This window comes from Hordeum vulgare, chromosome 3H (genome assembly GCF_904849725.1).
Source record: "Hordeum vulgare subsp. vulgare chromosome 3H, MorexV3_pseudomolecules_assembly, whole genome shotgun sequence".
NCBI lineage: Eukaryota > Viridiplantae > Streptophyta > Magnoliopsida > Poales > Poaceae > Hordeum > Hordeum vulgare.
Window position 1 is genome coordinate 573,330,358 of NC_058520.1, and position 144,179 is coordinate 573,474,536.

Genomic DNA, 144,179 nt, shown 5'->3' on the forward strand with positions numbered 1-144,179 from the left:
CTTCAGGCAAGCTATTTAACCAGTGTCCTGTTGGCCCTTTCAACTAGAGCGGCAAGTATTTGATGGCATGGAGATCATCTCCTCTCGCCATGTGAATGTGGAGAAGGAAGTCTTCTATCCACACCGCATGATCTGTAGTTCCGTCATACGGTTCTATGTTAATGGGTTTGAATCCCTTCGGGAACTAATGTTGCATTACTTCGTCAGTGAAACATAGTGAGTAAGCGGCGCCTCTAATCCGAAGTATCTTGTGCCGAAGATAGGATTTGGGATGAGTTCGGTATGAATCCCGATCTCTGGCGTAGTACGGGATCTGAGGTGGCTCACCGTCCCATGTAGCGGGGGAGTACTTTCTTGACCCATAAATGGATCTATTGCGGCATGTCTTGTTATCCAGGTTGTATCGTGGGTCGATTCTACCACGAGGGTGTGATTTCTCCTTCACCTTTCCACGGGGGTGGCCCGGGGTAATGTTTGGCGTTTGATGCCACCCTGTCGCACCCTCGAGGCGCGCGATCAGGCTGGTCTTAGTCCGTTCTCTTGCGGGATGCGGGCCTTGCGGCCTCGTCATCAGATTGCGGCAACAGTCAGGGACGTGGGTAACTTTTCTTTTGATCTAGCCATCCAGGGTCGTGATCTTCCTCGATGGACAGTACCTTGGTCCATCTGTTGTTTATGGTGTCTTGTTTGGCCTGGAGTTAACGCTCCCTTGCCTTTAAGCTTCGAGCGGTAGCTAGAAGCAGCTGCCGAAACTCTTCCTCGCTTCCAAGGTCATTGGGTATCGTGAGGTCTTTGTCCTCGGGGTAGTTGTCTGGAGGAAGATAATAATCATCATCGTCCGACCTGTTGATGTCGTCGGGGCCGTCCTGCTCCTCGGGTTGGTCCGCATCCTCGAGCGGATGTTCTGGCATACCGAGGTTGTCATGGTCTTCTGGTGTTTTAATTTCCCCGGTGCCTTGTGCAGGGATTTTTCCTTTGTTCGACCTAGCACGCTTACGCTACTTTCAACGCTTTGAATTATCCTCCCTAGATTTGTCATCGTTCGACTGAGGGGGAAGGTCACTGTTGTTACCGGGCGTGTCCATCATCTAGACGTCATAAGTGGATGTTGTGGTCCATCGCCCTGTGTTTGTGGGAGTGGGTTCCTCGGCCTCCTCGTCCATGCCCTCAAGCTCCTCGAAGCCGTAGTCTAACGCGTCGGTTAAATCTTCGATGGTTGCAACTAAGTGGGTGGTGGGTGGGCCGTAAAAGTCCCCGTATTCCGAGCCGTACTAAGAGTGGTTCGGGCTGTTTGAGATGTGCAACGATTGGATCATGCCAACTGAAAGTGCAGTCATGCCCTTAATCATGTTTTGGTGTTGCTGACAACACACATATAGATAATTAATCACTAATCCCCCTTTAAGCTATTGTGAATGATCATGTGTTGATAAGGACAAGCTCATGTGCTAACAAGGACAAGATCAAGATAAGCATTCCTGAGCACTACATGCTTGATCCTTGTGGATGTTCACATGGTGGACAAATGAAAATGAATATATAAGCTAGGCTTTCCACATTGTGTATGGGAGAGCTACTTGAAGACTTCATCATGTCTTGCTTTCAACATTGAGCCAAGAAGAAACAACAACATCAAGCTCAAGTGAAAGGGCTAACTCAAAGGTATCAGTTCCTTTGAAGTTAGCGGTGCGGAGTGATGATGAGCGAATAAAAGTATACACTCAAGTATGGATCATCGGTACCCTTTTATAATTCTTGAGTCGTTAGGGATCCCGCACTATTAAAGGCTTGTTCGGTTAATCCCACCAAGGAGGGGATTGAAGAGGATTGGAGGGGATTGAGGTGGAATTTGACTTGTAGGGGATTTAATCCCTCCCAATCCCCTCCAAACCCCTTCAATTTTGGAGGAACCGAACAAGGCTTAAGAGGGGATCACAGGTTTTGTGATGAACTTGCTCAAACTAGATATTCACTCTTCTACTCATACCACATCTCCACTGCTCTGCTGTTATCAGAAAACAGGACCAGTGCCTCGGACATCCGGCTCCCTCCGGACGTCCGAGGGCCGGACGTCCGACCAGCTTCGGAAATCCGGAGCTTTGCACCAGAGAAACTTGAGCCATATAACTCGGACAACCGGCTCCCTCCGGACGTTCGAGGGCCGGGCGTCCGTCCACTTTCGGAAATCCGGAATCTTGCACCACAGAAGTTTGAGTCGAATAACTCGGACTTCCGACTTTCTCCGGACGTCCGGTCCCTGTTCAACTACCCAGTGGTTCCAGATATATTTACATCCCTCGGATGACCGACCCCTGTCGGACGTCCGACTCCTTGTGGACGCCCGGACATCCGTGAACTGCCGGATGTCTGACCCATGTGTGACTTAAAATGTCTCCAACGGCTGTTTTACTCTCCCCACTATATATACCCCCTCCCACTTCGTGAGAGGGTGCCCAAAACAGCCATATCCTCATAAGAACACATTTCTACCCCACATACATTTGCTCACACCAAATCTTAGATCCCAAGAGCATTTGTGAGCTCCTCTGAGAGTTGTTCCAATCAAAAGATAGACCGTCTCCCTCTCCTTCTCTCAACCCAAGCTATTTGAGATTTGAGCAAGTTTTGAGCATTCCCCGTGATCTTGTTACTCTTGGAGGTTGGAGACTCCTAGGCGGTAGGAGTTCTTCGGAGAGGAATCAATCCGTGTGATTACCCCCAGAAAAGTTTGTGAGGGTTTGGAAGCCACCTCAAAGGCTTACCACTAGTGGTTGAGAAACGCCTTCGTGGTGTTATCTCAAAGGGAGAATAGGGTGAGCCTTCGTGGCGTTGGTGTGCCTTCGTGGTAACATCCACCTCTCTAACAGTGACTAGCTTCCCTCCAAGGAAGTGAACATCGGGATACATCTGTTGGGGAACGTCGCATGGGAAACAAAAATTTTCCTACGCGCACGAAGACCTATCATGGTGATGTCCATCTACGAGAGGGGATGTGTGATCTATGTACCCTTGTAGACCTTACAGCAGAAGCGTTAGTGAACGCGGTTGATGTAGTGGAATGTCCTCACGTCCCTCGATCCGCCCCGCGAACCGTCCCGCGATCAGTCCCACGATCTAGTGCCGAACGGACGACACCTCCACGTTCAGCACACGTACAGCTCGACGATGATCTCGGCCTTCTTGATCCAACAAGAGAGGCAGAGAGGTAGAAGAGTTCTCGGGCAGCGTGACGGCGCTCCGGAGGTTGGTGATGATCTTGTCTCAGCAGGGCTCCGCCCGAGCTCCGCAGAAACGCGATCTAGAGGAAAAACCGTGGAGGTATGTGGTCGGGCTGCCGTGGAAAAGTCATCTCAAATCAGCCCTAAAACCTCCGTATATATAGGTGGGAGAGGGGGAGCCTTGCCTTGGGGCTCAAGGAGCCCCAAGGGGGTTGGCCGAGCCAAGGGGGGAAGGTCTCCCCCCCCCCAAACCGAGTCCTACTTGGTTTGGTGGGTGGAGTCCTTCTTTCCTTTCCCACCTCCTCCTTTTTTTCTTTTCTCTTTGATTTTCTTCCTATGGCGCATAGGGCCTTCTTGGGCTGTCCCACCAGCCCACTAAGGGCTGGTGTGCCACCCCCAAGGCCTATGGGCTTCCCCGGGGTGGGTTGCCCCCCCGGTGAACTCCCGGAACCCATTCGTCATTCCCGGTAACTCCGAAAACCTTCCGGTAATCAAATGAGGTCATCCTATATATCAATCTTCGTTTCTGGACCATTCCAGAAACCCTCGTGACATCCATGATCTCATCCGGGACTCCGAACAACATTCGGTAACCAACCATATAACTCAAATACGCATAAAACAACGTCGAACCTTAAGTGTGCAAACCCTGCGGGTTCGAAAACTATGTAGACATGACCCGAGAGACTCCTCGGTCAATATCCAATAGCGGGACCTAGATGCCCATATTGGATCCTACATATTCTACAAAGATCTTATCGTTTGAACCTCAGTGCCAAGGATTCATATAATCCCGTATGCCATTCCCTTTGTCCTTCGGTATGTTACTTGCCCGAGATTCGATCGTCAGTATCCGCATACCTATTTCAATCTCGTTTACCGGAAAGTCTCTTTACTCCTTCCGTAATACAAGATCCCGCAACTTACACTAAGTTACATTGCTTTCAAGGCTTGTGTGTGATGTTGTATTACCGAGTGGGCCCCGAGATACCTCTCCGTCACACGGAGTGACAAATCCCAGTCTTGATCCATACTAACTCAACGAATACCTTCGGAGATACCTGTAGAGCATCTTTATAGTCACCCAGTTACGTTGCGACGTTTGATACACACAAAGTATTCCTCCGGTGTTAGTGAGTTATATGATCTCATGGTCATAGGAACAAATACTTGACACGCAGAAAAACAGTAGCAACAAAATGACACGATCAACATGCTACGTCTATTAGTTTGGGTCGAGTCCATCACATGATTCTCCTAATGATGTGATCCCGTTATCAAGTAACAACACTTACCTATGGCCAGGAAACCTTGGCCATCTTTGATCAACGAGCTAGTCAACTAGAGGCTTACTAGGGACAGTGTTTTGTCTATGTATCCACACAAATATTGTGTTTCCAATCAATACAATTATAGCATGGATAATAAACGATTATCATGAACAAAGAAATATAATAATAACTAATTTATTATTGCCTCTAGGGCATATTTCCAACAGTCTCCCACTTTCACTAGAGTCAATAATCTAGTTCACATCACCATGTGATTCCAACGAATCCAACACCCATATAGTTATGGGGTCCAATCACGTCTTGCTCATGAGAGAGGTTTTAGTCTAAAGTTCTGAAATTTTCAGATCCGTGTGTTCTTTACAAATCTTTATGTCATCTTATAGATGCTGCTACTATGTGCTATTCGGAAATACTCCAAATATCTACTCTACTATACGAATCCGTTTCACTACTCATAGTTATTCGATTTAGTGTCAAAGCTTGCATCGACGTAACCCTTTACGACGAACTCTTCAACCACCTCCATAATCGAGAAAATTTCCTTAGTCCATTAGTTACTAAGGATAAATTTTGACCGCTGCTAGTGATTCAATCATGGATCACTTTCTGTACCTCTCAACAGATTTTGAGTCAAGGCACACATTAGGTGCGGTACCCAGCATGGCATACTTTAGAGTCTATGGCTAAGGCATAGAAGACGACCTTCGTCTATTCTCTTTATTCTGTCGTGGTCGAGTTTTGAGTATTACTCAAATTCACACCTTACAACGCAACCAAGAACTCCTTCTTTGCTGATCCATTTTGAACTCCTTCAAAAACTTGTCAAGGCATGCATCTTGTTGAAACTTCTATCAAGCGATTTCGATCTATCTCCATAGATCTTTGATGCTCAACGTTCAAGTAGCGCAATCCAGGTATTCCTTTGAAAACTACTTTCAAACAACCTTGTATGCTTTACAGAAATTCTACATTACTTCTGATCCACAATATGTCAACCACATATACTTATCAGAAATTCTATAGTGCTCCCACTCACTTCTTTGGAAATACAAGTTTCTCATAAACCTTGTACAAACCCAAAATCTTTGATCATATCATCAAAGTGTATATTCCAACTCCGAGATGCTTGCACCAGTCCATTGAAGGATCGCTGGAGCTTGCATACTTGCTCGTATCTTTAGGATCGACAAAACCTCCTGGTTGTATCACATACAATGTTTGCTCAAGGAAACCGTCGAGGAAACAATGTTTTGACATCCTATGTGCAATATTTCATAAATAATGCATCAACTACTAACATAATTCTAACAGACTTTTAGCATCGCTACGAGTGAGAAAGTCTCATCATAGTCAACAGTTTGATCTTGTGAGAAACATCTTTGCGACAAGTCGAGCTTTTCTTAACAGTGACTTATCACCATCATCGTCTGTCTTCCTTTTAAAGATCCATCTTTACTCAATAGTCCTACGACCAACAATTAGTTCTTCCAAAGTTTACACTTTGTTTTTATACATGGATCCTCCCTCGGATTTCATGGCCTTCAGCCATTTGTCGGAATCCGGGCCCACCATTGCTTTCTTCATAACTCGTAGGTTCACTGTTGCTCAACAACATGAATTCCAAGACAGGGTTACCGTACCACTCTCCAGTAGTACGTGACCTTGTCAACCTATGAGGCTTGCAGTAACTTGATCCGATGCTCAATGATCACCATCATCAGCTTCCACTTCAATTGGTGTAGGCGCCATAGGAACAACTTCCTGCGCCCTGCTACACACTGGTTTAAGTGATGGTTCAATAACCTCATCAAGTTCTACCACCCTCCCACTCAATTCTTTCGAGAGAAACCTTTCCTCGAGAAAGGATCCGTTTCTAGAAACAAACACTTTGCTTTCGGATCTGAGATAGGAGATGTACCCAACTGTTTTGGATATCCTAAGAAGATGCATTTATCCGCTTTGGGTTCGAGCTTATCAGACTGAAATTTTTTCACATAAGTGTCGAAACCCCAAACTTTCAAGAAACGACAGTTTAGATTTCTCTAAACCTCAGTCTATACTGTGTCATCTCAACGGAAATACGTGGTGCCCTATTTAAAGTGAATGCGGTTGTCTCTAATGCTTAACCCATAAACGATAGTGGTAATTCGATAAGAGACATCATAGCATGCACCATACCAAATAGTGTGTGGCTATGACGTCCAGACACATCATCACACTATGATGTTCTAGGTGGCATGAACTGCGAAACAATTTCCACATTGTCTTAACTGCGTACCAAAACTCGTAACTCAGATATTCATTTCTATGATCATATCGTAGACAGTTTAACCTCTTGTTACGACGAACTTCACTCCGAAACAGAATTGAACTTTTCAATATTTCAGACTTGTGATTCATTAAGCAAATACTCTAGTATCTACTCAAATCGTCATTGAAGTAAGAACATAATGATATCCACTGCGTGCCTCAGCACCCATTGGACTGCATACATCAAAATGTATCACTTCCAACAAGTTACTATCTTATTTCATCTCAGTGAAAACAAGGCCTTGCTCATGTGGTATGATTTGCGTGTCACTAGTGATTCAAAATCAAGTGAGTATAAAGATCCATCAACATGGAGCCTCTTCATGCAATTTATACCAACATGACTCAAGCGGCAGTGCCACAAGTAAGTGGTACTATCATCATTACCTCGTATCTTTTGGCACCAATATCATGAACATGTGTAACACTACGATCGAGATTCAATAAACCATTGAAGGTGATTATTCAAGAAAATAGAGCAACCATTATTCTCTTTAAATGAATAATAGTATTGCAATAAACACGATCCAATCATGTTCATGCTTAACGCAAGCACCAAATAACAATTATTTAGGTTTAACACCAATCCCGATGGTAGAGGGAGCATGCGACGTTTGATCATATCAACCTTGGAAACACTTCCAACACGTATCGTCACCTCGCCTTTAGCTAGTCTCCGTTTATGCCGTAGCTTTCATTTCGTGTTACTAATCACTTAGCAACCGAACCGGTATCCAATACCCTCATGCTACTAGGAGTACTAGTAAAGTACACATCAACATCATGTATATCAAATATACTTCTTTCGACTTTTGCTAGCCTTCTTATCTACCAAATATCTAGAGTTGCTCCCCCTGAATGACTGTTCCCCTCATTATAGAAGCACTTAGTCTCGGGTTTGGGTTTAATCTTGGGTCTCTTCATTAGTGCAGCAACTGTTTTGCCGTTTCACGAAGTATCCCTTCTATCCCTTGCCTTTCTTAAAACTTAGTGGTTTTACCAACCATCAACTATTGATGCTCCTTCTTGATTTCTACTTTCGCAGTGTCAAACATCGCGAATCGCTCAAGGATCATTGTATATATCCTTGATATGTTATAGTTCATCACAAAGCTCTCACAGCTTGGTGGCAGTGACTTTGGAGAACCATCACTATCTCATCTGGAAGATCAACTCCCACTTGATTCAAGCGATTGTCGTACTCAGACAATCTGAGCACATGCTCAACGATTGAGCTTTTCTCCTTCACTTTGTGGACAAAGAATCTTGTCGGAGGTCTTGTACCTCTTAACAAGGGCACAAGCATGAAATCACAATTTCATCTTTTTAGAACATCACTTATGTTCCGTGACGTTTCAAAACGTCTTCGGCGCCTTGCTTCTAAGCCATTAAGTATTTTGCACTGAACTATCGTGTAGTTATCAGAAACGTGTATGTCGGATGTTCACAGCATCCACAGACGACGCTCGAGGTGCAGCACACCGAGTGGTGCATTAAGGACATAAGCCTTCTGCGCAGCAACGAGGACAATCCTCTGCAAAGTTTGCTACTATCAACTTTCAACTAAATTTTCTCTAGGAACATATATAAACAGTAGAGCTATAGCGCAAGCTACATCGCAATTCGCAAAGACCATTATACTATGTTCATGACAATTAGTTCAATTAATCATATTACTTAAGAACTCCCACTCAAAAAGTACATCTCTCTAGTCATTTGAGTGGTACATGATCCAAATCCACTATCTCAAGCCCGATCATCACGTGAGTCGAGAATAGTTTTAGTGGTAAGCATCTCTATGCTAATCATATCAACTATACGATTCATGCTCGACCTTTCGGTCTCATGTGTTCCGAGGCCATGTCTGCACATGCTAGGCTCGTCAAGCTTAACCCGAGTGTTCTGCGTGGGCAACTGTTTTGCACCCGTTGTATGTGAACGTTGAGTCTATCACACCCGATCATCACGTGGTGTCTCGAAACGAAGAACTGTCGCAACGGTGCACAGTCGGGGAGAACACAATTTCGTCTTGAAATTTTAGTGAGAGATCACCTCATAATGCTACCGTCGTTCTAAGCAAGATAAGGTGCAAAAAGGATTAACATCACATGCAATTCATAAGTGACATGATATGACCATCATCATGCGCTTCTTGATCTCCATCACCAAAGCACCGGCACGATCTTCTTGTCACCGGCGTCACACCATAATCTCCATCATCATGATCTCCATCAACATGTCGCCATCGGGGTTGTCGTGCTACTCATGCTATTACTACTAAAGCTACGTCCTAGCAATATAGTAAACGCATCTGCAAGCACAAACGTTAGTTTAAAGACAACCCTATGGCTCCTGCCGGTTGCCGTACCATCGACGTGCAAGTCGATATTATCTATTACAACATGATCATCTCATACATCCAATATATCACATCACATCTTTGGCCATATCACATCACAAGCATACCCTGCAAAAACAAGTTAGACGTCCTCTAATTTTGTTGTTGCATGTTTTACGTGGTGACCATGGGTATCTAGTAGGATCGCATCTTACTTACGCAAACACCACAACGGAGATATATGAGTTGCTATTTAACCTCATCCAAGGACCTCCTCGGTCAAATCCGATTCAACTAAAGTTGGAGAAACTGACACTTGCCAGTCATCTTTGAGCAACGGGGTTACTCGTAGCGATGAAACCAGTCTCTCGTAAGCGTACGAGTAATGTCGGTCCAAGCCGCTTCAATCCAACAATACCGCGGAATCAAGAAAAGACTAAGGAGGGCAGCAAAATGCACATCACCGCCCACAAAAACTTTTGTGTTCTACTCGAGAAGACATCTACGCATGAACCTAGCTCATGATGCCACTGTTGGGGAACGTCGCATGGGAAACAAAAAATTTCCTACGCGCACGAAGACCTATCATGGTGATGTCCATCTACGAGAGGGGATGTGTGATCTACGTACCCTTGTAGATCGTACAGCAGAAGCGTTAGTGAACGCGGTTGATGTAGTGGAACGTCCTCACGTCCCTCGATCCGCCCCGCGAACCGTCCCGCTATCAGTCCCACGATCTAGTGCCGAACAGACGGCACCTCCGCGTTCAGCACACGTACAGCTCGACGATGATCTCGGCCTTCTTGATCCAGCAAGAGAGATGGAGAGGTAGAAGAGTTATCTGGCAGCGTGACGGCGCTCCAGAGGTTGGTGATGATCTTGTCTCAGCAGGGCTCCGCCTGAGCTCCTTAGAAACGCGATCTAGAGGAAAAACCGTGGAGGTATGTGGTCGGGCTGCCGTGGAAAAGTCATCTCAAATCAGCCCTAAAACGTCCGTATATATAGGTGGGAGAGGGGGAGCCTTGCCTTGGGGCTCAAGGAGCCCCAAGGGGGTCGGCCGAGCCAAGGGGGGAAGGTCTCCCCCCCCAAACCGAGTCCTACTTGGTTTGGTGGGTGGAGTCCTTCTTTCCTTTCCCACCTCCTCCTTTTTTTTCTCTTTGATTTTCTTCCTATGGCGCATAGGGCCTTCTTGGGCTGTCCCATCAGCCCACTAAGGGCTAGTGTGCCACCCGCAAGGCCTATGGGCTTCCCCGGGGTGGGTTGCCCCCCCGGTGAACTCCCGGAACCCATTCGTCATTCCCGGTAACTTCGAAAACCTTCCGGTAATCAAATGAGGTCATCCTATATATCAATCTTCGTTTCCGGACCATTCCGGAAAACCTCGTGACGTCCGTGATCTCATCCGGGACTCCGAACAACATTCGATAACCAACCATATAACTCAAATACGCATAAAACAACGTCGAACCTTAAGTGTGCAGACCCTGCGGGTTCGAGAACCATGTAGACATGACCCGAGAGACTCCTCGGTCAATATCCAATAGCGGGACCTGGATGCCCATATTGGATCCTACATATTCTACGAAGATCTTATCGTTTGAACCTCAATGCCAAGGATTCATATAATCCCGTATGTCATTCCCTTTGTCCTTCGGTATGTTACTTGCCCGAGATTCGATCGTCAGTATCCGCATACCTATTTCAATCTCGTTTACCGGCAAGTCTCTTTACTCGTTCCGTAATACAAGATCCCGCAACTTACACTAAGTTACATTGCTTGCAAGGCTTGTGTGTGATGTTATATTACTGAGTGGGCCCCGAGATACCTCTCCGTCACATGGAGTGACAAATCCCAGTCTTGATCCATACTAACTCAACGAACACCTTCGGAGATACCTGTAGAGCATCTTTATAGTCACCCAGTTATGTTGCGACGTTTGATACACACAAAGTATTCCTCCGGTGTTAGCGAGTTATATGATCTCATGGTCATAGGAACAAATACTTGACACGCAGAAAAACAGTAACAACAAAATGACACGATCAACATGTTACGTCTATTAGTTTGGGTCTAGTCCATCACATGATTCTCCTAATGATGTGATCCCGTTATCAAGTAACAACACTTGCCTATGGCCAGGAAACCATGGCCATCTTTGATCAACGAGCTAGTCAACTAGAGGCTTACTAGGGACAGTGTTTTGTCTATGTATCCACACAAGTATTGTGTTTCCAATAAATACAATTATAGCATGGATAATAAACGATTATCATGAACAAAGCAATATAATAATAACTAATTTATTATTGCCTCTAGGGCATATTTCCAACAACATCTTCGTCTCAGTGACCTTGGTTATCCTTAACCCTAACTCCTTACTTGTGGTTTACTTGTGTTACTTGAGCATACATACATTGCATATTGTTTGGGCTCATTATATTGTGTTGGCTATTTCTTGTACAAGATTAATCATTCAAGCATACCCTCTATATCCACACGTTCACACTTGCAGCTTTTGATATATCGTGTGCTATAGTGTGATCTAGTATCTTGTGTCGTTCACCTACTTGTCGTGTGATATAGCTCAAGTAAGTTTGTGTAACTTACTTGTGCTTGTTAGTAACTGTATTGTGTCCATCTTGGTAGATCGTGTTGTTGATACACGTTGCAGTGCCTAGTGCATTTAGGATTTGTGCTTGACAAGTATCCTCTTAGTTTATTTACGCATTATGTTTAAGCCAAATCTGAAGAAGTTTTTAAATAGCCTATTCAGCCCCCCTCTAGGCGTCATCGAGGTCTTTTCAATTGGTATCAGAGCAAGGTCTCTCTTTAATTAGGTTTCACGACCTAGAGAGTATCGATGTCGACTATTGAATTAGTGCACAATGACACCTTTGACTTTGATGGCACAAATTATACCCTATGGAGAATTCGTATGCTTCATCACTTTCGGGCCATGGGCCCAAATACTTTACGAATTGTTCTTGTAGGGATTGCCGACAAAAAGGATGATGCATCTTCATCTACTAATAAAATGTATCTTGATTGTGAGGCTTTTCTTGACATTCATCGAACCATAAGTCCTGAAGTGTTTAAGTCTATCTCGACTTGCAAGTCAGCTCATGAAGTTTGGACTAAACTTGAAGATATATATGGTGGGTCCAATCTTGATGAAGACGATATTATGATGAAGGAGTTGGTGCATGATCTCTTCACTCTTTTTGATCATAAAGAGTCCACCACTACTTCCATATCCGATTGCTTGCACACCTCAACATCTTCAATCTCACAAGGTAACGACATGGTGAGTGAAGAAATACATGTTGATGAAAATGTCATAGCCTCCATGGACACGAGCATATCTAGCACCACACATAGTGTAAATTATTGTGCTGATAGGTCATGCATTTCACCTAAAGATCCCTCGACAAATGTCTGTGGTGATATGCCTGCTTTCCCGTGTCCTCTTGATCAAAATATCTTGTTTCTCCCTAGTTCTTCTATGACTAATCATTTAGGGGAAACCAAGAAATATGAAGTACTTTTTACTAATGAAGAATCTGATTCACCAAAAGAATCATCATCAACTCCTCCAGTTCACATGTGCCTCATGGCAAGAGGTAATAATGAGGTATCATCTTCCCTGTGCAATAACGATGGTATTTGCGATGAGGATGATGATGATGACTTGACTGAAAATATCTATGTGATCAGTAAAATTCTTCATAAAGCTAAAAATAACGCTCTTCAAAGATTCCAAGATGTTCTTGCTTACTTTGAAAATTGTAATGATTCACTGAATCATGAACAAGCTAAAAGTGAACAACTTGAACATGAACTTGAGAAGAGTCATCAAGCATGTAGAGACTTAAGATCTTCAAAAGGAGAGATTGAAGTTGCTCATGATAAACTTAAAAAGGATTTTGAGGTCCTTCTCCTTGAATGCAAGAATGTCAAGGGAGAGCTCATCAAAACCTCTAAGATCTATGAGGAGCTTCAGTCTACTCATGAGAAGTCTCTAATCGCTACTTACTCCTCTCATATTGTTGATGATACTTGTACATATAACCCTACCTCTTTTGAAGTATCAACATTGAAGGAGAATGTTGAGCTACGTGCTCAACTTGATTTACTAACTAGCAATTATGGGAAGTTGGAAGAAAACCATGTAATGCTCACAAGCTCTCAGGCCGATCTTCTAACATCCCATAATGTGCAAAAGTTAGCTCATGAGGCTATCATCACGAAGGTAACATCAAGTGAGCCTCATGTGGACAATGGCACCACTTCTAATCAAAGTACTATATTTCCATGTGCTAGTCCTCGTAATTCGTCTACTCATAATGTTGCTACCTCGTGTGATGAATTACTTTCCTTGCCTTGTTGCTTTAACAATGAAGCTTACACTTCCTCTAGTACTAGCATTGACACTAACCGTGCAGAGGAAATCGAAGAGCTCAAGGCCCAAGTCACTTCTTTGAAGAAAGACTTGGAACAGTGTCATGAAGGGATGTACACACACAACAACGTCCTGTGTGAGAAAACATCTCCGAATGACAAAAATGATGTTGGAGTAAACTCAAACAAGAACAAGAGTGGCCTAGAACGAGTTAAGAATTCGGCCAAAATCATTTGCTTCAAGTGCAAAGTTAAAGGGCACCATGTTAGATCTTGCCCTCTGAAGATGAAGTCTCAAAGTCACAATCAACAAGGGAAGCGGCCACAAACTCAATCACACACTCAGCTACAAGTTGAAGGAAGGCCTCTTCCCAATAAGACCCAAGCTAACACTCCCCGAGGTGAGAAATCAACTGGGAAGAAAACAAAGGGTAGATGTTGCTACTTATGTCGTGAGAAGGGTCACGTCGCTTCGTCTTGCACGAGAGGTAACTTATCCAACCCAATCACTATTGATGATAGCTATTCCCTTGGGAATGATAAGGTTGGCAATGTGTTTGCCAAGTTTGTTGGAACTCAAAATGGTGTAAAGAAAAGAACCATTTGGGTTGCCAAGCCTATTGTGACTAACCTCTTAGGACCCAACGTAGTTGGGGACCAACAAGCTCAAACTTGATCAATAGGTGACTTTGGAGGACATTGGAGACTTGGATACACAATGAAGATTTGAGGACTCTTCATCATTCGTATCATCTCAATCCAAGTCACTTGGATTATCGAGCCCATATCCCATATCCAATGTGCCTCTTTGCGGTGACTTGTACTTAAATTGTTTACATTGAAAGTTGCCTGCCCCACTCCTTCTCATGTCTAGGTTTGGTACCTAGCATGTACTTTGACATGTTGCGCCTACTAGTATGGTTGTTATATGTTATCTATCATGTGTAGGTCGTTATGTATGTCATATAGTTGTGTGTAGTCCTGATCATTACTTGGATCCTTGTTGCACCGTTGTGTGGGTCTTTTGAGACGTTAATAGCCCATCACATTAAGGGGGAGTGTTTTTCTCTACGCACAGCACTAACCCAAAAGGTGTATATATGTATTGGACTCCATGTAGTATTCAGTGCAAGATTATCCAATCAATTAGTTTGATGTCAAAGCCATCCAAAGTTTAAATTGGCATCCACTTATGACCTTAGTTGGATGATTGATTGCCTTGTATGATAAATACATGAATTATCACATTATGGGAGTATGATATGCTTTGTGCATGTCACATCCCCTGGTAAGATAAAACATCCGACGTATGCCACTCAGAATCTACCTCATGGGGTTATCCTATAACTATGTGGCGTGTCATGCTCCACATATCTTAATTCGCATAATAAGCCGTGTTGGTATCTAAATCCCTTAGATGTGCGTAAGTATAACGTCCTACTACACCAATACTCATGGCTTAGCCGCTAGATCGTATCTAGAAGAAGGGCATAGTTGATGCATGCCTTTTGAATTATTTCTCCACACTATGATCTAACTAATTGGGATGTTAACGTATGACATCTAAACACTATGCTTATGGTTGAACTCCCATATCACACTTGTGTCAGTATAGAACGATCTTTGTGCTCGTTTGGCACCTACCACCACTGATAACTGTAAATGCCATTGTGTTCTCTCACACATGGTATCTCTGGCTTGGTAGTGTTTTTCATGGTCATTTTATTTCGGCTTTATCTTCAGTTGACCTTCATAACGTGCCGAGAAATTCATGTGTCTCCCGGTAATCTCCCATGCATGTCTTTGAGCTTGCACTATTTATTTCATAATGTTGTGGGAGTTATAATCATATTACCTACACTTATACATCTACTGGGGTGAGACATGCATGTAAGGTTGTGCAAAATGCATGCCTTACATGGTTTGATGCCTTGACCGGTTCATGTGTTGAACTTGGGGTGCTACCATATGTTGACCTGTCACCCTGAGCCATTTTGGACGACATGAATGTTCTGTAATAGAAAATTATGTGTTCATTTTTCCAAATTGTATATCCTTGGATTTTGATAGGATTGTGTAGGCATATCTACTATGTGTAGATGCACATGCCGTGTCTATCGTATCTTTGATCCAATATATGTATATGGTAAATCAGACGTATCCATTAAAAGGTTAGGGTATGCTTGAAAGTAAAACTTATATCTATATGCACATAATTGAGTGATCTTACCTTATATATATTGTAGTTGGACTAACTACTTCGGACCCAATAAGTTTGGGGACCATATTGTGCTTAATTGGTGGTTTAGGTACTTTGGAGAAGCATTGCTATCTTGACTTATTCTCAGAAGAAGATGGTGCTGGTCACGAAGAAATTAGAGTCAAGACAGGACTCGGCTACTTCTACGCCATACCAATGCTTTTCTGGTAACAAGTATTTACTTCATGCATGTACAACATTAGAGTCAACACTGTGTAGGTTGCATCATGGCATGAACATAATACTTTTTCCACTTTGTAATTTCCTGCATGTCCTTGTCAATCACATTGATGAAATGCTTAGTGTTGGTGTTCTCTTAGCTCTTCATGGTCATATGAATGAGACAAATTTGTGCCATGACCCTTGTGTCATGTGCCTTGCTCTTATAAGAGGATAACTTGTGCATGATTCTATGCACTCACGCGTTTGACGGTATTTTGGACCCACACTTATCATAGTAATCGTATTAAAAGACTTACATCATACCATGTCCAAAATATGTTAGTTGAGAGGTCCCTTTGGTTGCTACACATGCGAGAATACTCCTTATCACCTCATCATCCAAATCCCAGAAATTGCCTCTGCCTTCTCTCTCGGTCGTCCGACGGATCTCGGACGTCCGACGGCTAAACGCACTCCGGACGTCCGGCACATGTCGGTCGTCCGACGGCTAAACATTCTCCAGACGTCCGACGCCCCTCGGATGTCCGACACTTCGGGAGCTCTATAAATAGAAGGGCGCGGGCTGGGCCTTGCCCTAGCCCCCACCCGCCTCCTTTTCTCCCAGCCGCCACCACAGCCGCCGCCGCCAGCGCCAGAGGTGCTCGCCGGCGCCGCCACCAGGGGCCGTGCTCCGGGATCTGACTGATCTCCTCCACGGGATCCGATATCCTCCACGGGATCCGTCTTCCCTTCCTCTCCTCTCTCGATCTGCAGGTATCCCCTCGGTCTCACTCACGTTTGGTTCCCCTTTCTCCCAAGATTCATGTGTTCATTCATGTGGTTTGACCGTGACCGTCCCCCATTGGGTTTCCAACCGTGTAGGCCTTGTTTATCATGCCCAAGACTAAGCACACCGCCCGGAAGAACACTGCTGGCTCATCCGCTCGTGCCCCTACTGGCACGGGGTCGGATGACTCCGATGGGCAACGCCGTCCCTTCAAACGGCTCGCCCGACATCCTCCTCCTTAACAGCTCCCCTCGTCGTCTGATGGCTCTGACTTCGAGGATGAGCTTGCAGCTAAGGACCGTGCTGAACAGCCCGCCGTTCGGAAGTCTATGCCGAAGCCAGGGACTCGCAGGCCCTCCTATATGCCACCACCTCCTCCTGAACAGCCCGAAGGTGACGCTCGTCGCATCTCTCTTGAACCTCCTGCTACTTTAGGTCGTGAAGTCAAGAACTTCACCATGGTTGCTAAGTCTTCCTACCTCACTTTCCGCCGCGACGTTGACCAATTCTCTGTTGTACGTGACTCTATGGACTCACGTTTCCGCACAAACGTCCAGGCGGACATCTTTACTACGGTCATTGTTCCTAAGGGTCTCTCTATCCATCACTTTATTGATGTTGAGCATATTCGCACGCACCCGGCGAAATACCCGGGTGCCATTGAGCTCATTGAGTCATCGGGGCTTGCTGCCCCCTTTGCTTTTCGGTGCGATTTTAACGTTGCTGCTATTCACCAATTTTATGCCACATGTTTCTTTGGCCCAAACAATACTGTTAGCTGGATAACCTCTGACGTTTAGTTCACAACCTCTTATGATGAGTTTGTTGCCGCACTCGGTTTCCCCGACTCCGGCTTCAAAATCCATAAGAATGATCTTAACCATGCACATAAGCCAATTGAGGCGTGTGGGTATCTCCTCAAACCACTCCATGAACTTGATGCAGACAAACGGATGAAGGATCTTAACCAAGTATCCATTTGGCGCTCTCCCTACTTTATCATCTTTCAGTGTCTTATCCGCACCATCTATCCAAAGATGGGTGATAAGGGATCCTGCAGTGGCTACTGTATTGACATCATGTCACGTTTGCACGAGAACCCCAAGTGCAAAATTAATGTGCCTCACTTTCTATGGCATGAGATTCGGCTCGCTAGTTTTCAATACAAGCGAGCCTTCCCTCACGCCCCCTTTATCCAGGCTTTTATTAACCATGTGGCTGAATCCACTGTTGCTGTCACTCACATGCATCACAAGTGGGTCATTCCCGCTCACATGGCGGATAACTATGCTCCCAAGAAAACCCCACCATCCACCTCCACTCGCCGCACTGCTGCCCGGATAGCAAGCCCTTCATCCAGCTTAGCTCCTCTCGGTCGCTTTGCCAAATTCATTGGCAAGGCACATTCTGCTATGATGAAGGCCTTCTCTTTCCAGTGCGGTCAAACCCATGATGTGGTTTCTCGTCTCATCTCCTCCAAGAATGCCCTCAAGGCTCGTCTGAGAGACTCGGGCGCTCTTGATGTGAGTGACGATGAGGCCCTTCCTGATGCTCCTCCTTCTGACTTTGGCTTCCCATCTGGTCCTGAGTGGGCTGATTTTCTTGATGAGGCTGGTGGCAGTGGTTTGCCTGACGATGTGGATGATGATGATGAGGATGATGCCTGATTAATGATGATATTGATGAGGGTGATATTTGAGTATGTGGTAGCATTGCCGGTTTTCCCTTCTTTTTGGTTCTTGATGCCAAAGGGGGAGAACATTATCTTATCTTAGTTTCGATTTTAGTTTCTCTCATAATGTATGGTATGATGTATTATGTCGTGTCGAACTTAATGATGTGTCATCATGTAACGATACTTATGGATGGTGTGCTATGCCATCACCTATGGATGATGTATTGTTGAACTATCATGTGGTGATGAGATATCATGATATTATCGTTGTGTCATATGATGATGAGTTTTATGCTATCCTATTGATTCATATGATATGACTTGATTCATATGATATGCTATGTATTGTTGAACTATTATGGTGTTATATCATGCTATTATCTTCAATGCACACATTAAGGGGGAGCTCCCGCACTTACCTATTTTACTATGCATATAATAAGGGGGAGCTTCATAAGCATCGTAACAAGTCTCTCCTAAGCCACACATGTCTATTACTATTTTTGAGAGCTATATGTATGTTGTCATCAACTACCAAAAAGGGGGAGATTGAAAGTGCAGTCATGCCCTTAATCGTGTTTTGGTGTTGCTGACAACACACATATAGATAATTAATCACTAATGCCCCTTTAAGCTATTGTCAATGATCATGTGTTGATAAGGACAAGCTCATGTGCTAACAAGGACAAGATCAAGATAAGCATTCCTGAGCACTACATGCTTGATCCTTGTGGATGTTCACATGGTGGACAAATGAAGATGAATATATAAGCTAGGCTTTCCACATTTTGTATGGGAGAGCTACTTGAAGACTTCATCATGTCTTGCTTTCAACATTGAGCCAAGAAGGAACAACAACATCAAGCTCAAGTGAAAGGGCTAACTCAAAGGTATCAGTTCCTTTGAAGTTAGCGGTGCGGAGTGATGATCAACGAATAAAAGTATACACTCAAGTATGGATCATCGGTACCCTTTTATAATTCTTGAGTCGTTAGGGATCCCGCACTATTAAGAGGGAATCACAGGTTTTGTGATGAACTTGCTGAAACTAGATATTCACTGTTCGAATCATACCACATCTCCACTGGTCTGCTGTTATCAGAAAACAGGACCAGTGCCTCGGACATCCGGCTCCCTCCGGACGTTCGAGGGCCGGACGTCCGACCAGCTTCGGAAATCCGGAGCTTTGCACCAGAGAAATTTGAGCCATATAACTCGGACAACCGGCTCCCTCCGGACGTCCGAGGGCCGGACGTGCGTCCACTTTCGGAAATCCGGAATCTTGCACCAGAGAAGTTTGAGTCGAATAACTCGGACTTCCGGCTTTCTCCGGACGTTCGGTCCCTGTTCAACTACCCACTGGTTCCAGATATATTTACATCCCTCGGACGACCAACCCCTGTCGGACGTCCGACTCCTTGTGGACGCCCGAACATGTGTGAACTGCCGGATGTCCGACCCCTGTGTGACTTAAAGTGTCTCCAACGGCTGTTTTACTCTCCCCACTATATATACCCCCTCCCACTTCGTGAGAGGGTGCCCAACACAGCCATATCCTCATAAGAACACATTTCTACACCACATACATTTGCTCACACCAAATCTTAGATCCCAAGAGCATTTGTGAGCCCCTTTGAGAGTTGTTCCAATCAAAAGATAGGTCATCTCCCTCTCCTTCTCTCAACCCAAGCTATTTGAGATTTGAGCAAGTTTTGAGCATTCCCCGTGATCTTGTTACTCTTGGAGGTTGGAGACTCCTAGGCGGTAGGAGTTCTTCGGAGAGGAATCAATCTGTGTGATTACCCCCGGAAAAGTTTGTGAGGGTTTGGAAGCCACCTCAAAGTCTTACCACTAGTGGTTGAGAAACGCCTTCGTGGTGTTATCTCAAAGGGAGAATAGGGTGAGCCTTCGTGGCGTTGGTGTGCCTTCGTGGTAACATCCACCTCTCTAACGGTGACTAGCTTCCCTCCAAGGAAGTGAACATCGGGATACATCTTCGTCTCAGTGACCTTGGTTATCCTTAACCCTAACTCCTTACTTGTGGTTTACTTGTGTTACTTGAGCATACATACATTGCCTATTGTTTGTGCTCATTATATTGTGTTGGCTATTTCTTGTACAAGATTAATCATTCAAGCATACCCTCTATATCCACACGTTCACACTTGCAGCTTTTGATATATCGTATGCTATAGTGTGATCTAGTATCTTGTGTCGTTCACCTACTTGTTGTGTGATATAGCTCAAGTAAGTTTGTGTAACTTACTTGTGCTTGTTAGTAACTGTATTGTGTCCATCTTGGTAGATCGTGTTGTTAATACACGTTGCAGTGCCTAGTGCATTTAGGATTTGTGCTTGACAAGTATCCTCTTAGTTTATTTCTGCATTAGGTTTAAGCCAAATCCGAAGAAGTTTTTAAATAGCCTATTCACCCCCTCTAGGCGTCATCGAGGTCTTTTCACCAACCATCTCGCTTAACGTCGAGGATTCGTCCTGATGCATCATCGGATGGTTTCGGAGTAAAACTCTATGGCCACCATGAGGGAGGCGTGTTCGGTCAAAGTATTTTGTTGTGATCCCATTCTCTGGGTTAAATCCGATCTAGGGATCTGGGATGTTCCGATCTGGCCAAGATGGTCGGTTAAGTCTGCACGCAGCGTTATGCTGCCGAACGGGAGAACCTGTCCGGGGACAAAGACATCATCGTTGCTGATTCTGTCGCTGACGATTAAGCGGGCCATCGAAACTTTTGGCGATCCTACAATGGAACTCTCAATGAAAGCACCAATGTCGGTGTCAAAACCGGCAGATCTCGAGTAGGGTGTCCTGAACTGTGAACCTTGGATCGGTGGGTTGCAGGAAGAGAGGGGAGACAGTGTTATACTCAGGTTCGGGCCCTCCTATGGAGGTAATACCCTATGTCCTGCTTGATTGTATTGATGAAGATGATTACATAGTTGATCTACCTCGAGATTGTATATGCTAAACCCTAGATGATTCAACCTCCTCTATACGGATAGGGGACCCTGGTTTATATAGACACCAAGGTCCCTAGGGTTTACAAGATACTGACTATAATCAGAAATAGATGAGCTGACCCAGTCCTTCTAAGCTTGGAGTACACGCCAATCTTCGGGATATTCCTTCCAAAGTAGAGGTCGTCATCAAGCCCGGTCTTGTCCAGCGCGGCCCAATGGGCTCATCCAGTATTGATTAGCCGGCCACCCGAGGACCCTAGAATCCCGGACTCCCTCAATCATCAATGAAGAAGAGAAATTCAAAGCACAATACGCTGCCATCAAGGCACATGGGAGGATGCAGCCGTTGAAGAGCACGATGAGGGGGAGAAGCCACGACCACGGGGGAAGACCAACTCAAAGAAAAAGGACAAGCGTGAGGCAGCGTCCCTTTCCTTGCAAGCTACTTTACAAGGTATGATCACCAACAAGGATTCAAGAGAGGAGAAGCATCGGCAAGACAAGGAGGAGCAAATTAAGGGCTTCATGGACATACAAAATAAGAAGCTCGCATTGGAGGCGAAGAAGCTAGCGGAGATGCTAGAGACCGAGGCCACTAAAGCACCCATTAGAGCAAGAGAAGACCGGCTCGCCTGCATGACGAAGGGGGTCGAGATCATGAAGGTGGACTTGAATACGATCTCTCCGAGGAAGCGGTCTTGGTTCGAGAAGATGCAGGACGAGATGCTCAACCTCGATGACGAGTGATCCATGGCGTGGTGTCCGGCATAACCACGGTCGAGATGGCGTGGTCAGACTACACTCTCATTTTGTGTGTTGACATGTGTATCTGCCGTTGGTAAGTGTGCCCAACATGAAAACTGCGTACTTCTTTTTGTAGGCTGATATATCGCCGGCGTGAACTTTTGATGCTGACAAGGTAGCTAGCATGATATGTGGTCGTGGATCTTTTTTACATAAAAAATGTTGTGCGTGGACGAAAAATGGATCGTTAGACGCACGACCGATTTATTTATAAAAGAAGACGAACACATCCACTCAAACGAACAAAAAACGAATAAAACATGCGTTTGGTCCAGTTGGAATTGCTCGGAAAAATTCAGACGGAGGAAGTATCATGAAGAGAGGAGCTGACTCGGGGAGCTCCGAAATGGCGTTTGTTTTTGCTTGGCGTCTGCTTGCTGACCTGGCTGGGCTATCTGAACTCCTGATGGGTGATGGTCACAGCACAATTACTACTCCCACGGTCCCACCGAACTACCAAGCGTACGTGTCGGTTACTGGGCAGAATTGATGCTCGTAGATGGGAAGGCCGAGGTCGGAGACAGAGATGGATGCATGTGCGGGGAAGAAGGGCACGGAGCCGCGTACTCGTGCATCCTACTACCTGGGACGAGCGGAGAGAGACGGCCGTGTTTTATTTCTTTCTGGGAGTAGCCTCGTCTGGCCGCACAGATTTCTCAGGACGGGGACCGGCGGTGCGGCGGTCGGTCTCGGGCGGGGCCAAGATGAAACGCCGGTGGATGCTAGTAGATCAGGCGCCACGTACACGCGAATTAATGCGTAAACTCACCATGATCAGTTATACTCCACCCCGTAAAACATCTTATATACTTCCACAGTCACGATTTAGAAGACGTGCATGCAAATTCTCTAAAACCTAGATGATTATTGATTGACTGTAAAATGAGTTAAAAAATAACATTTACAGTGCGCATGCATATAGAAGTAGTACAACGGAGTACTAATTAGCTGCTATGAGTAAATGCAATGCGCCTTAAACCTTGTGTGTTGTGGAAATGCACGCAAACTTAACCGTGCCTTCTAAACCGTGACGGAGGTATTACTCTTATTTGTTTACAGAGGAGAGGAAGCGCCTTATTAATCAATCGCGAGATGGGATCTGCATCCATCCCATCGATCTAGCCAGCGAATGATGGGTCGCCTCTTCTTTGCCGCCATCGACCGACCGGCCGGATAAATTCGTACATCCCTCGTCGCAAACTCCAACGCACGATCTTAAACGAACATTCGTTTTGTTTAGTTTTTATCCATTTGGATATAATAATGGGATGACGTTCCACCGTTTTGATGGATTCATTGGTCATCCGTCCCACGCACGGACGCATCTGGTCTGTTAAAGCAACTTCAACGGGGCGATCCATTTCATCCGCCGTCGTCTGTTTGAATCTGCGCAGACATAAAAGACGACCCAACGCGCCGATCCAAACGGACGCATGTCCACTTTTCGTCCGTCCGGTGACCCATTTCTGACTCAATTTCGAGCCTGATATGGGTCGGCACGGAAACAAAGCGGACGTGGACGACGCGCTCTTCCACCATTACGTTGACCGCAAGTTGGTGGCACATTGGTCGTTCTCCACCCCATCTAGCCCTCGCCTCGCCTCGCCCCCACGCCCCAGTCCCCTTGCCGCCGCCGCCACCCAGTTTCGGTTGCGTACTCTCGTACCGCAGTTCCTACCCCATGCCGCCAGCTGCAGCGCCGCCAGGGCATTGCAGCTTCCCCGACCCCAAACCGCCGTTGCCGATCAGCTTCATCGTCCACGCCCGTAAGCTGTTCGACAGTTTGCCGCAAGGTACAAATTAAATGGACTGCACCGACGAGTTATTTTTCCATAATGTTATGTGCGACTCCGACAATTCCTCATCCGACGATGAGGAGATGCTGCTTCCCGTGTTGGTCCATGACCACATTAATAGGCAGCGATCGCTGTTCCGGGGCTCGATTCCGGGTGAAAGGACGTGGATGTCGCCTATAGGGGGGGGGGTGAATAGACGCTTTAAAATAATTAAGGTTTAGGCTTGAACAAATGCGGAATAAAACTAACGTTTAATATGTCAAGCACAAAACCTCAAACAACTAGGCTCACCTATGTGCACCAACAACTTATGCTAAGCAAGATAAACAACTAAGTGATAGCAAGATATATGACAAGAGACAATATGGCTATCACAAAGTAACATGCATAAGTGAAGGGTTCGGGTAAGAGATAACCGAGGTACGCGGAGACGATGATGTATCCCGAAGTTCACACCCTTGCGGATGCTAATCTCCGTTGGAGCGGTGTGGAGGCACAATGCTCCCCAAGATGCCACTAAGGCCACCGTAATCTCCTCACGCCCTTGCACAATGCAAGATGCCGTGATTCCACTAAGGGACCCTTGAGGGCGGTCACCGAACCCGTACAAATGGCAAACCTTGGGGGCGGTCACCGAACCCGTACACGTGGCAACCCTTGGGGCGGTTACTCGTACCCGTACAAATTGCTCGGGGCAATCTCCACAACCTAATTGGAGACCCCGACGCTTTCCCGGAGCTTCACACCACAATGATTGAGCTCCAAGACACCACCAAGCTTCTAGGACGCCAAAGCATCCACGAAGAACAATATCTAGGGTACTAAGTACCAAAGGTAATAAGCTTCTCAACCTTCACTTGCACGTATCACCGTGGAGAACTCAAACCGATGCAACCAATGCAATGGCAAGAACACACGAAGTGGTCAAGTCCCTCACACTCAAATCCCTCCACAACAACGAAAGCTATGGAGAAATATGAGAGGGAGAATAAGGAGCTCACAAAGAACTTCAAGATCAAGATCCAAGGGGTTCCCCTCACATAGAGGAGAAAGTGATTGGTGGAGATGTGGATCTAGATCTCCTCTCTCTTTTCCCTCAAGAACAAGCAAGAATCATTGGAGGGATTGAGAGTAAGCAAGCTCTAAGAATGTCAACAATGGAGGTAGAACAAGAGCTCAACGGATGGATAAGGCCAAGGGGGAAGAAGACCCCCTTTATATAGTGGGGGAAGGAATCAGACCGTTACCCCCACTTACAGCCCGAGCCCAGCGGTACTACCGCTGGCTGCAGCGGTACTACCGCTGACCAGGGGCGGTACTATCGCTGGCTGCAGCGGTACTACCGCTGGCACTCGAGCGGTACTATCGCTCGTCCCAGCGGTACTACCGCTGGGCCCCTGGTAGTGCAAAGGCACTACCACCGCCAAGAAAGTCTTCGCAAAAAGGTCCGACGCAGTACAACCGCAAAGATGACGGTACTAAAAACTTGGAGGGGTACTACCGCTGGACAGCGATACTACCGCCAGCTCTAGCGGTACTACCGCTAGGGCCAGCGGTACTACCGCCAACTCTAGCGGTACTACAGCTAGGTCCAGCGGTACTACCGCTCGTCACTGAAACAGCCATAACTTTTGCATACGAGCTCCGAATCGAGCAAACCCAAGCTTGTTGGATTCAGGACGACAAGAGCTATCCAAACAGAGACCATGGAAATCTTAAGACCATGCAGATATGAAAATGCCAATGATATAGAGATGTGAGTCATCTATGAATGAAGAACCGACAAAAACTCCAACATCGAAAACATCATAGTAGATGCATATGGACTCCGTTTTCGATGAACTCGAGCTTGTCACGAAGATGACAATAAGCTCTAAAACTCACAAAGAGAAACACCAAACAAGAACCAAGAAGTATGATGCAAGGATGCAAATGGTTTGAGCTCTCAACGAACGATACGATCAAGCTACTCACTTGAGAGCCCCCCTTGATAGTACAACAATCTATCCTAAACGCAAAACCTATCAAGGGCAAACCTATGCCTTGCACCTCGTCCTCTTGAGCTAGATGATGATGATCTTGGCTTCCTCAAGATGGACCACCTTTCTTGATTGCATTGGCTTGATGAAGACTAGTTGATTGCTCCCCCATACTCACTATGGGTGAGCTACTCTTTAGCATATCTTCACAAGTCCATTGCCACCACAATGGACGGCAAGCTTCAAGCATGATATCTTCATGCTGATCCACTTGAACTTGCACATCGCAATCTTGATGACGATCACAACTTGACGTCATACTTCATGGGTTGTATGAGATCTTCTCTTTGACGCAAGCCCATGGAAACACATCTAACCCCCACATAGAACTCTCACGAAGACCATGGGTTAGTACACAAACACGTAATGGACAATGCTTACCATACCATGGGATCACTTGATCCCTCTCGGTACATCTTGTATGCTTTGTGTGTTGATCATCTTGATTTACTATTTGTCTGAGATCTTGATCAACCTTGTGTCTCTATGACCATTCTTTGGATAATACCTTGAATACCACCTTGGTCATCATATAAACTCCTTGAACCCAACAGATGGACTTCAAGAAGTGCCTATGGACAAATCCTATAAATATAACTTAAGGCAACCATTAGTTCATAGGAATTGTCATCAATTACCAAAACCACATATGGAGATATATGCTCTAACACCGGGGCATGTTCCGGCGTTGTATCGCAACCGAGAGAGCGGCCATTTTCTTTTATGGAAGGACTACTTTGACACAAGCAATCTTCTCTTGAAACACCAAAAATTCTGGCATCGTTTCCGTATGACTAGGCATGTTTTTAGTCGGATTCGAGAGGGGGTGGTCGGATACGATAACTACTTCAAGTGCAAAGAGTATGCTATTGAAAAGATTGACTTCTCATCTTATCAGAAATGCACTGCTGCCATCTGGATGCTTGCTTATGGAGTACCTGGTGATCTTATCGATGAGTACATCCGTATGAGTGAGTCTACATGCCTAGAATCGTTATACAAATTTTGCAAGGCTATGATTCCAATGTTTGGTCCTGAGTATTTGAGAGAGCCGACTGTTGCACACACAACCAGCCTGTTGGCGACCAATGCCAACTGGGGCTTCCCAGGGATGCCTGCAGCATAGACTGCATGCACTGGGTATGGAAGAACTGCCCTTCTACTTGGCAAGGCTAGTACAAGGACCATGTCAAGGCTTGAACTTTCATACTTGAGGCCGTGGCCTACCAAGATCTCTGGATTTGGCATTCTTTCTTTGGCATGGCCGGATCACACAATGATATCAACGTGCTTCAACGATCACTGGTGTTTGGAAGACTTGCCAAAGGCAACAGCCCGCCGGTCAATGTTAACACCAACGGTCACAACTACAACAAATGATACTATCTAGCTGACGGAATCTATCGATAGTGGACCACTATTGTGAAGACAATCTCCAACCCTGTCGGAGAGAAGAGGAAAAGATTTGCCCAAGAGCAAGAGAGTACTAGGAAGGATGTCGAGCATACCTTTGGTGTTCTGCAATCTCGATGGGGCATAGTTCGGTATCTTGCTAGAACTTGGAGCACCAAGAAATTATGGGAAGTGATGACTGCTTGTGTGATCATGCACAATATGATTGTAGAGGATGAGCGCCCGGAACGTCTACACGATCAAGGTTTGAATTCTAGGGTGACAATGTGGTGCCTCAGCATGACAGAGAAGCAGCATCGTTTGCACAGTTCATCCAATTTCATCATGAAGTGTGTGATTTGGAAGCTCATATTCAGTTGCAAGATGATTTGGTTGAGCATATGTGGGATCATGTTGGCAGTCAATAGGTGTATTTTGTAGACAATTTAATTTTTATTGGGCTTGTAAAACTTTGGTATATTTTATTTTTGATTGTGAAACTATGATATATCATTTTCTCTTATAAAATATGCAAATTATCTGTATTTGTTCAAAAACCGGCGGCTAGCCGGCCACGCGGACAAATATGGGTCGGCGCGTTGGGCGCGCTGCCGACCAAATCATAACCCGGGCGGACACGGAGGCGGCGGACGAGCCAAACACATGGAAAGCGGACAAAATCGCCGTCCGTTTGGGTCGGCCGGTTGGAGTTGCTCTTACGGATGGTTGGTATTCGCATGTTTTTTTAACCACATTTCTTTGTTCATCATCAATATTTTAATACAGTGAAGTACATTCATTAATTCTTCACTAAAAACTAAGAGAAAAAACAAGAACTATAACTAGACATTTTAAAACATATCAAACTTCCATAACTCCTCCCAGTAGTTGGATTAATATCTTTTTTTCTTAATTGTTGATATGTGGATTCTCGAGCTTGCACACTTCTTTCTTCTTCGATTGTAAATAAGTAGACATTGAATTCCTTCTAGTCTCATGTCCAGCCTCAATCCTAGCAAGGAGTGCACGATTATCTATCAAATTTCGTGTTGTCTATAGATCAATATATTCTTCTTTTCAATACGGAAACTTGCATTTAGCCTACTGATGTCTACGCACGCTTCTATTCTTGTAGACAATGTTGGGCCTCCAAGCGCAGAGGTTTGTAGGACAACATCAATTTCCTTCAAGTGGATGACCTAAGGTTTATCGAACTCAGGGAAGTAGAGGTTGAAGATGGTCTCTCTCAAGTAACCCTACAATTTAGACACAAGAAGTCTCTTGTGTCCCCAACACACCTAATACAATGTTAAATTGTATAGGTGCACTAGTTCAGCGAAGAGATGGTAAAATATGGGTGATATGTGTGACAAAGCAAGGTAATATAAATCTGTAATAAAAATTACAGCAAGGTAGAAAGTGACAAAAGTGAGCATAAACAGTGTAACAATGGTGAGAAACAAGGCCTAGGCTTCATACTTTCACTAGTGGCAACTCCCAACAACATTAACATAGTCTAATCACATGATATTTCCACTAAAACATGCAATGGAGACGTATTCGGAGGTCATTCCTTTGCGATCAAGAGAGGACGAGAATTATGTAGGGCTACAAAAACACACCTCAGAGTACATAGTTCTCATCTATGGATTTCCCAATGTCACCGCGGCCATCCAAAAAGAGTACCACAATCACCACAACGTATCTCAAGGATAGTCAAAGAAAAGCACCAAGAGACTCTCAATCTTCAATCAGTTCACAAAAAAGGAAATCACTCAGAAAATATTCTTCTAATCCATGTCCAATAGACCGCTGTCACCATGGTATCAGGGATTATACTAGATAAGATCAAGTGAGTACATCAATCCAATACATAGAAGAAGGGGAAACATCATGGGATCACCCTATATTAACATAGCCTATGACCACAACCAAGATCACATCATGGAAGAGAGAATTAACCACATAGCTACTGTAGAAGACCTCATCCCCGAGGAGGAACTACTCCCACTTCATGGAGGGAGGAAGCAACATTGATGGAGATGAATCTGGGGGCACTTCCCCGTCCCGGCAGGGTGTCGGCACAGGAATTCTGGTCTCCCGAAACTTGTTGGCGGTGGCGGCGGAGATCGGAATTGCTTCTAGAGAAAAGGGTTCCGGAATCAGGTTTTCCTCCACGGGGGTAAAAATAGGGGCCAAGGTAGGGCACCAGAGGGGGTGGACCCCACCCAGGCAGCCTCCTCGCGCGGCCAGGGGGCAGGCTGCGCCACCAGGGTGCCTGGAGGCCTGGTGGCCCCCTCTGGCCCTCCTTCGGCCATTTGGAGCCTTCTGGAACGCTGATTTTTTTAATATATTTTTTGTGAAATTTTTCGGGCACTGTAAATATGGATATAAACGTGCAATACACATGCATCAGCACACAAAAACTGGCACTGGGTGCACTGAGTTAGTAGGTTAGTCCAAATATGTTGAAAAAGGTATGAAAGTGTACAAAACACATAGCAATATCACCCAAAACTTGCATGGAGCAAGCAGAAATTATAGATACGTTTGGGACGTATCACCTACACACAAATTGAGCAAACAATGAGCTATTGAAATTGTGTTGAATCCGGTGAACAACCAAATCAAAAGAAGCACTTACCCCATGTTTATTGCACTTGAAGAACACCCATTAGGGATGCTTCAATGTGGTAGAAACACGGCGCACGACCTGCAACCGACATTCGTCGCACTTTATGAGCGGACGGTGAGCCTACGACCCGTTGGGCCAGCGTCAATGGCCAAGCGTCTTGGGGACTATTAGGGGCCTAGGGCCCCCCTTTCGTAGAAGAAGTTCTCTAAAATAAGGCTATCCTTCAGCTAATCACTCTACTAGTCCTCCAGCCTCTCTAATCATCCTAGACTTTTCTATGTCATATTTAGTCATTTGGCCTCCCTAATATTTGGTTCATGCTTCGTCACTGCCCAGCGTCGATCCCGGGCGACGGACGGGCGTACTTAGAGGTAGTGTCAATACCTGCATGCAGCTCGGAGGCATTGTCGGTGTTGTGCAGTACGGTACCTGACCAATCCATGCAAGGCACAATCACTGGTGGTGGTCGGATGCGGCAAATCTGACGGATAGATGCGTTAAATCCCGTCAACGCATATCTACCGATTGGTTGTCGAAACCAGGACGAGAGAGGCACCGCACATCTACCGGTGGTTGCCGTGGGGACCGGCCTGAACAACGAGGCTACCGGGAAAATGGTGGTGGTGGCTATGACTGGAATAGGGGGTGATACGTCTCCAACGTATCTATAATTTTTGATGCTTTCATGCTATTTTCTTGTCAAACTTTGGATGTTTTGCATGCCTTTTATATATTTTTTGGGACTAACTTATTAACTCAGTGCCAAGTGCCAGTTCCTGTTTTTTTTCCATGTTTTTGACACCTTTCAGAGGAGATTTTGAAACGGAGTCCAAACGGAAGAAAATCCCCGAAAAGATTTTTTCAGGAACGGAAGAAGATCGGGGAGCTTGGGAGCCAAGGCAGGGGAGCCCCAGGGGCCCACAAGCCCCCACCCCGCGGCCAGGGGGAGGCCGTGCCATCCAGGCTTGTGGGCCATCTGAGCGTCCCCTGACCTAGCGGTTGCGCCTATAAATTCCCTAAAAATCCCAAAAAAATCAGGAGATCATCGAAAGTACTTTTCCGCCGTCGCTCTGGGGCACGTTCCCATCTGGGGCACATTCTGGTGCCCTGTCGGAGGGGGGGGGATTCGGACACGGAGGGCTTCTCCATCAATACCATGACCTCTCCGATGATGCGTGAGTAGTTCACCATAGACCTACGGGTCCATAGTTAGTAACTAGATGGCTTCTTCTATCTCTTGGATCTTCAATACAAAGTTCTCCATGATCTTCATGGAGATCTATCCGACGTAATCTTCTTTTGTGGTGTGTTTGTCGAGACCCGATGAATTGTGGATTTATGATCAGATTATCTATTAATCTTATTTGAGTTTCTTCTGATCTCTCTTATGCATGATTTCATATCCTTGTAATTCTCCTCGAGTTGTGGGTTTTGTTTGGCCAACTAGATCTATGATTCTTGCAATGGGAGAAGTGCTTGGTTTTGGATTCATACCGTGCGGTGACCTCACCCAGTGACAGAAGGGGTAGCAAGGCACGCACCGTGTTGTTGCCATCAAGGGTAAAAATATGGGGTTTTCATCATTGGTTTGAGATTATCCCTCTATATCATGTCATCTTGCTTAAAGCGTTACTCTGTTCGTCATGAACTCAATACACTAGATGCATGCTGGATAGCGGTCGATGTGTGGAGTAATAGTAGTAGATGCAGAAAGTATCGGTCTACTTGTCTCGGACGTGATGCCTATATGTATGATCATTGCCTTAGATATCGTCATGACTTTGCGCGGTTCTATCAATTGCTCGACAGTAATTTGTTCACCCACCGTGATACTTGCTATTCTGAGAGAAGCCTCTAGTGAACACTATGGCCCCCAGGGTCTACTCCACACCATATTTTCAGCCTTACACTTTTTACTTCGTTGCACTTTCCTCCTTGAGAGCTCACTTTGCAAACAATCCCTTCAAGATTGACAACCCCTTTGAAGCGTTGGGTGCAAGCTTGTTTGTGTTTGCGCAGGTACTCTAGACTTGACGAGTCCCTCCTTCTGGATCGATACCTTGGTTCTCAAACTGAGGGAAATACTTACTCCTCCTGTGCTGCATCACCCTTTCCTCTTCAAGGGAAAAACCAACGCAAGCCCAACCTCTGTCAACGTGTCAATTTCTGGCGTTGTTGTCTGTGGGATAGCAGGGGGCGAGGGGCAATGGGAGGGGGAGGAGAAGATAAAAATAGCGACTGTGTCCCCGACAGGCGAGTCACGGGAGGACAAGGGCACGTGTCAACATTGTCGCCTTTCTGTTTCGCCTCAACCGCGGTCCAAATTTTAGCCAGGATATATCAGTTTACTTTTGCATGTTAGACAATGTTTTGTTTCCCTTTATTCCCAAACCGATCATTTAAGTCGTGCATTTGGAGCTGGCCTTAGCGGCCATACGTACATCTTCACGTGTGATAAAGCAAACAAACGGCTGCCACAACCGAGTCGCCAACTTATGACTTCACTATTCTCGCCAGTCAGTCAAGCCTACGAGTAAGACCGCTGCTCTGAGCAGGCTCTTGGTTGTGCCTACTATGGAGAAGCCACCTCCTACGCCCCACCCCCCGCGGACAGAGCTTGATGTTGACTTAGTGGACAACGAACATGCAAAGATCTACGGTTGTTTCTCCCCTCGTGCTACGATTGCTTCGTCTATATTGCCTACTTTTCTCATTGTGGATGAGGTCTCTGTCATGACTCCAACGCCGGTGTTACAGGTCATGCATGAACTTCATAAGTTGAGTGGGGAACTGATTTTGCTGTTGTCAGGGATGCATATGAAGATGGGTTCTCCTTTGGATTCGACAGTGGCATTAACGCTCACTCCAACACCCTTGGAGCCTACCGAGGTGGTTCGTGTAGGCGATGACGTTGTTGTGGCCAGAGCGTCCGTTCCAGACCTAGGTGACATATTTTCCATCAAGCTTAATGATTTTCTCACAAACTTGGATCCTAGCATGAGCAAGGCGGTCAGACGTCTCTTAAGGGGAAAGCTCCCCCTCGAAGGGAGAAATCGAAGTTTGTGAGAAAGAAGTGGCGCGGGTGGTTCCATGATGCACTTCTTTGAGATGCAAATTGGGGCTTGGTTGTGTTGGTGGTCTTCTTCGAGGTGTTCTTCTCATGTTAGAGCAGTCCGTTGGAGTTTCATGTGTGATGTTGAGACCCAATTTTTTGGTGATTGTAGAAGTGTTGTCTTAGGTGTTTCGGTTGGTTAGTCGCTGCCATCCCATGGCTCCATTATTTGGGAGTAGTCCACATGTGGGGTCTTACTTGTGAAGGTTTCTACCCAGTTTCCCGTTAATTAACCGGGAACTCACTTCTTCTTAATTAATCGATGAGGCAAATATGTTGCCTCCGTTTCAAAAATAAGAGGCCAACGCCGCCATAAGGGAACATCGATGATAATGATTGATAACCGAGTGCTTTGTCAAAAAGAAAAAAAACGATAGCCAGATGAGTGCCCATGCTGTGCAAGCAACCATGAGAAGAATTATGAAACGGACGGAGTACACTAATATATAGTTCAACACATAACTAAGTGTCCAAGGGCGGGTCAGGAATTTAAGACTGTGTACTTAAATTTTACAACTTTTTTTGGAGCATATGAACTTCATTCTAGCGTGTATAAACGATTATAGCAGCATATTGTACTAGTTGTAGACTATATAAAATATGTTGCATAATATATTTATTCATAAAAGTTGATCATAACTTGGAATTGTAGGAAAATCAAAACTTATAAACATTTCCACATTGCAAATTCCTATGAAAAACATGAAAATTCTCATGTCTAACAATTCAGAATTGACTGCAAACAAGTCTCTAGTTTCAATTTTGTACCTGTGCAGTGTGTACCACAACTTGCTAAATGGCAAGAATAAAACCGTGGCCCTCCGTGAACCCCTACAGTGATAAATGAATTCAGCTCAACTAAGAATCTTCTTGAAAGGTGAGATCCCAATTTCAGAACTCGAAAGATTAATACATCTAATTAACAATTATACCTTGAGTAATTGAATTGGTGGGTTGTGTTTTTTAAATTGAATTCATGCAGAACCAAAGGGAGGCAAGGAGAGAAGGATGGATTCACCGTGCCGTGAGAGCCGCCGTATGGCCTGGAGCCGTACTCACACGTGATCGTAGTGAGGCAACGACACCAACCCTAGCCACCTGGAGGCTCGCCGCTCGCGTGCGGACAAGGGATCATTAGAACAAGTGATTAGGGGAAGGGAGGTGTCACCGTGCCGGTTCGTCTGTGTGTTCGATGGATCAATAGGGGCGTGTTTGGTAGCCGACATATACCCAACCAGGCCAAGTTGGGCCAAGAAAAACGTGCTTGGTTGCATACGGGGTGGGCTGCCTTGCATCGGCATGAAATTTAAAGAAACCTAGAGCCTCGCTCGCTAGAACCCCTCGAATTGACAGTTTCTAGCGAGCCAAGCTGAAAGCAGCGCAAAGGGGATGCAGCTCGCACGCTGAGGAACAAGGCAAAATCGAATGGGGATGGCAGGAGATTGAAATCGTGCGCGACCGAGTGGTGCCAAATCTAGCCTCCCGAATTTATTCTGTCACCACTAGCTCCACGACAAGCACTTCCTCTAGCCTCACCACCTATGATGGCGGCGACTGAGATCTACGCAAGCAGAAAAGAAGATGGATGCAGTAGCATCATTCTCGTGCAACACGAGTTGTGCTCTGATAACCCACAAGCGTATGGGATCGCATCAGTTTTCGAGGGTAGAGTATTCAACCCAAATTTGATGGTTCGCCAAAGGGAAAGCAAAAGAATATTCTCAAGTATTAGGAGCTGAGTGTGTCAGATTCAATCACACCTGAAAGATTAGTGTCTGCAAGCAAAGTATCAGTATCAAAGTAGTATGATAGCAACGGTGCCAGAAAATATCTGTTCACGACAGACTATTCCTAACTGTTGTATCGATGGCGCGAGTAAGTTGCCCGTGGACGGGAAATATTCTTTCCCGGCAACGGTGTCGGAAAAGGTCTTGCAACAAGTAACAGCGAAGTAGCAAGGAACATCAGTAGTAGCAGCAGCAAAGTAACAACAAAGTGGCCCAATCCCTTTTGTAGCAAGGGACAAGCCTAGACAAAGTAACGTAGCGAGGACCAATAGTAAAAGACTCGTAGGCATTGGATCGGTGATGGATGAGTATGACGGATATGATTCATCATGTAACAGCTATAACACGGAGAGATATGTAACTAGCTCCCGTTCATCAATCTAATGTAGGCATCTATTCCGTATGTAGTCATACGTGCTTAGGGAAAAGAACTTGCATGACATATTTTGTCGATCCCTCCCGTGGCAGCGGGGTCCTAATGGAAAATACATGATATTAAGGTTATCCTTTTAATAAAGAACCGGACCAACGCATTAACACGCGGTGAATACATGAACTCCTCATACTATGGTCATCTCCGGGAGTGGTTCCGGCTATTTTCACTCCGGGGTTGCCGGGTCATAACACATAGTAGGTGACTACAACTTGCAAGATAGGATCTAAAACACACATATATTGGCGACAACATAATAGGTTCAGATCTGAAATCATGGCACTCGGGCCCTAGTGACAAGCATTAAGCATAGCCAAGTAGTAGCAACATCAATCTAGAACATAGTGGATACTAGGGATCAATCCCCGTCGAGAACTAACTCGATTACATGATAGATCTCATCCAACTCATCACCGTCCAGCAAGCCTACGATGAGATTACTCACGAACGATGAAGAGCATCATGGAATTGTCGATGGAGAAAGGTTGATGATGATGATGGCGACGATTTCCCCTCTCTGGATCCCGAAACAGACTCCGGATCTGCCCTCCAGATGAAGAACAGGATGTGGCGGCGCCTCCGTATCGCAAAATGCGATGAAACCTTCTCTCTGATTTTTTTTTCCGGGCGAAACGGAAGATATAGAGCTGAGTGTGGGGGCGGTGGAGCCGCGTGGGCCCCACAAGCCCTCACAGCGTGGCCAGGTGGGGTGGCCGCGGCCTGTGGGCTTGTGGCCCACTGGTCCACCTCCTCCGGTGGATCTTTGCGCAGGTATTTTTCTTTTATTCCAGAAAAAATCTCCGTAAATTTTTAGGACATTCCGAGAACTTCTATTTCTGCACAAAAACAACACCATGGCAATTCTGCTGAAAACAACGTCAGTCCGGGCTAGTTCCATTCAAATCATGCAAATTAGAGTCCAAAACAAGGGCAAAAGAGTTCGGAAAAGTAGATACGACGGAGTCGTATCATGCTCCCCTCCCCGTTGGCCCCTATTTGGCCGTCCTTGACTCAGCCATGGCCCCCCATCGCCGTCATCGTCTCTCATGTCGGTAAGCAACACCCCCTCCCCCTATGTTAGGCCGTTAGGCAAGGTGCATAATCAATTTCCCCATTGCCAACGCACTCTCGATGTCAACTAGGCTATGGATGCACAGATGAAGCTAGTAGTTCAGGCTGCAACACTAATAGTTGTGATTCAGGCATGGCTCATGTTCATGAACATGAAAGTTGTTCATCGTGGTGTGCTACTTGTAAATTGCACTGAGATTTTCCCTAAAGAGGAGGGGATATGCAACACCGTAGAGATAAGCATTTCCCTCAGTGAAAACCATGGTTATCAAACCAATATGAGAATCACGCAAACCTTCGTTACCAGCATCTACACACATAGAACCAAACACTTGCACCCAATGGGGGCAAGAGGGTTGTCAATCCCCTTGAACTCGTTACTTGCAAGGATTAAATGCTGGTATATAGATAGTAGAAACAAATAAAAGTAAATAACAACAAATAAATGGAAGCAAAGTATTATTGGGTATTTCAGTTTGAGTAGACCTAGGGGCCATAGTTTTCTCTAGAGGCTTCTCTCTTGAACATATCATACGGTGGGTAAACAAATTACTATTTGGGCAATTGACAGAATAGCGCATAGTTATAACATGTTCCTCATGACAATGATCATATATATGGGCATCACCTCCATAAAAAAGTAGACCGACTTCTGCCTGCATCTACTACTATTACTCCACTCATCGATCACTATCCAGCATGCATCTAGAGTATTAAGTATGAAACACAGTAATGCTTGGAGCAAGATGACACGATGTAGACAAAGTAAACTCAAGCAATATGAATAAACACAATCATTTTATCCTGAATGGCAGCAATATAATACGTGCCATGTCCCTTTTTGTAAATGGGATTGAGCAACGCAAGATTGAACCCATCACAATGCACCACTCCTAGTGAAGATAAATCGGTCTAGTTGGCCAAACAAAACCGATAGACTGGAGAGAAATACAAAGCTGTAAGAATCATGTGTAAAATAATTTAGAGAAAACTCAATATATATTCATCATTAATATGATTGTAAACCCAAAATTCATCGGATCCCAACAAACACATCGCAAAAAATATTACATCGAATAGATCACCGTGGGGATCGCGATGAACTTTTTATTAAAGAGCAAAGAGAAAGAAGAAGTCATCTTGGTACTAGTTATGGACCCGTAGGTGTGTGCTTGACTACTCACACATCATCATGGAGTCAGCAAGGTGGATGTAGATGGCCTCCATGGTCGATTCCTCCTCCGACAGGGTAGCAAAAAAGGTTTCCAGATGGCCTCCCCACGAAACAGAAACTTGCGGCGGTGGAAAAAGTGTTTCGGGTGGCTCTTTGTTGGTTTCACGGTTTTAGATAATTTATGGAGGCAAAATTAGGTCAAATGAAGCCATGTGGGGCCCACAAGGCATTAGGGCGCGCCCTATTTCCTTACCATCTCCTTGTGTATCATCTCGTCTTCCTCCGAAGCTTTCAGGTCCTCTTTTGGTATAGAAAAAGTTATCAAAACGTTTTCTAGCATTTGGACTCCGTTTGGTACTAGTTTTCTGAAAAGCCAAAAACCCACAGAAAAACAACTGACACTTGTCACTGAGTTAATATGTTAGTTTCTAAAAATGATATAAAATAGTATATAATTGCATACAAAGCATCGAAGATTGATAATACAATAGCATGGAACAATAAAAAAATTATCAATACATTAGAGACATATCAGCATCTCCAAACCTCAATTCCTACTCGTCCTTGAGTAGGTAAATGATGAAAACAAAAAAATTGATGCGACATATTACCAAACATGTAATCTCTTTTAGGTATGATCTTGAGAAACGATGAACTAATTGATATCAACACAATAATGATCATAAACATAAACAAAATAATCATTCATATCCAAAATATATGTTCCCTAAAGAATGTTATTCCCTACTATTTCTTATCATATTAGCATGACATGACTTCGTCCTCACCGTATATGTGTAAATCAAGCGCACCTCAGTGTCAAATCAGGTAATTGGATCGTACTTCTAACATGCTTCAGTATTTTCAACCTCACTAAATACATGAACGTGAACCATGGATATGGCATATGGGTGGCATAGAATATGGTGGTAGAGATCAAAAGGAGTCAAAGTGTGAAAGGACGTGGATGTCGCCTAGAGGGGGGGGGTGCATATGCGCTTTAAAATAATTACGGTTTAGGCTTGAACAAATACGGAATAAAACTAGCGTTTAATTAGTCAAGCACAAACTTAAAAGAACTAGGCTCACCTATGTGCACCAACAACTTATGCTAAGCAAGGTAAATAACTAAGTGATAGCAATATATATAACATGAAACAATATGGCTATCACAAAGTAAAGTGCATAAGTAAAGGTCTCGTGTAAGAGATAACCGAGGCACGTGGAGACGATGATGTATCCCGAAGTTCACACCCTTGAGGATGCTAATCTCTGTTTGGACCGGTGTGGAGGCACAATGCTCCCCAAGAAGCCACTAGGGCCACCGTAATCTCCTCACGCCCTCGCACAATGCAAGATGTTGTGATTCCACTCAGGAACCCTTGAGGGCAGTCACCGAACCCATACAAATGGAAACCCTTGGGTGGTCACCTAACTCGTACACTTTGGGAAACCTTGGGGGCGGTCACTTGAACCCATACAAATTTCTAGGGGTAATCTCCATGACCTAATTGGAGACCCTGGCACTTACCCGGAGCTTTACACCACAATGATTGAGCTCTGAGGTACCACCAACCGTCTAGGGCGCCAAATCACCCAAGAGGTACAAGGTCAAGTTTTCCAAGCACCCAAGAGTAATAAGCTTCTCAACTTTTCACTTCCACGTATCACCGTGGAGAACTAAAACCGATGCAACTAATGCAATGGCAAGAACATAGGAAGTGGTCAAGTCCCTCACACTCAATACCTCCACAAAAAAAGCTACATAGGAATATGAGAGGAAGAACAAGGAGCTCACAAAGAACTCCAAGATCTAGATCCAAGGGGTTCCCCTCACATAGAGGAGAAAGTGATTGGTGGAAACGTAGATCTAGATCTCCTCTCTCTTTTCCCTCAAGAACTAGCAAGAATCATTGGAGGGATTGAGAGTTAGCAAGCTCGAAGAAGGTCAACTATGGGGGGGACACGAGCTCAAAGGATAAGATTCAATGGGGAAGATGAAGAACCCCTTTTATAGGAGGGGAAAAATCCAACCGTTACCCCCTCAACCCGCACACAAGTGGTACTACCGCTGGGGCGACAAAGCCATCCATCCATAACAATAGCATGAGGCCACATGACGGTAGTGCCGCCAGAGTGGTACTACCGCTCGCCTTAGCGGTACTACCACTGGGGTTGCAGTGTAGCATCCCACAAACCTTGAGAGGAGGCAGGGGAGAAGTGAGCTGTATTACCGCTGCGAGGAGTGGTACTACCGCAGATAAGAGGTAGTACCGCTTCCTACTACCGCTCGGGATCTGCTGAAGATTCCAGGCATAGAAAGATGGGCGGTATTGGCATGGTACTCACAAGTGGTACTATCGCTCGTGAGCGGTACTACCGCACCGTAATACCGGCCAAAAACCGATCAGTCCAACATGAAAAATGTAGAGTCACCGAAGCCAGTGGTACATCACGCGACACTGGGCAAGGACACTACCGCTGCCCACAACAGTACTACTGGAGATAAGAGGTAGTACCGCTGCCTTGCATGGTACTACCGCTTGGTTCCTTTTGGATGATAACAAAAGCAAGAGATGAATGCAGGTACACCAGAAATGCCATAACTTCAGCAAATGAGCTCCGAATTGAGCAAACTCAAGCTTGTTGGATTCAAAATGATAAGAGCTATCCAACAACGGTGAGAAACCTCTATGAATGAAGAACGAGCAAAAACTCCAACATCGAAAACATCATAGAAGATGAATATGGACTCCGTTTTTTATGAACTCGAGAATGCCATGAATATGACCATAAGCTCTAAAACTCACATAGAGAAACACCAACCAAGAACCAAGAAATATGATGCAAGGATGCCAATGGTTTGATCTCTCAACGAATGATATGATCAAGCTACTCACTTGAGAGCCCTTCTTGATAGTATGACATTCGATCCGATAACCCGATCTCCCAACTACCACCATGAGACCGGTAAAATAGAAAATCTATCAAGGGCAAACCTATATCTTGCAAATAGTCCACTTGAGCTAGATGATCATGATCTTGACTTCCTCAAGATGGACCACCTTTCTTGAATCATTGGCTCGATGAAGACTAGTTGATTGCTCCCCGTACTCCACTATGGGTGAACCACTCTTCGGCACATCTTCACAAGTCCATAGTCACCAAATGGACGGCAAGCTTCAAGCATGATCTCTTCATGATGGTCCACTGGAACTTGCACACCACAATCTTGATGACGATCACCACTTGATGTCATCCTACATGGGTTGTATGATATATTCCTCTTGACGCAAGCCCACGGAAACATATATGACCAATCTTTGGATAAAACCTTGAATACCACCTTATTCACCATATAAACTCCTTGAAAGCAACACATGGACTTCAAGAAGTGCCTATGGACAAATCCTTCGAATATTACTCAAGGCAACCATTAGTTCATACCTCACAAGAATAGATCTATGTCCCTGCGTCATCCCTACATTGGGCGACTTGGGCGGCGCCCTAGCTCGAGCCGCCGGGGGCACATCCTCCCGCTTCCCCTCCCTCTGCCGCTACCGGGGACACCGTTGATCTAATCCCAGTGGTCGACGGCGATGCTGGAGGACATCGCCTATCTTCCGCGAATCTGGGGTTACGCGGGGCCTCGAATCTTGTGGAGACGCGCCTGATCTGACCGGCAACGATGATGGCTATGGCGCGACGGCGTAGTAGGCGCCCCGAGCTGCGGGCGTGGCGACCAACCCTATTTGGACGACGACGACGCTGCGGCCGACGGCGGTGGTGGCACGTCATCTTCCTTTGGATCGACAACATCGGTGTGGATGGCTTCGTGGTCCTGTCGGCGGCACCTCTAGTCAGATCCGTTCTGGTCGGTGCAGTTAGCGATAGTGGTCAGCTCTTCCATCAGAGGTGGTCGGCTTGCGGCTGGGTGATTGGATCTCGAGATTCATCATCTAGTCCCAGCTACGAGTCGGGGAGACATAGTTGCCGGTGAAAACCGAGCCGTTGGCGGACGATGGCGACGTTTTGCGCCGTTACCTTGATGAAGGCATCGACGTGTAACTATTGTCGACCCACTCATGCTGCTTCGGGGAAAACCCTAAGATCTGGTCTTCCAGATCATACGATGGCGGTACTACGGTGTCGTTTCTTTCTTGGGAGCATTGTTTGTGGAGCAGCGCTGGAAGACAGAGGAAGGAGGTGTAGTGGCTTCGTCTTGCATGGAGCCTCGGTGGAGCTATCAATTCATGCTTGGCCAACAGGTGCGATGTTGAGTCACGCCTGGTTGGTAGGTGCTATGCATGACAGATCTTTGAGAGTCTTCGCGTCTGGGCGGATGAGTGCAAGGCGATGGCATCGTGGTGGCGTCCACAAATGACCAGACCGGCAAGGATGAGGCGGATATCTCTCCCGGAGATGGGTCTATGGTCTGATGATGATGGCGGCTTCTAAAACGTGTGCATGTGGTGTGCACTTTAGGTAGGCTGCATCACCTGTTGGTCCCGATACGTTATGTGGATGGATTGTCGACGGCACCGGTTTTAGAAATGAGGAGTGAGAACACTCCACATTATCGAGTTTGTAGGTGTGAGTGGTGGCTTCGGGTGGATTGGTGTATGTTCTTGTCAGACCTTTGTGGAATAATTAATAAAGATGGCTACATGCATCGATTGGTGTAGAGGCTGGGGGTTTAACCCCCTTTTCAAAAAAAAAATCAATTACCCAAACCACACATGGAGAAATATGCTCTTACAAAGTGGAAAGAAAGTGTCGCATTAACTAGGCAGACCAACGGGCTATGGAGATGCCCATTAATCGATATCGATGTGAGGAGTAAGGATTTCCATGCAAAGTAAGCACTAGAGCTATAAGTGTATGAAAGCTCAACTAAAGCTAACTGGGTTTGCAACCAACTTGCTTGCTCATGAAGACCTCGGACATTTGAGGAAGCCCGTCATCGGAATATACAAGCCAAGTTCTATAACAAAAAAATTCTCACTAGCATATGAAAATGACAACTCACGAGACTCTCTATATAAAGAACACGGTACCCCCCTAAGCACAAGTGTGAAAAAGGTAGTAGCACTACCCCTTATCTCTTTTCTCATTTTTATTTTCATTTTTTATTTTCTTTTTCTTTCTTTTCTTTCTCTTTTTTCTTTCTACTTTTTAGTTTTTTGTCCGGAGTCTCATCCTGACTTTTGGGGGTATCATAGTCTCCACCATCCTTTCCTCACTGATACATTGTTGTAATAATGATGAATCACACTTTTATTTATTTACAACTTGATATGAAAAATTATTATACAAGATGACTCTATATTAATCCTCTGACAGTGTACCAGAATGTGCAACGATCTAGCATAATATGTAGATAATGATGAACGATGGCTTTGCCACAAATACTATGTCAGTTACATGATCATGCAAAACAATATGATAATGAACACATAAGTCATTAGATAGAACGATGGAAATTGCATGGCAATATATCTTGGAATGGCTACGGAAATACCATGATAGGTAGGTATGATGGTTGTTTTGAGGAAGATATAGGGTGGCTTATGTGTGATAGAGCGTATTATATCACGTGCTTTGGATGTACCGATGAAGCCTGCACCGATCCTTGAGGTGAGAATGAGCAATGCATGGTATCAAAGAGGCTAGAAATTATGAAAAAGTGAGAGTGCACATATTCATGAATTCACATTAGTCATAAAGGACTCGCATATTTATTGCAAAGCCCATTAGATCTCTCGAAGCAAAGTACTACCGCATACCCTTAGGGAGAAGGTAGGTAGGAGTTAACCATCTCGCCTCCGACCTAAACAACACCTAGGATTTCAATCACACATAAGAACACTCACACATCATCATCATCATGCCATAACCAATATTAAGATGAGTAATTTATAACATGCTTTAGTACTGATAATTCTACTAACAAACAATCATGTAGTCATGTGCTTTCATTTTACTACATCAATATAATTAACCCAGAATTCTATTTTAGTGAGCTACATGAAAGTTTTTATTATATCCTCCTTGAATACCTATCCTTTTTGGACTAGTCTTATAACTCGTGCATATTGTCATTCCTATTTCTTAGACTCTCCAAAATATTTAAGTGAAACATGAGAGTACAATTATTAATGTAAAACCTACACGCCGCCATGCTCTAAAAGATATAAGTGAAACACTAGAGCAACTGCCTAGCTAAAAAATATATAAGTGAAGCACATAGAGTACTTCAACAAATTGTGATGAACATCTGTCTCTCTCACATATGTGTGTCCTGAAAACAATGATTGTGACAAACTAAAATAAAAGGAAACTATAATACACGAAGCTCCAAGCAAAACACATATCATGTGATGAATAAAAATATAGTTGCAACTCACATACCGATAGAATGGAGATGAAATTGGGAATGCCATAATGCTTAAAACAAAAAATCATCCAGAATCAATTAAATCCTTATACAGAATCAATTAAAACCTTATACATAAATTTAACAGGAAACAAATTAGAACAGTCAACCTCCAAGGAAATGTGCCTGGTTCATTGGTTAAGGTGACCTGACCTCCATCAACATTCGTACAAAATGTAATCAGGCGGTCAAGTTATCCCTGATCAAAGCTCCCCTGAACAGGATATTTAAGACATTTCTTATGTTGCATAATATTATATGAAATGGATATTCTAAGGCTAAAGACGTATTCCCCAGCCAACTAACCTCACAAAAACGCATTGTTCGACCATTTCCAACTTTAATTTCGCCCTATTAAAAATGCAATATTTGTCCTCATCAAACCATTCCAAAAGGGCGATTCATCCGTTTGTCCATAACTTGGGACAAAATTTTAGAGTGTAGATAATTGTTACGCAATAAGTGAATCCACACTGCATGATTCTCGTGTAATCCATTTACTCATCAAACATTTATTTTTTTATCTCAAGATCCTCAATGCCCTGTTCCCTTGGTCTTTTTGTCGACACAAGGTATCCCACCTCGCAAGAAGATATATAGCCTTATGTGCAGCGCTCTACCAAAAAAACCTGGGACGTTAACAATCATATCTTGATCTGATAAAACGTACACTATTATCTCTAGCAGCCTAACACCCCGTCAAGGCAGACCGAAACATAGAACAATGATCCACATGATCGAGGACTGTTCATCGAAGATGCTGTCGCGAGAAAATATACACAAACATGATAAAGGAAAGACTAAACTGTTGTCTAGCGTCAATAATCTGTGGTTCACCTCAACTCCCGATTCTTGAGAGACCGCCAGAGACGTGAGAGACCGACAGACGGTAGCGAGAACGGACTTCCTCTCCTCCAGCAAGGAACAAACCCTATGTAGATTTGTCATCGTTTGTGATATGACCTGCACCATGTAGCCTGATTGTTATCGGATGGTCGATGGGTGTTGCAGCCACACAGCTCATAGAGTCATTGTACTACTAACTACGCGTCATAGGATAGGGACTATTCGTATACCACCACCACCACACACGCAAATAAGGAAGATGCTGTTCAAGCTAGAACCTCAGAGCATCTACAGCCCGACATTGCAAATCCGATCATTAAATGTTCGTGGAAACATCTGCCTAATGATTGAACATGTCCCTTATTTGCCCGTTCGTGCAGCCATATTTCTTATTTTCTTTCGCATATGTCCGGTCAATTGTACGTAATTGGTGGAGAGGAAAAGAGAGAAAAAAGAATAACAAAAAAAAAAGTGGTCCAGGATGGGGTCGCGTTCTATGTGGCGGACTAACCGGACGCACCCGGGCGCGTCCGCGAGCCCTCATAGCCTTCTCATATTTGAGATGGATACGAGGGTTCGCGGACAGTTCGAACATATAAGGACGATATGAAGGGTCCGGTTGAGTCATTTTTCTCTTCTCTCATGTCCGGTCACTGACCGAGCGCGTCCACGGGCATATGAGGGGTCATTTAGATCATCTATAACCAGACTCCTCAAACACCTTCTATACATTCAAACGAACGCCCATGCAATGACCGGATGCGAAAATGCAACCCAACCACCCCTCCCTCGAACCGGCCTTATACATCTAGGCTATTCGACACCCCTCAAACCCAATCCCTATCTGGGGAGAAAATGGGGAAGCTCGGGTGCACCCAGACTCGTTCGCCACCCACGAGGAAAGCCACGCGTCCGCCGGACACCTCCCGGTTGATGCATACGTTTTCATGGATCCGGTCCGGCGTGCTGCCAAGAGGCTAAATCTGGCTATTTAAGCCGGACGGCGATGCAATCCTAGCCCCGCCCCACTCCCCTTCTTTTCCCCGCCTGTCGCCACCATTGCTCCCTCCTCTGCACTTCCAATCCGAGCTCGCCGCCGTCCGCCATGGTTGGGTAGAAGATCACATATTATAAAATGCTCATGCCTGGACGTCGAATGGAAATCTAAGCTGAGATGTGCGCCGCATAGGAGGCACATCGCGTCGCCGAGCTTATGGCGATGGAGCGGGAGGGGTGAGTGTAGGTGCCGGAGAACGAGGAGGAGTAGGGCGTCGAGGATGAGGACGCAATCTTGAAAGAGGATCGTGAGGAGGCACCAGACATGAAGTGCGTCGACTTTAGCATGGCGGAGGCGGAGGCAGATTTCCAAAACCGCAGGCCATGGAGGCAGCCGTGACCTTTGAGGCATAGCATACCGCCATCGTCGACTAGATTCTGTCTGAGCAGGAGGTGGCGACCAACCGTTGTCGTACCACCTCGCGGACATGCATCTAGACGAGGTGTTTCGTTGCGTCCGTCTTAGACGAGGAGAGGAACACAGAGGTGCCCCCCCCCCCTCCATTGACCACGTGGCCGGTCCGTCCGGCACGGGTCCTTCATTATCAATGAAGAGTATAGTATATGTTTGTTTCATTTCATTTTATTTTCATTGTATCTTCTTTTGCTATTGTTTGATCTAGTATGTTTTTCGCACAAAGGATTGATCTAGTATGTAGATAAATTATGTTGCATGGTGTAGTATGGAAACAGAGGTTTGATTTTGAGTATTATGCTTGTAGCAGGGGCGGACCTACGTTGTGGTCAGTGGGGGCCTATGCCCCCACTCAAATTTTGAAACTGCAGTAATATTTGCTTGTGGTTTTTGAAAGATATGCTTAAATTTATTGTCATTTCAAAAAATATGCCCCCATTCATATAGTTTGCTCCAATTCAAAATACTCTATAGGTCCCTCAGTGGCTTGTAGCGCCGGTCAAATTGAAGGATGACTAGCTTTTGGCATGGATGCGCGTGGACGTATAGAGAGTCAAATTTGATCAGTTCGGCTGTGGACGCTCTGTCTTATTGGCCGGTGAGGCTGCCCCTGCCCCGTTGTGATTTCGTTTCCGCTCTGTATAAATCAAAGATCGGATCAGCATCCATCCATCCATCCATCGTCAAGGATCTCAATCAAACATCCATCGTTCTAGTAGTATTTCGTAGGGCAAGTTCGCTGTGCGCATCTCATCTCGTCTCGTGGTGGCTATGTGGCAACGCATCGCGGGTTCCACTCGTCCGCTACACGAACCACACCCAGTCCCAGATGCAAACCTGTGATGGCTTTCTTCTCTTCAGTCAATCCATGTGCATGTGCACGGCAGGGATCAGGTAAGTGCCCTTTTCATTTGGCATATACGTAGATAGCTGACTCGGGGAGCTCCCAAAGGGCACTTTTCGTTTGGCATCTGCTGGGTGCTGACCTGGCTGGCCTATCTGGATTCCTGGTAGTCACAACACAATTTTACTTCCACCGAACGAACAAGCGTACGTACTGGCCAGTGGCCAGGAACCATGATGATCGACGCGTTGATGGGCAGACCGAGTCGGAGATAGAGATGGATGCGGCCAGGGTGCGTACGTGTGCGGGGAATAAGAGTGGTGGTTCAAATGTTTGTAATCAGCGTCGACGTGTACTCCTACCTCTACCTGGGATATGAGTAGGAATTGTCGTTTTTTCCATGGCCTCTGTATCATTGCCATGCCTGGCCCCAGCATTCCTTGAAATTGGCATAGTTATACGGGCGCTGCTACCCATCAGCCGATTTATTTGAGAGGGAAATCAGTCGGTTCTGTTTGAAGTAAAAAGTAAAGAACGAGAGAGATGAATGAAAGATGATTCATTAGTTTTTATTGATGATAGCAATGGGGTATTTATACCCGGGCGGAAGTACACATGTTGCTTGGGAGTCAAGTAAACTTGAAGTTACTTAAGGGTCAAGTTATTACATAGTTTCCTTGAGAGTCAAGGAAGTGTATGGTTGCCTGAGGACTAAGTAACCTATCTAAGAATTAACTTAATCTATTCTTAACACTCCCCCTTGTACAACGCCTCTTCTTGAGTATATGCATCATCTTGATAAATTCTTTAAATATCCTTGAAAGTCTCCTCCAAAAACCCTGTGGGAAAAATATGAGAAGAATTGTGCAGATATGTTGCTAAAACTTCCTTAAACCCAGTGGGAAAAATAATAAGGAGAAAATGATGCAACATATAATGATTATTGTCTCTTGATAACTCATAGGAGAAAAACCTTTGAAGAAGGAGAAAACTCATTGGTGAGTTTAGAGAACAATTAATATGTCTTGAGTACTTCCTTTAAAAACCCAAGTAGGGAAAATAGAAAGTATGACATATGATCTTTGATAAGACGCTGCCTCATTAAAAAACATTATGAGAAACTACGGGAGAAAACTCATAAGGGAAAAGAGTGCATCTGACATGCCATTGAAAACTCCTTTAAAACCCAGTGGGAAAAATATAAGGAGAAAATGATATGGCATACACAAACACTTGTGTTTATATTGTCTCGTTAAAAACCTTTTATGAGAAACCATTAGGGAAAAACTCATCAAGGGGAAAAAGAGTACAATATATGCAATCTGATGATTGTTAATAGGTTATAGTTTGGGAGATTACTCCCCCTGAACTTTGCAAATATGGAGGATGTCTCATACCAATTTCATTGACATGAACATAACATTGCGTATAATCTGTTGGATTTTCACATGATTTTGTTTGCAAATTATTTACTCACTTTTCTATAATCCATGAGGATAAATAGTTTCCGAGCAATGTGATTTATGTATTGCTCTTCATATAACCTGTTGGTATTGAGTAACTCAAGTGGAAGTATCTTGATAAATCAAGTTATGTGATTCTGATGAATCTCACCACATGATTTTGAGTGTGGTTAATCATTCTGCCAAGCCATGCATATTTTGCAATGCTTTTAGATAAAGCAATTATGTCAGAATGATAAGTGGGAATAACCATTAAAGTCCATTTAGATGACTTCCATACGGAGGCTATTCCAGCAAATTCAGTCATTGATATGGCGTCATTGGGATCAAATAAAGAGCCAATATCATCATATCACATCATGGTCATATCTTGTATTTCCTGATGGAATTGTCCAATATTTATTGTGAGCTTAAGATATAAGATGATATTCCATATATCAAGCATGTAACTTTTGTTGGGGTTGCACTCTGAACAAACATAGCAAATATGGTGTCAGGCCTGACATAGTTTGCAATCATATGAGTGCTTTGACATTAGTGAGATATAGAACTCCATGTCTTTATGTCACTTTATTATCAACCCTAGGTATGTACCTTATCAAAGGTAGTATGACCATACATGTCTTTTGTTGTTATGGTATATCCACACTGAACTTCTCGTATATGTTATGGATATATGTAGACTGATATGTATTCTTGAGAGAATGCTCAAGTTGTAAGCTTAAGCTAAATTTGGTTGAATCCAAATTTTCCGTCTTGAGATGATTTTGTGTATGTTTATGTCTTGTAGAGACATTGATGATGAAATCATCGATATACACTGAGGTGATGTAAGGAAATCAAATTTTGGGATTCCTTTATTAACACATAAAAAAATGATCATCCTTTGAGTAATCCTTCGAAGAAGGAACTCATTTAGTCGGTAGTACCATATGATTTTCGACTATTTCAAGCCATAGAGTGACTTCTAAAATTTTACACAAATATGTTGCGATTTATTTTGGATTCGGAATTGTAAGCCCTTCAGGGACTTCGTTATAAATTTCCGAAACGAGTGACCCATATGAGTATGTAGTCACTGCATCCATTAACTGCATGGATAATATTATTTGTACTGCCAATGATATTTATTATTGAAACCTAATTCCACTCATACCAAGAGGGTACGTTACATCATAATTTGATGTCGGGTCTCTGCGTGAACCCTTTTGCTACAAGCCTCGCTTTTTCACCACCTCATTGACTTTGTCTATGAATGAGAAGTTTTTAGTATTCCATATGGAAGATACTTATGAAGAGTATCTATTACTGTGGTAAATACCACTCTTTGATGAGCGAGTGTTATTCTTCATTACTTGCTTCCTTTTATGTGAACCAATATGAGTACAAGAGGCACTCTACCATGGATTTTGGTTCAGGGCCCAAAAGGTTTTAGCAATCTTTAGAAGAAATATATGTCGACAAATGTAGACTTATGTTATATGATTCTAGAGGAATCGATGAAATTTGTGGAAATGTATTTATTCCTTTTAACTCCTTGTGATTTCCTACAACAATGGAGTCAAGGTGTTTTGATGTCCCGACACCAAAACATTTGTGCACATTTATGTCGGGCTTTGGATGATGACCATCCAGTGAGGTGTCTTTCAACTTGATGTTGAATTACATTTACTGGTTAAGGATTTGATTTCCTCTGTTTTCGCGGAAGCATATGCAAGATTATATCTCATGTGGTCACATTTCTCCCCCTCTTTCTCTCATTTGGGGAGAAGAGTGGTTTATCAGGTACCTCTACTCTGAAAGGACGTGGATGTCGCCTAGAGGGGGGGGGGTGAATAGGCGCTTTAAAATAATTAAGGTTTAGGCTTGAACAAATGCGGAATAAAACTAACGTTTAATATGTCAAGCACAAAACCTCAAACAACTAGGCTCACCTATGTGCACCAACAACTTATGCTAAGTAAGATAAACAACTAAGTGATAGCAAGATATATGACAAGAGACAATATGGCTATCACAAAGTAAAGTGCATAAGTAAAGGGTTCGGGTAAGAGATAACCGAGGCACGGGGAGACGATGATGTATCCCGAAGTTCACACCCTTGCGGATGCTAATCTCCGTTCGAGCGGTGTGGAGGCACAATGCTCCCCAAGATGCCACTAAGGACACCGTAATCTCCTCACGCCCTCGCACAATGCAAGATGTCGTGATTCCACTAAGGGACCCTTGAGGGCGGTCACCGAACCCGTACAAATGGCAAACCTTGGGGGCGGTCACCGAACCCGTACACGTGGCAACCCTTGGGGGCGGTTACCGGTACCCGTACAAATTGCTCGGGGAAATCTCCACAACCTAATTGGAGACCCCAACGCTTGCCCGGAGCTTCACACCACAATGATTGAGCTCCGAGACACCACCAAGCTTCTAGGATGCCAAAGCATCCGCGAAGAACAATATCTAGGGTACTAAGTACCAAAGGTAATAAGCTTCTCAAACTTCACTTCCACGTATCATCGTGGAGAACTCAAACCGATGCAACTAATGCAATGGCAAGAACACACGAAGTGGTCAAGTCCCTCACACTCAAATCCCTCCACAACAACGAAAGCTATGGAGAAATATGAGAGGAAGAACAAGGAGCTCACAAAGAACTCCAAGATCAAGATCCAAGGGGTTCCCCTCACATAGAGAAGAAAGTGATTGGTGGAGATGTGGATCTAGATCTCCTCTCTCTTCTCCCTCAAGAACAAGCAAGAATCATTGGAGGGATTGAGAGTAAGCAAGCTCTAAGAATGTCAACAATGGAGGTAGAACAAGAGCTCAACGGATAGATAAGGCCAAGGGGGAAGAAGACCCCCTTTATATAGTGGGGGAAGGAATCAGACCGTTACCCCCACTCTCTGCCCGAGCTCCAGCGGTACTACCGCTGGCTGCAGCGGTACTACCGCTGGCACTCCAGCGGTACTATCGCTGACTGCAGCGGTACTACCGCCAGCTAGTGGTACTACCGCTGGCTGCAGCGGTACCACCGCTGGCACTCCAGCGGTACTACAGCTGGCCCCAGCGGTACTACCGCTGGGCCCCTGGTAGTGAAAAGGCACTACCACCGCCAAGAAAGTCTTCGCAAAAAGGTCCGTCCACGAACAACCGCTAGGCAGGCGGTACTAAGCTCCTGGAGCGGTACTACCGCTGACCAGTGGCGGTACTACCGCCAACTCTAGCGGTACTACCGCTAGGTCCAGCGGTACTACCGCCAACTCTAGCGGTACTACCGCTCGCCACTGAAACAGCCATAACTTTCGCATACGAGGTCCGAATCGAGCAAACCCAAGCTTGTTGGATTCAGGACGACAAGAGCTATCCAAACAGCGACCATGGAAATCTTAAGACCATGCAGATATGAAAATGCCAATGATATAGAGATGTGAGTCCTCTATGAATGAAGAACCGGCAAAAACTCCAACATCGAAAACATCATAGTAGATGCATATGGACTCCGTTTTCGATGAACTCGAGCTTGTCACGAAGATGACCATAAGCTCTAAAACTCACAAAGAGAAACACCAAACAAGAACCAAGAAGTATGATGCAAGGATGCAAATGGTTTGAGCTCTCAACGAACGATACGATCAAGCTACTCACTTGAGAGCCCCCCTTGATAGTACATCAATCTATCCTAACCAGAAAACCTATCAAGGGCAAACCTATACCTTGCACCTCGTCCTCTTGAGCTAGATGATGATGATCTTGGCTTCCTCAAGATGGACCACCTTTCTTGATTGCGTTGGCTTGATGAAGACTAGTTGATTGCTCCCCCATACTCACTATGGGTGAGCCACTCTTCAGCATATCTTCACAAGTCCATTGCCACCACAATGGACGGCAAGCTTCAAGCATGCTATCTTCGTGCTGATCCACTTGAACTTGCACATCACAATCTTGATGACGATCACAACTTGACGTCATACTCCATGGGTTGTATGAGATCTTCCCTTTGACGCAAGCCCATGGAAACACACCTAACCCCCACATAGAACTCTCACGAAGACCATGGGTTAGTACACAAACACGTAATGGACAATGCTTACCGTACCATGGGATCACTTGATCCCTCTCGGTACATCTTGTACGCTTTGTGTGTTGATCATCTTGATTTACTCTTTGTCTGAGATCTTGATCAACCACGTGTCTCTATGACCATTCTTTGGATAATACCTTGAATACCATCTTGGTCATCATATAAACTCCTTGAACCCAACAGATGGACTTCAAGAAGTGCCTATTGACAAATCCTATAAATGTAACTTAAGGCAACCATTAGTCCATAGGAATTGTCATCAAGCACCAAAACCACATATGGAGATATATGCTCTAACACACTCTTTCTGACACTTTACTGCAGGAATATAAATTTGAGTGACACCTTTGTCATCAGTAAATGTAGGTGGCAGATTTGCAATAAGTTGCAAATATGTGATTCTAAACTTCTTGTTCAGATTCTTTGAGTACGTGGATATAAGGACTGAATGCCAATAACATGTCTAATTTATTTCTCGACATTCTTTGTGGTACTAATCTCCCCCTAATGCCAGAAATGTCCTTATTGCTGATGCAATCAACATACGGGTTGTGAATAATTTTGATTGACGGATAATTTTTTTATTCCTTACATAGATCCCTAATTTTCTGTGAGAGCCCATTGATGTATGCTGGAGTGGTGATATTGGTATGTAACCAAATTATCGCAGATAGGAAATACTTTGTTGATTTCCACGTAATTACTACAAGGGGAAAGTAGTATGCTATGCAGTTGGTATGATTTATATCATATTTACGGTGTGTAATGCCGTATTTTTCTAGCAAGAGGCTAGTAAATTGCAATTCTATAAGGTTGATCATGTTATTAATTTCACTACCTTTGATAAGATATTTAACTAAACCATTCTGGGTATGCACATAAAGTATTATGTATAATCAGACATTGTTTCTGAAATGAGTTCAACGAAGTTGTCCATTCGAATGGATTTATCCCTTGTTTAGGATAACTTGCTCTTACTTTGAGAATTTGAGCAACTAATTTAGTTATATCATTCATGGTTTTGTGTGACAAGAGACACACTAGAAATCATTTTATAAATGTTTCCATGAGTACCATGAAGTATCTATATAATACCACATAATGGTTGAGTAATCCACATATCTTCTGAATGTGTTCAAGCAAGAATGAGTGGCTCATTTGAATTTTTTAAGGTGAGAGCCTTAAAACTTATTTTCCCTATCGCACATGCAGTGCACATAAAATCTGTTGATTTGGGAAATATTATAACTTAGAACATTCTGACCAATAGAATTGCCAATAATTTTTCTAATCAACCCCAAACTAGGATTGTAAGGCTTAAATCCAAATATTTTGTAAAATTTAGATAATTATTTTGTACACAACAAAACTGAGTATGAATTGATTCATACATTCAAAATTTATCAAATATAATGTCCAAGAAATAGGATATTTGACATTACACTACATGTAGTAGTACAAGTATAGGCAAACAATATTTTGGAAATAATCACGAGATTACATGAGGTCTCCAATATTAGTGATTTTTTTTATATATGCAAACATATCTTAGGTGCAAAGGAATTGACCAACCTTTTCTTGAACTAGATTTTTGGTTCTCCTTCTGAGGAAGATTTGAGAACAATCATTTACGAGAATAGTTTCCAGTTTTTCAAATTTATCCCAACTACTTCTTTGCCTTTTTTAATAAATTTATGGTGTGGTTTGACCATATGTTTGACGGTTTGGTAATCATATGTATGATATTTATGTAACCACACATTTGAGAAACTTGAGAGTTGTCTTTGTGATCATTTGAAAGTGATCAATTACCAAATAAAAGGTAATTATGTCATTGGTTGTCTTTAGCCTCCACTTTACTTTGAATTCCTCATGGTTCTATTTTGTAACCACTGACTTGCATAGTATTCTCAATGCTAGCAAATATTTGAAGCACCCGTTGGGTGAATATGATGATTTTAAGAAATAATATGTTTCTTTACCATGAAAATGGTAATACCATCATAAGAGGATGTAAAAGTGTATTATGGGCTTTTCAATCGGATTCAAATACGAAAAATATCTGATCATAAAATCTCAACTTAAAGTTGATTTTGTAACTACCAAAATTGTAAGTTTAAATAGACTTGAGGCCCTGAAAAATTATTGGGTGATCATTCCAAATATTCTCATGGCATCATGTTTCTCTTCAAAGAAATATTCAAGGTGAATAAATATTCGTCCATTATGTACTTTGTTTGAGAACTAAGTGAACTCGGTGACACATGAAATACATATTAATATACTTAGCTATTAAGAGAATAGCCATGACACATATTCCGAAGGTGGAGTTATAGTGGCAATAATACCACGGGTGGATACAACGACTGATGTCGTAAATCATCTTACAATAAATAATCTCACCTAAAATGTACTTAATGTATTTGGAAATGTGAGGCATGTGTTACTTGAAAATGCTAATGCATTTATTTAATTTACTTCTGGGAGTTAGTGGCATCTATGAATAAATGATTTGTTTGAGAACAATCATGGCCAACGTGATCCTTGGTGAACCCGGGTGTATCCTTTAATATAACACATGTGATTAAATTATTGCTAATATTTTGGACTACATTCTTGAGGAAGTGTGTGACTTTAGATTCACTGCCAAGACGTATAGACTTGCATGCTTAACGCTGGTTAGTCACTATGAAATTATAACCATGAAGTCATGTGGAACTTGCGACATGTTGAGACACTTAATCATTGCCATAAATTATGGGATCCATCTTGATGGATGGCTGACACTATAATTAGAAATAGTGACGTAGGCTCCACTGTCATCTATTATTTAATGTAATAGAAGGTAATCATACGTATATGCAAATATTTCTGTAGTTTCCTATTACATATTGAAGCAAAGTATGCAAGAACAATATTTACTATGAGAATAAAATATTTTAGTACACAACAACAATAAATGCTTTAGAGGAGCAAGTTCTTGTTTGGCTGATGCCTTATATGTGTAAACCTCAATTGATATAGAATAACACTTTGAAGATAATCACCATTATGGTGTAGATCTCGCAATAATAGAAAACATAGTCTGACTTTTGTCAGTAGATGTTCATAATTCTATTACGTTATGTTATGCTATTTTTAAGAAAATCACTTTGAAGGTAGTCATGTGTCAGAATGACATGATGTAGACCTTGCAGTAATAGTGGATAGTCTGCAATTTTTTGCAGTAGATGCCAGTATTACCTTATGATATCTTGAGGTAGTCTCGTCTTATATTAATATTTGGAAGAGCACCTTGAAGGTAGTCATTTTGTAAAAATGACAAGATATAGACCTCACAGTAGAGGTGGATAATCTGCAAATGATGCAGTAGATGCCACCAATATCTTATGATTCACAAATAAAATGTGGTGTAGTCATATTGAGTATGACACTCTGTAACTCTTGTTTGAATTACATTAAGTTTTGCAAGAGATATAATTTTTATTGCAGAATTATAGTTGTTGCCCTCAAATCACATGTCATAGGGAATATTTGCAGCAAAGACATGATGATGTCTTAAAATCTGACGGAATGGAATCTCGAATGTAAGAAAACATTATGTTGCAATAGTATTACTCAGGCAATGCATATGAATGAAATTTATAAAATTCATGGAGATATCGAGTAACCGTCGTCGTCGCCGATGAGTCGGGGCTGCTACGCATGAGCCGTTGGCTGGAGAAAACTGCCACGCCACATGCCTGAAGGCGTCATTGCGCTTGTACTGGGAGATAGGCGCGCCATAGCTTATAAGCCCGTCGTCGCGTGTCGGTTGTTTGTTGCTGGTGTTGGACGCGGACATCGCTGCGCCGCATGCCTGAAGAAACCGCGTTGTGTGCCGCTGAAAAGACCTCGATGACGCCTAGAGGGGGGGTGAATAGACTATTTAAAAACTTCTTCGGATTAGGCTTGAAACTAATGCGGAAATAAACTAAGAGGGTACTAGTCAAGCACAAATCCTAAATGCACTAGGCACTACAACGTGTATCAACAACACGATCTACCAAGATGGACACAATAGAGTTACTAAACAAGCACAAGTAAGTTACACAAACTTACTTGAGCTATATCACACTACAAGTAGGTGAACAACACAAGATACTAGATCACACTATATCACACGATATATCAAAGGCTGCAAGTATGAACGTGTGGATATAGAGGATATGCTTGAATGATTAATCTTGTACAAGAAATAGCCAACACAATATAATGAGCACAAACAATATGCAATGTATGTATGCTCAAGTAACACAAGTAAACCACAAGTAAGGAGTTAGGGTTAAGGATAACCAAGGTCACTGAGACGAAGATGTATCCCGATGTTCACTTCCTTGGAGGGAAGCTAGTCACCGTTAGAGAGGTGGATGTTACCACGAAGGCACACCAACGCCACGAAGGCTCACCCTATTCTCCCTTTGAGATAACACCACGAAGGCGTTTCTCAACCACTAGTGGTAAGCCTTTGAGGTGGCTTCCAAACCCTCACAAACTTTTCCGGGGGGGTAATCACACGGATTGATTCCTCTCCGAAGAACTCCTACCGCCTAGGACTCTCCAACCTCCAAGAATAACAAGATCACGGGGAATGCTCAAAACTTGCTCAAATCTCAAATAGCTTGGGTTGAGAGGAGGAGAGGGAGACGATCTATCTTTTGATTGGAACCACTCTCAAAGGGGCTCACAAATGCTCTTGGGATCTAAGATTTGGTGTCAGCAAATGTGTGAGGTAGAAGTGTATTCTTATGAGGATAAGGCTGTGTTAGGCAACCCTCTCACGAAGTGGGAGGGGGTATTTATAGTGGGGAGATAAAAACAGCCGTTGGGGACACTTTAAGTCACACAGGGTCCGGACGTCCGACAATTCCCGGAAGTCCGGGCGTCCGCGAGGGGTTGGACGTCCGACAGGGGTCGGTCGTCCGAGGCATGTAGATATCACTGAAAATACTGTGATTTGAACAGCGACCGGACGTCCAGAGAAGGCCGGAAATCCGAGTTATTCAAGTCAACTTCTACTGGTGGGAGGTTCCAGATTTCCGAAAGGGGATGGACGTCCGGCCCTCGGACGTCCGGAGGGAGCCGGAAATCCGAGTTATAGGGCTCTAGTTCTTCTGGTGCAGGGCTCCGGATTTCCGAAGCCTGTCGGTCGTCCGACCCTTGACAGGCCCTCGGACGTCCGGAGGGAGCCGGAAGTCCGGGTTATATGGCTCAAGTTTCTCTGGTGCATAGTTCCGGAATTTCGAAGCTGGTCGGATATCCGGGCCTTTGACGTCCGGAGGGTGCCAGAAGTCCGAGTTATACGGCTCTGATTTCTGTGGTATAGGATTCCGGATTTCCGAAGCAGTCGGTCGTCCGGCCCTCGGACGTCCGGAGAAAGCCGGATGTCCGAGGCATTGGTTCTGTTTTCAGATAATAGCAGAGCAGTGGAGATGTGGTCTGAGCAGAACAGTGGAGATGTAGTTTGAGAAAGTTCATCGCAAAACCTGTGATCCCCTCTTAATAGTGTGGGATCCCTAAAGACTCAAGAATCATAAAAGGGGTACTGATGATCCATACTTGAGTGTATACTTTTATTCGCTGATCATCACTCTGCACAACTGACGTCAAAGGAACTGATACCTTTGAGTTAGCCCTTTCACTTGAGCTTGATGTTGTTGTTCCTTCTTGGCTCAAGTTGAAAGCAAGACATGATGAAGTCTTCAAGTAGATCTCCCATACACAATGTGGAGAGCCTAGCTTATGTATTCATCTTCATTTGTCCACCATGTGAACATCCACAAGAATCAAGCATGTAGTGCTCAGGAATGCTTATCTTGATCTTGTCCTTGTTAGCACATGAGTTTGTCCTTATCAACACATGATCATTGACAATAGTTTCAATGATATATTCGTGCTGCTCCACTTGAACTTGCACACCACAATCTTGATGACGATCACCACTTGACGTCATCCTTCATGGGTTGTATGAGATCTTCCTTTTGACGTAAGGCCCAATGGAAGCACACCTAACCCCCACATAGGAGTCTCACAAAGACCATGGGTTAGTACACAAACACGTAATGGACAATGCTTACCATACCATGGGATCACTTGATCCCTCTCGGTATATCTTATATGCTTTGTGTGTTGATCATCTTGGTTTACTCTTTGTCTGAGATCTTGATCAACCTAGTGTCTCTATGACCATTCTTTGGATAATACCTTGAATAACATCTTGGTCATCATATAAACTCCTTGAACCCAACAGATGGACTTCAAGAAGTGCCTATGGAAAAATCCTATAAATATAACTTAAAACAACCATTAGTCCATAGGAATTGTCATCAATTACCCAAACCACATATGGAGATATATTCTCTAACAATCTCCCCCATTTTGGTAATTGAAGACAACCACTTCAAGAGAGTTTATATAAGGGAATAAGCATAACCAAGCACACACATACAAGGTAATAATGCATGTGTGCGAGATGTAAATGCTTACACAATAAAAGCAAAACCCCTTAAATATATCCAAAGTAAACTCTCTAAACTTCTCCCCCATTGGCATCGATTGCCAAAATGGACGAAAAGTTTAGAAAGCCAATATAGTAGATGGTCCTCTAAAAAGTGTGTACTTCTCAGCAAATGAGTGCAGAAAAATACACAAATACAATGATAAGTAGTTGGAGAAAAACAAACTATATTGAGGACCCAAGGAGTGCAAATAAAAGGATCGTATGCCACAAAGACATACAAAGATAGAGGCAAGCAATCAAAAGATTCCAGATGGAACAAACAATCATATGGTCCTTCGAACCACATGAATAAAAGATATTATGATAAAGGCAACATAGTGCTTTATCAAAAACTAGAGAAGCTCCCCCATGATTTGTGCACTAATATGAGATTTTTGTATTTGACACAGGTGCACAAAATAGGATCGTTGCTCCCCTAGAATTTATAAAGCACACAACGAGTGCAAGAAGATAGATGAGACAATAAGCATATCAATTGCACAAAACAAATGGTTGAGCAACATGTAATAGAAGCAACTTAAGAATAGGCTCAAACAAAGTAATGTGTGTGAGTCATGGCAAAGCACTTGAGAAGACTAAGATAAGGATGAGCATTACTCATCAACATAGTCTTGATGAAATGAGATACAAAGTGCAAGACATATCATTCCCACACACACATACAAGAAAATGAGTTCACAAGCTTACTAATAAACAAAATAAGAACCAACGCTTGTGGCAACCCATTGTGAAGATAGGAAGTAAGAACCTTATCAAGAGGAGGGATACTGATTGAAATGGGAAAACCCTCATCAAGACAAGCATGAGGAAAAATAATCTTCACGGCCAAAGAGTGCATCAAGATGTAGGAAAATAAAATACGCACTCAAAACAAATCTTTTCACGAAGCCACAAAAAACTGAAAAAGGAAATGTAACGATGGACGTGAAAGAAAAGAGGATATCAATTAGAGATGTAACTTATCTTATGTGTAAAAGATTCCAAGTAGAGGACAATCATGATGATATATATCCACAAAGAAGGATATACACACAAAATGGTTACAAGAAGGAACAAACTAGATATCCAAAGAGGAAGTCATAAATATATCAATGAGATCTTTTGCTTGGAAGCATAGCACATGGCCTAATATTTTCTTATTGTATAATATGAACTTCCAACATACGAACATCAAAGACATCCCAACTAGTAGTAAGACATCATCGTTCGGATGCTTTGAGAAAGCAAACAAGTACTACAAGAACGAATCAAGAGATTCATGCCATGATGCAACCTGGAAAAGAAAAGACAGGTTGGGCCTTTGCAAGAAAAGAATGCATGAAGTGGATACTTGTTACCGAGACAACATGGGAATGATGTAGTAGATAGTTGTTCTTTGATCATCCTAACTTGGCTCCAATAATCACATGGTCTCAAACATCTTACTTATAGGTGAGCCGAGCATCCAATGCATCTCCAGTTGTTCCTGGAACAACAAAACAAACAAAATGGTACCCAAACTCATTGGGACCAAAGAGTTAGAAAACCAGCAATACATAGGACAAACTCCACATACATATGTGCATATAGATATGAATTTGAATTTCATGCACACTTTTAGCCAATTTCTGACAAGGTGGAGTTTCCCCTATATATTGGGTCAAAGAAGGAAAGCAAGCAAAAGAGGTTGTATATAGTAGCTAGATACGCATGCTCAAGACTCTCAAGAATCAACTCAACACAAAGTTGATAAGTCACCAAAAGACAAGGCATCAAGTGATAATAAGATCCTAAAACAAAAGGAACTATCACTTGAAGGATATCAATTAAAAGATACCTCAAGGAATGAGATATCCATTGACACATGCCAAATAGAAGGCAACAAGAAACCAAATGAAGGAAAACAAACACGAGGTATCTAGTTTCCAAAAGAGAGCTAGGTTCCAACAAACCAAGCCCTCGACATATTTTCATGATGGCACAAAGCATCATAAAGAGCAAGACTTGCCTCCCATCAACACACACTTGATGGGGATCAAAAGATTTTATGATGGGTGAATAAAGGGAGTGTTCTAAAGAAAATAGGATAGCTCCCCCAAGGGACGTGCATTATATAGAATTTGCATTTAAATACAAAACGCACATGATGAGATCATCACTTTCTCTATGTCTATAAAAACACTAGACATGTTAAAATAGATCCATAAGAGGCAAGGAAGACAAACGAAACACAAAATCCAATGTAAGATGATTAGCAATTCCTATCACATGATGGGAATACCAATTGTCAAGGACAAGAAGTATTTTCGAAGTGATACTCATTGGTACACAAATATATCCAAGATCATCTTTACCCATAAAACGCAAGCAAATGACACTTGTAGAGCTAACATGCCACCTAGGAACAAGATAATTTACAATATCAACACTAAGTGGCAACACCTCAAAAGTACACATTTTCTAGATTTGTAATATGCACATAGCATATTACTCCCCCATAATGTGATAAACCAACAATATTAACAAGTGGCAAATTGAAACCAACAAGAGATAATTAATGGACCATATAGAACTTGAATTTCTCATGAGTAAGACATACCACATAGAAACTAGATAACCTTGAAATATCAAAACTAAGTGGTATTCCCCATGTATACACATTTATAGGATTGTGAGGTGTGCAAAGCACATCACTCCCCCACAATGGGATAATCCATTAGTCTCTCACAAGAGCCAACAAAAATACAAACAAGATGGAAAAGGCTCAATACAAGACTCACATGTACATGATATGCAAACCAACATACACATACTCGATTACTCAAGATAAGCAAGTTGGAAGCAGAACATATACAAACGCATGCAAGGTACAAAACCACAACATGCAAAGGGGGAAGCACCTAACAATGGAAATAGTTTAAGTATAAGTTACCGTAAGGAGGCACATTGGATATAAGATAGAAACTCGATAATCCAAATGACTTGGCTTGAGATAATATGAATGATGAAGACCCCTTAATTCTTCATTGTGTATCCAAGTCTCTAATGTCCTCCATAGTCACCTATTGATCAAGTTTGAGCTTGTTGGTCCCCAACTACGTTGGGTCCTAAGAGGTTAATCACAATAGGCTTGGCAACCCAAATGGTTCTTTTCTTGACACCATTTTGGGTACCAACAAACTTGGCAAACACATTGCCAACCTTATCCTTCCCAAGGGAATAGATATCATCAATAGTGATTGGGTTGGATAAGTTACCTCTCGTGCAAGACGAAGCGACGTGACCCTTCTCACGACATAAGTAGCAACATCTACCCTTTGTTTTCTTCCCAGTTGATTTCTCACCTTGGGGAGTGTTGGCTTGGGTCTTATTGGGAAGATGCCTTCCTTCAACTTGTAGTTGAATATGTGATTGAGTTGTGGCCGCTTCCCTTGTTGCTTGTGACTTTGAGACTTCGTCTTCAGAGGGCAAGATCTAACATGGTGCCCTTTAAGTTTGCACTTGAAGCAAATGATTTTGGCCGAATTCTTGACTTGTTCTAGGCCCCTATTGTTCTTGTTTGAGTTTACTCCAACATCATTTTTGTCATTCGGAGATGTTTGCTCACACAGGACGTTGTTGAGTGTGGACATCCCTTCATGACACTGTTCCAAGTCATTCTTCAAAGAAGTGACTTGGGCCTTGAGCTCTTTGATTTCCTCTGCACGGTTAGTATCAATGCAAGTACTAGAGGAAGTGTAAGCTTCAATGTTAGAGCAACAAGGCAAGGAAAGTAATTCATCACACGAGGTAGCAACATTATGAGTAGACGAATTACGAGGACTAGCACATGGAAATATAGTACTTTGACTAGAAGTAGTGCCATTGTCCACATGAGGCTCACTTGATGTTACCTTGGTGATGACAGCCTCATGAGCTAACTTTTGCTCATTATGGGATGTTAGAAGATCGGCATGAGAGCTTGTGAGCATTACATGGTTTTCTTCCAACTTCCCATAATTGCTAGTTAGTAAATCAAGTTGAGCACGTAGCTCAACATTCTCCTTTAATGTTGATACTTCAAAAGAGATAGGGTTAGATGTACAAGTATCATCAACAATATGAGAGGATTAAGTAGCGATTAGAGACTTCTCATGAGTAGATTGAAGCTCCTCAAATATCTTAGAGGTTTTGACGAGCTCTCCCTTGACATTCTTGCATTCAAGGAGAAGGACCTCAAAATCCCTTTTAAGTTTACCATGAGCAACTTCAATCACTCCTTTTGAAGATCTTAAGTCTCTACATGCTTGATGACTCTTCTCAAGTTCATGTTCAAGTTGTTCACTTTTAGCTTGTTCATGATTAAGTGAATCATTACAATTTTCAAAGTAAGCAAGAACATCTTGGAACCTTTGAAGAGCGTTATTTTTAGCTTTATGAAGAATTTTACTGATCACATAGATATTTTCAGTCAAGTCATCATCATTATCCTCATCGATAATATCATCGTTATTGCACAGGGAAGATGATACCTCATTATTACCTCTTGCCATGAGGCACATGTGAACTGGAGGAGTTGATGATGATTCTTTTTGTGAATCAGATTCTTCATTAGTCAAAAGTACTTCATATTTCTTGATTTCCCCTAAATGATTAGTCATAGAGCAACTAGGGAGAAACAAGATATTTTGATCAAGAGGACACGAGGAAGCAGGCATATCACCACAGACATTTGTCGAGGGATCTTTAGGTGAAATGCATGACCTATCAGCACAATAATTTACACTATGTGTGGTGCTAGATATGCTCGTGTCCATAGAGGCTATGCCATTTTCATCAACATATATTTCTTCACTCACCATGTCATTACCTTGTGAGATTGAAGATGCTGAGGTGTGCAAGCAATCGGATATGGAAGTAGTGGTGGACTCTTTAAGATCGAAAAGAGTGAAGAGCTCATGCACCAACTCCTTCATCATAATACCGTCTTCATCAAGATTGGACCCACCATATATATCTTCAAGTTTAGTCCAAACTTCATGAGCTGACTTGCAAGTCGAGATAGACTTAAACACTTCAGGACTTATGGTTCGATGAATGGCAAGAAAAGCCTCACAATCAAGATACATTTCATTAGTAGATGAAGATGCATCATCCTTTTTGTCGGCAATCCCTACAAGGACAATTCGTAAAGTATTTGGGCCCATGGCCCGAAAGTGATGAAGCATACGAATTCTCCATAGGGTATAATTTGGGCCATCAAAGTCAAAGATGCCATTGTGCACCAATCCAATAGTCGACATCGATACTCTCTAGGTCGTGAAACCTAATTAAAGAGAGACCTAGCTCTGATACCAATTGAAAAGACCTCGATGACGCCTAGAGGGGGGTGAATAGGCTATTTAAAAACTTCTTCGGATTAGGCTTGAAACTAATGCGGAAATAAACTAAGAGGGTACTAGTCAAGCACAAATCCTAAATGCACTAGGCACTACAACGTGTATCAACAACACGATCTACCAAGATGGACACAATAGAGTTACTAAACAAGCACAAGTAAGTTACACAAACTTACTTGAGCTATATCACACTACAAGTAGGTGAACAACACAAGATACTAGATCACACTATATCACACGATATATCAAAGGCTACAAGTATGAACGTGTGGATATAGAGGATATGCTTGAATGATTAATCTTGTACAAGAAATAGCCAACACAATATAATGAGCACAAACAATATGCAATGTATGTATGCTCAAGTAACACAAGTAAACCACAAGTAAGGAGTTAGGGTTAAGGATAACCAAGGTCACTGAGACGAAGATGTATCCCGATGTTCACTTCCTTGGAGGGAAGCTAGTCACCGTTAGAGAGGTGGATGTTACCACGAAGGCGCACCAACGCCACGAAGGCTCACCCTATTCTCCCTTTGATATAACACCACGAAGGCGTTTCTCAACCACTAGTGGTAAGCCTTTGAGGTGGCTTCCAAACCCTCACAAACTTTTCCGGGGGGGGGGGGTAATCACACGGATTGATTCCTCTCCGAAGAACTCCTACCGCCTAGGACTCTCCAACCTCCAAGAGTAACAAGATCACGGGGAATGCTCAAAACTTGCTCAAATCTCAAATAGCTTGGGTTGAGAGGAGGAGAGGGAGACGATCTATCTTTTGATTGGAACCACTCTCAAAGGGGCTCACAAATGCTCTTGGGATCTAAGATTTGGTGTCAGCAAATGTGTGTGAGATAGAAGTGTATTCTTATGAGGATAAGGCTGTGTTAGGAAACCCTCTCACGAAGTGGGTGTTGGGGAACGTCGCATGGGAAACAAAAATTTTCCTACACGCACGAAGACCTATCATGGTGATGTCCATCTACGAGAGGGGATGAGTGATCTACGTACCCTTGGAGATCATACAGCAGAAGCGTTAGTGAACGCGGTTGATGTAGTGGAACGTCCTCACGTCCCTCGATCTGCCCCGCGAACAATCCCGCGATCAGTCCCACGATCTAGCACCGAACAGACGGCACCTCCACGTTCAGCACACGTACAGCTCGACGATGATCTTGGCCTTCTTGATCCAGCAAGAGAGACAAAGAGGTAGAAGAGTTCTCCGGCAGCGTGACGGCGCTCCGGAGGTTGGTGATGACCTTGTCTCAGCAGGGCTCCGCCCGAGCTCCGCAGAAACGCGATCTAGAGGAAAAACCGTGGAGGTATGTGGTCGGGCTGCCGTGGAAAAGTCATCTCAAATCAGCCCTAAAACCTCCGTATGTATATGTGGGAGAGGGGGGGCCTTTACTTGGGGCTCAAGGAGCCCCAAGGGGGTCGGCCGAGCCAAGGGGGGAAGGTCTCACCCCCCCAAACCGAGTTGGACTTGGTTTGGTGGGTGGGAGTCCTTCCGTCCCTTCCCACCTCCTCCTTTTTTTTCTTTCTCTTTGATTTTTCTTCCAATGCGCATAGGCCCCTTTTTGGGCTGTCCCACCAGCCCACTAAGGGATGGTGCGCCACCCTCAAGGCCTATGGGCTTCCCCGGGGTGGGTTGCCCCCTCCCGGTGAACTCCCGGAACCCATTCGTCATTCCCGGTACATTACCGGTAACTCCGAAAACCTTCCGGTAATCAAATGAGGTCATACTATATATCAATCTTCGTTTCCGGACCATTCCGGAAACCATCGTGACGTCCGTGATCTCATCCGGGACTCCGAACAACATTCGGTAACCAACCATATAACTCAAATACGCATAAAACAACGTCGAACCTTAAGTGTGCAGACCCTGCGGGTTCGAGAACTATGTAGACATGACCCGAGAGACTCCTCGGTCAATATCCAATAGCGGGACCTAGATGCCCATATTGGATCCTACATATTCTACGAAGAACTTATCGTTTGATCCTCAGTGTCAAGGATTCATATAATCCCGTATGTCATTCCCTTTGTCCTTCGGTATGTTACTTGCCCGAGATTCGATCGTCAGTATCCGCATACCTATTTCAATCTCGTTTACCGGCAAGTCTCTTTACTCGTTCCGTAATATAAGATCCCACAACTTACACTAAGTCACATTGCTAGCAAGGCTTATGTGTGATGTTGTATTACCGAGTGGGCCCCGAGATACCTCTCCGTCACACGGAGTGACAAATCCCAGTCTTGATCCATACTAACTCAACGAACACCTTCGGAGATACCTGTAGAGCATCTTTATAGTCACCCAGTAACGTTGCGACGTTTGATACACACAAAGTATTCCTCCGGTGTTAGTGAGTTATATGATCTCATGGTCATAGGAACAAATACTTGACACGCAGAAAACAGTAGCAACAAAATGACACGATCAACATGCTACGTCTATTAGTTTGGGTCTAGTCCATCACGTGATTCTCCTAATGACGTGATCCAGTTATCAAGCAACAACACCTTGTTCATAATCATAAGACTCTGACTATCTTTGATCAACTGGCTAGCCAACTAGAGGCTTGCTAGGGACAGTGTTTTGTCTATGTATCCACACATGTAAATGAGTCTTCATTCAATACAATTATAGCATGGACAATAAACGATTATCTTGATACAGGAATTATAATAATAACTATATTTATTATTGCCTCTAGGGCATAATTCCAACAGTCTCCCACTTGCACTAGAGTCAATAATCTAGTCCTCACATCATCATGTGAATTACATTGTAATAAATCTAACACCCATACAGTTCTGGTGTTGATCATGCTTAGCCCGTGGAAGAGGTTTAGTCAGCGGGTCTGCTACATTCAGATCCGTGTGCACTTTGCATATATTCACGTCCTCCCCTTCGACGTAGTCACGGATGAGGTTGAAGCGTCGTTTGATGTGTCTGGATTTCTTGTGAAACCGTGGTTCCTTTGCTAAGGCAATGGCACCCGTGTTGTCACAGAACAAGGTTATTGGTTTCAGTGCGCTTGGCACCACTCCAAGATCCGTCATGAATTGCTTCATCCAGACACCCTCCTTAGCCGCCTCCGAGGCAGCCATGTACTCCGCTTCACATGTAGAATCTGCTACGACGCTTTGCTTGGAACTGCACCAGCTTACCGCACCCCCATTAAGAATAAATACGTATCCGGTTTGCGACTTAGAGTCGTCCGGATCTGTGTCAAAGCTTGCATCGACGTAACCTTTTACGGCGAGCTCTTCGTCACCTCCATATACGAGAAACATCTCCTTAGTCCTTTTCAGGTACTTCAGGATATTCTTGACCGCCGTCCAGTGATCCACTCCTGGATTACTCTGGAACCTACCTGCCATACTTACGGCCAGGCTAACGTCCGGTCTAGTGCACAACATGGCATACATGATAGAATCTATGGCTGAAGCATAGGGGACGGAGCGCATATGCTCTCTATCTTCATCAGTTGCTGGGCACTGAGTCTTACTCAATCTCGCACCTTGTAAAACTGGCAAGAACCCTTTCTTGGACTGTTCCATTTTGAACCTCTTCAAAACTTTATCAAGGTATGTGCTTTGTGAAAGTCCTATCAGGCGTTTTGATCTATCCCTATAGATCTTAATGCCTAGAATGTAAGCATCTTCTCCTAGGTCCTTCATAGAGAAACTTTTATTCAAGTAATCCTTTATGCTCTCCAAAAACTCTACGTTGTTTCCAATCAACAATATGTCATCCACATATAATATTAGAAACGCCACAGAGCTCCCACTCACTTTCTTGTAAATACAATATTCTCCAACCACTTGTATAAACCCAAATGCTTTGATCACCTCATCAAAGCGTTTGTTCCAACTCCGAGATGCTTGCACCAGTCCATAAATGGATCGCTGGAGCTTGCACACCTTGTTAGCATTCTTAGGATCGACAAAACCTTCGGGTTGCATCATATACAATTCTTCCTTAAGGAAACCGTTAAGGAACGCCGGTTTGACATCCATCTGCCAGATTTCATAATCGAAAAATGCAGCTATTGCTAACATGATTCTGACGGACTTAAGCATCGCTACGGGTGAGAATGTCTCATCGTAGTCAACTCCTTGAACTTGTGAAAAACCCTTTGCCACAAGTCGAGCTTTATAAACGGTCACATTGCCGTCAGCGTCCGTCTTCCTCTTAAAGATCCATTTGTCCTGAATAGCCTTGCGGCCCTCAGGCAGTACCTCCAAAGTCCACACTTTGTTCTCATACATGGATCCTATCTCGGACTTCATGGCTTCTAGCCATTTGTTGGAATCTGGGCCCACCATTGCTTCTTCATAATTTGCAGGTTCATTGTTGTCCAACAACATGATTGATAAGACGGGATTACCGTACCACTCTGGAGCAGCACGTGGTCTCGTCGACCTGCGTGGTTCGACAGAAACTTGAACCGGAGTTTCATGATCACCATCATTAACTTCCTCCTCAGCCGGTGTCGCAATGACAGAGGTTTCCCTTTGCCCTGCGCCACCATCCAGAGGGATGAGAGGTTCGACAACCTCGTCAAGTTCTATCTTCCTCCCACTCAATTCTCTCGAGAGAAACTCCTTCTCGAGAAAAGCTCCGTTTTTAGCAACAAACACTTTGCCCTCGGATTTGAGATAGAAGGTGTACCCAACTGTCTCTTTTGGGTAACCTATGAAGACGCACTTTTCCGCTTTGGGTTCCAGCTTTTCAGGCTGAAGCTTTTTGACATAAGCATCACATCCCAAACTTTAAGAAACGACAATTTTGGCCTTTTGCCATACCATAGTTCATATGGTGTCGTCTCAACGGATATTGATGGTGCCCTATTTAAAGTGAATGCAGCTGTTTCTAATGCATAACCCCAAAACGATAACGGCAAATCGGTAAGAGATATCATAGATCGCACCATCTCTAATAAAGTACGATTACGACGTTCGGACACACCATTATGCTGTGGTGTTCCAGGCGGTGTCAACTGTGAAACAATTCCACATTGTCTTAAGTGAGCACCAAACTCGAAACTCAGATATTCACCCCCACGATCAGACCGTAGGAACTTGATCTTCTTGTTACGATGTTTTTCAACTTCACTCTGAAATTGCTTGAAATTTTCAAATGTTTCAGACTTGTGCTTCATTAAGTAGACATAACCATATCTACTCAAATCGTCAGTGAAGGTGAGAAAATAACGATATCCGCCGCGTGCCTCCACGCTCATCGGACCACACACATCGGTATGTATGATTTCCAACAAGTCACTTGCACGCTCCATTGTTCCGGAGAACGGAGTTTTAGTCATCTTGCCCATGAGGCATGGTTTGCACGTGTCAAGTGAATCAAAGTCAAGTGACTCCAAAAGTCCATCGGCATGGAGTTTCTTCATGCGCTTTACACCAATATGACCTAAGCGGCAGTGCCACAAAAATATGGCGCTATCATTGTTAACTCTAACTCTTTTGGTCTCAATGTTATGTATGTGTGTATCGCTATCAAGATTCAATATGAACAATCCTCTCACATTGGGTGCATGACCATAAAAGATGTTACTCATAGAAATAGAACAACCATTATTCTCTGACTTAAAAGAGTAACCGTCTCGCAATAAACAAGATCCAGATATAATGTTCATGCTCAACGCAGGCACTAAATAACAATGATTTAAGTTCATAACTAATCCTGATGGTAACTGAAGTGAAACAGTGCCGATGGCGATTGCATCAACCTTGGAACCATTTCCTACGCGCATCGTTACTTCATCTTTCGCCAGCCTTCGTCTATTCCGCAGTTCCTGTTTCGAGTTGCAAATATGAGCAACAGAACCGGTATCGAATACCCAGGCACTACTACGAGAGCCGGTTAAGTACACATCAATAACATGTATATCAAATATACCTGATTTTTCTTTGGCGGCCTTCTTATCTGCCAAATACTTGGGGCAATTGCGCTTCGAGTGACCCATACCCTTGCAATAGTAACACTCTGTTTCAGGCTTAGGTCCAGCTTTGGGTTTCTTCGTCGGATTGGCAACAGGCTTGCCGCTCTTCTTTGAATTACCCTTCTTGCCTTTGTCGTTTCTCTTGAAACTAGTGGTCTTATTCACCATCAACACTTGATGCTCTTTATGGAGTTCAGACTCTGCGACTTTCAGCATCGCAAACAACTCGCCGGGAGACTTGTTCATCCCTTGCATGTTGTAGTTCAACACAAAGCCTTTATAGCTTGGCGGCAGTGATTGAAGGATTCTTTCAGTGATAGCCTCTTGCGGGAGTTCAATCCCCAGCTCAGCTAGACGGTTTGAGTACCCAGACATTTTGAGCACATGTTCACTGACAGACGAGTTTTCCTCCATCTTGCAAGCATAGAATTTATCGGAGGTCTCATACCTCTCGATCCGGGCGTTCTTCTGAAAGATAAACTTCAACTCCTGGAACATCTCAAATGCTCCATGACGCTCAAAGCGACGTTGAAGTCCCGGTTCGAAGCCATACAAGACTGCACATTGAACTACTGAGTAGTCCTCCTTACGTGCTAACCAAGCGTTCTTAACATCCTGATCTGCCGTAGCGGGTGGTTCATCTCCTAGCGCAGCATTAAGGACATAATCCTTCTTCCCAGCTTGTAAGATTAGCTTAAGATTACGAGCCCAGTCTACAAAGTTGCTTCCATTATCTTTCAACTTATCTTTCTCTAGGAACGTATTAAAATTCAGGGTGACTGTCGCATGAGCCATGATCTACAACACAAATATATTCAAAGTAGACCTAGACTATGTTCAAGATAATTAGAGTTTAACTTAATCAAAATATTCGCTAAACTCCCAGTCAAAAAGTACATCTCTCTAGTCATTTGAGTGGTTCATGATCCACTTACACTAGCTCAAGTCCGATCATCACGTGAGTTGAGTATAGTTTCAGTGGTAAGCATCCCTATGCTAATCATATCATCTATATGATTCATGATCGACCTTTCGGTGTCATGTGTTCCGAGGCCATGTCTGCACATGCTAGGCTCGTCAAGCTTAACCCGAGTGTTCCGCGTGCGCAACTGTTTTGCACCCGTTGTATGTGAACGTTGAGTCTATCACACCCGATCATCACATGGTGTCTCGAAACGACGAACTGTAGCAACGGTGCACAGTCGGGGAGAACACAATTTCGTCTTGAAATTTTAGTGAGAGATCACCTCATAATGCTACCGTCGTTCTAAGCAAAATAAGGTGCATAAAAGGATTAACATCACATGCAATTCATAAGTGACATGATATGGCCATCATCACGTGCTTCTTGATCTCCATCACCAAAGCACCGACACGATCTTCTTGTCACCGGCGCCACACCATGATCTCCATCAACGTGTCGTCATCGGGGTTGTCGTGCTACTCATGCTATTACTACTAAAGCTACATCCTAGCAAAATAGTAAATGCATCTGCAAGCACAAACGTTAGTATAAAGACAACCCTATGGCTCCTGCCGGTTGTTGTACCATCGACGTGCAAGTCGATATTATCTATTACAACATGATCATCTCATACATCCAATATATCACATCACATCGTTGGCCATATCACATCACAAGCATACCCTGCAAAAACAAGTTAGACGTCCTCTAATTTTGTTGTTGCATGTTTTACGTGGTGACCATGGGTATCTAGTAGGATCGCATCTTACATACGCAAACACCACAACGGAGATATATGAGTTGCTATTTAACCTCATCCAAGGACCTCCTTGGTCAAATCCGATTCAACTAAAGTTGGAGAAACCGACACTTGCCAGTCATCTTTGAGCAACGGGGTTACTCGTAGCGATGAAACCAGTGTCTCGTAAGCGTACGAGTAATGTTGGTCCAAGCCGCTTCAATCCAACAATACCGCGGAATCAAGAAAAGACTAAGGAGGGCAGCAAAACGCACATCACCGCCCACAAAAACTTTTGTGTTCTACTCGAGAAGAGATCTACGGATGAACCTAGCTCATGATGCCACTGTTGGGGAACGTCGCATGGGAAACAAAAAATTTCCTACGCGCACGAAGTACTATCATGGTGATGTCCATCTACAAGAGGGGATGAGTGATCTACGTACCCTTGTAGACCATACAGCAGAAGCGTTAGTGAACGCAGTTGATGTAGTGGAACGTCCTCACGTCCCTTGATCCGCCCCGCGAACAATCCCGCGATCAGTCCCACGATCTAGCACCGAACGGACGGCACCTCCGCGTTCAGCACACGTACAGCTCGACGATGATCTCGGCCTTCTTGATCCAGCAAGAGAGACGGAGAGGTAGAAGAGTTCTCCGGCAGCGTGATGGCTCTCCGGAGGTTGCTGATGACCTTGTCTCAGCAGGGCTCCGCCCGAGCTCCGCAGAAACGCGATCTAGAGGAAAAACCGTGGAGGTATGTGGTCGGGCTGCCGTGGAAAAGTCGTCTCAAATCAGCCCTAAAACCTCCGTATATATAGGTGGGAGAGGTGGGGCCTTGACTTGGGTCTCAAGGAGCCCCAAGGGGGTCGGCCGAGCCAAGGGGGGAAGGTCTCACCCCCCCAAACCGAGTTGGACTTGGTTTGGTGGGTGGGAGTCCTTCCTTCCCTTCCCACCTCCTCCTTTTTTTTCTTTCTCTTTGATTTTTCATCCAATGCGCAGAGGGCCCTTTTTGGGCTGTCCCACCAGCCCGCTAAGGGATGGTGCGCCACCCTCAAGGCCTATGGGCTTCCCCGGGGTGGGTTTCCCCCTCCCGGTGAACTCCCGGAACCCATTCGTCATTCCCGGTACATTCCCGGTAACTCCGAAAACCTTCCGGTAATCAAATGAGGTCATCCTATATATCAATCTTCATTTCTGGACCATTCCGGAAACCCTCGTAACGTCCGTGATCTCATCCGGGACTCCAAAAAACATTCGTTAACCAACTATATAACTCAAATACGCATAAAGCAACGTCGAACCTTAAGTGTGCAGACCCTGCGGGTTCGAGAACTATGTAGACATGACCCGAGAGACTCCTCGGTCAATATCCAATAGAGGGACCTGGATGCCCATATTGGACCCTACATATTCTACGAAGAACTTATCGTTTGAACCTCAGTGTCAAGGATTCATATAATCCCGTATGTCATTCCCTTTGTCCTTCGGTATGTTACTTGCCCGAGATTCGATCGTCAGTATCCGCATACCTATTTCAATCTCGTTTACCGGCAAGTCTCTTTACTCGTTCCGTAATACAAGATCCCGCAACTTACACTAAGTCACATTGCTTGCAAGGCTTATGTGTGATGTTGTATTATCGAGTGGGCCCCGAGATACCTCTCCGTCACACGGAGTGACAAATCCCAGTCTTGATCCATACTAACTCAACGAACACCTTCGGAGATACCTGTAGAGCATCTTTATAGTCACCCAGTTACGTTGCGACGTTTGATACACACAAAGTATTCCTCCGGTGTTAGTGAGTTATATGATCTCATGGTCATAGGAACAAATACTTGACACGCAGAAAACAGTAGCAACAAAATGACACGATCAACATGCTACGTCTATTAGTTTGGGTCTAGTCCATCACGTGATTATCCTAATGACGTGATCCAGTTATCAAGCAACAACACCTTGTTCATAATCATAAGACTGTGACTATCTTTGATCAACTGGCTAGCCAACTAGAGGCTTGCTAGGACGGTGTTTTGTCTATGTATCCACACATGTAAATGAGTCTTCATTCAATACAATTATAGCATGGATAATAAACGATTATCTTGATACAGGAATTATAATAATAACTATATTTATTATTGCCTCTAGGGCATAATTCCAACAGTGGGAGGGGGGTATTTATAGTGGGGAGAGAAAAACAGCCGTTGGGGACACTTTAAGTCACACAGGGTCCGGACGTCCGACAGTTTCCGGAAGTCCGGGCGTCCGCGAGGGGTCGGACGTCCGACAGGGGTCGGTCGTCCGAGGCCTGTAGATATCACTGAAAATACTGTGATTTGAAAAGCGACCGGACGTCCGGAGAAGGTCGGAAATCCGAGTTATTCAACTCAACTTCTACTGGTGGGAGGTTCCAGATTTCCGAAAGGGGATGGACGTCCGGCCCTCGGACGTCCGGAGGGAGCTGGAAATCCGAGTTATAGGGCTCCAGTTCTTCTGGTGCAGGGCTCCGGATTTCCGAAGCCTGCCGGTTGTCCGACCCTTGACAGGCCCTCGGACGTCCGGAGGGAGCCGGAAGTCCGGGTTATATGGCTCAAGTTTCTCTGGTGCATAGTTCCGGAATTTCGAAGCTGGTTGGATATCCGGGCCTCGGACGTCCGGAGGGAGCCGGAAGTCCGAGTTATATGGCTCTGATTTCTGTGGTATAGGATTCCGGATTTCCGAAGCAGTCGGTCGTCCGGCCCTCGGACGTCCGGAGAAAGCCGGATGTCCGAGGCACTGGTTCTGTTTTCGGATAACAGCAGAGCAGTGGAGATGTGGTCTGAGCAGAACAGTAGAGATGTAGTTTGAGCAAGTTCATCGCAAAACCTGTGATCCCCTCTTAATAGTGCGGGATCCCTAAAGACTCAAGAATCATAAAAGGGGTACTGATGATCCATACTTGAGTGTATACTTTTATTCGCTGATCATCACTCCGCACAACTGACGTCAAAGGAACTGGTACCTTTGAGTTAGCCCTTTCACTTGAGCTTGATGTTGTTGTTCCTTCTTGGCTCAAGTTGAAAGCAAGACATGATGAAGTCTTCAAGTAGCTCTCCCATACACAATGTGGAGAGCCTAGCTTATGTATTCATCTTCATTTGTCCACCATGTGAACATCCACAAGAATCAAGCATGTAGTGCTCAGGAATGCTTATCTTGATCTTGTCCTTGTTAGCACATGAGTTTGTCCTTATCAACACATGATCATTGACAATAGTTTCAATGATATATTCGTGCTGCTCCACTTGAACTTGCACACCACAATCTTGATGACGATCACCACTTGACGTCATCCTTCATGGGTTGTATGAGATCTTCCTTTTGACGTAGGGCCCAATGGAAGCACACCTAACCCCCACATAGGAGTCTCACAAAGACCATGGGTTAGTACACAAACACGTAATGGACAATGCTTACCATACCATGGGATCACTTGATCCCTCTCGGTATATCTTATATGCTTTGTGTGTTGATCATCTTGGTTTACTCTTTGTCTGAGATCTTGATCAACCTAGTGTCTCTATGACCATTCTTTGGATAATACCTTGAATAACATCTTGGTCATCATATAAACTCCTTGAACCCAACAGATGGACTTCAAGAAGTGCCTATGGACAAATCCTATAAATATAACTTAAGACAACCATTAGTCCATAGGAATTGTCATCAATTACCAAAACCACATATGGAGATATATTCTCTAACAGCCGCACACAAGAGCGATGTTGCACAAAAACGTCGAAGTCTCTTCGATCCTAAGAGTCGCGTTCTTCTTCTTGCCATGGTTGAAGCTGTTACCGGTGATGGGATTGCACATCACCGTTTTATTTTATTTTATTCGGAATGCTTGCTGATTCAGGAAAAGACACAATCGGTCAATGAATCAGTGATGCTAATCATAAATAGACAGTAAATTGGCTTTCTCCCGATGGATTTCTTGAATGCATGCGTCAATGCATGCTCGTCTTTCGCATGGATGGTGTGCTAGAGCAGGCCGATGGCCAGGAGCAGGCTGCGTGCCGATTGTGAATCGGGACATGGTAGAGGCCTAGAGGTCCACGCCTGGTTTTCTTGTCTGCCTCGGTTATCACGAGGGCGAGTGCGCCGCGTTGAAGGCTGCATCGCCGCGGTGGTTCGTGCCGAGGATGCTGCGGTGCGACGAAGATCGAAGCTTTGGGCCGCTGTTGCGCTGTCGTCGGGTGTGGAAGTCTGGCGTCGCTACCTCCGTTGCAAGAGATAATTCTCATATGGTCTTCTCTGTTTTAGCCTATATCTCTAATGGAGAGCAAAGTGCATGATAACGTGTTTGAAGTAAAAAGTAAAGAACGAGAGAGATGAATGAAAGATGATTCATTAGTCTTTATTGGCGTGTTTGAAGTAAAAAGTAAAGAACGAGAGAGATGAATGAAAGATGATTCATTAGTCTTTATTGATGATAGCAATGGGGTATTTATACCCGGGCGGAAGTACACATGTTGCTTGGGAGTCAAGTAAACTTGAAGTTACTTAAGGGCCAAGTTATTACGTAGTTTCCTTGAGAGTCAAGGAAGTGCATGGTTGCTTGAGGACTAAGTAACCTATCTAAGAATTAACTTAATCTATTCTTAACAGGTTCGATAGCCATTTGATCGAGGGCCCTGTATCCATTGGATTGTTCAACTTATGTCGCGTCGTTCTCGTGCAAAATACAACTCCATGTCCCACTCCTTCATTCTCTTCATACATGACAAGAAGGCACCTTCCTTCCCCTCGCAACTACACTGACCAGAAATCCCCACACTCTCCTCATCTTCCACGCACACGAGGAGACCTGGCTCAGGCGACAAGCTCCGACAAGAATCCCAAAAGGCTCGCAGTGCCGTGCTCTGCCTTCTAGCAACGCCGCTCGCGCTCACAGTAGTGCTCATGGCCGGTGTGTCTACTCCAACACAAATTCGTCGTCCGTGGCAGAAACGTCTTCGTAGCCTCGCATGCTGCAATGTAGCCCTCATGGCAGGCGTGGTAGCAGCTCAATCATGTCGCCTGCTGCAACACAGCTCCATCGCTGGCCATAGCTGCAGCTTGTAGCCTCTTCCGGCTTCTGCTGCAATGCAGCTTCGTTACCATGCGTGGCAGCACCTCAGTTGCGTCGCCTGATGCAATACAGCTCCACCTTCGGCCATGACAACAACTTGTAGCCTCTCCAGTTGCAACGCAGCTCCATCGCCGGCCATGACAACAACTCTTAGCCTCTCGTGCGGCCATACAACTCAGCCATAAGCGTGGCATCACTTGCTGCAAAGTAACTCTGTCGGACCATGGCAGTAGCTCGTAGCCTGTCCTGTTACAACACAACTCTGTCATCGGCGTGGCATCATCATCATCATAGCATCGCCACTGCAACACAGCTCCGTTGTCGTCCATGGCAGCAGCGCGAGATGAGAGGTGACCGGGGTTGCAACACCCGTGCCTCATGTCCACGAGAGAACCGCCCCTCGGAGCCGCCTCGGAACAAAAATGAGAAAAGGCGAGGACAACAGTGAGATTTGATGTGGATATAAACGACTCATTTGTGGAGAGAGGAAGACGAAGACTCTTGAGATAAATATGGACAGGCCTCGCCATTCGATAAGGCTGGCTCAATAAGATAAATGGTTGTTTGTGGCCAACTGCCAACAAGGACATGTTCCAGCATTAGAGGCGACTTAGAACGCGAGGAATCAGTCAGTCAAAAATAAACGTTTTCGTAGTTATAAACTCGAGATGAGGGAGTACCCTTGAGAGTTGATCCACAACGTGGTTCTAGTTTATATAATGGCACGTCAAAATATAGAACATAAGTCAGGATGGCCGAGTGGTCTAAGGCGCCAGACTCAAGTTCTGGTCCTCTAACGAGGGCGTGGGTTCAAAACCCACTTCTGACATGATTTTTTCCTTTTTTTTTGGCTTTATAAAAGGCCAACCAAATGAGAAAGAAGAAACTTCTGACATGATTTTTTCCTTTTTTTTTGGCTTTATAAAAGGCCAACCAAATGAGAAAGAAGAAACTAGTCAGTCACAGCACATAGATAAGAGATTGCCATTCCAATACATTGTTTCGCCACGGTCATAGTAAGGATGATAATGTTTTCAAATACATTGTTTCGCCACGGTCATAGTAAGGATGATAATGTTTTCAAATACGTTTCGGTTACTGTATGACCAGGTGACACGGGGATTATGAAAGTACAATTGCATTCCACGGTGAAATGCAACGGCCCGAGCAGTCAGAGAGGGACGAGTATAAATACCGAAGATTTGCTGCATAAGCAACACTCATCTCACTTTGATTCTTTTTCCGAGCTTTAGACAAGCAAACTATTTATTGGTTTTCCTTTTATCGACTTAGCTCCAAAATAAATTTCCTTGCCAAACTGGATTGTATATACAAATTGCAGGGAAACCTATGAGTCTGATTAGGCTGCCAACTTCGCTTGCCACAAGTCGCAAAAAAAAAAAAAACTCATCACGGAAAACGTAAACCCTGAAAAGGAAAAAAACCGTTTGTCACACCATGGCCTTTGCAAAGGGCAAAGAATTGGACACGTCGTCCATATAGTAAGAACATCTCTAACAAACCACTTATAACGCGATAATGAAAACATGATTTTCAGTTTGCAAAAAACACGTTTTAAGGTTGGGTTTGAACTGTGGCCGACACCTTAAATTTAATTACAAAATCAAATATTTGATTATATCTTTTTCTCATATCTCGTCCGTGTCCATGATCAATTAACCTTGCGCAAGTCAAATACGGGACTGCCGACGCCCAGGACAGCTTGCACTAAGCGTCTGTCGTAGCTCGCACGAGCTAGGTAGCTAATTTTGAATCCTGTTCACCGTATCCATCCACGAGCTAGCTAGCCAGCCAGCCATCCAGGATTTGGCGAGCTAACTAGCTGGTGGATAGATCCAGCGAGCTAGCTAGCTCGCTCATCCAGGATAGGTGGGGCGGTGGCAACGGCTAGGACGGGCGGGGCGGACGGGCCGGCTATCGGGGACGGACGGGCGGCGACCGATGACGAACGGGGTGACGGCCGGAGTGAGCCAAGAAGGTTTCGATGGAAGTTACCGACGAGTTCCGTGGTGGAAGGTCATCGTAGCCTATGTGCGCATGACAAAATTTTCTTGTCGTGTAGTGTTGATCGGTTTACAGTTCATCCTCATCTTCCGGCATTTCATATCGCATGTCGTCTTTTTTGACAATAACACTCGGTTAGTGATTTTTTTTGACATAAAATCGAGAGACGAAGCCAGAGACAAGATGGTTGTAGGCCTACAGCCACAACGATCAAGAGACGAAGCCACAGACAAGATGGTTGCAGGCCTACAGGCAAGCATGTATGCACGTGGGGGAATAAAATAATTGTATTTTAAGAGCATGTATACCTGGACGCCCTAAACTCCCGTTAAACACCTTCAAAGGTCGTCTGGTTACTGACCAGGCATGAAATTTCGATCTAACCGTGCGTCTCAGACTACAATCAAACACCCGGACTGGCCGGCACCCCTTATATCTAGTTCAAATATGGGACGGATATAGGGACGTCTGGACACATCCGCCATGTCGACCTGACGATGGTGTTTCGCATGGACTCGCTCGGAAACTCGAGAATCCGATGGACGTCTCGTCCCTCGTTGCAGTGTGAATATCATGTGGCGTCGCTCGAGCTCACCACCCGAGATAAAATCCGGCTATTTAAGCCGGGGCAGGCCCCAGCGCTAGCACATCCACCTTCTTCCTCTGTCTGTTGTCACCCGAGCCTGTCCGCCTCCTCTCTCATGCTCTCCCATGCTCTTCGGCAACGCCATGGCCCCCTGCCGTTGCCACTTTCCAACGCCGGAGCATCCGCTGCAACTACTTTAGCTGGTCTGGACAAGGCGCGAAGCCCAGATCGCCGCGGGCTACCTCTGAATGTAGTGGATCCGGAGGAGGAGGAAGTTGAGGAGGAGGTGGAGGAGGTTGAGGAGGAGGAGAAGGAGGAGCCAAAGCCGAAGGAGGATATGGGTACGCTGGTGACACGGAACTGCGCGCGAAGCAAGGGGCCATCCTCAACTCCATCCGCTCGAAATCGGCTGTGAAGGCCATACGTCGTCGTCAGCTGGAGATGAAGGCGGACCAGGCCGCGAAGGAGGCGGAGATGCTCGTCTACCTGGATGAGCTCGACGAGGAGGAAGGGAGCTGGAGCCCTCCCACACGCCCGACGCCAGTGTCATGGACATCTTCGACGATGAAAACTAAGGTAATACATAGTACGTAAGCTTTTCTTTTACATGCTTTGAATGGATCTAGGGGATCAAATATGAAAGACTCAAATTTGGACGATCAGATTTCAGGACAGACTTACCCGCGGACGCGCCCGCTGGCGTTTAAGGACCCATATTTGCAAACAATGGGTGTAGATGCTCTAAGAATTTTTGTGAATCATTGTCATGCACGGTCAAACAATTAATGAAGTCCTCTTAATTGCAATATGCCTTTAAATTGGCATAGTAAGAGCATCTACAGCTGGAACCCTCGTACCCTCCTCAAAGCACTTGGACAGGCCGCCTGGTCATTTACCGGTCACAAAAAAGACTCAATCAGGCCTCTCAAACCGGCCTCATACGTCCACGCTGAGCGACATCTCTCATATTCAGCCTAAATATGGGACGGGTATGGGGGATCCCGGGCGTGCCCAGACACGCCCACCACATCAGCCTGACGGCATGGACCCACGCGAAATCACTCGCAAACCCGACGGTCTGATGGACGCCTCCCCTGTCGCCGTAGTGTGAACGTTGCATGGTGCCACACCGGTGGGCCGCGTAATCCTAGCCCAACTATTTAAGCCGACCGCTGGCAGCCAAACCCCACCCTTCACATTTTCCTCCTCTCGTTCTCCGGAACAATCAACCATGCCCCATGCCGCTGCCACTATACTATCCAACACCGGCTCTGGCTCCTTGAGAAAGTCTGGATCCACAGGGCTACCGGTCGACCTCTGGGTCCTGAGGAGGATTTCGAGGACGAGGAGGAGGCGGGGGAGGAAGAGGAGGAGGAGGTGGAGGAGGAAGAGGAGGGTGAGCAGGAGCCGAAGAAGGAGGCACCGATGTTGGATGTGAGGGAGGAGAAGCAGGAGCAGACGGAGGAGATACTGATGCTCGATGTGGGGTAGGAGGAGGCGCCGACGATGGAGGAGGGCGTGGATCTGCAGGCGGAGTAGCAGGATATCCTCAACTCCATCCGCTCGGAGCTGGCTACGGAGGCTAGGTGTCTTTGTCGACAACAGATGAAGGTGGCACAGGTTGCGGCGGAGGCAGCTCAAGCTGTGACGGACACGACACAGGCTGCGACGGGCAGGGATAAGTTGGAGGCCATCTCCGACGACGACGAAGAATAGGATAGTACGTAGTATGTATGATTTTTTTGCATGATTTTATATGAATCTAGGAACTAAAATATAAGAGAGCTGGATGAGAACTAGCAGATTTAAGAACAGACTTATCAATGTTTATGAATGTGTTTAAACGCGTCTGTGTGGGCGTTTGACAGGATCAGTCCTGAGATTTCGTGGGCCCAGGGAGAAACTAAAATTTAGGGGCCTTTAGTATAAATAATTACTGTAGATTAGCGAAATAAATAATACAAATCTGAGACACAAATTTTTGACGTGGAAAACCCTTACGGGAAAAAACAACGAACGCACAAAGGCGTAATTTCACTATGATATATAAGTTTTACAATTCGAACACACCCTAAAATTTCCTTCTTGCGTTCCTGCATGCAAAATCGTCGATGATGGGATCAATATAAATCTCGTCCAATAACTGTTTCTCGATGCATAGAGTTGCCAAACCATTTAACCTCTCTTGTGACATTACGGATCTTAAATAGTTTTTCAATAGCTTCAGCTTAGAAAAGCTTCTTTCAGCTGATGCAATAGTCACAGTCATAGTAAATAAAATTCGATAAGAAATAGAAGTATTAGGATAACAATCCGCTTCCCTCACAAAATGAAAAATCTCCATAGCACCCATTGTTCTATCTGGTAAAGTAAACTCTAAAACACTCAATTCGGAAATCATATCATTTAGCTCGACATCACATTTACCTTGTGTGAAAGTATTTGCAAATTCAGTGCACCTTTCTTTCAATTGAGAACCATCCAACGACTTCAATTATGTTGAACTCATTAAAAATCCAAATACTTTTTTGAATGATTGGAGCTCCTCAAATCTACGTGTCAATGATGTGATTGCCATATCAACCATAACCAAAAAGTAGTTCACTTTAAAATCCTCCTCGGCTTGCAAGATTGCTTCTTGGCATTCAGTTTCATCAAATTGCTTTTTCCTGGAAGCACGGCGTTCTACTGGAAATGATAGCTCTACACCCAATTCAGTTGCAATTTCCTTGGCACTATCCAAACTAGAAGCAAAACCTTCATTTCTATAGATGCGGAAGTAATCGCGTATACCTTCTATTTGGTGTATTATCGACTCAATGCACATGGATGGTGACTGCAACTTCTTGCTCACTGTGTTAACTACAAATAAAATTGAATGCCAAATAACCATACCAAATATAAATTCAAATTTACCAACCACTTTATATAATTTTTTTGCATCACTCCGATCCTTGGGTTCGGTATCATCATCTTCACTTAACTCTAGAAGAGCGGACCTGAGCTGTGGAGCTTGATACCTAATTGCTTTGACACTTTTAATTCGACTCTCCCAGCGAGTATTGGACGAGGACTTCACAGTTAAACCTTCCACATGATCTAGCAAAACTTTCCACCTTTTGGTAGACCCAGCAAATAAAACATAGATCCGTTGCACTATTCCAAAAAAAGAAACAGCCTTATCACATGATTTAGCCATGTCACAAAGAGTGAGATTAAGACTGTGACAAGCACATGGCATACACAAAGCCCTTGGATTTATTTCTAGCAACCTACTTTGCACTCCCCTGTGCTTTCCTTTCACATTAGAGCCATTATCATAACCTTGACCCCGAATGTCATCAATAAGAAGACCATATGATTTGATGGATTCAACCAATCCATTGAAAAGCCCTTTGCCGGATGTGTCATTCACCACCAAGAAACCAAGAAAGTATTCCTTAGTTTTTATTTGAGCACCAGCCATACGAACACATCGAACCAACAAACTCATTTGCTCTTGGTGACTCACATCAGGGGTACAATCGAGAATAACCGAGCAATATTTGGCCTTTTTAACTTCCTTTAGAATAGTTTTTGTAATGCTAGAAGCCATAAGAGAAATCAACTCATTCTGAATTTTATGACTTAGATAATGATACTGGATCTCTTTGTTTTGAAACCGTCTAATGTGGTCCTGCATTACCAAGTCAAATTTTGCAACCATCTCAACACAAGCTAAGAAATTACCATTAAGATCATTATAAAGTTGCCCACTGGATCCTCTAAAAGCTAAATTTCGTTTACCAAGAAATTTCACAATAGCAACTATTCTTAGCATTACTCGCCTTAAGAGCTCCTTCTCTTTTGTGATCTGATGCTGCAACTCCTTATCAATTGTTTCATGTTCGCACAATCTATTTTTAAGTTCGTTCCAAGAGATCATGCTCGTAATATGCTCCACGTTCACTTGCTTCATGTTCTTTTAGACTGTCACAAATATGCTGCCAATCTTTATACCCATCATGCGCCAAACTACTTTTCCAGTTGATAGGATTAAACAACTTAGAGGAAAAAGGAAACACTTTGTCAACCTGTTTTGAATAAACTAACCATTTTCGATCACGTACCTCTCCGTTGCTCATTATTTTAGAGTAATGGGCATATGAAAAATGTCTTCTCTTGCCATTTAAAGGAAAAGTAATATCATCTTCTTTAATAGGCCCCTTCTCAACTACTGTATCCCTTGCTTTGTTATCAAGACTAGCCCAATTTGCTGGATCATAAATATTCACATGAACTGGTTCTTCATCAAGACTAGCAGATTCGGTGGGAGATGAATTATGGTCATGATAACTCACATTGTTATCGTCCGCGTTGATGTCTATATTATCTTCTGTATGGATATCATCTTCTAGATTTACATTACTTGGTTCTCCCACAAGAACTAACGCCAACTCGTTTGGAATTTTTGAAGTGGCCAGGTTACTCTTCAAAAACTTACGAAGAGATCCTCTTTGTGAATCTACCAATTTTTGATCTGCTTTCCTCTTTTTTCTTTTAGCAGCACCTGATTCAGGCTTCATACTAATTCTGAAAATAAATTAATACGAATCAAAATTAGGGCATAAACTACCTAAAAATTTAAAAGGAATCACTAGAAGTAATCAATTGCCGTCTAGATCCATCAGCCGAAGGGACGCACCACGGACTGACCAGGCTTGGGACTAACGGACGCCACGGCGGAAGCTGCTGTTGGAATTATGCCCTAGAGGCAATAATAAATATAGTTATTATTATAATTCCTGTATCAAGATAATCGTTTATTATCCATGCTATAATTGTATTGAATGAAGACTCATTTACATGTGTGGATACATAGACAAAACACCGTCCCTAGCAAGCCTCTAGTTGGCTAGCCTGTTGATCAAAGATAGTCAGTGTCTTCTGATTATGAACAAAGTGTTGTTGCTTGATAACTGGATCACGTCATTAGGAGAATCACGTGATGGACTAGACCCAAACTAATAGACGTAGCATGTTGATCGTGTCATTTTGTTGCTACTGTTTTCTGCGTGTCAAGTATTTATTCCTATGACCATGAGATCATATAACTCACTGACACCGGAGGAATGCTTTGTGTGTATCAAACGTCGCAACGTAACTGGGTGACTATAAAGATGCTCTACATGTATCTCCGAAGGTGTTAGTTGAGTTAGTATGGATCAAGACTGGGATTTGTCACTCCGTGTGACGGAGAGGTATCTCGGGGCCCACTCGGTAATACAACATCACACACAAGCCTTGCAAGCAATGTAACTTAGTGTAAGTTGCGGGATCTTGTATTACGGAACGAGTAAAGAGACTTGCCGGTAAACGAGATTGAAATAGGTATACGGATACTGACGATCGAATCTCGGGCAAGTAACATACCGAAGGACAAAGGGAATGACATACGGGATTATATGAATCCTTGGCACTGAGGTTCAAACGATAAGATCTTCGTAGAATATGTAGGATCCAATATGGGCATCCAGGTCCCGCTATTGGATATTGACCGAGGAGTCTCTCGGGTCATGTCTACATAGTTCTCGAACCCGCAGGGTCTGCACACTTAAGGTTCGACGTTGTTTTATGCGTATTTGAGTTATATGGTTGGTTACCGAATGTTGTTCGGAGTCCCGGATGAGATCACGGACGTCACGAGGGTTTCCGGAATGGTCCAGAAACGAAGATTGATATATAGGATGACCTCATTTGATTACCGGAAGGTTTTCGGAGTTACCGGGAATGTACCGGGAATGACGAATGGATTCCGGGAGTTCACCGGGGGGGCAACCCACCCCGGGGAAGCCCATAGGACATGAGGGTGGCGCACCAGCCCTTAGTGGGCTGGTGGGGCAGCCCAAAAGGGCCCTATGCGCCTAGGAAAGAAAATCAAAGAGAAAAAAAAAAGAGGAGGTGGGAAGGGAAGGAAGGACTCCCACCCACCAAACCAAGTCCAACTCGGTTTGGGGGGGGAGCCTTCCCCCTTGGACTCGGCCGACCCCCTTGGGGCCCCAAGGCAAGGTCCCCTCCCTCCCACCTATATATACGGAGGTTTTAGGGCTGATTTGAGACGACTTTTCCACGGCAGCCCGACCACATACCTCCACGGTTTTTCCTCTAGATCGCGTTTCTGCGGAGCTCGGGCGGAGCCCTGCTGAGACAAGGTCATCACCAACCTCCGGAGCGCCGTCAAGCTGCCGGAGAACTCTTCTACCTCTCCGTCTCTCTTGCTGGATCAAGAAGGCCGAGATCATCGTCGAGCTGTACGTGTGCTCAACGCGGAGGTGCCGTCCGTTCGGTACTAGATCGTGGGATTGATCGCGGGATTGTTCGCGGGGCGGATCGAGGGACGTGAGGACGTTCCACTACATCAACCACGTTCACTAACGCTTCTGCTGTACGGTCTACAAGGGTACGTAGATCACTCATCCCCTCTCGTAGATGGACATCATCATGATAGGTCTTCGTGCGCGTAGGAAATTTTTTGTTTCCCATGCGACGTTCCCCAACAGCTGCCGGCGAGGAGCGGCTCCGCGCGACGCGAGACTCGTAGATGAGAGAGCCGTCAGCCGCGTCGTGCAGGGAGACGAGAGAGCCAGAGCGTTCGTGCGTGCGGCGTGCCTGCAGGCTGCAGCGATTGACGAGAAGCAGACGCACGATCAATCCATCTATACGATCCATCCTGTCGTGATAAGAGCTCCGCTGCTCCAGCCCATTTGTCTCTTGGCCCATGCAGTAACCTAACACGGAATAGGCCCTGGTTTCCATTTGTTTTTTCTAAATTAATTATAATATTTAGTATACGTATATATGCAGGGGCCTTCAAAAAATTTGGGCCCCGTGCGGCCGCCCCGCGGACCCCTCCCCAGGGCCGGCCCTGGCGTTTGAGGGACTGGATTTGCAAACCGGATAGATGCTTTAAACTGGAGACAAGGAGTACCTCGAGAGTGTCGCATTTCCTTCAATTTTAAGGAGCGACTGAGTTACAACCCTCGCAAAAAAAGAGGATGACCGAGTTACAAACTGGAGATGATGGAGTACCCTCGGGTGTGTGATTTCTTCAACTTTAGAACAATATTTTACTCTATCTTAGAGTCATTGTCAAGACCTAATAATATTGTCAGGATGGCCGAGTGGTCTAAGGCGCCAGACTCAAGTTCTGGTCCTCTAACGAGGGCGTGGGTTCAAACCCCACTTCTGACATTTTTGCGCGCCAAGATCAGGTCCTCTCGCTTTGCTATATCAGGCCAGGGATTGTACAATGTTTTGTCATTGCCAAATGATTTTCAAGCAAGTTGCATTTTCAGGCATGCTGTTTGTGCTAACAATCTGACTTTTGCAGACATCATAGATGTCAGCTATTCTTAGGTGATCCGGGATTTCGGTAATACAATTGTATTACACCGATGAAATGCGAAACTATTTCATGATCCGAGAAGCGGACGTGACAAATAACAACGCCATAGATTTGCTGCTTAAGGAAAACTGGTCTCAGTTTGATTCTCTTTTCAGCAAGAAGCGAGGTCTTTTTTTATCGGAGTTGCGGAATCCTAGATCGACTTAGCGGCAAAACCAAATTACCACACAAACTGGATAGTCTCATCCAGCAAGAGAGTGACTATCTAGAAGATGGAATACCACTAGTCCTAGGTAGAACTTTTCATTACTTTCATGAACTTTTCTCAAAACTTAGATTAACTCTTTTTCTAAATCGATGAACATTTTTCAAAACCAATAAACTTTTTCCAAATTTGGTAAACTTTCTCAAATTCATTGAACTTTTTAAAAATCAATGAACTTTTTCTCAAATTAATGAATTATATTTGTAAACTTTCTTTTCAAAATTCTTTGACATTTTTGAATTCATGAATATTTTTTTGAACTTTTTTTAAATCGATGAACTTTTTCTCAAATTCAAGATTTTTTATTATATATATATAGCGCTCTTTTCTAAAATTAATTAACAATGTGAGGTTGTTCTAGTGTTTATTGTGTGTTGCTGTTGTTGTTGCCTATTCCTGGCTCTCCGATATAACTGTAATAGTTTTCTATGTTTTTTTCTTCGCGTTTGCTTTGAGCAGGTTACTGGGCCAGCCCATTCTACATCCTTGCGAGCCCTAACTCCTCTAATCGGCGCTGACACTATCAAATAGGAGCTCCCAAGATTTTCAGGCAGGCTAAGAGGGTGCTTGGATACGTTTTAGTCTCATGACTAAAAATAGTGGGACTAAAACTTGCTAATCTCACCCATGCTTGAATCCAAATACGAAAGAGACTAAAATCAAGTTAATGAGCATTTATTATCCTTCAAACCCTCTAATCCAGAACTCGTATGTGTTAAAGGAGAGGAGTTAAATGAGGAGAGAGAAGACTAATCCATATTTTAGTAGGGGTACCCCTGACCAAAAAAAATTTAGTCTCAAGACTAGTTTTAGCCTCTCTTTAGTCAGGGGTGCTTGGAACTTTATGTAACGACCAAGATGCGGTCCTTTCCGATCTGGGGGTCGAGGCCCCGAATAGGGAAGAAGCGCATCTAAGCGTTTCGCAAGCAAGTAACATAGCACAAATAATAATGAAAGTAGACAATTCGGGATCCAACTGTCTTCTTATTAATAACTCAGAGTAGTACATCACAGATACAATCAAGGTAGTTCCGCTACGGACTACAAAACATGGAAATGCTATGCTACCCTGCCTGCAGGCCCACGATCACGACCACGCCTCAGTCCTCTAGATAGTTCACGTAGAGGCGGTCTGTCTCCTCGTCGTACTGTCACGCTAGCTGGGTGCCGTCGGGATCATCTGTCTCTGGGGTACATGTACCTGTTGGGAGTTTCAGAGGAATCCGTGAGTCACGGGGACTCAGCAGTCTAAGACCTTGGTGCCAGAACTAGTCATGTTATTAGGTAGGGTAAGGGTGAAGTGAATTAGGCTGCAGCATCCTAAGCTGGATTGAGTGGCTAACTTACGCGAAGTAATTGTGAAGGTGGTCTACACTAGCGGTCGGGTTTACTTGATCACTAAGTGATCCTAATCACCTACCTACGGCATTCATAACCCCACCGTGTTCCCGGTCGAAGAGATATCTTCGAGGGGACAGTCACGGTTACGCACACAGTTGGCAATTTTATTAACTTTTTGTTTGAGTTATCTAATACCGGATGTTATCAAAATATTCCAAGTTGCCACATAACCGCGGGCACGGCTTTCCGAAAGATTAAACCCTGCAGGGGTGCTCCAACTAGTCCATCACAAACGAACACAGGCCGCAAAGGCATCCTCTATCACCAATCTCGTGATCTCATCGGATTCCTTAGAGGAAAACCTCAACTCTGGGGGAAACCAAAGCTTCACTGGGATTCCTATGCGCAAGATATACCGCTAAGGTAAGACAAGACTAGCAGGACCTCCCGACGTGTCGACGACCCTGATAAGAGCCGCGTATCTCAGTCTCAGGACACGCCGGGTAAGCGAAGCATACGGTGGCCAGAGAAATCTCCCGAGTTGCCCCGGGATGGCCCCGCACGGTGCTCTAGTTTGGACCAACACTCATGAGGAGCACTGGCCCGGGTTGTTGATTAAAATCCTCGGGGTAGCTATTCCCTATGCAGTTTATTATTAAGTGATTAGCAAATTAACACCAAACTTGGGTCCTGCCGGACAAGCCTTAGCACTACGCGATTTATCGAGGGGGTCCCCATAACAACCCCGAACATGTTAGGAGCGATCATTATGGAACCAAACACCGGTAACCGGTAACTAAGGCGGCAATAACGGAACAAAACACCCGGCAAAAGGCTAGGCCTCCCGTCATTTACCAAGTATATAGGTGCATTGATTAAATAACAGAATTTAAGATAATAATATCAAGCTCATGTTATCACATGAGTCAAAGCACCTGCATCTAGCAATGCTAACATTAGTAGCTGAGCAAAGCCTACTTAGCCATACAAGTCTTTTGCTAGGAAGGAGAACAGTGTTTGGGATCATGGCATATCAAGAGGAAATTTAATTCAGTGGTAGGCAGCGAGCAATATGACATGGAAACGAAAACTAGCATAACAAGTCTAGAGATGGAATCAAGGTCATATCATCTTGCCTGTGATATCCTCAGCTTGGAATGGTTCTGGTTCGTCCTGCACGTACTCTCCTAACTCCACGTATTCGTTCTCCGATCCCGGTGCTACCCAACATAAGAATAACAGCCAATGAACAGCAGCACCACAAGATGCAACAATCACATGATGCATGAGATGAAAATTGAGCATGCACCACTATTTCTATCTCTAGCACAAGCAAATTATACTACTGGAAGTTTCTGGACAGAACTGTACACTAAGCTATTTTGACATGCATGAGGATGGCATGAACAGATGCGGCTCGTGAAAACGATGCAAAACAATATAAAGAACATTGCAAACGGAGCTACGGAACAACGGGAATCAACGAAACAATATATGAAGCTCTACGTGGAAGAATCAACACCACACCCACAATTGGCACAAATCTGGTATTCCCAGGTTGCCAAGACATATAACAACACAACATGAATGGATTGGAGCAAGGAAAAACACCACAACATCAACTAAGCACACGCATTGATCAAAATGACTATACTACATAATCTGCCATAATCCGCATCTTAGGTCTTTGGGAGCTACATGCAACATAGCTACAAACCTCCAAACATGACAAATAATATATGTGGCTGTAGCCCACCAAGAACACTACCAACACCAGCAATAATCACAACAAAAGGAATTAAACTCTAGAAGATACAAGGTCACAAACTTTCCTAAAACCATAAGATCTCAGGGACTTAGTGAAAATTCCTGCACCTGAATTTCTGTCTTTGTTCTGAAGCTTTTTGACAGCACTCACAACACAACCTACTGTACTCCAAATGAGATGAAATTGGACAGAGAGCTTCACAAACATATCAGGTCCAAAATCCTAGCACTGAACTAAGGCTAGTTCTCAACACAATGACCAGCACATCCCCATCTATAGGAGGAGAAAATGTTTCCAGAATTCCCAGACTTAGTGAAATTCCAGATTTCACTAGGCTGGACTTTTTCAGCCACATGCCCACTTTGTCTAGGCATAGTTTGCATGCAAATAACACCAAGTGATAAATGACACCACTATGGTGTAGAGCAAAACCCCTACTTCTATCACTCAAAAACACATGCCCTTGGGCTCCACCTAATCCATGGAAACCAAGATCAAACTTGCAACAAATCTGAATATGTCCACTCCATAAAGTTTCCCAATGGCAAAAGTAACTTCACCACTAGATTCCTTGGGAGTTTCTACCCTAAGATCATATGTAAAATGTGGGCACCTACTTGGGACAAGTGACCACAAATTAAGGGAGAGAGAACTACTTCAAATCATGCCTAGGGAATGGGCATCATTTCATGTAGTTCCTACTGGAACAACTACTACAAAGGTGGAGCTCATGTGCACAATGACAAAGTGACATGGGGGTTTGAACCCCATGTTTGTGTCATGCACATCAACTTCCCAAACCTTACTACTAAGCTTCTCACACAACTATCATGTCATGCCCTCTCACATATGGACATGTGGAGGTGCGTGGCTTGCTTGCCAAGGTGGGATGCTACTCACACACACTCCTAGTCCACATCACCCACAAGCACAACATGCTCAAGATCATCACCATACACTTACACATATTATCTTAGCAACCAACTAGAACAAGGTCCACTCCATATATAAGCACACAACCTAGTGCATCACCAAATGATAGTACCTACTCAAAGAAGAAGCTACACAAGTTACCACTTCACTTGCTAGCTTTACCTAGGATAGTCTACTAGGTAACACCACCCTGCACTCACAACAAGTAAAGCTACTCCATATATATATGGCCTCACACACACATGCAATTCTCACAAGCCACACACAACATCACCTAACATAGATATAACAGCAAGAAAATAGAATAGAAACAAGATGCCATGATCACCTATGATTGTAACAGGAACTACAATAGCAAAGATGAAATAATATTACATCAAAGAGAAAAACAAAAAAGGGGGACTTCCTGGGATTCGAACCCAGTACTCCCTTTGGTAAACCAGAGCACCAATACCACTCTACTCGTCACCATGCACTCGACAGAGGAGGGGAACATAGCAGGTTAACCTCTCTGCTGCTGCTAGTACTATCAACCGAAAAAATGAAATAAAAAGGGGGGAAGATGCACCACCGGTGATTCGATCCCTGCACCTCCAGAGAACAAACAAAGACCACAACCATTGCGCTACAAATCGGCTACTGACATAAGGAGGGGGTATTTCTAGGAATACCACCACTTCCCCTGTCTCTGCTCTGCACCTGCGTGCCGGTGACACAGAGGTCGCCGTGCTCTCATCTGTTGCTTTTGCTGCACGAAGAGAGGGAAACATCCCTGCTAATGCACGCCTGCTACCCACATACCGTGGGCGCGCACCAACTACTGCAACAGCATCGGTCTACACTGGATAACGCCTACCACCACATATGCTGCTGCAGCTCGGGACAGAGCTGACTACCACAAAGATCGCCGGATCTCTACGAGGTAGAAGGGAGGAAGGTGGACGGCTCACCTTGGAGAAGGAAGAACCGCACGGTGGAGAAGTCCGGGCGAAGAGGAGGTTGACGGACGGGAGAAGCCACTGTTGCAGTTTACTGTCGAACCGAGGAAGACGAAGCAGACCACCGGGGCCGAGCCGTTGACGAGGTCGAGATCATCGGTGAGGACTCTCCTCGTCCTCAGCGACGGCGGGAATGGAGCGCGGGACGCACCCCCGAGCTTCTGGACATGGCCGCCGGCGCTAGACGACGATGGGGCGGCGATCGGCGACGAGCTCCTTCCTTGTCCTAGCTACAGACCTTACCAGGAGGGGGGTTAGAGAGAAGGAGGGAGAGATCTGGTTGGAGCGGCGGCAGGGAGGAACCCTAGCATGGCACGGACGCCAAGGGGCGCTTTATAGAGCGAGGGGGAAAGCGAGGGACGCGCGGGAGGCCATGTGCGCGTGCTCTCTCCGGTGGAACAGAGGGGATCGAAGGAGACGCTGACAGGAGGGACCCACTGTCGAGCTGGAAAGGGAGAGGACGAAGACGTACGCGCGACGGGCTCGCGAGGAAAAAGATAGATGGGCCGCTAAGTGGGAGGGAGCCCACTTAGTGCGCCGGATAGAAGAGAGAGGCCCTCTGGCTCTTTTCCTATTAAAATTAAAGCAGAGAAAGAAAATAGGCACAGGGCAAACTAAAGAAGATAAAATCAACACAAAAATGGCCCTCAACCTGAAAATGAACATACTATTTAAATAAAATACTAAAAGTATTTATGGGGCTACTTTAATAAATACCAAAACAGCATTTAAATAATCTGTTTTGTTATTTATTTGCACCCTCAAGTCAAACAATAAAACTCCACACTATCACATCATCAACTCCACAATATACTCTATACACAAGACATTTTTAAATCAGCTTTGGGGAAGATGGAATTTTGAACATGAAATAAAAGGAAAAGAAAAGGGTTTGAATTGCAAGGAGCTTTGAAAATACATAGCAACCACTCCTACACTCCTCACACCATCATCACATGTGCATCAACACATGAAATCACAAGTCTCCACTCTAAGACATGGCAATGTATGGATGCAAGCAAAACAAGGCATGGTAAGAATGGTATGGCATGGATGCATGCATGCAAAAGAAGAAATACATGAAAGGTTACAAAAAGGAAAAGCTTTACACTTGGGGCACTACACTTTAGCCTCTTAAAAAGACTATTTTTAGTCAGACTATTTTTAATCCCTTAGATCCAAGCACCCTCTAAACAATCAAACAAACCGTTTTCTATCCGCGCGGGTTTGGTTGGATTTGTCATGCAAGTTACCAAACGGTTTACCGATGGCATTTTTTGTACATGTTTTCTTCATCCAGATCAAATTATAATAAATATGTAAAGTATCTATAAGTGATGCAAGCAATCAAACGGCGTCGCATGAGAGCACCAAGTCGGAGACGAGATGGCTGCACCCATGTCCTCGAGAGAGTAGTGGTAGGTTCAACTGTTTGCAGCCAGTCCGTGAGCGTGTACTCGTACATGCATGGGACTATGGGAGAGTGTAACGGTAACGGGTATCCGGTGCACCGGTGCAATTGGTGTTAGCGGTGCACCGGACCACCGTTACACATTTTGAGATGTTTGAAAAAGATTTAACAAAAAATTAATGCATCCACACAATATCATTGCATGTTGTGACAACAAATCAAATCAAATTTCAAAACATTGCTTAAGATATAAAAATAATAATTTCAACATCAATGTGCTAATGCCCCAAATCTGAAGCCCAATTGTGTTATGCACATTCAGTGTCGATTTTTTTTCCTTTTTATCTCAGGTGATGTTTTGAATATTGATTTGTTTTATGTGCAGCATACATTAATATTGTATCAATGCATTAATTTTTTCTTGAATTTTTTCAAACATTTTAAAATATGTAACGGTGGTCCGGTGCACCGGTAGCTCCAATTACCCCGGTGCACCAGATACACTCCCGTCATGGTCACAGCCAGTGGCGGAGCCAGCGTGTAGTCACGGTGGGCCGTGGCCATCCAGAATTTAAAGAATTTCATTTTAGTATGTACTTATTTAGCCTAAAAAATCTAGTTAAGTTTTTTCCCTGAGATGTGCACACCCTCCATTTCTCTTCAGCTCCGCCACTGGTCACGGCTCTAATTTCACGGGCTCGTTGCTTCGCCTGTGTGACTGTTCCTAGGTTCACTGTTGAATCACGAGACCAGATCTGAAACGATATATCCAGTGGCCATAGCAAATGCTGGTCCGCTTGATTTTCTTTACTTACAAAAGAAGAAATCATCCGAAGCTAGCAATCGACAGGCCAGAAGGGAACTTTTGAAACCTGTATGTATATACACCTTATATGTAAAAATATTTAATTGAACAAAAAATCCAAAAATTCTAAAAATATTTTTGAAATAAACATGACCGTCCATTATACATGTAAGAAAAATTCCACAAATTTTTTACCCTTTGATTTCTTTTCAAAAAAGAAAAAAAAATCGATCAAAATAGTGTGAATAGTGATCTACAATAGCAAATAAAATTTGTCTTTTTTGTCCAGAAGTCAGTGTTGATCCTTTTTCATGAAAATCTATATACTAGTGCAAAGCAAAGTCAAGTTTCTCTCCCTAATAATAAAGCAGTTACTGCTTCTGCCGTACGTCGTGGCTGTTTTGCAAAAGTACCCTTCGGTTTTATCAAAATCAACCCGCAGTCCCTCATTTAGTGAGAAAAAACGTTTTTTTTATAAAGAAACCCTGGGTAGCGGTCGCCCCCTTATCCTCCCCTCAACGCCGCCGGTTTGCGTCCACCAGGCAAAGCCCCCCCCCCTCTGCAGATCCGACGTTGGCGGGGCCTGTGGCGTGCTGGAGCCGCTCAGTTGCGAGCGAGGGCTCGTGCGGCGGCAGCAGCGGCGCGGTGCTCCTCCGTGCGCGTCGTTCGTGCTCTTGGGTGTGGGGAGGGCGGTGGTTCTCGCAGCGAGGGATGACGCGTCCCGTGCTCCAGTTGTCTGTGTCCGCGCGTGGAGCTCTCCTCCAATGTACTCCTCGGGCGCCCCCGCGGGCCCCTGCGCGGGGAGCCCGCTGCGGGGCCCGACGGGAAGGTGTCGATTCAGATTGCCAGGCCCGACTACGCGACTGGCGCCGGGGGGGACACGGAGAGCAGCAGCGCGCGGACGAGGAGGTCCCCGCAACGCGGGGGGACGAGGCCGGTGCGGGCGGCAAGAGCGGGGGGAGGGGGACTCGTTGTATCTGGGCTGCGACGTGCAGCACCTGGCCAGGTGGGTGGAGCACGCGTTGCCCTTCTCCCTGCTCCTGCTCGGCATCTTCAACCACCAGCACCTGTAAGGTACGCGAATCCGCGTGGAGCACCTACCTCTTTCTTCTCTATGTAGCGTGAGGGTATCCCTCATCAGGCTATACCAGTGAATTTGTGATGCGAGTTTGATTCGATCCATTTTGTTGTGCTCTGCCCAAATACTGCGAAGAGTTGTTGGTCGGAAGATGATGGCGAGTTCCTCATTCCAATAGAGTTTATATTGTGTAGGTTTCTTTGTGATGATTTGGATTTCTGCAGTCATGTTGAAGTCCAATGATATCTTCTGCAAGGAGACCGCTCTCAAGGTTTGTGCTTCTTACCTTGTGTGTCAGCGTGCTTGTTCTGCTTCTAGAGGTTAATTAATTAGTTGTTCGGGCAAGCAGACTGCTCTCAAGGGCTTGTGGTTCTTATCTGGTGTATCAACGTTATTGCTATTGTTCTAGCAGGCTACAGGGTTGGGGGAGCGACGCTGCCGGTGTCATGTGGGGCTTCGGTTTCGGTCAATGCCAACGACTGCGATGCCTCACCATGGCTACAGGTTGAAACGTCGTGTTGCGGCTTCGTCTTCCTTCCTGTTTGGTCCGGAGGAAACTTTGGATCCCGGGTCTTCCGGATCAAGCGATGGTGGCCTGCAACGTCGCATTCCCCGGACGGGGCTTCGTCTTTGAGCTTGCCTTGCTAGGGGACTGGTTGCTCTGAAAACCATCTCACTCAACTGTTGCTCTGTAGTGTATGATGATGTTTCTCTTGTTATTTTCAATCTTACACTCTCAGTCATGAGTTGAGCTTAGTGGATTGTGATTTTCAAGACAGCCTGCTTGGTGCCATATTTACATAGCTTGCTTGGTGAAATTATGTTTATAGTTTCTCATTATTTAAGCCACCGATCATAGTTTAATTTGTTAAACAATAAGCAATAAAATCCTCCACTCTCATTATTTAATTATGTTTGGCAATGGAGCTAGCTTCTCATACATCTATCTTTTAATTTAGCTAGCTAGCTAACTTGGTCCATTTCAATTAAACATCTATCTTTTCATCTATCTTCTCATGCATCTAATTCTGTTTGGCAGTAAATGTTGGTTAAGACGAGGAGCGAGTAGAGGAAGCAGCGTGGATGGCCGGTGCGGCCAGACCTCTAGGCCATGCCGCATGCGGCGGAGCCTGTGGGCGTCCGAATCAATTCGAAGGCGAGGCTGTTGTCCGGATCCGGAGCACGGGCGGCGAATGAAGCCACCACGTTCGTGCACTCTAGGAGTGAATGGCAAGATGAGGCTATGGCAAAGGATCTCAAAGGCCATGGCGCTAGCTGCTTATGGGGACAACCACACCGTGTATTGTCTCGATCTAATTCACGTAACCACATATATCATTCATGGATTGGAGAGACAGTGCGAGGCCCAAGATAATCCACTTGATATTACAGGTATAATGATGCAATTCACACAAATGACAAGCTTATCAAGATTGCCAGCGAGGTACTCAAATGATTTGAATTTCAAGCTCTTCATTTTTCTTGGTTGCCAGTCTGTAGTGGATGATAAATATTGGTGCTCAGTTCCTCAACTATAATCATATTTTTACAGAAAACTAATAGCTGATTTCATTGAACAGATCTTGCACGATTTGGTATGTCTTTGAGATATGTGAGGAAGAGAGAGAGAGAGCAGAGAGATAGACACAAGAGAGAGAGATACGCACATCATTGAACCCTTTCAATTCTATTGCAAGGTCAAATAGTTTTTTGTGTTCTAACTCTATTGGAGAATCTGCAGTTATCTGGCTCATCCTCAAGCCAAGTTTTCGACAGGGACATGGCTGTACACTAGCGACTTCACCAGAAATTTGTGTGCACATACTCCACTGTCTGTCGAAACTTGGTCTGACCTGAGGTACATACACTACAATGTCATTAATTTGCATTTATCATCAACTATTTACTTCTTAAGTCTGTATGTCATCGAATATACTACTTATTAAAAGGGAGAAAGAGAGGATACGTTAAAGCTAGATGACACAATAGCCATGTGAAAGTGATGATTCTGCTTTCTAAGTGAGTATCTAGGTGCATGCTGGTTTCTGAATAAAATGCAGAGGTCATGAATGAATTAAACCAAAATCAGAGAGCAGGCAACGATGGATTTATTTTCAGTTAAAGTAGTATCAGGTGTATATACCCTATTTGTAAAAATAGTATGTGCAAACTATTAGTACAGGTAAAGATTTGGCTGAGTCTTCATGAAAAATTTCTAGAGGAGTGGCAACAGCCTTGATCAAATATTCAGGTACATGCGTCTGATATCCTGTGCGTGCATAACGTGGATTGATCTTAGGCTGGATAGAAGTGTATAAATAATTTGGTAAATGTTTGACTGAATTTGATAATTTATGGGTGCTGAATGTGAGCTACGGTGTTAGTGGCTCTAAATGCATTTAGTATGTGAAAACATGTGTTAAGTACTGTTTGAAGTTGTTACCTTTCGGAAAGAGAACGCAACGGAGAGAAATTATTATACGACAATTTATTCTTCCCGGTGCAACGCACGGGCATATTCCGTCGCTGACGTTTTTGCAGAAAAGTCCTTCTGTTCTTTTGAAATCAACCCGCAGTCCTATAATAAGTGGAAAAAATGTTTCGGGTCGTGGCGCGGATCTCGGCGGGGAACGGCTGCAGAGGTTGCAGCTCTGGCCGAGCTAGGCCATAGGGAGGGCGGCGGGCGGCGGCACACGGATCTCGGTGGGGAACGGCTGCAGAGGTTGTAGCTCTGGCCGAGCTATGCCATGGGGAGGGCGGCGGCTCGCGGATCTCGGCGGGAGACGGCTGGGCGCGGGGGCTTCGGCCCTCGGGGCTTCGATCTGATTACAAAAGATGGGCGTTGACGAGGAGATCTTCGTCGTGGACCTCAAGAAGGGCGCCGTCTTCACAGGTCTCGATTCGTCTGATTTTTCTGTTCACCATTACAGTGTTTATGTATATGGATAGATGCCGACCTTTGTGCTTCAGTTCACTAATCATCTCTTTTTTGTACAGGTTGTCCCTACTATCTATACAGATATCAGGGGGCGAAAGATTCACTCAAATCAGGTAAACATCATGGATTTTAATGTTTACCTTTTATTACCAAGCCAAAGTTTCTGGCCAACACTTGACTTCCATCTACAGTTTCTGTGACGGAGCACTTTAGAGAAGCAATTGGCCTTCCAAGGCCCCCGCCCGGTGTATATTTCTTCTACGAATTTTCGCCAATTCAGGTTAGGGGAGGATCTCTTTTATTTAATTGTTTTACTCTTGAAGCTTGAGCTGCACTTTGCAGTTCATCTACCTTGGATATTAATCCTTGAGGTGGTACTTTTAGTTTGTTTCTTACTCGGTATCATGTTGAGCCCTTGTAGATCTTGTAAGGGTATGTCTGTGGTCATCCTGAAAACTGAAACCTTGTGTGATTATTATTGTTTGACAGGTTGATTTTACTGAAGAATTATTATTGTTTGATAGGTTGATTTTACTGAAGAAAACACATCACTTCTTCACTTCTTGACAAACATATGTGTGATTCTTGGAGGTACACTTGCAACCATGTGTTGGTGCTTTTCCTTCCAAAATACGGAGTGTGTGCGTGGCAGAGGTGATAAATTTTCTAACCCATGGTTGATCTTCCACTCTGGTGGCAGGAATATTCACCGTGGCTGGCATCATAGATTCATTTGTGTACCATGGTCATCGTGCAATCAAGAAGAAGATGGAGACCGGAAAGCTCGGATAGGGTAATTCCAAGTGGAGCAGCATGTAGCCAGCTAGCCAGTAGGACGGTAGCCAAGAACTGAGCTGCCCTGGAAAGGCGAGCAGAGAGCTCAGGAGGAATTTTGGTCAAGAATACTATATTATTGTAATGCAGTTCCTACTCACTCGACTTTTGCTGGTAATTATTTGATCCCAGACGTGCCAATCATAGAGGTTTATTCTTTCTTACTCTCTTGTGTAAGCAACTGGATCGCAGTGTTTGTCTTATAGAAGTTCAAAGTCTTGTGTAACAATACTACATACACAAAACCCTCAGCTCAAACGGTTGCTGAAAACTCCATTTTGATCAATTCCGCTTCTGCTGTATACATTTGGTGGCGACGCGACTTGCGTGAGACGTGGGAAAATAGGCACGAGTGTCATGGTGGAACCTTTCCTCCTGGACCTACTCGACCCCGCCTCCGTTGGTGCTTCACCTTCTCCTATGTTCAGTGAGTGATGTTTTTGTGAAGCTTTTTTTAAAATAGATTGTCATCAGTAGTGGCTTGAGTTTGAGCTCAACACAGATATTAAGTGATCTAAAACATGGGGAATTTTAGATTTTGGTCTACTGACACTCAACATGGCAATTTCAGTGTATACACATGACAACTTAAGTCCCCTATCTTGACATGCCATCTTTCCTGTAATACTGCCTCCCCCCTCCCTGACTTTGTTCAACAAGGAAGTTGATAAGTGTTTAATTTATATGGGCAGCCTTATGAGAATGCTCCTAGCGATTATGGTCTCCAATTGTTAGATATGGATATTCTGCTCAATGCAACATTAGAATCAGACAAATCAGGACTTCAGGTACACAACGGATCGGACGGAGAAGATGCCGTTCCTCTCAAAATTCCATGCCCAGTAGTCGTTGATGTTCCTGGTGCACAGCGGGATAGACAGGATCGCTGGAATGTCAATGGGCAAGAACACCTCCTCGATCTTTTTACTAAAAAATATACATTAATTAGTTCATAATGAAAAATATTCTCTTCCATTTGATAAGTGACGAATATATAATTTTGTTACTTGTTGCAACACAGGGATATTTTTTTACCCGGTGCAACGCACGGGCATTTGTACTAGTATTAATAAAGCACATATTGCTTCTGTGGTACGTCATTAAAATTGCCTCTAAAATTTTCTAATATTACCCATCAATGCCACCTATAAGTTATAAAAAACGTTTTGCAGGGAATCCTCGCATGGGCCAGCCTAAGCATAGGGAGCAGCTATACTACGCTCTGCTCGCTGAAAATACACAGCACGCCCTTTTGGGCCAGCCCATGGGAGGGGGCCTATTTTTTTAGTTTTTAGTTACTATTATTTATCTGTTCATTTTTATTTTTTCTAATTCAAAAAAATCAAAAGTAAACTTGCGAAATTTAAAAAATATATATTTACATAAATGTTTGATAAAAAATAAAATGTTTGCAAATTTAAAAATTGTTCGGGATTTTTGTAAAAATGTTTACAATTAAAAAAATCGTAATTTTGGAGAAAACATTCGTGAATCAAAAATCCATCATTTTGCAAAATTTCTTTAATGCAATTAAAAAATGTTTGATAATTCAAAAAATTAATTATTCGCCAATTCACAAGAAAATACTTGAAAACAGTTCGTAATATAAAATATTGTTTGGAATTTTAAAAAAATGTTTATAAATAGTAAAAAATGTTCTTGATTTTAAAAATGTTCCCAAATTTGTAAAAATGTTCATGAATGATCGAGTGTATGCAGTTCAACAATAATGCTTCTGAGTCTTTCAGATTACATGAATGAATTTTGAAGAATTAATTGTCAGGGTGGATCAAAATATTATAGTATATTTTAAAAAATGTTTCTTGAAATTCAGAATAATTCTTTGAGTTATCAAGTTTTTTGACAACCATGATAATTTTTTTAAAATATGAATATTGTTTCAACTTGTGAATTGTGAATAAAATTAAAAGAAGAAATATTCTTGCATTTGTGAACAAATTTATGAAATCATGCGATGAGATATGAATATAATATGGTCATCGCTATTGAAGATGGTGTTTTTTTTTTCTCCCGTTGCAACGCACGGGTCCTTTTGCTAGTAATCTAAAAATACTTCAAAACTATTTTAATTTTATAATTAATTATTAAAAATATATCGTTATATAGAATGCAGATAAAATCAGGAACCAAAGCGTATTTCCCTCGGACAGGCCGGACAAATTTGCTCGGCATGAGCTACTTGCCGGGCGACTCCATCCATCCAGGTCGCAAGCGTCAGATTGCATTTTCTGGTGTATCCTTCATTCCTTCTCTCTAAAAACATATTCACGTGTAGTACATTCATATTCAGGGATATGAAAGGATTATCGTTGTACACGTACTGCATCATGTAATCACCATCAGAATTACTAGTATCAATTATCTCTATACCGCCGTGGACTTCGAGGCTCTTTATTAAGAGTTTAAGACCCTGAACGTCGTCTACTTTGCGATGCCTAATCTGCTGTTCCTGCTCTGGCCAATCTTCTCCATTTAACAAGGACAGATACATATATCTGATCATACAGCTTGTCGAAGAGGCGGAAATACGCAGTCTTCCATGCTTTCATGAAAAGAAGTGTGAAGAGTGCCAACCAGATGCCCACAATCAGACCCAGAACAAGTCCAAATCTAAAGGACATTGGCTCAAAACTGTTGGCGCAACTCGCTCTCTCGTGTGGCTAGAGGTAGAAGAAGAACTAGATACAACAGTGGGCTTTCCCGGCGCTCAAACGCCCAGGCGCATAAACGCCTCTTTCCACTATCCAACACTCTGGCCACCTCTACCGGCTCTATATTTTCCGGGGCCCTAGGGCGAAGTTCAAAAAAGACCCTTGCGGATAATAAATATGTACACATCTATATAAATATACGGACGTAAAATATTAAAGTTTACATCTACACATTTTTATTTAGAGACGTCTATAAATAATTGATAAGCGCTTAAGTTATGTCATATTAGACAAAAGAAATAAAGGAGTAGTGAAATATAACAAATAATATTCTCTGTTAGTTTGATTATTTCAAATAAGAACTAAGTTCTTATGAGTTGTACTTCAGTTCTTCACAAAAAAATACTTCAGGATCGTCATTTGAATTATGATCATCATCTTGTCTGGGTTTAGATTCTTGCCTTTGATTACCAACACTACTTACCACCGTAAAAAAAACTATTTAAAGCACCTTTTTATGATTCAACTAGTTGATTCTCTTTTTTTTTATTTCTTTTCGCAGCATCGAACTTTTGTCTCGGTGGCATTGTAACACCTAAAATTGTAAAAGTAATCAGATCAACTGATCTAAGAGGACTAGGGCACTAGGCAAAATATGCAGGCAAACACAGAGTGTTCAGATTACCTTGAGCGAATGGGCGATTAGGGACACGGATTCATGGCCTGGGTGATCTCCACTGCAGACGCATCGCTCACGGGGTCAAGGCGGATCGTCGAAGGTGCAACCGCGCAGCGATGCAGGCAGGCGGCCGAGGCGACGAACGAACAGGCAGACGTTGTGGAATCTGGACGATCGATCGATGCCTTTTTCTTTCCCGATCAGATGCCTTTTCCTCTCCCGATCAGATAATTTTTTCAGTCCGTATAACAACAGAAGTATACATACACATACGCAGTGATGGACCCCCTCAAAACATGGGCCCTTGGGCGTCACCCATGTTCGCCTAGGGCCAGAGCCGGCCCCGGCTCTACAAGAAGTACACAGGAGATGTTTTATACGCAGTGAACACACGCGCTACTACTGCGCTCCACTTCTCCACGCAGCCGTGATCCGCTAAGCCCGGCCACGCGCACGGCGCGCTCCTGCACGCACGACGCGGCTGCCTCCAACGGCCCCTGCTGCATGCACTAACAAACTTGAGACTAACACAAACCAACTCTGACATAAGGATGGACTCATGCACGTAGAGCTGCCCGCACGCTCGCCACGCTCCCGCACGTCCCGCGCGCACCCGACACGCCCGACGATCCCGACCGTACCAGTCGCCGTGGCTTATTCCAACAAAAACCACTGCTAGTTATTTTCTGATCATCCTGCGTTGATGTGCCATTTGCCGAGCAATTCTTTTGAAGAGGAGGTCCGCAAAGCCCAGTGTTGCCATCGTATATAGATCGGTGCTCCTGGTACAGGGTGTCAAGCTGTGAGCCTGGTGGTATTCTTCCTGCAAGATTGTTTTCAGATAAGTTCAGGAAGCTTAAGTATGTTATCTTTGACGAACTTGAAGGGATCTCGCCCGAGAGCATGTTCTTTGAGAGGTCGAGTGATTCAAGTACCTCAGGTTGCAGAGGTTTCTCATGCTTCTTGGTATTTCTTTTTCAAAAAGGAGGCCTCCCCTGACCTCTGCATCGAGTGATGCATGCAGCCATTGCTTCTTGGCATGGTAGCCATGTTTCCATTGTATGAGAAATCAAGAATCTCAAGGGACACCATGGCGTCCAGCCGAGGCCAGTCAAGTGCTCTGCTCATGTCGATCGAGCTCAGGCTGAGGTGCCGCAGCAATGATCGTGCAATCATCGTGAAGCCGCACACTTTGATTTTGCCGGACCGGTGAACCGTGAACCCAGGCGTGCTGGTACAGGGAGTCGCCATGGTCTCTGCTCTCTGCTAGCCGCCTTTTCACCCGTGCTGCATTTTAGTCAAATCTATGTCAGATAGTAGTAGTGTAGTACTTGTACTTTTCTACCTAAGGCTGGCCATAGTGGGGAGTAACATAGTAGTAACATCACACATTACAATGCAAATTTGCTTATGTGGCAGTGAGTTAATGAGGAGAGAGGTGCTTGTGGTAACTAGCTATGTTACAGTAACATCACACATACCAATACAAAATGAGTCTATATCCTAATTAATATGACATCCCACAAATGTTACTACCCACTATGGAGGTAGTAACATAGACCAGTAACATGTGCATGTTACTTGGCTAAGTTACTCCCCACTATGAGCAGCCTTAGGTACTCCCTTGTTTAAACGGCCATCTCCCTTACGTTTTAAGGTGGTATGCATGCATGACCACTTCTCTTTTAAGAGAAACTCCAACGGCCGACACAAACAGACGACGACGATTTTATTCGTTTTTTGTCCGTTTAGGTCGGTCATCAGCCCGGCGTCCGTTCTATTTTAGATTTGAACGGCATTGTAACCAACGTGTCGGTCCATATGTGCCGGCGTGGCCCGCTGGCCGTCCTATTTCAACAAATAACTTATTTTTGCATTGCTTTTGCATTCAAACACATAGTCAAATAACATAGTTTCAATCGAATAAAATAGCATAGTTTTACAAGCCGAATAAAAGTAAAAATGTCTTACATAGTTTTGCAAGCCAAATAAAAAAGATACATCTATTGGTTGTTAACATGAGCCCACATATCTCCTCCTCGTCATCGGACGACGAATCGTCGGAGTCGCAAAGGAAATTGTGAAAAAAGAACTCGTCGACGGAGTCCATTTGTACCTTGGCAAACTGTCGAACAACTTGCGGGCGTCGACGAAGAAGACGGCCGGCAAAGGGAGTCGCAGCGCGCACGGACCAGCTAGCTGCCCTGTCGTCGTCCGACGAGCGTGCCGGTGAGGATCTGGCGGGGGCGGCGAGGCGGCTTCTTGGTCGCGGTCGCGGCTGCGTCGGGGGAGGGGGGAGCGGGGGTGGGAAGCAGTCGGTTCCTGGCGGCAAGACGGCGGTGGCGGACTACGTGGGAGGTGCCGGCGTTGCTGAGCGGATGTTGCGGCGCCGGAAGCTGGCAGAGTCACGGGAAAAAATGGGCGGCAGCGTCGGCGATGAAGGGGACGAGGGTTGATGTTGGATGGGGGAGGCCAATGTGCCATCGACCAGCGGCCCCGGGTTGTTGTTGGATGGGGGGAGGCCAATGTGCCACCGACCAGCGGCCCCGGGTTGTTGTTGGATGGGGGAAGGCCAATGTGCCACCGACCAGCGGCACCGGTTTGTTGTTGGATGGGGAAGGCCAATGTGTCGCCGACCAGCAGGCCCGGGGGAAGGAGAATGCGAGCGCGCACGTGTCCGTCTCGTGTCCGCGCCGATGCAAATTCGGCTCAAAAAAAGTACCGGGAATGGGTCGCCCGCGGACGAAAAGCGAATGCGCGTCCATTTGGGTCGGCGCGTTGGGCCAACTTTTGTGTCCGCGCCGACCCAAACGGACGCCAGCGGACGAAATGGGTCGCCCCGTTGGAGTTGCTCTAACATATTCATGCATTTAACTTTGTTTTAGATTGTAGAACTTCAACAATATATTTTTATATTAAAATTCCTGAACACATGATGTTCAGAACAAGACCAATCCTGAATATATTTAAACCAATTTAATTTCTGGTATTTCAAACATACCAAAAATTTAATTGCAGCCATTATAAATTTACTTTAAAAAAATATTGAAACCACTTTTCTGTAGAAAAAACATACATATGAAATATGTTTCAGCGTGAAGTATGTGAAACTTATTATTTTTAAAATGCATGAAATGTTGTTTTGAAACTAGTGAAATTGTTTTTGAAATAAGTGAAAATGGTTGTTTTTAAAATGCATGACAATATTGTTTTGAAACTAGCGAAACATGTTTTACGAAGCAAGTGAAATATATTTTTTGAAATGACTGAAATATATTTTTTGAAATAATTGAAATCAGTAAAGCAAAATGACTGAAATCAAGGCAAAACATGTGACATCGGTATCTTAAGGATTGGAATAAGTTTTCTGAAGTGAGGTTTATGCAACAATTTAGGTCCATTTTGTTAATCTATGAAACTTGTTATTTTGGATGTGTGAAATGGATTGTTTAATTTTATGTGCGCAACTGATTATTTCAAATATATGAAATATCTTATCAAAGCGGAAATTTTATGTTTTATGAAAATCATTTCAAAGGTAATTGGGATATATAAAATAAAAAGTAGTTGAAATACACCCAAGGTTGATCTTGTTCTGAAGATCTTGTCACCCTGATTCCAAATATATAAAAGGTTTCAAAACTGGACAATATGTTTAACAAATATCAATCTCTTAAAATATAGGGATGAAATAAAATGCAACAATTTTGCTCGGGGAGAGACAACACATGCGCCGTCGTTTTCTTCTCACTCACGTTCTTCCATTGCTAAAGTTGTCACAAATCTAACATGCACTAGTGTATTTCTTTCTCCACTGTTCGTATTGTATAGCAAATTAGTTTTACTTTACACACAAAAGGTTGGCACGAATCTTAAAGAGAGCAAGTGAACGGATGATGTTCGACCGGTAGCTACCGACTCCGGTAGAAAAACCATTTTGCGCTGGTCTCCGGCCCACTACGTAACCAGTGCGGGCAGATTGCCGAATCCTGTCAGTCAAGGGTCTATCATTCAAGCTCGTCTCGGCGATGCATCACAGTCCGTAGTCTGTCATTCAAGCTCCTGATTTGCATTCTTCTCTATCGTCAGCGAGTCCATGTTCATCCGCACGGCGGTGATCAGGGAAGGACATCTTCTTATACCAACGACAAAGGCGATCGAGAGTTCGAGACCACATGACAAACGGCTATGTACAGGGAAGCTGACTCGTGGAGATCCGGAAGGGCTGCCTAGAAAGCGTAAGTGAACTACTCATATAAGCTCGTAATTATTATAAACTAAAGAGAGAAAATTAAAACATTAGTCAGGATGGCCGAGTGGTCTAAGGCGCCAGACTCAAGTTCTGGTCCTCTAACGAGGGCGTGGGTTCAAACCCCACTTCTGACATGATCTTTTTTCCTTCTTCACTTTTTTGGCTTTATTAACCCACAGATTCACACCATGTCTATACGTTGTTTTTGTCATTGCCATAGTAGAGATGATGCGGTTGTTATTGGCAGTGAACCAAGCTGTGGTCACTTCTGACATTATTTTTTGCCTTCTTCACTTTTTTGCTTTGTTAACCCATAGATTCACACCATGTCTATACATTGTTTTTGCCATTGCCATAGTAGAGATGATGCGGTTGTTATTAGCAGTGAACCAAGCTGTGGTCACTTCTGACATTATTTTTTCCTTCTTCACTTTTTGGCTTTATTAACCCATAGATTCACACCATGTCTATACGTTGTTTTTGTCATTGCCATAGTAGAGATGATGCGGTTGTTATTGGCAGTGAACCAAGCTGTGGTCACTTCTGACATTATTTTTTGCCTTCTTCACTTTTTTGGCTTTATTAACCCACAGATTCACACCATGTCTATACGTTGTTTTTGTCATTGCCATAGTAGAGATGATGCGGTTGTTATTGGCAGTGAACCAAGCTGTGGTCACTTCTGACATTATTTTTTGCCTTCTTCACCTTTTTTGCTTTGTTAACCCATAGATTCACACCATGTCTATACATTGTTTTTGCCATTGCCATAGTAGAGATGATGCGGTTGTTATTAGCAGTGAACCAAGCTGTGGTCACTTCTGACATTATTTTTTCCTTCTTCACTTTTTGGCTTTATTAACCCATAGATTCACACCATGTCTATACGTTGTTTTTGTCATTGCCATAGTAGAGATGATGCGGTTGTTATTGGCAGTGAACCAAGCTGTGGTCACTTCTGACATTATTTTTTGCCTTCTTCACCTTTTTTGCTTTGTTAACCCATAGATTCACACCATGTCTATACATTGTTTTTGCCATTGCCATAGTAGAGATGATGTGGTTGTTATTAGCAGTGAACCAAGCTGTGGTTAGATGATTAGAGGGACTCTGGTATTTTCAGCCGATCGGAGTTCAAATCCTGGTGCTTGTATTTATTCCTCGGAGGTGTTCATAGGGGTAGGGCGATGCGTATTTAATGGAAGGAGACGTTCCCGTTGACGACGAGGTGCCTACGGTGACTTTGTAAATTTTAAGATGATATGCCGGCTCAGTCTCTAGAAGGTGCTCATAGGGGCAGGGTATGCGTGTATGCGTTTGTACAGATGAATGTATGCACGTGTATATGGACGCATGTGTCATGATTTTTTCCTTCTTCACTTTTTTGGCTTTATTAACCCACAGATTCACCATCTCTATACATTGTTTTGCCATTGCCACAGTAGAGATGATGCGGTTGTTATTGGCAGTGAACCAAGCTGTGGTTAGATGGTTAGAGGGACTGTGGTATTCTCAGCCACTAGAGTTCAAATCTTGGTGCTTGCATTTATTCCTCGGAGGTGTTCATAGGGGTAGGGCGATGCACATTCAATGGAAGGACATGTTCCCATCGACGACGAGGTGCCTACGATGACTTTGTAAATTTTAAGATGATATGCCGGCTCAGTCTCTCCAAGGTGCTCATAGGGAAAGGGTATTCGTGTGTGCGTTCATATGGATGAATGTATGCGCGTGTATATGAACGCTTGCGTCATGATTTTTCCCTTCTTCACTTTTTTGGCTTTATTATAACCTAGAGATTCGCCATCTCTATTCATTGTTTTTGTCATTGCCATAGTAGAGATGATAGCGTTGTCACTGGCAGCGAGGATGGTTAGAGGGACTGTGGTATCTCAGTCCATCATAGTTTAAATCCCGATCGGTCGTGGTAGTTTCAACCGATTGGTCAAATCCTGTGGCGCCTGCTTCTAGTTCTTGCCTCCTCGATCGATCCACTTCTCATAGACCCGTACGCAGCCTCACAGCCAAGCTTTGCATCTAGGCCTATCGACATCGCAACGTCCCCAGCGGCCACCTCCTAGGCGCCCACAAGCACGCGCACAGGCACAACCAAGGAGGTAAGTTGATCAATGTGATGACGGCCCAACGATTTTGTCCTCCCAGCCTGCTCTTCATCCCATCTCCATACTGCAACCGACCCAAATTCTAACAAAGGTAACACCCATGCTTTTCTATAATTTTTAGAAATCTTTCCCACAATTGTTCTCAGATCTTTCCATTTTTCTGTATGAACTTGTCGCCAATAGACTAATGTGAAGTGAAAATGGATAGGGTTAAGTTCTATAATTAGGCTATACTTTATCAATCAGGAAAATTTTTCATATCTCATGTTGTATTACTCATACGTATATAATGTGGATGAATTTCGTGTAAGTCGATCATAGAAAGATGGTGTTTGACGATGTATTTTAGAATTACGATTTTAAATCACAAATGATTTGGCCGTTGTCGCACCGCAATCATGGCTGAAAAATGCTATGGAATTTCCATGCAGGCAAAAATTGCGGGAGATCTCCGGTTATCACTCCAATTTAGGCTAAAATTTCACCACCAAAAAATGTTGCTGCTATCTCCTTTCGTTTGATATTTTATCAGTGTTTAGAATTTGGAAATGCAAGAGATCTTTTTGAATTACTTTGTCATTTCTCTCAACATTATGGCCTTCTGTTGTGTCAATAGTCAATGCTAGATTCTAAGAAACACAATTTTTGGTGCATTGTTGCATGAAAAAATTCCGTCATGTTAAAATGGTGCATCGGGTAACTTTGGCTTCAGCTCCACCCCTGCAAATCGTTCAATGAAAGTTCCATAAATGGTGACTACAAACTACTAGTACTCACTCCATCTCAAAATAGATGTGGCAAACTTAGTACTAATTAGTAGAGTACAAATTTTATACTACTAGATCAACCATATAATTTATTTAGGGATGGAGGGAATAGTAAATAAAAAATGTCGTATATTAAGTTACAGAGAAAATACTAAGATGGTATTTTCATCGTAGCCGCACACTTGGCGGGGTACGTCCACCTGAGTTTGCTGCTCATCTTCTCCGGCGGCGTCAGGCTCGAGTACTTTTTCCAGTCGGCGACCACGTTCCTGAGGTCGTGCATCTTGGTCCCGAGCCTGAGGCAGCAGTTGGCGTGCATCGTGCACACCCTGTCCATCTCGCCGTGGTACTCGCAGAAGCCGTCGAAGAGCACCGTATCGAGGAACACCAGCTTTATCTGCAGCTCGCCGGCGACGAACTCGCCCTTGATTGCCTCAAAGACCTCCTGGTCGTGGGCCTTCGGCCGGAACCGCGACCTCGCCGCCCGCCACCGGCTCAGCATCTCCACCGTGCGGTTGGTGGACCTGACGTAGTAGAAGCCGGTGTTCGGCGCGTTCTTCAGGTCCTCGGCGCCGCCGTTGAACCGGTCGGTTGAGATGGCCATGTCCGCGTAGATGCTGATGTGCCGGAACGGGTTGCGCAGCCACAGTACATCCAGATCCTGCACGATCACAAATTCCGGATCATCCGTTGAAATGTGACTGAGACGCGAGATCTAGAGCTAGAGCATGTATGCTATAGGTGGCTAGCTAGCTTACGGTGTAGAGATAGTTGTAGCCGAGCTGGAGGACGTGGTGCTGGAAGGTGAGCTTGGACCAGACGAGCTCGAGGTAGCTTCTCGTCAGGAAGCCGTTGGCGGAGCTGACGCCGGCGGCCATGACCTGGAGGAGGTAGCAGTGCGGGTGCACGGCCTTGCAGAGTGCCAAGGCGCCGGGGTCGGCGGCGACGATGAGGGTGTGGTTGAGGAGGTGGGCGATCCCCTCGCCGTCGTGGAAGCTCCCGCGGAAGAGGTCGAGCAGGGAGCCGGGCCGCGCGAACGCCTCGTTGACCGACGTGATGATCACCGTCCCGTCGTCCATGGCGACCTTGGGCAGCAGCTCCGCCAGCCCCGGGAATAATCTCCCCTCCTGCGCGTGTGACTGACCATGCATGCAAATCGGTGAATCTCCCAGCCTCCACGGCCGTCGGACACACACTGGAAATGAACTGCGCGGGTACCTTTTGATCGCCATCCGATACATCGGTCGAGAGGTTAGCGGCATGGCTACTAGTCAGCTGATGAGCCGAGGATCCGTTCCCGAACCTGAAGCTCGAGATGGTGGACAGCTGCTCGTCGACCCGGTCGGAGGCGAGGAAGAAGAGCAGCACGGTGGGGAGGAGAGCCCCGAGGAGGAACGAGACCGAGTGGCTGACGCCGCCGCCGCACTCGTGCTGCGTGCTCCTCAGGCTGCCCATGTCGACCGCACCAGATCGATCAGATCAGTATACTCGTCGTCGGTGGACGGACTTGTTGCAGAGCCAGAGACCCGGGCGATATACCACTGCTTCTGTTCTAGTTTAGACTGCAGACGTATGTATACTCCTACTCTGCTAAACACCTTTGCTGAATACAAGTGCACTACTCTCCACCGTTGATCGATCTCTCCGATGAACGCGAACCAAGGTCAATCCGAGTGCGTCTTTTCAAGGAGCACTGTGTATACTACTCCTAGCTAGGAGTGTCTTGACTCTTGAAACGCCGACCGAGCACGCAAAGCAAGGCCATTAATAATCCTAGTGCGTGGGTGCGTCCATGCTCATGCATTCCTCAATTTCAGTCATGTTCAGCCGGGCTATCGTGTACTGCACGGGAATGCATGCGCCCGTCTCTTCCCCCCGTATGCGTATGCGTGCTTGCGGTTTACCAGGAGCAGTGACTTTGTTTCCGAGAAACAATGTACGAATGATCATATATATACACACTTACACCGCACGTCTTGTGAACATCTTTTTCTCAGTACTGCAGACGCTCACATGCACTATTTTTATGAGCATTTTTAGAAATGTAAACCGACATATGATTCACAGAATCGTTATAGACATATTCATAGTTGACAACAACTTTTCCTTCCACTAAAATGCACGGCGCCAAAAGATCTGATATAAATTCAGGATGCGAGCATCAGTGTCAAGTTTAACACTTTAACACTGATGGACTAGGTATATTAGTGTGCTCCTAATTATTCAACCACAGATTGAATATCTATTAGATCTTATGAATATCTATGAGAGATCGAACCACTATCAAGATTGGCATGACACCGCATGCACTTTTTTGAACGGGGAAGGCCTGACGGCTTTTATATTGCATTGGAAAACACAGTTACATCATTTGCTAGTGTATTAATAAGGAAGCCGGGAGGCTCCTCCATGACACCGCATGCACTTTGATATCGGTTGGAACGCAGTCTTCTTCGGAAGGAAAATGGGTCGCCTTCAATGAGACATCCAGGTTTTACATGTGGTTGTAGTTTGTCGATCGCTATTTTGGTTGCACTTTTTATTTAGTTTTAGTCTTGTATGATTTTTGCTTTGATGATGATTTACCCATGTATGTATATTGATCTTAATTGTATGCATCTCATTTATGCAGACAGATATATGCTCGTTAAGTTCGTATCCATTTGATGTTTTATTTTAAGTCAATAAAAAACATCTTTTGTTAAAAAAATGGTGTAAGATTTGGTTTTCGATGGATTAAGAGCATCTACAACCGGATCCCTCAAATCCGTCCCCTCAAACATCCGCGGATACTGATCGGTCACGCCTCAAATAATGCAGACTACATCCGAACATCTCATATTAGGATCCTTAAATCCATACAAAACCATGCAAGAAATGAAACCTACGTACTACGTAGAACGTATCTACTCGTCCTCGGAGATGTCGATGATCTTCGTGCCCTCCGACGGATAAATGGCCGCATGCCGCAGCTCCGTCCCCTCCGGTTGCTCCGTTGCGGCCTCCTCCGCCTTATATCCGCCTCCAGCTCGTTGAAGAGGGCGTCAGCCTTCGCCCACCTATGTCGGATGAGCCAGCGGTTGGCCTCCACGTCGGCCTCATCCTGGATGGAATCCAGGATGGCCTGCTACTCCGCCATCTTCTCTGATTGGGCGACGACGAACTCCCCCTCTGCCCCCACCATGCTCAAGCCAGGAGCCTCCTCCTCCATCTTCTCCGTCTGCTCCTCCTCCTGCTGCTGTTGCTGCTCGTCCTTCTCCTCCTCCTCCGTGTCTAGCGAGTTCGGAGTGAAACCCACAACGATGTGGGCGACAGGGCGAGCTTTGATCTCCGCCTCGATTTGAAGGCGCCGCTCCGGAGTGAGCTGTGCGTACGTGGTGATGAGCCGACGGACCATCCTGGCGGAGAGGGAACCGTGGGAGGAGGCGGACGGGCTCGAGTGGCGATGGAGAGAAGGAGGAGGTGGATGAGCTAGGGCTGGGGGCGCCGAACGGCTTAAATAGCCCGCCTCGACCTCCGACGGGGAGCCAGAGCGGCGTCACGTGGCGTTCACATTGCGCCGACGGTCGAGGCCCGCCGGACTGTCGGGTTTCCCGACGAGCCCGCGTGGGGCCAAGTTGTCAGGCCAATGTGGCAGTCATACCAGGACGCGCCCGGGCTCCCCCATATCCGGCCAATATTTGGCCTGAAAATGAGGGGTGCCGGTCAATCCAGCCGTTTGAAACCGTTTTAAAAGGTCCGTTTAAATCCTCTTTTTTAACCGAACAGTGACCGGACGGCCTGCTCGAACGTTTGAGGAGGATTAAAAGATCCGATTATAAATGCTCTAAGAAGCTACCATCATGGACGGAGGTAGACAGATACTTGGGTGCACAATTGTACAACATCAACTACCTATGTATGTTACAAACGTATACTACATCAAAGCTATTAATTATTTTTGTACAAAAATTGTGGTTTTTTAGGGAAATCTGTACATCCATTGTTTTCTATAGAAATCCAACCACAGATCGAATCTCTCGAATATCATAATTCTTGTGATGTTTCTCTTAGAGGTTTGGACCACGATGTTCCCACTCCCACTTTTGCACGCAAGCGTCCATTTTTAGCACTCCCCGTTTCCAGATCCGATGTCTACTCCAGATGCAGATTCACATGGACATCGTTCATCGTTAATCTTAGAGGTTTATACCAATAAACGGTTGTTAAACCATAGAAGTACGACGCGAAGGTTCTGAGCATGCAGCAGCTAGCGCCAGATTGCGCTGTGCGGTCGCGTCATGAGGCCACGTACGTGGTGGAGGATGCAGCGCTGAACGAGGCGCGAATCTCTGATGATCGTCCATGTTACGACAAGAAGCAGTTGACTCGGAAGGGAGCTCCGAATAGCGTGCACGTTGTCGTGGCATTCTGTCTTTTGCCACGTGTAGGTACGGGATTATGACACCTTATCAAATATCCTTTTTAGACACCACACCGAGACAAGCGTCGGTGCGTGCATTGTGAACAAAATTGCCATCGGATGCATGAATGAGGTTGGAGCAACTCTAGCGTAACCGTATCCCGCCCGATCCGAAAAATAACCGTTAAAATACGGATTGGGGCGAAAAAACCTGTCCGATCAGATCCTGCATCTCGTCCCGGTCCGTAAATAATTTTGCGGGGCGCGGAAAAATCTCGGCCACAACCCGCATATTCGCGGGTTTTCACCTCGCCGTTGCGGTGTCCTGCATAAAAGCGGAAGCGGTTGGTGGAGGTACATTTCAGCCCGCGCAAAAGTATATTCCGTGAATATGCTTTTTTACGGGTTCGTTATGCGACGTCTGCGTCCGCGGCCGTGCGCGCCGGTCCGCAAAGGTGTTTTCCGCGAAGTGCAAACATGTTTTGCGGGCTGGACGGATGCAGGGTCTGCTAGAGTTGCTCTTAGGGCATTTGCAGCGGGCGACCTGTAAATTATCTGTGCGTAGGAGGGGATCGATCCGCGGGCACGGATATACGAAGCCGTCATCCAACACTGACCGCATATATCCGACCAACAAGTTGAACTAACTTCACAAAATTCGATCAAATCAGTTTCAAGACAAAAGTTTTAAGGGCATTTCTAAAGTCCTTCGACTCTGCGTTCCACGAACTCCTCGAGCGAAGCAAAGCCGACCGTCCCAGCTCTTGGTACCTAAGCTTGGAAAAGTCGTGATACATCGTAGTGTTATTTTGAGGAGTTAGAGAAATCACGGCTCAATAATCCTTAAAAACACGGACTTGTCTGAATTTACAAGGTTTGCCACCCCGAAGTGAAAAAAAATATGCTTCGGTTAGTCTCTCTTCTATCGTCTTTCTTCTTGAAATCAAACTCATAGATTATTCTTGTCTCTATATTGGGCCGCCGCCCCATGGGACGATCTCCATCTGACCCAATATGGAGTTAGACAGGCGCACGATTGCTGCCAACCCAAGATCGTGATGCGAAGCTGATCTCTTGCTGCTGAATGGACATGACTAGTTGCAAGGAGTGAGAAGCTAGGTTGAGAAGGTGAATTTTGAAGTTGGGGGAGTTGGAAGCAATTGGGTCCTTCTTCTGCTTTTTCTTAGACTAAAATGGTGTGTACATAGGATCGGCTGTGAAGCCGTCCGGTATAAAAACCTGTCTGTTCTAGAAACTATAGCTTGCCGAGAGGCTCTGGCTTTCATTCAAGAGCTCAACATCTCAAAAAAAATTGGTGGCTTCACACTGCAAAGAAGTTGTTGAGGACATCAAGAATGAAGCAGCGTGTATGCATGGGAGTATTGTAAAGGAGATTGGGTCCATTGCAGCTAGTTTTGAATCCTATTCTTTCATCTTGGAAGGTAGGAACAACAATGTTGAGGCACTTAACCTCGCAAAATTCGCTCTATGCATGTTTGACTAGAAGGCGCTCTATGTGGTTTCCCCAGCCTCAGCGATACAAATTTGTATTCTTACGACATTGATAACTAAAGCTAAGCCGGTTTCGCTGAAAAGAAATGTTGTAAACCGACGCAATGCAATAGGGGCCAGATAAAAATCGTGGTGTTCCCTAGTATTCAACGGCAGGACCGTAGGGGACGAGCACGGCCAGACCCCATCCTACTATGTTGCTTGACCACCTCCGAGACATTAAGCAGTCCTGAGTGTGCCAGCTTCGCTAAATACAGGCTAGCAACACACAACATAGAAATATGTATGTGCATAAGCGGGGGGAATCCATAGCTCGTTGCAAGTTGTTCGCTTGGAGTAAGACAAAAGGATCAATTGTCTATAGCGCTCCTAAATGAGCCAGGCTAGTAAGCACAAAAGCATGTTAGCATGTACGTCTGTCACGAACTACGCGCGTAGGCACATACGTTAGTTTTTTTATATTATTAATTTTGTTTTATATTTTATATAGAAGAATATTTAAATACATATATTTCAAAAGATATTTGTATTTCAATTTTATTAAACAAGCACCACATCTAAATTGTTGACACAGTGTAAAAAAATGATTGTGCAATTATAAAAATATTCTCACCATTCGAAAAACAGTTTGTGGTATTTATAAATATTCATGCATTTCAAAAAAAAAATTAATGTAATTTAAAAAAGTATACACATAACTTTTATAATATTTTGTACCATTCAAGAAAATGGTGACATTAAATATAGATCTAACAATAAACAAATGTTTGTATGTTTTACAAAAAATGTCCGCATTTTTTGTGTGATACAAAAATTGTTCATTATATTTATGAAAAAATCCAATGCGTGTTAATAATATGTTCACCCAGTATTCAAAAGATGTTGAATGCACATTTGACACATGTTAAACATGTATTGAAGAAAAATATTTTATATTAATATAAAAATATTTGACCTGTATTTGAAAAAGCTCGGATGTATTTCGACAATGAGAGGAAAAATGAAGAAAAAACAAAATAAGAAATACAAATAGTGAAAAGGGTTTACTTCCTGGTTTTAAGACTCCAGTCGGAAACAAAGAAGAAAAAACATGCACAGAAGATTTTTAGACCCGCGGGAGCTACATCGCGGCTACAACAAAGAGTACCTTCGGCCTCGCCTGAAAACTTTCCCTCATTCATAAAGTAAAGGGCCAGCCCATTCTACTAGCACGCGTTAGTTCGCTGTAGTGTTTTATTCGTTTCGGTGTTTACTAGCAAAAGGGCCCGTGCGTTGCAACGGAAAAAAAAAATATCACACGCTTTTAATTTTTTTAAAATTATTTTGATTTATTAAAATAATAAGCTAACTAATTAATGTAGTCAGTCCTATCCTATTTTGTTGAAAAATCAACCCGTCCATTGTTAATTCCACCATGATAAGAAATTGAGCGGGACAAGCAAAGCAAAACTCTACGTGAATTGATCAATGGATTGTTATCTTATTTCACTCATGGGGTAGAGAATGTGGGATCAGATGACAAACTGAACGTGGTGTTCCATTCTCTGTCTCTACAACAATACAATCTTACATCCAATACATTCATTCATCAGCAAACAAATCCCCACAAACAAAATTTCTTGTCGGTGCTTGGCACACGGTTGGAGACATGGGGAGGGGATCTCACCAGATGATGAGTTCCTGCCGGAGGAGGGGATACGATGAGGGGAGAAAGGGTTAGGCGCCTCTATCTGGCCATAAGGAGTCGCCGTTGCCGCACCATAACCTCGAAGTTCCCCGTGTGAGCCATGGAGGCCCGCCTTCACCTGCAAGTACTTCGCTCCACCGTCGTTGTGCATCGAGCAGACGCATCATCCCCAGTCACTGTAGTTGTCGCGTTGATTTGATCCAGAAGCTGTGCTCGAGCGTCGAAACGGGGGCAGTAAGCGGGCAGAGGTACGGCCACGGAGGTGGGTGGGTTGAGATCGATAACAATGGTGGTTGAGGTCGGCCGCGGCGGCGAGTGGTGTGGCAGCGGCCTGGGCACAGGCCAGGGTTGACGCGATGCGCTCGAGCGCCGCAACGGGGGCAGTGAGCGGGGAGAGGTACGGCCGCGGAGGCGGATGGGTTGAGATCGGCAGCGGTGGCGGTTGAGGTCGGCCACGACGGCGAGTGGTGTGGCGGCGGCCTGGGCACAGGCCAGGGTGGACCAGGGTCGACGCGATGCGCTCGAGCGCCGCAACTGGGGCTGTGAGCGGGGAGAGGTACGGCCGCGGAGGCGGGTGGGTTGAGATCGGCAGCGGTGGCGGTTGAGGTCGGCCGCGGCGACGAGTGGTGTGGCGGCGGCCTGGGCACAGGCCAGGGTGGCCCAGGGTCGACGGGAGGAGGCGATGCGTACGGGTATAATTTTTGCAGCGAATCATTTTTTTCTTTTGCGTTGCAGATAAATGATGGAGTGCGGGTTGAATAACAAAAGTTATAGAAGCTTTTTATAAAAATATCGCGCTGGGTTTTCCGAAGGAAGCAATAGCCGCTTTATTATTAGGTATAGATTAAAAGATATGAGTATTTTAAAAAATATTTAATATATACTACGAGTTTAATGTCATAAACAGTAAGGGCTTTTTTGTAAAATCACCTCGGTGGGTTTTCCGACGGAACCGATAGCCTCTTTATTATTTGTAAAGATAAAGATTAAAAGATATGAGTATTTTTTAAAAAATTTAATATATACTACAAGTTTAATGTCATAAACAGTAAACGCTTTTTTGTAAAATCACCTCGGTGGATTTTCCGACGGAAGCGATAGCCTCTTTATTATTAGGTAAATATTCTTCTCCGTCTTTCTCAGTTTACTCCCTTTTTTTAGTTTTACTTTTTGTTTTTGTTTTTTCATATGTTTTATTTGTTTTCGTACGGTTTCACTAAGTTCTCTTTCTATCTTTTTATTTATCCCATCTAGGTTTGTCATTTGTTGTTTTCACTTTTATTTCTTTCTTTCTCTGTTTTTCTTTGTTTCCCTCTTGGTTTTATTCTTTTTATGTTATTATTTTTTCAACATTTTTATTTGTTTTTTCTTTTATTCTTCAACACATGTCTACATTTCCCGTCCACATTTGTAAATTTTAAGTATACATCAAGAATATATTTTTATATTTGTTGAGCACATTTTTATACTTCTTTAACAATATTTTTAAAACACATGATTAACATTTAAAAAATATATTGGTGACTACTTTTTCATAGACATTGTACATTTTTGGTATATATCAGGAACATTCTGTTAATACATGTTTAACATTTTTAAGTACGTGATTAACAGTTTATATAAGATAAAAAATTCAAATTTTATGTTTTTATATTACAAATTTCAATGCACGTTCTAAATTTTTTTGCATACATCAGGAATATTTTGTACATCTTTAATATTTTTAGTTAGATAATTCAGATATTTTATTTTTTATTTGATGTATAACTTTTTGATACAGATTGTACATTTTTCATATATATTGTAAACATTTTTTATCCATATTAAACTGTATTGGAATATATGACTAACATTTTTTGTACATGATAAACATTTTTTCAAATGGTTGGTTAACTTTTTACAATATATGCTATAGTATTTTCCCACAGTGTCTCATATACACGAGACATTTTTTATACACATTTAACAGTTTTAACATGCTAGATTAACATTTGTTAAATGTTTTTGTAGAGTGTTTTTTTTATAGACATATTTCAAATATTTAGAAGTATTAATAAAAGTAAAAAAGAAAAAAAAAGCCAAAAACATGAAAGAAAAATATAACAACAACGAAGTTGTGGTCTCCCGCGAGCTGGGCCGGCCCATCCGGCGCTCCTCTTCACGCAAGGGTTCCTTGCTCAGCTATACTAGCAAAACGGCCCGTACGTTGCAACGGGAGAAAAATAATTATAATCTTCAAGGATGCTGATCATATTATGTCCTTAAAATTTCAGGGCATTTCTTGAAATGCATGAACGTTTTTTGAATTAGCAAACATTTTTTTCAATTGCACTCAAAAAATAATGCACAAATTTTTTTCTCAAAATCATGGACTTTTATTGTTTTAACCAACATTGTTCTCAAAATTATGAACATTTTTTTGAATATGGGAATACTTTTACAAATATCCCGAGCATTTTTTGAATTCACAAATATTTTATGTTTTCTTCAAAATTCTATTTCAAAATTCTCAGTTTTATAAGTTGCAAATTTTTTTCAAAAGTCCATATTATTTAAATTTTAAAAAATGGAACAGAAAATAAAAATAAAAAATGAGAGTAAAAACATAGGCACGAACTGTTTTTAAGATTTTTACACGGACTTTTGTTTAAAATTATTGACTTTTTACATTTTACAGACATTTTCTAAAAATTTAAACATTTTTTTGTTTATGCAAACATTTTTCAAAACTCCTGTGTAGTTTTTGAATTCTCAAAAAAATTATGTTTCTTTAATATTTTATTTCAAAATTCTCAGTTTTTTAAATTTAAAAAAAAATATTTAAAGTAGAAAAGAATGGAACTGAAAAGTAAAATAAAAAAAAACTAAACTAAAAGAACAGGCGGCCACGCATGGGCTGACCCAAATAGGTGTGCTGCATCTTTTTGTAATGCCCAAAGCGTAATAAAGAAGGTACCTACATGGGCCGGCCCAGTACGAAGATTTTCCTGTTTGAAACGTTTTGAATGACTTATAAGTGGCAATTGTGGGTAATTTTGATCAACTTTATGAATAATATTAATGACAGACGACAGAAGCACTAATTGCTTTATTAGTAGGTAAAGAAGCATGCTACAAGCGATACACAGGTACGCCCTCCAAAATCAGTCTATAAAAACTTTTCAAAACTGCTTCAGAAAGTTACAATACTTTTCGGCCCATTCGCTGAGCACCACAGGCGAGCCAAGGGTACGCCTCACATAGATCTTGCGCACATACGCAACCCATGGTAGCCAACCTCTATATAGAATTATTAGAGCACGCATATATGCACTTATTAGACACACACGCGTTCGATTCTTAACGCACATAAAACTTTCAGTTGGACTTGATCGTGACCATAGCCGGTAGTCATCGCTAGCGCTGTGGAGATCTTACTAATATGTCCCTGCGCTTGGTCTTCACAACAACACGCTTGCCGTGCACCCGTCGTCCACGACAAATTGGTCATCAGAGTCTCGAACATGGCGGTGTGGCTCTTGCGTGTCAACCCTAGACCTAAGGTTTATCCTTACATATTAACATATTATTGTTAGATCTTTAAAGATGATTGGTTAGAATTTTTGTTAGATTCGTTACAAATTACATACTATTTAGATCAATCCAAACTATTACTTCGGAACTATTAGCCTAGTTTGGATACTACCATAATACAATACAATCACAAAAAGATTATATTTCCGATCTCATTTCAGTTGATACGCACACTCTTAATAATAGTACCCTGTGATAGATTTGAACCATCTATTATTGAAATCCAATGGTACTGATTGATCCATACTGCTCAACAGGGCCAGTATCATTGCAGGCAGTATTCCGTAGCACTGGCGGCTCTGCGTGCAACAGTATATGCTGCCAGGGTGATTTAGGAAGGGAAAACAATCAGCTGGGCTCGCGACCGAGCCAACCCATTCTCCCGTCGGCTAGAATTCCGGTGTCTGCCTCGTCGGCTTCACATTGATTACTCGGTCTCGGGAGCACGTCGACCGGCCACTACCCCGCATCGTCTTCGTCGACGAGACCTCTCTCCTAGAGTCCTACCCTTTCTTTGTGCATGCGGCGGCCGCCGCATCTCGTCTTCGTTTGCGTCCCTTCATCAGCCATACTCATGGACCGAGTGCTCGGTGGTATGGTGCAATTGTCCGATTACAACGAGCTCCTCTTCTTTCATTTTCGGCGGTGTCGCCTCGCGGCCATCGGGCGCCTGCTAGCTTGGAAATTAGGCATAGAATTTCATGGCACCAAAGGAAGAGAAGATGAGGTTGCGATCTGTAGTTTCTCGGCGGGTAGTGCCTTATACTGTTTGGACGTGGGCATATGAGGATGATGTGTGTCCGGTGGGAGGCGCGGCTGGAAGTGTGAGGACACGGCGGCGAGGTCGAACTGCGTCCGACGGTCTCGTTCAAGTTCGTAGGCGGAGGGCAATGGCTAGGGCGAGCTGGGAACAGGGACGTAGCGGCGAGTTCGACGACGATGACGGCGGAATCGCAGGCGGAGGGTAAGCTACGTCGAGTGGGCAGCCGGAACAGGGTGATAGCACAACCAGGGCGAACACCGATTGCTCATGGGTTAGAGTTATTCTGGAAAACGGAAAACTAACGAGACTACCCTCATTCAATCAACGATGGATGATTGTGTACTGGTTACTCACATCTTTAGCAGTATAGGGTACCATAAAAAAGCTCTAATAATATATTTTCGCATCTATAGAAAATTCGTTATAAGTTTAAACTGAGAGCATATCATACGATAATACTTTTGCGCTTATCATCTTCTAGATCCCCTATGCTTAAATCCTGGTTCCGCCCCTGCCGGTACTTCCAATAGCTGCAAGCCACGAGCTCTAGAGTCCGATCAATATTGGACAACTCACCTTGGCTGTGGCTCATGCGGCTCCGCCAAATTGGGCATATTGATCAGTTCTGGATTGTATTGTTATGATACTCCAAGAGTTAGCGGTGTCCCATCGATGCCTCGCACTTGGCAGGAAATGTCCACCTGGACTCCTCACTCCGCTTCTCCAGCAATGTCACCCGACTCGTGTAGTTTTTCCAGTCGGCAGCCATGTTTCTGAGGTCATGCACCTTGTTCTCGAGCCCGATGCAACAGTTTGCGTGCATCGTGCATACCCTGTCCATCTCGCCATGAAACTGGCAGAAGCCATCGAAGAGCGTTGTATCGAGGAACATGAATTTGATGTGCAACTCGCCAGCGGCGAGCTCGGCCTTGATCTCGTTGAAGACCGCCTGATCGTGGGTCGGTGGGAACCGTGATCTTGCAGCGCGCCATCGCCTCAACATCTCCACCGTCCGTTTCGTGGACTTGACGTAGTAGAATCCGGTGTTGGGTGCGTTCGTCAGCGCCTCGACATCGCCGTTGAAGCGATCGGTGGAGATGACCATGTCGGCATAGAGGCTGATATGCCGGAACGGGTTGCGCAACCACATAATATCTACATCCTGCATGGAGACATAACATTAGTTGGCCATATCAGAGGAAGCAGAGTGTATATATTTGAAGGTATGCATTACATTTTGGTTCACTTGTTGAATTGTGAATGGAAAATAACAATTTAGAGACATGCATACGCAGCTACTCGGTAGCTAGCTAGCTTACGGTGAAAAGATAGTTGTAGCCGAGCTGGAGGACGCGCTGCTGGAGGGAGAGCTTGGCCCAGACGAGCTCAAGGTAGGTTTCGGTGAAGAAGCGGTTGGCAGAGCTGACATTGGCGGAGGTGACCTCGAGGAGGTAGCAATGCGGGTGCACGGCCTCACAGTGGGACAAGGCGCCGGGGTCAACGGCCACGATGAGGGTGTGGTTGAGGAGGTGCGCAATCTCCTCGCCGTTCTTGAAGCCCTCGCGGAATAGGTCGAGGAGGGAGCCCGGTGCCGCCCACGCCTCGTTCACCGACGTTACGATCACCGTCCCGTCTTCGGTGGCCACCTTTGGCAGCAGCTCGGCGAGCCCTGGGAATCTCTCCTCCTGCATGTCCTGCAAATTTACCATCAGCCGGCAAGATTTTCAGAAGTATCACCGGCCTGGGTGCACCCCATGGCTGCACACCCCAAGCAACCAGCATGCAAACCTTTTCCGCGCTCGAGAGGTTGGCGTGGCTAATCATCTGATGAGCCGATCCATTCCCCAAGCTGGATATGAATATGCTGGCCAGTCGCTCCCCGACCCGATCGGATGCGAGGAAGAAGAGCAGGATGGTGGGCAGGAGAGCCCCGAGGAGGAACGACGCCGAGTGGCTGACGCCGCCGTTGCGCTTCTTGCTGTTCAGGCCGATCGCCATGACCCAGAACCGCAGTGGAGTTACGGTAGAGGACAATGCTGCTAGCTACCCTTCAGAGGTACGTACGGTATACTTAAACTCTTGTGCTTAGTGAGGTCGACCATGTCCATGTGCATTCGTTGGTTTTGATTTTGAATGATATGGCAGTTGTACTTGCTTCCTGCTCCATGTGTACGGCAAGTAAGATGTCAAAACGTACCTGGACACACATGGACGTACCCAAGAGCGCGCTGTTCTCCTGCCGGCTTGGCAACGGCCATGGGGGTGTCTCGCGGCCGGCATATTCTGACTTTCTGACGGCCACCAGACGGACGTACTGGCCAATGGCCATGATGATTCGGAGGTCAGAGGTGAGATGGCGGCATGTGCATGCGCGACAAGAGAGACCGGTACGTACCTACGAAGGGAGTATACACTAATTTAGAGCATGTTTACAAAGGGACATACTCTCTTCGTCCTAAAATTATTATCTTAAATTTGTCTATAAATGGTTGTATCTAAATACTGAAATGTCACTAATACATTCATATATAAGGCAAATTTAAGACAAGAATATTGAGACGAAGGGAGTAGTAAATATGAGCTCTAAAAGATTCTACAGTCGGATCTTACAAATCCAGAACCTCAAACGTTCGTAGACGTGTCCGGGCGAGTTCAAGGACACTGGCCGGTCACGCCTCAAATAATGCATTCTACATCCAGATACCTTAAATTAGAAACCTCAAATCCATACTATTGCATGCAACATAAACCTGATACTAAGCGGAGCTCGTCCGGCTCCGCCGTGCTCATGTCCGACGGTTGGCTGCGGCCTCACAGTGTCGGTCCGGTCATCGGCGAGGTAGAGTAGGACATGTGGCACTAGCCGGCTGACGGGAGTCGAGCTCCCTCCGGCTCTCATGCCCTACTCTTCCTCGTCGAAGCCGGTAACTCAGACGGTGCCAATCGATGACGAATCCTTTCTGGAAGGAGCCGATGTGGCGATGTCCACCACGATGCGGGAGTAAAGGGGAGTGGAGTGAAGTGGACAGGGTTTGGTCCGGAGAGCGGATGAGGACGAATATATGTGGAGTAGATGCGGGCATGCACGGGGTACTGCGGGCCAGGCGGGCGTCCACATGCTTCCCCATATCCGTGCCATATTTGGGCTGACAATGGAAGGTGTCGGTCAGTCCGAGCGTTTGACGTTGGTTTGGGAGGCCCGTCTGGGTCATTTTTTGTGACCGGACAATGATCAAAAGGTCTGTCCGAGCGTTTGAGGAGGGTTTGATGAATCCGGTTGTAGATGCTCTTATTTGCCGAGAGAGGCGAGGAGAAAGAGTTATTCTTTTAGAAAACACATTCGAACGCGGGCGCTTCCGCTAGAAGAGCGTCATGGCAGCCAGTAGAGTGAAAGTAGCCAGTGGAGTAAAAGAAACGAGCACTGGTGTCTCCTTTGTCAGCGTGCTATATTGAACTAAGCTAACACCAACACCGGACCATGAAAACAAACGTGAAACATTCGATTTGGAAAAGATGAATATTTCTTAGAACGTGCATATTTTACAAAGTCCTGAACAAAAGAAAAATTAAACACTAACATTTTCGAAACCCTCCATCATTTTTCCCAATTTTGAATATTTTCAAATGCGAACAATTTTTGAAAACCTGGGAGGTATTGCATCGAACACTTTTTTAGAACACAAGCATTTTCTGAACTTTTAACATTCCTGAAAAGATGAACATTTTTCTAAAACTGGGGCGTACTGTAACACACAATTTTCAAAAACACGAACATGTTTACAAATTTGTGAGCATTTCTTTAAAACACAAATATTATGAAAATTTTATATTTCTTGAAAGGCTTGATTTTTCTGCAAAACAAAAACATTTCATGTAAAAAGGGAACATATTTTGAATTTTGAACAAATTTTGGAACGAGGAAAAAAAATTAAAGTTCGAAACTTTTTCCGAACACGGACACAATTTTGGAATTCTTGCTATTTTTTGAAAAAATAACATTTTTCAAAAGAATATTAAATGTTAAACATGTACGGAGTATAAAGTAATGCTCGTGATGTATACAAAAAATGTAATAGGTGTATGTATAAAGTACACAAAAAATGTTCATGATGTATACGAAAACTGTACAATGTGTAGGAAAAAAATGTTCCTGATGTATACAGGAAGTTTAGCCTGTATTTAGAAAAAAACTATAAAAACTAGGAGCGAAACAAAAGAAAAACTAAAGGAAAACAAGAAAACCTAACAAAAAGCATTGAAAAAAATAAAAAGTAACCAAATATAACAAGAAAATAGATAAAACCAAAGAGAGAAACTAAAAACTCAAACTATAACGAAGAAATAAAGAAACAAAAGCCAAGAAATTAAAAAACAAAAGAAACAACAAAATAAAACGTAAGAAAGAAAGAAACAAAGAGATAAAAAAACAAAACAAGCAGCAGTTAGACGAACGTTGGAACGCACGACGATCCCAGGGTTTGACTTGTTACATCAGTGCATACCACTCTCAAGGTTTAAAATATACCGCGATCAAAAAGTTAGGTGTGCTACTTTCAGGGGTGTTTAGAATTCAGTATTTGATTTAGTTTTTGTCTACAAGTTGAGTGTTAGTTTTGAAGTTTTGCCTTCAAAAAAAAAAGGAGTTGTGCCTCACCTCGGTCCATTTTTATGAACACTAAGGCATTTGTGATTACATATCATAGTAAAATAGTGTTCATGTATATATTTCAATGTTATGCATTATGCATTACTGCACGCATACGACACAAGGAGTTGGACATCGTTTTCCATCAAACTGACTCATCGCATCTTCCATCCAAAACTGGGTCGTGCAAGTGGCATGCACACGACGTGGACGTAGTTTGTCATGCGAGTTCCATCGGGATCTTTTTCATTGCCGACATCTGAGGTCACCAGGAGCTGCTGCAACGTGTCTTGCATCCTTTTCCAAACGTAGATGTCGTCTGGTATTTCTGCGCTGAAAGAGTCGTTAATTGTATGCTGAATATATCAATCGATCGTATATGTGTATCTTCCGTTTGTATGATTTTCGGGCGGTACTGTTTAATTTCAGGTTTTTGTGTCCTTCTCAGCGGTGTGCGTGATCACTGACAGATTCTCAATTTTGGAACCATTTCTCACTCAAATAAACATTACCCGGTTGTATAGTTGCCCGTCCATCGACCTTGCACAACTGTATTTCTATCGACGGCGTGCAACTGCATTGCACGTATCAGCCACCAGTAGAAAACGGGCCTTTGGTCGGGACCCTTTAGTCCCGGCCTGCTTCTGGATCGAGACTAAAGGCCCGGCCACGTCGCCCCAAATCGCAATGCCTTCCTCGAGGCTTTAGTCCCGGTTTGTGTTCCAAACCGGGATTAAAGGGTTACGCGGTGTGCAGTCCGCATTTGTGCCATCTTTAGTCCCAATTTGTGTCTCAAACCGGGACTAAAGTCCTCTGTCTATATATAGCACAGCCCCCCTCTCCCCTCTTCCTTGCATTTTTCTTGGATGGAGGATTGTGGGTGTGTGCTAGCTCTCCACTTTTTTTTATGCACTAGAGGTGTTTGTTGAAATGTGTGTTAGAGCGATGCCGCTTCAGTTCACCGAACACAACTACGATATGAGATGCCTGAGCCATGCTTAAACCTCTTCCTCTTTATTTCTACTTATTCTAAAAGGTTAGCAACTATATTTTCTCGTTTAGACCGTGCGATACTAATTTTTAGGATCGTGATTGTATTTGATATACTGTCGTATAACACAGATGAGCCATCCATGGATGTACGGTGATCGACGCACAACCGCTTACAGAGAAGGCATGCATTCTTTTCGAGATGCAGCCGATGTGAACAAGCATGGTGGTGGCTATATGTTTTGTCCATGTGTTGAATGTCGAAATGAGAAGGATTACACTTCCTCAAGGGTCATTCAGAGCCACCTGCTTCGGTCCGGTTTTATGTCGGGCTATAATGTTTGGACCAAGCACGGAGAAAGAGGGGTTATGATGGAAGACGACGATGAAGAAGAAGAGAACGATGATGACAACTACCGATCTATGTTCCCTGAGTATGCTGATACCGCAACGGAAGACAATGAAGAAGAAGATCAGGATGAAGAATGGGACCCAGATGAGCCCGTTGATGATCTTGGCCGGGTCATTTCTGATGCACGACGAGGTTGCGACACAGAAAAGGAGAGCTTGCGACCTTTCTGAGGACGGAAGCTATAGATGACAAATGACGATTTAGTGTAGCTAGGGGCCATTACTGATGTTCGTCCATGTAATCGAATAGACGGGCTCTAGTCCCGATAATTCAGATCTCCATATAATTGTATATATATGCTCGCTTGTAAGATAAGTTAATCTTATGTATATATGCATAATTATTTCTATTTAGAATTATATGAAAACTAATTCCCGAACACCAAACGAGGCATCACGTTAATTTCCCGAACACCTAAACCCTAAAACCCTAAAACCCAAAAATAAACAAAATCTGAAACACTTTAGTCCCGGTCCGTGTAAAGAACCGGGACTAAAGGGCCTGCCCCTGAGGGCGCTACGAGGCGCCCACGTGGAGCACCTTTAGTCCCGGCTTGGAACAGGGCCGGGACTAAAGGTTAGGCCTTTAGTCCCGCCCCTTTAGTCCCGGTTGGTGAACCGGGACTAAAGCCCCTTACGGGCCGGGGCTAAAGGCCCTGTCCCCACTAGTGAGCCATGTACGTCGTTCGATTGTGTGGAACTACACACTAGTGGAAAACGGGCCTTTGGCCGGGACACTTTAGTCCTGGCCTGTCTCTGGGCCGGGACTAAAGGCCCGGCCACGTCGCCCCAATTCTCAATGCCTCCCTCGAGGCTTTAGTCCCGGCCCGTAAGGAGCCTTTAGTCCCGGTTCGTGTCCCAAACCGGGACTAAAGGGCTACGCGATGGGCAGTGGTGGTGGCAACCGTTCGTATCCCCCTTTAGTCCCGGTTGGTGGCTCAAACCGGGACTAAAGGTCTGACACGTGGTCTGCCGTAGTGGTGGCAACCGTTGGTATCCCCCTTTAGTCCCGGTTGGTGGCTCAACCCGGGACTAAAGGCCCAAACGGTCTGCATCCCCCTGCCCAAAACCACAACCGAAGCAGAGTCTGTGTCGCGTCGCCATTTCTCTGTTCTTCTTCCTCTCTTGCTTCCCCTCTCTGTTCTTCCCCTCTCTTCTTCCCTTCTCTTCTTCCACCATGCCAACTTGCTTTGGAGAGGTGCTTGCACATGGCAAGATCAAGCTCGATGTCGTGTACATGAACGAGAGCAGGGAGGTGCCGCATTTTCTTAGATAGTTGAAGGAACGATGGCTTGACGCAGCAGTGGATCATGAGAAGTTCTTGGGGCTTGATCTGGAGTACACGGCCGATCAACGCGGTGTTGCCGTCATCCAACTATGTTTCAAACACCATGTCTTGATCTTCCAATGGGCGAGGTAAGTTTTGAGGCTTTCTTTGATCCAAGGTAATGACATTGTAAGTTTATTTGTTTCAGTCATAGTTGGTTCCCTTCAAATAGTTGTAGTGAAACAATTTTGATTAGTTGAAGGGGAACACAATCTGATTGGAATAGTGTTCCATAATCTGAAAAATCGTATTAGAATCAACTAGTGTTTAATATGTTCCATTGGAATCATAGTTGGTTCGCTTCAAATAGTTGTAGTGAAACAAATTTGATTAGTTGAAGGGAACACAATCTGATTGGAATAGTGTTCCACATTCTAAAAAATCTGATTGGTTCAATATGTTCCATTGAAATCATAGTTGTAGTGATACAATTTTATGCGGTGTTCTTTGATCCAAGGTTATGAAAATTACATATAGCTAGTGATCTCTCTAGGTTCCATTGGATAGCAATATGATATGTCATAGTCATGAAAATTGCATATAGCTAGTGATCTCTCTAGGTTCCATTGGATAGCTATAGTGATCTCTCTAGGTTCCATTGGATAGCAATATGCAATATGTCTAGCTTATTGAATATTTGCAAAACCGTGGGAGAATATATATATATATATGTCATAGTTAATTTACGGTTTCTTGATCAATTTGTAGGATATGAAAATTGCATAAGATAGCAATATGTTCTATTTGAATCCTAAAGATAATTTTCTCTTTAGTTGTAGTGAAACATGTTTCCTTATTGCAGCACTATGTAACATTTGTTCCATTTTAATTTGTTTCTGTCGCAGTAGTGACAAGCATTGTCCAGAACTCATGGACTTCCTTCGCAGCGGCATCACTTTTGCTACCGTTGACATAACGAACGACAAGCTGAAGATGAGGTACAACTTCGGTATTGAGATACCAACTGGTTGTCTCATTGATCTCCAAACGGTATTCAGGCTTCGACATGTCAGGACTTCGATGGCTCATATGGCAGTTGCCTTGATCGACGAAGAATATAGTAATATGAAGACCAATTTCCCAAAGTCTCAGCACAAACTTTGGGAGAAGGCCACACTTGATCGTATCAACATTGAGTATGCAGCAAAAGATGCATACGTTTCATACGAGTTGTACCGCAAGATTCGAGTCGTCAACTATGGCCAGCGTCACCTCGAATAAGGTGGACATTCTGATTCGAGTCGTCAACTATGGCCAGCGTCACCTCGAATATATATATCTATGATAGCTATTATTATGTACTGTTTGAACTAGTATCATGTACTGCTTGGACCAATTTATATATGTCTAGTTTCTGTTTGTGCCATTATAGTTTCCAAATTTGAATGGTTTAGCCCTTTCTAACTTCATTTGCTACTTTTGAATGGTTTAGCACTTTCTAACTTCATGGTATCATGCATTTCGACCACATATATATACAAAAAGTCTTCAGTTCAAATAAGTTCAAAAAATTAGGTGGGGTTGCTTCTCCTTCTTCTCTTTGTGCATTAGAGAAGAAGAATGCCGACTGTTGTTGTGGGGGTTGCTTCTCCTTCTTCTCTTTGTGCTAGATATTTGTTATGCACTAGGGGAAGAAGGAGTAGCGACCATCATCGACGGTCGAAAAATCAAGTGAGGGAGTGTCCACCATACATGAGAGAAGAAGAATGTCGACTGTTGCTGTGGGGGGTCGTTTCTCCTTCTTCTCCTTGTGCTAGATATTGGTTATGCACTAGGGGAAGTAGGAGTAGCGACCATCATCGACGGTTGAAAAATCAGGTGAGCTAGTGTCCACCATATATGAGAGAAGAAGAATGTCGTAGCCCTCTCAACTTTTTAACACATGCTATGTGGGTGAAATGATGATAGCATGCCAACTTTCAACATTTTCAGAGTTCATTTGTAGTGCTTTTCAATTTCAGGGTCAACTAGCTCAAAAAAAAAAGTAAATGCACGAAGAATACCAAATGAAGTCAGAAATTGTTGAAATTTTGTGATGTGCCTTTGAATGGTGCATTTTGAACACACAAAAAGTATGGAGTTCAAATAAGTTCAAAAAAATGAAATCCCTTTGTAAGAGATGAGTTCTTGTTCGAAACGCTGATACTTCGAGAGAGATTGTCCGTTTTGTACATGAAGTGCATCCAGTTTTTGTCGTAGCCCTCTCAACTTTTTAACACATGCTATGTGGGTGAAATGATGATAGCATGCCAACTTTCAACATTTTCAGATTTCATTTATAGTGCTTTTCAATTTCAGGGTCAACTAGCTCAAAAAAAAAATGCACGAAGAATACCAAATGAAGTCAGAAATTGTTGAAATTTTGTGATGTGCCTTTGAAGGGTGCATTTTGAACACACAAAAAGTATGGAGTTCAAATAAGTTCAAAAAAATGAAATCCCTTTGTAAGATATGAGTTCTCGTTCGAAACGCTGATACTTCGAGAGAGATTGTCCGTTTTGTACACGAAGTGCATCCAATTTTTGTCGTAGCCCTCTCAACTTTTTAACACATGCTATGTGGGTGAAATGATGATAACATGCCAACTTTCAACATTTTCAGAGTTCATTTGTAGTGCTTTTCAATTTCAGGGTCAACTAGCTCAAAAAAAAAGTTAATAGTTTGGATAGTCAAAATAATTACTTTTGAAAATAGAAAATAGTTTTGCATTATTTATTCAATTTCAAACACTTTTCATTATCATAGTTTTGTCAAATTCTCAAATATGCAAAAAGAATTTTAATAAACATAGTTTTTAATTGAAAATAACAAAATAGTTAATAGTTTGGATAGTCAAAATAATTACTTTTGAAAATAGAAAATAGTTTTGCATTATTTATTCAATTTCAAACACTTTTCATTATCATAGTTTTGTCAAATTCTCAAATATGCAAAAAGAATTTTAATAAACATAGTTTTTAATTGAAAATAACAAAATAGTTAATAGTTTGGATAGTCAAAATAATTACTTTTGAAAATAGAAAATAGAAAATAGTTTTGAATTATTTATTCAATTTCAAACACTTTTCATTATCATAGTTTTGTCAAATTCTCAAATATGCAAAAAGAATTTTAATAAACATAGTTTTTAATTGAAAATAACAAAATAGTTAATAGTTTGGATAGTCAAAATAATTACTTTTGAAAATCCACCAGGGACTAAAGGCCCCTTCTTCCCGCCTTCTGGTCTGCCCGAAAAGAGGCCTTTAGTCCCGGGTCATGGCTCCACCCAGGACTAAAGGGGGTCTTTAGTCCCGGTTCGAGCCACGAACCGGGACTAAAGATCCACCTATATAAGCGGGAGTTAGAAAAATTCCAACCCAAATCGTTCGTTTCTCTTCTTCTTCCTCTCGTTCTCCTGCCCGGCGCGGCACACCGACGACCTCGACGACGCCGTCGGGCTGCCTGCCGTCCTCCTCACCGTCGCCTGGCGTCCTCCTCGCCGCTGCCGTCCTCCTCGCCGCGCGCCGTCGACACCTCCGGCCGGTAAGCCCCCCGCCCCCTCCTCCCCAACACTCCGGCCAGTAGAAGAAAAGAAGAAAAAGGACAAGAAAAGAAGAAAAAGGAGAAGAAAGGAAGAAAAAGGAGAAGAAAGGAAGAAAGAGGAGAAGAAAGGATGAAAAAGGAGAAGAAAGGACGAAAAAGGAGAAGAAAAGAAGAAAAAGGGAAGAAAGGAAGAAAAAGGAGAAGAAAGGAAGAAAAAGATTTTTTTTTGTCATTTAATTCCTATTGTTATTAGGTTTGTGCTAGATTATTAGGGTTAGTAATATTTAGAAATGGGAAAAAGTAAAATAAGAAGAGGAGGAGAAGAAAAGAAGAAAAAGGAGAATAAGAAGAGGAGGAGAGGAGAAGAAGAGGAAAAATAGAAGAAGAGAAGTAGAAGAAGAGAAAAAATTAGAAGAGGAGGAGAGGAGAAGTAGAAGAAGAGAAGAGGAGAAGTAGTAGAAGAAGAGGAGAAGTAGAAGTAGAAGAAGAAGTAGAAGAAGAGGAGAAATAGAAGAAGAGGAAAAATTAGTTTAGGGTTACAAGAAGAAGAAATGTTTTTTTGTCATTTAATTTTGCTATTGTATAGTGTATATGCTTAAGTGTTAATAGTGTTTCTTAGATTATTGCTTAATTTTGCTATTGTATATGCTTAAGTATTAATAGTTTAATTTTGCTATTGTATATGCTTAAGTGTTAATAGTTTATTTTTAGCAAGAAAATTAATAGAACTAGTTTATTTTTTTTAGTTCATTTTACGATGCCTATCCCGCATCCTCGTCGTCGACTCGGCGGAGGGCACCTGATTGATCAGAGGGGCCCTGTCCGGGACTAGGCTCCGCCCGGCTGGTATTGGAAGGTGCTACCTTTCGGGGGCGTAGGTTGGTGAGGAGCCAGCCCGTCGTTGACCCGATCCTTGTTTGGTGGCAGTCACGTGGGCCAGTGAGGGTGCCGAGGCTTCCGGACACCGCGGAGGTGGTATGTCACCGTGTCAGCGAGGAGGATGAGCACGTCCATCGCTACATGGTTGCGTTGGAGGGCAGGTTCGAGCATACCTGGCAGGTTCTTCGGGGATCTCACTGGAGCTATGATCCTGTGATGGTTCCTTCTCATTGGGTGTCCACCGCCCGCGCTGATACCCGTCGGGCGCTACGGTTCTAGATGTATCAGTGATGCTATATGTATGATAGTATTCGAGGAGTATTAGTGATAATATTCGACGATGTACGGACAAAAGAGATGATGTGTTTGCTTATAATTGAATGCATGCTAATTTGAATACTACTTTATTTTACGATTTGGTTTTGCTTATTGAATGCTCAATTTGGAAAAGTACTCCTACTTTGAATACTATGCAGAAATCTAGGAGTCCCGGGTGGAGCCACGACCCGGGACTAAAGTTGTTTTGGAACGGAGTTCCTGATCAAATGTCCGTTTTTTGCAGAACTATGGATCCACATATCAGGAACCTCGAAGAGGAAGAACTTCTCGAAGATATAATCAAAGACGGCCCCGACGTTGAACCAGCTGAATCTCCGTCGTCATATCTAAACCCCTCCGGATATGGAATGGAGGTCGAGCGACACGAAGATGAAGCCGATGGGGCAGGAGATAGGTCCAATGACGGAGAAGGTGATAGCTCCACTGATGGAGAAGCCGGTGAAGAAATAATAAAGTCCGGCGAGGTATACATATGAAGTTCGACAATCACTTGTAATATGTGAAAAATATTGGAGATAGCTCTATATTGTATACATATACATTCAGTTGACGAATGTTTCTCCCTCTTAGGCCTCCACATCGAGCAAAGCTACGAAACGAGGCCCGACTAGAAAGTTGGATGCACGGACGCATTACACCTTTGAGGTGATATTGCCTACGGGCGAACCCAAGCTTCCTAAGAATGCTGCTGACACATTCAAGAAGCAATGCGGAGTTCTCGTTAGGGATCACGTCCCGATCAGCGTTCGGGAGTGGAACAAGCACAAAGGGGCAGCCGATAGTGACTATGTCGCCGAAAGGTACAAAGACAATCTTTGGAATGATCTCATGTCACATTTCAACCTGCCAGAATGTGAGAATGAAGACGCCGCAGACAAACTAAGGGCCAAAGTCAAGCAGTGGACTCTAAAGAAGATGGCCGAACTGTTCCGTAGCTGGAAGAAGAAGCTATGGAAAAACTATCTGAAGACAAATAAAGTGCCAGTATTCGAGGGGTATCTAGCCAAGCAGGCGAATCACTGGAAGGCATTTCAAGAGTACAAGGAGTCAGAAGATGCCCAGGCATTATCAGAAAAGAACAAGATAAATGCCGACAAGAAGAAATATCACCACAAGCTGGGGCCAGGGGGCTATGAGACTGCCATCCCAAAGTGGGATAAGAAAGAGCAAGATCTGCTAGATAAAGGGATCGTACCTGAACCACTCCGTGATGAGTGGGAATTGAGAGCAAGAAATTGGTTCCTTGCGCATGGTGGTTCGTACGACGAAGAAACAGGGGACCTCATCTGAAGTGACGGTCTTAGGATACCCAGGGAGAATTGGAAAACGATAGTGAAAGAAATTAAGGAGGGAAAAAAGAAAGTTCACTACAGACAGAGATAAAGATTTGCTCACACTAGTCCTCGGCAATGACGAACATGGAGGACGAACGAGAGGCATCGGTCCTTCTTACCCGTGGTGGCTTGGGTTTGCCAGAGACCAAGACAATTACAGAAGCCGAGAGAGAGCAAAGATGCGGCAGCAGGATGAGGAGAATGACAAGTTCAACCAGTTGCTTGCCAGGATTAACGAGCAACAGAAGAAGATTGATGAGCTTAGAGGAGTAGCGCCAGGAAGATCCTGCATTTGAAATTACCGGCGCCCCATCTAAGCGGAAAAGCAGCGTGGCTGAATCTGAGGCCCCGCCCGACGATGGACGAAGAATGATAGAGGGCTGTCCCGGCTACCCCGTGGATGGAATCAAGGAGTCAACATCATGTGAAATCCATCAGAAATTCAAGAACATATCCATGAAGGTGGCCGTCGGACAAGCTTTACCTTCTGGCCCTGATGCACGCTGGCATGACAGTGAGATTCCAACTGGCTTTGCTAAAGTCGGCGTGGATGAAATCATGGCGGGGTTTCATGATATGGAGCTCGACATAGCTAGATCCGAAGATGAGAGGACACTCGGAGAAGTACTGGGTGGAGTCATCCTATGGAACAAGAACTACATCAAGCTTCCAGGCTCGGCCCCAAGGACAACACCGCCTCCGAGTCGTCGTAGGTCACCTACACCTCCATTACCTCCAAGCCCTCCACATGACGTCGGCCAGCACAACATGAGTCCATCTCGAGCACCGCCGCCGGACTTGGGTCGTCCGTCTCCGCCGCCGCCCGCTCCGGATACTAAGCGGAAGCATGCCAGCAAGAACGCTCCGCCGACGATTTCTAAGCGACGGAGCCCCCCAAAGCGCAAACGGTCGCCCCTCCCAAAGGTACCTCATGCTAATCTTCCTATCAGACCTTATGATCGTATCCCCGAGGAAAACGCCAGGATAGCAAAGGAACATCATGATGCGCAGATGAAAAAGAAGGAACCCGAGCCCCGCCCGGAATACACCGAGAAGCAAATAGCATATGCAAAATACTTTGCGACCCTTCCATCACAGTATGACTTACACCATAAGCCTGATGACTATACACGCACATTGCAGTAGGAAGTGAAAAAGAGCAGATCACGTGCAAGTGCAAGTGGGAGCAAATCAAGTTCAACTACAAGCAAGAAAAAAATCAGACGTTCCTTGGCTTGGACAACAGGCCAAACAGTCGATCCCACCCCTCAGGGTGTTAACCGAGAATGTCTCCCCTCCGGTGCAGGGGCAAGATTTCGAATTAGCAAAGAAGTGGGCGGCTGAATGGGGTATCCCGGTTGAAGACATTCTGGCTTCCCAAGACGACAGGTTACCCAAGGCTGTGGTAGCCCCTAAACCACAGTTTGTCATGGGAGCGTCTTTGGTCAGCAAAGATGATCTCCCAACAAATATACGTTACTTGCATACATGGTACTTAAGTGAATCAAAGAATGAGAGAACGATGATCGTGGTGAGTGTCCCACGGGAGTACTACGGCCGCCCCGAAGAAATCCATATCGACTTTGATGAACTCTTCCAGATGTACAATGGCGACGCCCTCGACAAATCGCTTATGAGTTGCTATTGTCTGTAAGTTTTTCAATTCGTTGTCTACATATAACTTGTTTAGTTGTTTCAATTCATCGTCTATATATAACTTGTACTCTATTATGCAGAATGAAGATTCTGGATTGTAAAAGTAGGAACATCATAAATATTGGGTTTATTGACCCAGATAAAATACATATAGCAACGCTAACTGATAAACCCAAGGAGACGGAGGAAAACCTTCTAAGATTTCTAATAGATCAAAATTTCTGTGACCACATACTGTTTCCATACAACTTCAGGTGAGGGTCTTTACTCTGTTGTGTCCATTCACTTATAAGTGTAATTGATAAGTTACTGACACACACACACACACACATATATATATACATGTGCAGCTTTCATTGGATTCTGTTGAACATTCAAATTGATAAGGGAAGAGTTGATGCCTTCGACCCATTATCGAGACCCTTGGAACAGTTCCAAAGCCTGCAGGACATGCTCCAAGGGTAATTTCAATCATTCTTGCGCTCTATCGGTCTCTTTCGATGATTTTCTGATATATCTATTAATGAAAAACTTAGCAAATCATTATCCTTGTCGGGCAGGGTTTGGAAGCGGTTCAAGTGCGTGACTCCGGGTATCGAGCCTGAGAAGCTGACCTTTAGAGCGGCTCAGCTAAGTAGTAGTATGATATACTTCTATTTTCAATACATCTATGATGCTAGATTATTATTTTGATTATATATATTCTATTCTCGTAAAGTGTGAACAGCAACCATGGGGGACGCATCTATGCGGATACTATGTTTGCGAGACCATTCACACGTTTACCTCTGAGCACAAGGATCACAGATTCGACGTAAGCAATGAACATTCACACCTCTATTTTTACCCGTCATTCTTTCTTATCATGATTGGTATTCATATTCATCTCCTCTTCTTATATAGTACACGGCCATGAGGACGAAGGTCCTACCAGAGCAACGCGCGATTGCTGTTGCAGAGGAACTTGCGACCTTTCTGAGGACGGAAGCTATAGATGACAAAGGACAATTTAGTGTAGCTAGGGGCCATTACTGATGTTCGTCCATGTAATCGAATAGACGGGCTCTAGTCCCGATAATTCAGATCTCCATATAATTGTATATATATGCTCGCTTGTAAGATAAGTTAATCTTATATATATATATATATATGCATAATTATTTCTATTTAAATTATATGAAAACTAATTCCCGAACACCAAACGTGGCATCACGTTAATCTCCCGAACACCTAAACCTTAAAACCCTAAAACCCAAAAATAATTTCATTCAAAAAAAACCCAAAAATAAGCAAAATCTGAAACTCTTTAGTCCCGGTCCGTGTAACGAACCGGGACTAAAGGGCCTGCCCCTGAGGCGCTACGAGGCGCCCACGTGAAGCACCTTTAATCCCGGCTTGGAACAGGGCCGGGACTAAAGGCCTAGCCTTTAGTCCCGTCCCCTTAGTCCCGGTTGGTGAACCGGGACTAAAGCCCCTTACGGGCCGGGGCTAAAGGTCCCGTCCCCACGAATGACAGTTGAAGGTCCACACACCAATGTGCAATCGCAGTTGCGCGTGGATACCACTTACTTTTACTTTTCTTTAAACCGGTGTGACTAGATATCAGTTCACTGAGATTTATCATTTAACCAAGTCCAACTGACATAATATGTAAGTCATAATTTTTTTTACTCGGGTCTTAGTGTAAGATCCCATGGATATAATATGGATTGAGTCAAAATAAGTCTCAGTCGAGACTTAGGAAGACTGTTTAAAAAATGAGATAAAAAAATGAAAAAGATTGAGAAAAAACATGAGAGCATGTTAATGTCATCTACAGACGGGATTCAGTTAAAAGACTTAACTACTCCCTCCGTTTCTAAAAATAAGTCTTTTTAGACGTTTCACTAGTAGACTACATACGGATATATATATAGACATACTTTAAAGTGTAGATTCAATCATTTTGCTCCGTATATAGACACCTAGTAAAATCGCTTAAAAGACTTATATTTCGGAACGGAGGGAGTACACAACAGCGCCGCATGCGCGAGTCTTTCCATGCGGTGGCTAATTTCATCTCCCTACCATACATGCATGCAATGACGTCATCAAGATTCTCTCTATTGACTTGAAATTTAAAAAGTTTATCTCTAAAACCGTTAATTTAATTGACAATCCGTTTTCATCGTTGGTTTTGTCGCGACGAGATCTTCAAAACTAGACCCCATGTCGACATGTTTCGAGAACTTTTTTCTCCATCCATAATTGCCACATTTTTAGACTTACTTATCATAATATTAGCCACTTACTCGTCCGAAAAAATAACTTAATTGCCATTTTTTTTCTCGATGTGAATCATGTGCCACATGTATCCATATTACAGCACACAGCAGCATGGCTAGAAAAATATGCAGATGGCATCACAAAAATATGTACTGCATGCAAAACGTCACACAGAAAATAGATAGAAAAAGTGTCTCACACAAAACATGTGTTGACAGACCTTATTCACTAGCTAAATGCATCTGGTAAGTACTAGTACTACTAGTAGTAGTTTAAACTTGCATAGGTGCCAATTTTATAAAAGTCAATATGCTAGTTTAACTATGCCGAGTTGTCATATTTATAAACAATGACCAAAAAAGATTTCTTTGTAGTCATCGGTTTTAAATATGTTGAGTTGTCATATTTTTGCGTGTAATCGCCTAAAAAATTGTTTGTGCTTGCCATTTTAATTATGTCAAGATGTCATATTTATACGTAATTTTTAAAAATTTGACGATTAAGTTATTGTTTATCAGACAAGTAAGACTTACTAATATGACAAGTAAGTGTAACAAACGTGGTAATTATGAAAAAAAAAGTTGTCGAAACATGTCGACATGGGATTTGATTTTGGATTTCGTCGAAACACAGTCAACGGTAAAAACGGATCATCGATCGAATTAACTGTTTAAGAGATAAAAGTTTTTTAATTTTAGTCATTTAGAACGAATCTGATAACATCATTGCATGCATGCAAAAAAAACACCGCACCCCGATGTCCAGGGTGCCGCGTTTCTAGATAGAATTTTCGAATAGTTAAATGTCATCGACGAGGAGCAGAGGACCCATCAAAAATCACTCGTCCCCGGAGACGATCAGGCGTCGTGGTCTCTGTACATCACAATGAAGCATGTAGGTGTAGTGAGGCGGCAGGTGAGATGTCCACGCACGAACCTTGAATCGTCCTCGAGGCCTCACACTTCCAAGGAAAAGGTCCTGCACGCTCATCATCGTCTCCTCAGGATCGCCACGAGGTCCAGCTTCAGCTTCAGCGCAACAGGTCTGCGAGTTGGCGATCATCACGACGCATTCGGGACAACCTTCCTCCGCCCTCCTAACAAACACCGGCTCCGCCATGTGCCATGGATCCACGAAGCTTTCCCCGTACAGCGAGACGTTGGTCCGCATCAGGGTCCTCAGGCTCGCGAGGGCCATGCTCCAGAAACGGGGGTTCATGAAGTTGGCCTGCAGCAGCGCGCTGAAGACGCTGGCGCCAATGAAGCACCCGTTCATCACCCTGGCCATGTCCATGGCGATCGCCGCCAGCCTCGGGTGGTCCTCCGCTCTCGCGCTCCCGAACGTGCGCGCCTTGAAGAAGTACCAGTACGCCTCCGGGGTGAAGAAGTGTACCCTGAGGGGCCGCGTGGTTCCGAAGCGTGCGATCCTGTCGGACCGGCGCGCGACGATGCATGGTCTTGCTCCCGCTTGCGGTGCGGCTTCTTGCAGATGAGTACAACGTCTTCCATCCATGGTCGTCGATGTCGGTGAGCAGCTCGATGATGACCAATGTCCTTCCACTGCCCGTGCTGCCGCGGTTTCGTTGTTTGATTCTTGCTCCGTCTCTCAGGTCCAATACGCTAGCATCTTCAAGGCCATCTCCGTTGAAACAATTGATCTGAGAGAAGTGCCTGCGCACCCTTTCGTCGTCGCAAGCGTGCTGGGTGCTCTTTCCGACCTTCCCCGGGCCGACGATCGGCAGGACCGCCGGACTCCCAGCCGCATCGGCTTGCAACAACAGGAAGCTCATGATCTGTCCCGTCTCCATTTGGCGTCCGAATAACATGCACTTGCTCAGCAGCAGATACGTACGTGATGTACGGCTGGCGGTTCAGTCGCGGGCATCTGTTGAGAAACATGGCGAACTCACTCGCGTCTTCAATGGTGTCCCTCACGCTGCCCAGAACTCGCTCCATCAGCTCAGCATGTGCTGCACCTTGACGACCGCAGAAGCAGACGCGCTTGGCAGGGTTGAACTTAGATGGGGCAAAGGAGTAACTGACCTCATGATCTTTTGTCCTGTCTTCTCCATGGGCTTGGCAACTGAGCATGTCGAGGGCGTAGTACCCTCTGTACATCTCCTCTTTCAGCATGCCGAGTTGATGCATCATGGCTTGGTTGGTGATGAGCCGGCCATCTGCCTCCTCGACGACGACGCGAACCCGCAGCAGCAGCCGCTGCAGGCTCCGCAGCCGCTCCTCCTCCGTCGGCGCCGCCATCCGCTTCAGGTATCTGTCCACGAGGAAAGATATGGATCTACTGGCAAGCTCACCGATCACAGCAGAAAATATCACCTCCATGTATGATCGTCAGCGTATCTGAGAACCCCTTCCCCTGGTGATCTTGTCTAGTCTTTGGTCTCTTCGTTGAACATGATTAGAGTTCATGCATTAACCCAAGATTGCTAGCTCATGCATGCATGTGGTCGATGGTTTCTCAAATAACAGGAAGTGATGCAGGTAGAGTGCGCGCGGTGTAGTGTTCTGTGCCCCTAGTGACTCTCGGTTGCTTGCTGTTGTAGGGGGAAATCGGGAAAATACATGAGCCAAGAACAGCCTAATGGACTATTGGGGTGTAGCGTGATGTTATTTCGCTCCATGACGTATAGGTCACGACTCTATGCATCCATGCGCCGTGCTGACTGGGTAACCCATTTTATTTTTATTTTGCAAAAATGGTTCAATCCATCATAAAAGTTCACCAATATTACAAAGTATCTCAAACGCAAACAAACAATATATCCACAACACGAGACAACAGAGCAATCACTACTACCGCTAGAACGAGTCATTGGCGCCGCTCTCAAACCCACTTGACCTTGTCGATGACAGTCGAAAAGTCTCCGTTCACATATCCTTCAGGACCAACGCCCATGAGCCGCAGTCGTCATCGTTCAAACCTTGCATAAGTCTGAACCAACTGACAATAAATCTTTCCATATGATGAGAAGCTCTAGCCTTATCATCACAAAGAGACAATAAAAATTAATCTACGTCATACTCCGTCGAGTATGTCCAATAAACGAACTTGAGAAGGATCGAAGCCCATAAGCAAATTCGAAGAAGAAGCATCGAGCATCCGTCCGAGTCCGAGTCCGAGTGACACACTCGCAAGGATTAAGAAATACCTAACTTACAATAAAGAGACTATCGTTTTCGTCGGAAAACCCACCGTCGCCGTTTTTGTAAAAAAACCTCCTACTTTATGATAATTAACCCGCAGTCCATGGCAAGGGGAGAAAAACGGTTCAATTTATTCTTTCGTCATCCTTGTGTGCATGTTCAGCTGCAGATCCAGTGGTGTCGCTTCCGATCCGCTCGGAAGATGACGCAGGACGACGACGGCGGGGCTGCTTGAGGCGGGGAATGGCAGGACGGGGAGGCAGAGCTGAGCCTGCCGCCGGGGTTCCGGTTCCACCCGACGGACGAGGAGCTGGTGGGGGACTACCTCTGCGTGCGCGCGGCCGGACGCACCCTGCCGACGCACGTCATTGCCGAGGTCGACATGTACCGGCACGACCCGTGGGAGCTGCCGGAGCGGGCGCTCTCCGGGGCGCGGGAGTGGTACTTTTTCATGCTGCGGGACCGCAAGTACCCCAATGGTTCCCGCCCCAGCAGGGCCGCCGGGGGCGGCTACTGGAAGGCCACCGGCGCCGACAGGCCCGTCGCGCGCACCGGCAGGACCGTCGGGGTCAAGAAGTCGCTCGTCTTCTACCACGGCAGGCCGGGGGCTGCGGTCAAGACCGACTGGATCATGCACGAGTACCGCCTCGCCGGCGCCGAGGGGCGCGTCGGAAGGAAGAGGGACGGCGCCTCGCTCAGGCTCAACGACTGGGTGCTCTGCCGCCTCTACAATAAGAAGAACCAGTGGGAGAAGATGCAGCGGTAGCGGCAGGAGGCGGCGGTCAAGGCTGCGGCATCACAGTCGGCCTCAGGGGGCGAGACACGGATGCCGGAGTTCGATGTCGACAACGATGCATTTCCGGAGCTGGACTCGCTGCCGACGGCGCTCCAGGGAATGGGGACGACAAACGCGGCGATGTTGCCGAAGGAGGAGGTGCAGGAGTTAGAGCTGGACACCGACGAGTGGCTCATGGGGATCATCCTCGACGACCTGCAGGGCCCCGGCTCCCTGATGCTGCCATGGGACGACTCTTACGCCGCCTCGTTCCTGTCGCCGGTGGCCGCGATGAAGATGGAGCAGAACATCAGCTCGTTCTTGTTCTGAGCTATCAATTCTATGTTCTCTGTTCTCTCACAGTAGAGCTGTTGTGTGCGGCCTAATTAACTGTAGATACTTTACATTTGTTCAGGATTTACAAAATGCATTTGTTCATGTCCACGACATTTGTGGGGCTTGCAAAGTGCTCAGTCTATGCCCAAGATATGTCAATCTGCAGTTTAATTATAAGTGATAAATACTTCAAAAAATCATATCTTTTAAACCGTAATTTTAATTTTAAAT

General features: G+C 44.4%; 3 protein-coding genes, 3 non-coding genes and 3 pseudogenes across 7 annotated transcripts; 6 read left to right on the forward strand and 3 right to left on the reverse strand.

The window, feature by feature from the left end:
- Positions 1–23,904: 23,904 nt before the first annotated feature.
- LOC123442072 lies at positions 23,905–97,528 on the forward strand (annotated as a pseudogene).
- Positions 78,255–78,338, forward strand: TRNAL-CAA. Its single transcript has one exon. It is a non-coding gene; the product is annotated as a tRNA-Leu (tRNA).
- TRNAL-CAA lies at positions 87,267–87,350 on the forward strand. The gene has a single exon. It is a non-coding gene; the product is annotated as a tRNA-Leu (tRNA).
- Positions 97,529–98,599: 1,071 nt separating the features above from the next.
- LOC123440699 (endoplasmic reticulum-Golgi intermediate compartment protein 3-like) lies at positions 98,600–100,161 on the forward strand. Of its 2 annotated transcripts, XM_045117254.1 has the most exons (5): positions 98,600–98,996; positions 99,101–99,154; positions 99,233–99,321; positions 99,566–99,632; positions 99,742–100,161. In XM_045117254.1, the coding sequence occupies exons 1-5, from the start codon at positions 98,939–98,941 to the stop codon at positions 99,831–99,833; spliced, it is 360 nt and encodes a 119-aa protein (XP_044973189.1). In that variant the 5' UTR covers positions 98,600–98,938; the 3' UTR covers positions 99,834–100,161. The 2 variants fall into 2 exon arrangements, 1 of the variants encoding a protein (XP_044973189.1); XR_006630347.1 differs by lacking the exons at positions 99,566–99,632; positions 99,742–100,161 and adding an exon at positions 99,531–99,545 and having other exon boundaries at positions 98,601–98,996.
- A 7,367-nt stretch (positions 100,162–107,528) lies between these two features.
- TRNAL-CAA lies at positions 107,529–107,612 on the forward strand. Its single transcript has one exon. It is a non-coding gene; the product is annotated as a tRNA-Leu (tRNA).
- Positions 107,613–110,384: 2,772 nt separating this feature from the next.
- LOC123440701 (uncharacterized protein At4g15970-like) lies at positions 110,385–112,081 on the reverse strand. The gene is made up of 3 exons (XM_045117255.1): positions 111,587–112,081; positions 111,127–111,507; positions 110,385–111,029 (listed from the first exon to the last, which is right to left on the reverse strand). The coding sequence occupies exons 1-3, from the start codon at positions 111,821–111,823 to the stop codon at positions 110,520–110,522; spliced, it is 1,128 nt and encodes a 375-aa protein (XP_044973190.1). The 5' UTR covers positions 111,824–112,081; the 3' UTR covers positions 110,385–110,519.
- A 10,593-nt stretch (positions 112,082–122,674) lies between these two features.
- On the reverse strand, positions 122,675–124,335 carry LOC123440702 (uncharacterized protein At4g15970-like). The gene is made up of 3 exons (XM_045117256.1): positions 124,094–124,335; positions 123,625–123,999; positions 122,675–123,467 (listed from the first exon to the last, which is right to left on the reverse strand). The coding sequence occupies exons 1-3, from the start codon at positions 124,301–124,303 to the stop codon at positions 122,961–122,963; spliced, it is 1,092 nt and encodes a 363-aa protein (XP_044973191.1). The 5' UTR covers positions 124,304–124,335; the 3' UTR covers positions 122,675–122,960.
- Positions 124,336–140,396: 16,061 nt separating this feature from the next.
- On the reverse strand, positions 140,397–142,262 carry LOC123440703 (annotated as a pseudogene).
- Positions 142,263–143,039: 777 nt separating this feature from the next.
- On the forward strand, positions 143,040–143,942 carry LOC123442073 (annotated as a pseudogene).
- Positions 143,943–144,179: the final 237 nt, after the last annotated feature.

Coding starts and splice junctions, on each gene's coding strand:
- LOC123440699 (XM_045117254.1), top strand. CDS start 98,939: ATGGGCGTTGACGAGGAGATCTTCGTCGTGGACCTCAAGAAGGGCGCC. Junction 98,997..99,100: donor GAAGGGCGCCGTCTTCACAG/GTCTCGATTCGT, acceptor TTTTTTGTACAG/GTTGTCCCTACTATCTATAC. Junction 99,633..99,741: donor CATATGTGTGATTCTTGGAG/GTACACTTGCAA, acceptor CTCTGGTGGCAG/GAATATTCACCGTGGCTGGC.
- LOC123440701 (XM_045117255.1), bottom strand. CDS start 111,823: ATGGGCAGCCTGAGGAGCACGCAGCACGAGTGCGGCGGCGGCGTCAGC. Junction 111,508..111,586: donor TATCGGATGGCGATCAAAAG/GTACCCGCGCAG, acceptor ATGCATGGTCAG/TCACACGCGCAGGAGGGGAG. Junction 111,030..111,126: donor GCTACAACTATCTCTACACC/GTAAGCTAGCTA, acceptor GTGATCGTGCAG/GATCTGGATGTACTGTGGCT.
- LOC123440702 (XM_045117256.1), bottom strand. CDS start 124,303: ATGGCGATCGGCCTGAACAGCAAGAAGCGCAACGGCGGCGTCAGCCAC. Junction 124,000..124,093: donor ACCTCTCGAGCGCGGAAAAG/GTTTGCATGCTG, acceptor GTAAATTTGCAG/GACATGCAGGAGGAGAGATT. Junction 123,468..123,624: donor GCTACAACTATCTTTTCACC/GTAAGCTAGCTA, acceptor GTCTCCATGCAG/GATGTAGATATTATGTGGTT.